The 125,154-nt window shown below is 42.6% G+C and overlaps 5 protein-coding genes and 2 pseudogenes across 9 annotated transcripts; 5 read left to right on the plus strand and 2 right to left on the minus strand.

The window, feature by feature from the left end:
* Positions 1–666: 666 nt before the first annotated feature.
* Positions 667–10,532, plus strand: LOC129841535 (pleiotropic regulator 1-like). Its single transcript, XM_055909843.1, has 15 exons — positions 667–823; positions 1,176–1,282; positions 4,593–4,723; positions 4,849–4,902; positions 5,234–5,327; positions 5,602–5,695; positions 5,841–5,942; positions 6,196–6,288; positions 6,750–6,899; positions 7,059–7,160; positions 7,265–7,367; positions 7,649–7,757; positions 7,928–8,067; positions 9,496–9,689; positions 9,914–10,532. Exons 1-15 carry the CDS (start codon positions 815–817, stop codon positions 9,971–9,973), a joined length of 1,542 nt encoding a protein of 513 aa, XP_055765818.1. The 5' UTR covers positions 667–814; the 3' UTR covers positions 9,974–10,532.
* Positions 10,533–10,635: 103 nt separating this feature from the next.
* Positions 10,636–61,116, minus strand: LOC129841539 (choline transporter-like protein 1). Of its 3 annotated transcripts, XM_055909848.1 has the most exons (7): positions 60,979–61,116; positions 60,724–60,861; positions 60,333–60,569; positions 55,212–55,362; positions 31,893–32,033; positions 25,796–25,874; positions 10,636–14,568 (listed from the first exon to the last, which is right to left on the minus strand). In XM_055909848.1, the coding sequence occupies exons 1-4, from the start codon at positions 61,012–61,014 to the stop codon at positions 55,345–55,347; spliced, it is 429 nt and encodes a 142-aa protein (XP_055765823.1). In that variant the 5' UTR covers positions 61,015–61,116; the 3' UTR covers positions 10,636–14,568; positions 25,796–25,874; positions 31,893–32,033; positions 55,212–55,344. The 3 variants fall into 3 exon arrangements, with proteins under 3 accessions (XP_055765823.1, XP_055765824.1, XP_055765822.1); XM_055909849.1 differs by lacking the exon at positions 10,636–14,568 and having other exon boundaries at positions 25,795–25,874; XM_055909847.1 differs by lacking the exons at positions 10,636–14,568; positions 25,796–25,874; positions 31,893–32,033; positions 55,212–55,362 and having other exon boundaries at positions 59,679–60,569.
* LOC129841536 (E3 ubiquitin-protein ligase TRIM39-like) lies at positions 24,732–30,822 on the plus strand. 3 transcript variants are annotated; one of them, XM_055909846.1, is made up of 2 exons: positions 24,732–24,747; positions 29,064–30,822. In XM_055909846.1, exon 2 carries the CDS (start codon positions 29,066–29,068, stop codon positions 30,695–30,697), a length of 1,632 nt encoding a protein of 543 aa, XP_055765821.1. In that variant the 5' UTR covers positions 24,732–24,747; positions 29,064–29,065; the 3' UTR covers positions 30,698–30,822. The 3 variants fall into 3 exon arrangements, with proteins under 3 accessions (XP_055765821.1, XP_055765819.1, XP_055765820.1); XM_055909844.1 differs by lacking the exon at positions 24,732–24,747 and having other exon boundaries at positions 29,066–29,743; positions 29,819–30,822; XM_055909845.1 differs by lacking the exon at positions 24,732–24,747 and having other exon boundaries at positions 29,066–29,722; positions 29,813–30,822.
* Positions 49,438–50,651, plus strand: LOC129841086 (E3 ubiquitin-protein ligase TRIM47-like; annotated as a pseudogene).
* LOC129841538 (E3 ubiquitin-protein ligase TRIM39-like) lies at positions 52,290–56,772 on the plus strand (annotated as a pseudogene).
* An 18,359-nt stretch (positions 61,117–79,475) lies between the features above and the next one.
* LOC129841534 (nuclear factor 7, brain-like) lies at positions 79,476–81,923 on the plus strand. Its single transcript, XM_055909842.1, has 2 exons — positions 79,476–79,601; positions 79,842–81,923. The coding sequence occupies exon 2, from the start codon at positions 79,844–79,846 to the stop codon at positions 81,473–81,475; it is 1,632 nt and encodes a 543-aa protein (XP_055765817.1). The 5' UTR covers positions 79,476–79,601; positions 79,842–79,843; the 3' UTR covers positions 81,476–81,923.
* Positions 81,924–88,585: 6,662 nt separating this feature from the next.
* Positions 88,586–122,113, minus strand: LOC129840965 (choline transporter-like protein 1). The gene is made up of 16 exons (XM_055909036.1): positions 121,480–122,113; positions 120,984–121,073; positions 118,600–118,742; positions 117,048–117,184; positions 116,848–116,941; positions 116,575–116,744; positions 115,769–115,858; positions 114,493–114,641; positions 107,408–107,594; positions 106,318–106,486; positions 105,813–105,969; positions 91,243–91,326; positions 90,950–91,087; positions 90,559–90,795; positions 89,638–89,718; positions 88,586–89,507 (listed from the first exon to the last, which is right to left on the minus strand). The coding sequence occupies exons 1-16, from the start codon at positions 121,621–121,623 to the stop codon at positions 89,481–89,483; spliced, it is 2,097 nt and encodes a 698-aa protein (XP_055765011.1). The 5' UTR covers positions 121,624–122,113; the 3' UTR covers positions 88,586–89,480.
* Between the last annotated feature and the right edge of the window lie 3,041 nt (positions 122,114–125,154).

The following is a 125,154-nucleotide window of genomic DNA, read 5'->3' on the forward strand; positions in this document are numbered from 1 at the left end:
TGCAGGCAATCTCAATGCTGTGTGTTACAGGGAAGACATCCTCGTCCCTCATGTGGTACCCTTCCTGCAGGCTCATTCTGACATGACCCTCCAGCATGACAATGCCACCAGCCATACTGCTCGTTCTGTGCGTGATTTCCTGCAAGACAGTGATGTCAGTGTTCTGCCATGTTCAGCGAAGAGCCCGGATCTCAATCCCATTGAGCACGTCTGGGACCTGTTGGATCGGAGGGTGAGGGCTAGGGCTAGGGCCATTCCCCCCAGAAATGTCCGGGAACTTGCAGGTGCCTTGATGGAAGAGTGGGGTAACATCTCACAGCAAGAACTGGCAAATCTGGTGCAGTCCATGAGGAGGAGATGCACTGCAGTACTTAATGCAGCTGGTGGCCACACCAGATACTGACTGTTACTTTTGATTTTGACCCTCCCTTTGTTCAGTCACATGTTTGTTGAACTTGTTCAGTTTATGTCTCAGTTGTTGAATCTTGTTATGTTCATACACATATTTATACATGTTAAGTTAAATAAGTTTGCTGAAAATCAATGCAGTTGACAGTGAGAGGACGTTTCTTTTTTTTGCTGAGTTTACTTGTATCGTAAAAGTTACTATATGTGGCCATGGGGTGGCGATAATCGTCAGCCGTAAGGGGAAATATTTGACCCGGAAATGAACACGTGAACTGATTGTTTCCATCCGGTGCATCTGAACAGCATTTGTGCGTTTGTTTAGCAAGCGGTATCTAGCTAATTTCTACATCTGTTTTATCGAAAGTTTTTACAGATAGTCAAGTTATCTGGCTAAATAACATCAGAAATGACTGAGGTATGTGCTCTTTCGTGTATATTTTTGTCAGTAAAGCTGAAATAACAGGTGTAGCTTATGCGCCACTAGCTAACGCGATAGCTAGCTAGCAACGTTAAGTTATTCCAAGCCCATTTGAAGCACACTTGAAATAATTCCATTTGGAAAATGAATATTAGCTAGATCAGCTGTGTAACGTTATTTGCACTTACATCCGCGAATGTGGTATCGTGGAGTTGAGATGTACGTTAACGGTACTTGGCTAGCTACAGTAGCATGCATCATGAATAAGTAGCTACAGTGGGTGACAGTTAGCTAGCACCGAAAATATTGCTTTTGTCGAAATTAATATTTCCGTGTATTTCATTTTCAGGATGTGCAGAAGCACTCCGTGCACACGCTCGTGTTCAGGTCCCTCAAGAGGACTCATGATATGTTTGTAGCTGACCATGCCAAACCAGTCTCCTTGGATGAGACAAGGTAATCATGTTTTGTATAACAATATGCTGTCGTTGTGTGAGAGAAAGAGAAGCTGTGTGTGGGTGCAGTCTGTCTGTGTGTTTAGCATAGACATAATAGTTCCCGGCCCTACACTTATTTACAGCCGCACTGGGGTCGGACAAGCTTCCTGTTTAAATTAAGACACCGGGACCCAGCGCGAGTTAACACTCGGAAAATCTACTTCCTTCCAGGGATGAGAAATGCGTTGTACTCCGAAGTGTCCCATTATTTGCCAAATGCTTCGTAAACAGGTGTGGTGAAATGCTTACTTACAGGTCCCTTTCCAAAACTGCAGAGTTAAATATACTTTTATTTTATATTTTTATATTTGTAGCTTATTTTAATAAGCTAATTAATAAACAGTGAATAACAAATAAAAAATAACATGGCTTTATACAGGGAGTACCAGTACCGAGTCAAATGGTGATTGAGGCAGCTATGTACATATAGGTAGGGACTAGGTAAAATGATAGATAATAGACAGTAGCAGCAGTGAATGTGGTGTGAAACTGTTGTCAGTATGCATGTGTGGGCGTACTAGTGTGTATATGTATGTGTTGGGGTGTGAGTGTGTGGATAGGAGCATTAGTGAAAACAAGTGTATGTGTTAGTGTAAGTATGTGAATTACACTCAGTTACATCGAAGATTGAATGACACATTTTTAAGTAAACTGACGTTTTCATCTTCATGCTAGCTAGCAGTAGCCACAGCAGCCGTTTTGGAATGGCACATCACATTGAACAACAAAGGAGCTGATTGGCTGACACCGCCCTTCCAAAATGGCTGCTGTGGCTTCTGCTATCTAGCATGAGGATGGAAAAGGCAGTTTTCGGGAAAAACTAGCAGTCGTTCAAACTTCTCGGTGTAACAGTTGGGATAATGAGACAATTCAGAGTACAATGCATTTCTCGTCCCTGGGTTGAGGTACGTTTTCTGAGCCATGTCTCGCACTGCGGCGTCCGGGGTGTCTTAATCTAAACAAGAAGCCTGTCAGATCCCAGTGCAGCTGTAAGCAAACTTAGGGTCAGAGTCTATTCTGGTTGTGTTCAGTACAGAGGCTCATTCTCTGAAATGACTAAGGTTTAAAGGTAGGGCTGGGCGATATATCTAATTCATTTGAATGTATGTTTTAGTATGATACTCCCAAATGCCTGTATCGCAATCTAGTTTTTTTGTTAGCGTGTATGTCCACTTGTTCTCGTGTTGTCTTTTGGTCTTGTCTCCTTCGCTCCTGCTGTGACGGTGCACCCCATTTACACACGCGCACCAAGCCCCTCCCGCACGCTTGGTGCTCCTCCCAAAACATACAAAGCCTCCCCCCATATACCAAGCTCCTTCCCCTGCCACTCAGAACAACAAAGATGAAATATCTTCTTCCTTTCTGACAAAAAGCCAATTCAACTCGCTATTTGAGGTTTGGTCCAACAGAATCGCTCATATGGGCACCCAAACACATTGAGACATTATCTTACTGTTTTAGAGGAGAACTTAATAACTATACCTTTTCTATGTCTCTATTGTTGTGTGAAGTTGTGTGAAGAACAGACCCTACTAAAACGGGAGTGTCAATGAACATTGATGCTTGAAAATGAATGCTCAGTTTCTGTCACGCGCAACATTGCAGGACCATGCACAGCTAGCAGCATTTTAGCCACAGACTGTTACACTAGCTGTCCGGTTTGTTTTATAAATGTACAAAGAGCTTAAAAAAAAAAAACTATTATATAATGGCAACTCATTCTGAGAATTAAGGTAGGCCACTTGATTTCATCATGTGAACAAAGTGGACAGGCTAGCATGCTGTTCAAACAGTTGGAGATGTACAGCAGGGTGTGTTCATAACAATTCAACGTTTCTACTTTGTTAGCTAGCAAATAGATCCAAGTTGGCTAGACCGTAAATATAAAGATTAGCTGGCTAGTCACTAGCATGTGGGCTTGTGCTTGAGATTGTTTATGAAACCGGTGTTCAGTTTCCAAAATGCCTGCTACAAGAGGTTGGTCATTTTTAGTGAATGTACAGTACCAGGCAAAATTTGGCACCTACTCATTCCAGGATTCTTAACTATGAACTAACACATATGGAATCATGTAGTTACCAAAAAAGTGTTAAACAAATCAAAATACATTTTAAATTTGAGGTTCTTCAAAGTAGCCACCCTTTGCCTTGATTTCAAGAAATGTGAAAGTTTTTTTCAAGTGCAGTTGCAAAAACCATTAAGCGTTATGATGAAACTGGCTCTCATGAGGACCGCCACAGGAAAGGAAGACACAGTTACCTCTGCTGCAGAGGATAAGTTCATTAGATTTACCAGCCTTAGAAATTGCTGCCCAAATACATGTTTCACTGAGTTCCAGTAACAGTCACATCAGGGGAATCGGGCCTTCAAGGTCACATTGCTGCAAAGAAACTACTACTGAAGGACACCAATAAGAAGAGCCTTGCTTGGGCCAAGAAACACAAGCAATGGACATTAGAGCGGTGGAAATCTGTCCTTTGGTCTAATGAGTCCAAATTTGAGATTTTTGGTTCCAACCGCAGTGTAAGTGAACGGATGATCTCCCAGTCTGTGGTTTCAAGCATGGAGGAGGTGTGGGAGTGCTTTGCTGGTGACACTGATTTATTTAGAATTCATGGAACACTTAACCAGCATGGCTACCACTGCATTCTGCAGCGATACGCCGTCACATCTGGTTTGCGCTTAGTGGGACTATCATTTTGTTTTTCAACAGGACAATGACTCAAAACCCACCTCCAGGCTGGGTAAGGGCTATTTGACCAAAAATCGGTGTGTTGGAGTGCTGCATCAGATGACCTGGCCTCCACAATCACCTGACCTCAACCCAATTGAGATGGTTTGGGGTGAGTTGGACCGCAGAGTGAAGGAAAAGCAGCCAACAAGTGCTCAGCATATGTTGGAGCATTCTTCATGAAGCTGGTTGAGAGAATGCCGAGAGTGTGCAAAGCTGTCATCAAGGCAAAGGGTGGCTACTTTGAAGAATCTGAAATATTAAATATATTTCGATCGAATACTTCTTTTGGTTACTACATTATTTCATATGTTATTTCATAGTTTGAATGTCTTCACTATCATTCTACAATGTAGAAAATAGTAAAAAATAAAGAAAAACCCTTGAATGAGTAGGTGTTCAAACTTTTGACTGGTACTGTATATTGTGAATCACCTATACGTTTGAAAAGATCAAGATATAATTTTTAGGCCATATCGCCCAGCCCTACTTTCAGCCTGATGTGTTCAATTGAGTTAACTAGGGTTTCCCTTCGTAGTCACAAGGTGAAGATGGCTGCGAAGCTCAGGGCAGACTACAGTGCCGTTCTACACATGCCCGTTCTGAAAGAGGGCAAGGACAGACCACTGGGATCCAACATGCATGGCAATCAGACCTCTCTCCAACCTGGTAAGAATGCCATCGCGTCAACATCAATCATTGACAAATCATTATTGATTTCATGGGAAACGAATGAGCACTATTACAAGTCAAAACTTCCAAGTATTTCTCATTACAACTCTCTGGCCTTCAAGGTGATGATCCAGAGTACTTGATCACTGGGACCCACGCATACCCCTCAGGACCTGGTAATTACAACAGTCTTTCCCAGGGATCCCTTACTCTGGTCCTGGAGAGGTTCTTGGGGTGCAGGCTTTCGTTCCAGCCCTATACTAACACACCTGATTCAGCAAATCATGGCTGAAGATCATGATTTTATTTGAATCTGGCGTGTTAAATGATTGGCCGGAACCAAAACCTGCACACCCGTTATCTCTCCAGGACCAGACTTGGAGAACCCTCCCTCTGGTATAACCTCAATACCACATGCAATGCTACTGTTGCATGTAAAATCACATTCATATTGTGTCCTTGGGGGTGTTACGTCACTTTTATAATGCTGTGTGTTGTCATCCTCAGGGGTGGCTCTGACGGCGGACACACAGATACATAGGAACCCCAGTGAGGGGGGAGTTCACGCCATGGCTCTTGCCCTGCCGCCATCACAAGCCAGGTACTTACTTCAGAGGATGCACGGTAGATGTGTTGAAGTGAAAAGACACTAGAACCAACATAATTCAATAGTTCACGTCAGACATTCATCTGTTTGACACAATACTTCCGTAATTCTATAGCACTACAACCGCCTGTACAGACCCCCAGATTTGAGAGAAATAAGCAAAGGGTTATTGTATCCAATCAACCCGAGACCCCGATCGCGGTTGCCTATTGTATGAGTGTACTGTGACACCATCCAGCATCCGTTTAGTTGTTTTGTGTAATTGCAGGCTGGACGCCAGTCGCACAGCAGCCAGCGTCGGGGACATTCACCGACACGCAGTGGGAGCAGAGAGGTCTCACGCTCCTCACTCACACGCCATGGTGGGTAACGCTCTCCGATACGTATCATTAGTACTACACACCTTTTTGCATCTGCTAACACTTCACATGTATTTCTGCACCAACGTTCCACTAACGTGACAATAGCCTACCACTTTGAAAAATAATTTGATGTCCTCTTTTCTAGTCTCTTTTGGAAGGAGGCGGCACCAAAAACTCTTCCCTCGTTGCCAGAAAAGCCCCCACTATGCCCAAGCCCCAGTGGCACGCGCCATGGAAGTTGTTTCGGGTAAGGACGTTATTTTGTCACGTCAAGGGCTCCTGAATACACTTACTTCCTCTACAGTGCACACACTTTATCAAATGCACTTGGCACACTTACAAAAGCTTGGATGTTTTGTAAAGGAACTGTCCCTGGTCCTTCAAACGTACTACCATAATCTTAGAATATCTTTATGTATGCGTTTCAGATACCTTGGGGGGTGTTGACTTGCTCCCTGTCTTGTGTGGTAGCTGATACAGGTTTGCTTTATCCCTTCCAGGTCATCAGTGGTCATCTTGGCTGGGTGAGGTCCATTGCCGTAGAGCCCGGCAACCAGTGGTTTGTGACCGGCGCTGGCGACAGAACCATTAAGGTGAGTACAGAGAGAGGCCGAGAGATCTATAGCTTCTAAACGGCTGTTTGACGCCGGTGTACAGAAGTAAAAGACGCAAAAATGAAACTTAGGAACGGGAAGCATAGAAATGGCGCACATAGACCAGATATACTGCTTCTTCAACTTGCTTTCAATGAGAAGTCTATAACGCGCTTTTCTATGTGCATTTGGTCGAGTCGCCCAGAAGGTTACATATTGCAGCTTTAAAGGAAGATTAAGTCCTTTGTTTATTCAGTGTGTGTGATTGACAGGAGGGATGAGGGGCTGTGTTTTTACCACTATCATCACTAATAGATATAAGAATAATAAGGGTATTGGGGCACCCATTTGATCTATTCAATGTCTGTCAAATGGTGGCATTTAGTCATGTATCTCGTAATAGATCAGCTATAAGTTTGATCGTGACGACAAATCCCCATTGTTTATTCTTCTCCTGACAGATCTGGGACCTGGCCAGTGGGAAGCTAAAGCTTTCCCTGACGGGACACATCAGCACGGTGCGCGGCGTGGCCGTGAGCACCCGGAGTCCCTACCTGTTCTCCTGCGGTGAGGACAAGCAGGTCAAGTGCTGGGATCTGGAGTACAACAAGGTGCTGTACTAGTTCCCTTTCATTTCTGCTTTACTTTATATGTTGTTTGGATAGACTGTAGGTCCATTATTATTTAGTATAGTTACGCCCACTCATTTCTGCTCTACTACACGTGTTTCAATGCCATATTGTTTTTCCAATTATGATTGCTGTTTTTAGGTGATCAGGCACTACCACGGCCACCTCAGCGCCGTGTACGACTTGGACCTGCACCCAACCATCGACGTGCTGGTCACATGCAGTCGAGATGCCACGGCCAGGGTAAATGTTGCTAATGACTAGTTGTCTTGACTTTCAAAAATGTCATTTTAGTGGAACATTTTGGGATGTATTGGGACTTCGATATGATATCTGTGCATCTATAGGTGTGGGATATCAGGAGCAAAGCCAACGTGCACACCCTGTCCGGACACACCAACACCGTGGCCACAGTCAGATGCCAGGCCGCCGAACCTCAGATCATCACAGGTACGTATACGTTACAATTGCTTTGCCTAGCTGTGTTCATATATTGGCTAGTTGGCTCACTGCAAAGTACCATCAATGGCTTATTATATTGTTACGTTCTATTATGAGCTGGCGCGAGGAGGAATCAGAATTTTGACCCTTTCTCCTGCGTCATGTTCTGTAGGGAGAAAATAGGAGATACCACTTTAACTTGTCCAATAAGAACACAGCGTTTTGTTCGTTTCAAGACGTTTTGCTACGGCGTGACCTTCTGAACACGTCCCTGCTCTTTTCTGTTCCAGGGAGCCACGACTCCACCATCCGGCTATGGGACCTGATAGCTGGGAAGACCAGAGCCACTCTCACCAACCACAAGAAGTCTGTCAGAGCACTGGCCCTACATCCCAGACAGTACGTCACTTCCTCATACGTAGCTAGTATTGATGCATATGTCACACCCAAGTTAGTCAACTTATATTACCTAGTTGTAGTAAATGATAGATTGATAGCTGATTGGATCGCTCACTTTATTTGTGTGTTTGTATTATGACACTGAACCATTGGTTGGCTGCACATTACAGGTATACCTTAGCCTCTGGCTCTGCCGACAACATCAAGCAGTGGACGTTCCCCGACGGCAACTTCATCCAGAACCTCTCTGGACACAACGCCATCATCAACGCAATGGCAGTCAACTCGGACGGCGTGCTGGTGTCGGGAGGTATGAAAACGTCCTTTGCTTATTTCCAACTGGCCTTGTATATATGTTGCTATTGAAATAGACAGTTTTGAGCCTCTGTCATGATGATTGGGTCAGATTCTTTCTAGTCATAGTACATTGAAGGGCATTGTTGCTTTGAAGGCGCATTACTAAAGATGGGCAACAAACAAAAGGGAAGTGATAACGGAAGAGGCTGGAAGCGAAGATATTGGAATGGTTATATATATTTTAGATTATTCAAAGTAGCCACCCTTGAGGACAGCTTTGCACACTTGGCATTCTCTCAACCAGCTTCACCTGGAATGCTTTTTCAACAGTCTTGAAGGAGTTCCCACACATACTAAGTACTTGTTTGCTGCTTTTCCTTCACTCTGTGGTCCAACTCAACCCAATTGAGGTGGTTTGGGATGAAGTTGGGTGATTGTGGAGGCCAGGTCATCTGATGCAGCACTCCATCACTCTCCTTCTTAGTCAAATAGCCCTTACACAGCCTGGAGGTGTATTGGGTCATTGTCCTGTTGAAAAACAAATGATAGTCCCTCTAAGCGCAAACCATATGGGATGGCGTATCGCTGCATAATGCTGTTGTAGCCATGCTGGTTAAGTGTGCCTTGAATTCTAAATAAATCACAGACAGTGTCACCAGCAAAGCACCATTGCACCTCTTCCATGCTTCACGGTGGGAAGCACACGTGGAGATCATCCGTTCACTTACTCTGCGTCTCACAAAGACACAGCGGTTGGAACCAGAAATCTCAAATTTGGGCTCCAGACCAAAGGACAAATTTGCACTGGTCTAATGTCCATTGCTCTTGGTTCTTGATGCAAGCAAGTCTCTTCTTCTTCTTGGTGTCCTTTAGTAGTGGTTTCTTTGCAGCAATTTGACCATGAAGGCCTGACTCACGCAGTCTCCTCGGAACAGTTAATGTTGAGATGTCTGTTACTTGTACTTTGTGAAGCATTCGTTTGGGGTGCAATCTGAGGTGTAGTTAATTGCCCATTTCTGATGCTGGTAACTCTAATGAACTTAACCTCTGCAGCAGAGGTAACTCTGGTTCTTCCTTTGCTGTGGCGGGCTCCTCATGAGAGCCAATTTCAACATAGCGATTGATGGTTTTTGAGACTGCAATTGAAGAAACTTTCAAAGTTCTTGAAATTTTCCCTATTGACTGACCTTCATGTCTTAAAGTAATGATGGACATTTCTCTTTGCTTATTTGAGCGGTTTTTGCCATACTATGAACTTGGTCTTTTACCAAATATAGCTGTTTTCTGTATACCACCCCTACCTTGTCACAACATAACTGATTGGCTCAAACCCATTTAAGAAGGAAATCAATTCCACAAATGAACTGTTAAGGCACACCTGTTAATTGAAATACATTCCAGGATACAGATAAACCTTCCATCTTTTTATTGTCTCCGTTAGCTGACAACGGCACCATTCACCTGTGGGACTGGCGGACGGGCTACAACTTCCAGCGTATCCACGCCGCCGTGCAGCCCGGCTCGCTGGACAGCGAATCTGGGATCTTCGCCTGCATGTTCGACCACTCGGAGAGCAGGCTGATTACGGCCGAGGCCGACAAGACCATCAAGGTGTACAAAGAGGACGACACCGCGGTAAGAGATACTTTCATCATGTGCTGTATATCTACATGAGTTTTTGTTTTGAGATGTGATTCAAGTGGATTATTTTTTTACTACCTCATACAAAGTGGATTTTTATTCAATCAGGGAAAATGACAGTCACTAAAACATTGCTAAGCTAATGAAACTGTAGTATTACTTTGAGTACTTCATCAGTTCTTGTTCCTGACTAGGGTGGGATTGTTTTTTCCTTTCAGACCGAGGAAAGCCACCCAATCAACTGGAAACCGGAGATCCTCAAGAGGAAGAGATTCTAGTTTTGGCCCAAAAATAAATACATTCATTCATTTCTGTTGTCAATTTTCCCATCAGTAGAACCCCATAATTTTTGTAACAAGAATATTCACACAAAATCATACTTTGAACAAGTTGGCTTTTATTTTCACTTGAATCTTTTTCGTTTTCAATGTACTCATTATTCTAAGTACCATTTTCCGTCTTCAGTGTACGATGTTAGTCCAACAAAGCAGCCATTATGGACAGCCTTTAACCTTCCAGAATGTTTGTTCTTGCTGATGACCGCTCTCTCATAGCTCTGGTGATTCTCGTCCACCATGAGAAGCCACTCCTCAGCTCCGTAAGGGCTCTCCTTAGTGTACACACAGTCCCCACTCGGATCAAATCCGATTAATGTGTGGGAAATTCAAGATTTTCTCATTATAAACTGCAGTTTGAAAAGGTCAGGTTTTTATTTTTTTGTATTAATCCAACAGAATCACCGAATGTATATACAAGAGAAACGTAAGTTGTTGTGCAATCTGGTGTATGAAATAATTCACTGTATAATCAACAGAACCATTAAAAAAACAAAAACAGCATGTTGCTTCTCATTTTGAAGTTCAGTGAAGCGTGACTCACCCATGTAACCATTGGTGACAACATTCCGGTAGTCTTTGCAACTGTTTCCCTTGATCTCCTCCCAGTATCCGTTGTCTCCTGGGTAGCCCTGGAGCTCAACCGTATTCCTGGTTTCACTGATAATGTGGAACTTCTGCTCACCTGTTAGACAAAGCAGAGGTAGACTGTAACGTAAAACTAATTCATACGACAATTTTGGGTATTAACTGTAAAATACTCAAATGTTTTACTGCAGCATACTGTAAATTGTGTGGAAATAATTGCTGTATTTTGAATGGTACTGCAATTCCACCCCATAGAATACCGTGCTGTATCTTTGGCAAAAATTGTATTTTTGTTTCTGGCTTATTTATATATTTTCAGGTGTGCCTTGTAAGAGGCTATAGTGCACCCGTGAGTGAGAGTGCTGTACCAATTTAACTCCCATGTAGTTATAGTGCCCCATCAATATAAAAAATATATATATATAAAATGTAAAACCAAGACTCTTCCTTGAGCTGGCCGCCGAGGCAACTGACAATTGGGTAAGAAGGGCTTATATCTGGGAGGTCTGATGAAACCAAGATCGAGCTCTTTGGCCTGAATGCCAAGCGTCACGCTAATCACCTGGCTAATACCATCCCTACTCCTCTGAAGCATGGTGGTAGCAGCATAATGCTGTGGGGATGTTTTTCAGAGACAGGGACTCCGAGACTAGTAAGGATCGAGGGAAAGATGAATGGAACGAAGTGCAGATTTCCTTGATGAAAACCTGCTCCAGAGCACTTAGGACCTCAGACTGGGACGAAGGTTCAGCTTCCAGCAGGACAACGACCCTAAGCGCACAGCCAAAACAACGCAGGAGTGGCTTCAGGACAAGTCTCTGTCCTTGAGTGGCCCGGACTTGAACTTGATCGAACATCTCTGGAGAGACCTGTAAAAAGCTATGCAGCGATGCTCCCCATCTAACCTGACAGAGCTTGAGAGGATCTGCAGAGAAAAATGGGAGAAACTCCCCAGTACAGGTATGCCAAGCTTGTGGTGTCATATCCAAGTAAACTCAAGGCTGTAATCGCTGCCAAAGATGCTTCAACAAAGTACTGAGTCAGTAAAGGGTCTGAATACTTGCATAAATGTAATGTTTCAATTTTACATTTATGAATTCGCTTACATTTCTAAAAACCTGTTTTTCCTTTGTCATAATGGGGTATTGCGTGTAAATTGATGAGGGAAATCCATTTTACAATACGGCTGTAACATAGCTAAATGTGGAAAAAGTGAAGGGGTCCGAATGCACTGTATAGGCCTACTGCATCTCTGATTGGTTCTGCCTCACCGGTCTTTGTAGAGTATGAGTTGAGTCGTGTGTCACTGCAATAGAATCCTACTCGGAAGCATTCTGCCTACAACATATCTTGCCTAGTTTGTTTTGTTCCGGTATGTTGCATTGTTGTCTACTGTCTGGATGTGAGCCAGTCACCACTTCATGTGTACACAACTTCTCCACGGTCTTGTGTCGAAGTACTGGGACAGCCAGGACCTGTGTCAATGTCCACTGTTTAAGGAAAACTTCTACAGACAGCCTGAGCTTTGTGTTAACATAACCTTCAGAAAGGTTGTAAATAGATGACAGACAAGTCCCCAGTCAAACTACATTGTGATGTCTGCAGTGGGACAAAGCACAAGGCCCCGAATGGTGTGTCTTGCCTTTACACTTTTGTCATTTAGCAGACACTCTTATCCAGAGCAATTGGGGTTAAGTGCCTTGTTCAAGGACACATCAACAGACTTTTCACCTAGTCAGCTTGGGGATTCAAACCAGCAACCTTTTGGTTACTGGCCCAAGGCTCTTAACCAATAGGCTACATGCTGCCACTAGGCTACCTACCAGGCCTCTTACTGTGAGAATCACTTGGAGCCTCATCAGATAGCCCCACCTTTAAAGAGACACAAACTGATCGACCCTGTGGAGAACCTGGAAGACAGGAAGTGTAAGAAGCATGACAGACTCCTGGAGCTGTTCTGTAGGACTGACGAGACCTGTGTGTGTGTCAGTTCTGCACTGAGGCAGACCACATGACTAACATTACACTGTCCCTACAGAGGAATAGTCTGGAGAGAGGAAGGCTCAGCTGGGGAAAACTGAGGCAGAAGTGCAGCAGATTATCCAGGAGCGACTGCAGAAGGTTAGAGATCAAACTCTCAGTAGATCTCAGCAAGAGAGAGACAGAGAGGGAGATAGCAGACAGCTTGCAGGTCTTCACTGCTCTGGTGCACTCCATTGAGAAAAGCCAGGTTGAGCTTGGTAATTGTGGAGAAGCAGAAAGCAGTAGAGAGGCAGGCTGAAAGGCTCGTTAAAGAGCTAGAGCAGGAAATCACTGAGCTAAAGAGGAGAAGCACTGAGCTGAAGCAGCTCTCACACACTGACGACCGTCTCCAGCTTCTCCAGAGCTTCCTATCCCTAGTGTGCACCCCTCCACTCACCAAGGACTGGTCTGAGGTCAGTGTTCACAGTGACGTGTGTGGGGACTGTGGGGAGTTCTGTGTCTCCGCTGGAGGAGATACTGAATAAAGAGATGTAGAAGCTGCCTAAAGTCCAACTGAATAGGTACGCAGCAGTTTGCAATGGATGTGACTCTGGGGTCGGATTCACAAAACATTACTTATGAAAAAACGGATGAAGTTTCCCAAGGAAAAAATAGGACGTTCATAAGACAGTTCGTAAATGCAATTCCTCAAAATGTTCTTAGCAATTCGTAGTTTTCATAAATATCTTTATTAAGAACTTATATATCTTATGTGGCATTGACATTAGTGATGTGCTTGAAACCAATAAATAAGCCTATGTGACAGGGATGATCGGATTTTGTTAATTATTACACATTATAGCCATCAGACTAGCTATATCAAAATCAAAAAATGAATAACCAAGAAAAGAGATTGAAGTGGTGGTGGAGGAAATAGCAGCCAGGAAGAGGTTGCTGTTGGGGAGACTTGATAACTGCGGAGTCACTGCTGAGACCAACAAGAATGGATGGGCGAGAGTGGCCGAGTCTGTCTCTGCCGTCGGGGGTATGTCAAGGGACAGTGATGCCGTAAAAAAGAAGTGGTCCGACATCAAGTCGGCTGCTAAGAAGAAGGGAGCTGAGAGACCATTAATGTGGACCAGTTGGAGAAGGTGTCGTCCATCATAGAGATGGTGGTAGAGGGACTGCGCGACCGTTAAGTTCGTTAGCTAGCTAACGTGTAAAGACATCAATCAATCAATTTTATTTTATATAGCCCTTCGTACATCAGATAATATCTCGAAGTGCTGTACAGAAACCCAGCCTAAAACCCCAAACAGCTAGAATGCAGGTGTAGAAGCACGGTGGCTAGGAAAAACTCCCTAGAAAGGCCAAAACCTAGGAAGAAACCTAGAGAGGAACCAGGCTATGAGGGGTGGCCAGTCCTCTTCTGGCTGTGCCGGGTGGAGATTATAACAGAACTATGCCAAGATGTTCAAAAATGTTCATAAGTGACAAGCATGGTCAAATAATAATCATGAATAATTTTCAGTTGGCTTTTCATAGCTGATCATTAAGAGTTGAAAAACAACAGGTCTGGGACAGGTGGCGGTTCCATAACCGCAGGCAGAACAGCTGAAACTGGAATAGCAGCAAGGCCAGGCGGACTGGGGACAGCAAGGAGTCACCACGGGCGGCAGTCCCGACGCATGGTCCTAGGGCCCAGGTCCTCCGAGAGAAAGAAAGAGAGAAGGAGAAAATTAGAGAGAGCCAAGATTTTCAAAATGTTCATAAATGACAAGCATGGTCAAATAATAATCAGGAATAAATCTGTTGGCTTTTCATAGCCGATCATTAAGAGTTGAAAACAGCAGGTCTGGGACAGGTAGGGGTTCCATAACCACAGGCAGAAGAGTTGAAACTGGAATAGCAGCAAGGCCAGGCGGACTGGGGCCAGCAAGGAGTCACCACGGCCGGTAGTCCCGACGTATGGTCCTAGGGATCAGGTCCTCCGAGAGAAAGAGAGAAGGAGAAAATTAGAGAGAGCCAAGATTTTCAAAATGTTCATAAATGACAAGCATGGTCAAATAATAATCAGGAATAAATCTCAGTTGGCTTTTCATAGCCGATCATTAAGAGTTGAAAACAGCAGGTCTGGGACAGGTAGGGGTTTCGTAACCGCAGGCAGAAACAGTTGAAACTGGAATAGCAGCAAGGCCGGGCGGACTGGGGACAGCAAGGTGTCAGCATGCCCGGTAGTCCTGACGTATGGTCCTAGGGCTCAGGTTCTCAGAGAGAAAGAGAGAACGAGAGAATTAGAGAGAGCATACTTAAATTCACACAGGACACTGGATAAGACAGGAGAAGTACTCCAGGTATAACCAACTGACCCTAGCCCCCCGACACATAAACTACTGCAGCATAAATACTGGAGGCTGAGACAGGAGCGGTCAGGAGACACTGTGGCCCCATCCGAAGAAACCCCCGGACAGGGCCAAACAGGAAGGATATAACCCCACCCACTCTGCCAAAGCACAGCCCCCACACCACTAGAGGGATATCCTCAACCACCAACTTACAATCCTGAGACAAGGCCGAGTATAGCCCACAAAGGTCTCCACCACGGCACAACCAAGGGGGGGCGCCAACCCAGACAGGAAGTTCACGTCAGTAACTCAACCCACTCAAGTGACGCACCCCTCCTAGGGACGGCATGAAAGAGCACCAGCGAGCCAGTGAGGCAGAGAATCCCAGTGGAGAGAGGGGAACCGGCCCTGGAGAGACAGCAAGGGTGGTTCGTTGCTCCAGAGCCTTTCCGTTCACCTTCACACTCCTGGGCCAGACTACACTCAATCATATGACCTACTGAAGAGATAAGTCTTCAGTAAAGACTTAAAGGTTGAGACCGAGTCTGCGTCTCTCACATGGGTAGGCAGACTGTTCCATAAAAATGGAGATCTATAGGAGAAAGCCCTGCCTCCAGCTGTTTGCTTAGAAATTTTAGGGACAATTAGGAGGCCTGCGTCTTGTGACCGTAGCGTACGTGTAGGTATGTACGGCAGGACCAACTCGGAAAGATAGGTAGGAGCAAGCCCATGTAACGCTTTATAGGTTAACAGTAAAACCTTGAAATCAGCCCTTGCCTTAACGGGAAGCCAGTGTAGGGAAGCTAGCACTGGAGTAATATGATCAAATTTCTTGGTTCTAGTCAGGATTCTAGCAGCCGTATTTAGCACTAACTGAAGTTTATTTAGTGCTTTATCCGGGTAGCCGGAAAGTAGAGCATTGCAGTAGTCTAACCTAGAAGTAACAAATGCATGGATTAATTTTTCTGCATCATTTTTGGACAGAAAATTTCTGATTTTTGCAATGTTACGTAGATGGAAAAAAGCTGTCCTTGAAACAGTCTTGATATGTTCGTCAAAAGAGAGATCAGGGTCAAGAGTAACGCCGAGGTCCTTCACAGTTTTATTTGAGACGACTTTACAACCATCAAGATGAATTGTCAGATTTAACAGAAGATCTCTTTGTTTCTTGGGACCTAGAACAAGCATCTCTGTTTTGTCCGAGTTTAAAAGTAGAAAGTTTTCAGCCATCCACTTCCTTATGTCTGAAACACAGGCTTCTAGCGAGGGCAATTTTGGGGCTTCACCATGTTTCATTGAAATGTACAGCTGTGTGTCATCCGCATAGCAGTGAAAGTTAACATTATAGCCAAAAGACATTATAGCCAAAATAGCTAACACCGTTAACGTTAGCTAAGTTAGCCAAGTTTTTCTTTGCAAATTGACGAGATTTGCAAATATTGAATATTGTTAATTACTAGCTAGCTAGATAATGCGTGTTTTAATTTGTATTCTTGCTGTAACTTACTTAAATAACCGGTAGACAACTGTGTCTATGGCACAAGAAAACGTTCACGGTTACAAAAGTATCCATTCGTCTCAAGACAAGGGTTTAGCTGTCCGAAAGTTAAGAAAAAAATGGCAGTTAAGAAGAAATTTCTTCTTAAGAATGTTTTGTGAATCCGGCCCCTGGACCCTGATACAGCACATCTATATCTCATCTTGTCTGAAGATGGAAAACAAGTAAAATGTGGAGACACATCACAGAATCTTCCTGACAATCCAAAAAGGTTTTATCAGTATCCCATTGTCCTTGGAAAGAATGGCTTCTCGGGGAGATTTTACTATGAAGTGGCGGTTAAGGGGAAGACTTCATGGGTTTTAGGAGTGGCAAGAGAGTCCACTGACATGAAGGTGAATATCACACTGACACCTGAGGATGGACTCTGGACTGTGATGCTAAGGGATGGAAATGAGTACCAAGCCTGTACCTTCCACTCTATCCTCCTCTCATTGAGAGATAAGCCCCAGAAGGTGGGGTTGTTCGTTGACTTTGAGGAGGGTCAGGTCTCCTTCTATGATTTGGAGGCCAGGTCTCATATCTACTATTTCACTGGCTGCACCTTTACAGAGACACTATCCATACTTCTGCCCCTCTGATAATGATGATGGTCAAAACTCTGCCCTTCTCATCATCTCTCCTGTCAATCTAAGGTCATGAGGCATTTATAAGTTATGTTTTTCAAGAATCAATGGGGTTATATCGTTCATTTATAAGTACAACAATGGATGTAGAAGCTACAGATTGACCCTTTAAGCTGTTTATTGATACTGTATAAGTGAATGTGGTAAAGGACATGCTCAGCCTTTTGAGCTGGTTCCACAGTACTGCACTTCGATAAAGGACATACTTTTCCATTAAGCTTACTGCGGATCTAAGACAGTGAATACAATAAGGGAAGTACTGTGCCTTTGAGCAGATTGTTGGTTACATTTTTATGATGGGAAATGTATAATACACACACACACGCACACAAAAACATACAGACATATACACACACTCACTTTGCTTGTAGTCATGTTATAGCCAACTTATGACTTTTGTATAAATTATTTTTAATAAAATATTTGTATCTAGTTGTCATGTATTCATTATCTTTAACTGGTTAAATGTTTGTAGTTTGCATGTTTCAGTAATGATCAACATGGTTAAATAGTCGTACATCTCTGTTTGATTCAGCTTTTGGTATATTTATCATTTTTATAATTAATCAACATGCTACTGTAAATAAATGGACACTACCTATAGCAAGCAGCGTACCACCTTGCAGCCCACTGATTGCTTGCTTCTGAAGCTAAGCAGGGTTAGTCCTGGTTGGTCCCTAGATGGGAGACCATATGCTGCTGGAAGTGGTGTTGGAGGGACAGTAGGAGACACTCTTTCCTCTTGTCTAAAAAAATATCCCAATGCCCCAGGGCAGGGATTGGGGACATTGCCCTGTGTAGGGTGCCGTCATTTGAATGGGACGTTAAACGGGTGTCCTGACTCTGTGGTCACTAAAGATCCCATGGCACTTATCGTAAGAGTAGGAGTGTTAACCCCGGTGTCAAATACTTTCATTGCCACCAGACAATAACAGCTTTTTACGCCAATCTGCCAACCCTCATAAAATCCGACATAGCACCAGCACGCAAAACTATTAAGCGAAAACAAGCAGAGAAAACAGCATTGGCATTAAAACTTTTTTTTATAAAACGTAAGGATAGTATTATATTATAAGTATTTCAGGGACAACATGATTTATTAACATAATTGGGTTGTTAAAATGTTTGTTTTTTATATAAATAAACGTGGACACAAAGTCTGTAGAAAAGCATTGCCCAAAATGCATTGCTCCAATAACTTTTAAAAGATTGTTCCGAAGTGTGCCCCCCAAAAAAATGTACTTTTCTGTGATTGAAGTAACACAAAAATGTGTGTCTTTTCCTACGAATTAATGTATTTTCACACAAACTAAGCTGCAGAAAAAGGCACGAAAACGCACAAAATCTGCTGAAATACTTTTTGTACATATTAGCACGAATTGAGTGTGAGATTGTGTTGCCACGGTTCTCCACTGAAATATTGTAATGACATTTTCAGTACAGTCGTGGCCAAAAGTTTTGAGAATGACACAAATATACATTTTCACAAAGTCTGCTGCCTCAGTTTGTATGAAGGCAATTTGCATATACTCCAGAATGTTATGAAGAGTGATCAGATGAATTGCCATTAATTGCAAAGTCCCTCTTTGCCATGCAAATTAACTGAATCTACCAAAAACATTTCCACTGCATTTTAGCCCTGCCACAAAAGGACCAGCTGACATCATGTCAGTGATTCTCTAGTTAACACTGGTGTGAGTGTTGACGAGGACAAGGCTGGAGAGCACTCTGTCATGCTGATTGAGTTCGAATAACAGACTGGAAGCTTCAAAAGGAGGATGGTGCTTGGAATCATTGTTCTTCCTCTGTCAGCCATGGTTACCTGCAAGGAAACACGTGCCGTCATCATTGCTTTGCACAAAAAGGGCTTCACAGGCAAGGATATTGCTGCCAGTAAGATTTCACCTAAATCAACCATTTATCGGATCATCAAGAACTTCAAGGAGAGCGGTTCAAATGTTGTGAAGAAGACTTCAGGGCGCCCAAGAAAGTCCAGCAAGCGCCAGGACCGTCTCCTAAAGTTGATTCAGCTGCGGGATCGGGGCACCACCAGTACAGAGCTTGCTCAGGAATGGCAGCAGGCAGGTGTGAGTGCATCTGCACGCACAATGAGGCGAAGTCTTTTGGAGGATGGCCTGGTGTCGAAGGGCAGCAAAGAAGCCACTTCTCTCAAGGAAAAACACCAGGGACAGACTAATATTCTGCAAAGGGTACAGGGATTGGACTGCTGAGGACTGGGGTAAAGTCATTTTCTCTGATGAATCCTCTTTCCGATTGTTTGGGGCATCCAAAAAAAAGCTTGCCCGGAGAAGACAAGGTGAGCGCTACCATCAGTCCTGTGTCATGCCAACAGTAAAGCACCCTGAGACCATTCATGTGTGGGGTTGCTTCTCAGCCATGGGAGTGGGCTCACTCACAATTTTGCATAAGAACACAGCCATGAATGGTACCAACGCATCCTCCGAGAGCAACTTCTCCCAACCATCCAGGAACAGTTTGGTGATGAACAATGCCTTTTCCAGCATGATAGAGCACCTTGCCATAAGGCAAAAGTGATAACTAAGTGGCTCGGGGAACAAAACATCAATATTTTGGGTCCATGGCCAGGAAACTCCCCAGACCTTAATCCCATTGAGAACTTGTGGTCAATCCTCAAGAGGCGGGTGGACAAACAAAAACCCACAAATTCTGACAAACTCCAAGCATTGATTATGCAAGAATGGGCTGCCATCAGTCAGGATTTGGCCAAGAAGTTAATTGACATCATGCCAGGGCCGATTGCAGAGGTCTTGAAAAAGAAGGGTCAACACTGCAAACATTGACTCTTTGCATCAACTTCATGTAATTGTCAATAAAAGCCTTTTGACACTTATGAAATGCTTGTAAATATACTTCAGTATTCCATAGTAACATCTGACAAAAATATCTAAAGACACTGAAGCAGCAAACTTTGTGGAAATTAATATTTGTGTCATTCTCAAAACTTTTGGCCACGACTGTACATATGAATATACTGATTGCCCAAAACATTAGGAGCAAAACACTCCTCCCCTTCATCCACATTGCTTGAAGTGATATCAATAAGGGATCGTAGCTTTTCACCTACCCATAATGCTGACCTTCTTTGACAGAAGGAAAACTATCCCTCAAAAGGGAGCTGAACCAAAAACACGACTTCTCTGGTTGAAAGCGGCCTGTGGCATTTATTATTCCAAAATTAACTAGGGTACATAAGATAATTTGTCATATAGTCAGTATCTTTCAAAACAGATTTGCGAGATTCTGTGAAATGTATGACGTTCCTTGGATATTTGAGTGTTGAGTATGATTTCAATCATGCCCAGTCATGCCTACTTGGCCTCTAACACGGGGTGGTAACACCTATGGAGAATTGTAATAAGAGAAGGTTGAATGGAACAAAAAGCTGTGCTGAGTGTGCTCTATCTAATCGTAGCATCAGAGTCATCCTACAGCCTGCTTATCTCTTTACAGACAGCAGAGAGGCTGTCTGACGCACTACATCTCAGTGCTAGAGGTGTCACTCCAGAAACCCTGGTTCGAATCCAGGCTGTATCACAACCAGCCGTGATTGGGGGTCCCATAGGGCGGCGCACAATTGGCCCAGCGTTGTCTGGGTTTGGCCGGTGTAGGCCGTCATTGTAAATAAGAATTTGTTCTTAACTGACTTGCCTAGTTAAATAAAGGTTAATTTTTTTTAAATTGAAAGAATGAGACTTGTTCAAAATAAACGGCTTAGGGTTTACCACCTCAAACGTCCTCACATTTGTGAGATAATGTTAGCATCACAACCACAACTGTTTATCAAAGCTACTCTAGAAAGGAGGCAATGTATGATTCGATTTGCGATTCTTGAACATTCATGTTCACATTGTCATGCTGCGTCACGCGGTTGCTAAGCCGATAGTCACTTCATTCAAGTAAAATGAAATGAAAAAGTATTCCAAGTTATGTTGCTTAATCAAATCAAATTGTATTTGTCACAGACACTTGTTTAGCAGATGTTATTGCGGGTGTAGCGAAATGCTTGTGTTTCTAGCTCCAACAGTGCAGTAATATCTAATCATTTCACAACAACACACACAATACACACAAATCTAAAGTAAAGGAATGGAATTAAGAATACATAAATATTTGGGCGAGCAATGTCAGAGCGGCATAGAGTAAGATACAGTATAATCAAATCAAATGTATTTATATAGCCCTTCTTACATCAGCTGATATCTCAAAGTGCTGTACAGAAACCCAGCCTAAAACCCCAAACAGCAAGCAATGCAGGTGTAGAAGCACGGTGGCTAGGAAAAACTCCCTAGAAAGGCCAAAACCTAGGAAGAAACCTAGAGAGGAACCAGGCTATGAGGGGTTGCCAGTCCTCTTCTGGCTGTGCCGGGTGGAGATTATAACAGAACATGGCCAAGATGTTAAAATGTTCATAGATGACCCGCATGGTCAAATAATAATAATCACAGTAGTTGTCGAGGGTGCAGCAAGTCAGCACCTCAGGAGTAAATGTCAGTTGGCTTTTCATAGCCAATCATTAAGAGTATCTCTACCGCTCCTGCAGTCTCTAGAGAGTTGAAAACAGCAGGTCTGGGACAGGTAGCACGTCCGGTGAACAGGTCAGGGTTCCATAGGCAGAACAGTTGAAACTGGAGCAGCAGCACGGCCAGGTGGACTGGGGACAGCAAGGAGTCATCATGCCAGCTAGTACTGAGGCATGGTCCTAGGGCTCAGGTCCTCCGAGAGAGAGAGAAAGAAATAGAGAATTAGAGAGAGCATACTTAAATTCACACAGGACACCGGATAAGACAGGAGAAGTACTCCAGATATAACAAACTGACCCTAGCCCCCTGACACATAAACTACTGCAGCATAAATACTGGAGGCTGAGACAGGAGGGGTCAGGAGACACTGTGGTCCCATCCGATGATACCCCCGGACAGGGCCAAACAGGAAGGATATAACCCCACCCACTTTGCCAAAGCACAGCCCCAACACTACTAGAGGGATTTCTTCAACCACCAACTTACCATCCTGAGACAAGGCCGAGTATAGCCCACAAAGATCTCCGCCACGGCACAACCCAAGGGGGGGCGCCAACCCAGACAGGAAGATCACGTCAGTGACTCAACCCACTCAAGTGACGCACCCCTCCTAGGGACGGCATTAAAGAGCACCAGTAAGCCAGTGACTCAGCCCCTGTAATAAGTTTAGAGGCAGAGAATCCCAGTGGAGAGAGGGGAACCGGCCAGGCAGAGACAGCAAGGGCGGTTCGTTGCACCAGAGCCTTTCCGTTCACCTTCACACTCCTGGGCCAGACTACACTCAATCATATGACCCACTGAAGAGATGAGACTTCAGTAAAGACTTAAAGGTTGAGACCGAGTCTGCGTCTCTCACATGGGTAGGCAGACCATTCCATAAAAATTGAGCTCTATAGGAGAAAGCCCTGCCTCCAGCTGTTTGCTTAGAAATTCTAGGGACAGTTAGGAGGCCTGCGTCTTGTGACCGGGATAGAATGGGATAGAAAACAGTATATATATACATGAGATGAGTAATGCAAAATATGTAAACATTATTAAAGTAACTAGTGTTCCATTATTAAAGTGGCCAATGATTTCAAGTCTATGTATATAGGGCAGCAGCTTCTAAGGTGATAGTGATGGCTATTTAACAGTCTGATGGCCTTGAGATAGAAGCTGTTTTTCAGTCTCTCGTGTCCCAGCTTTGATGCACCCGTCCTGACCTTGCCTTCTGGATGATAGCGGGGTGAACAGGCAGTGGCTCAGGTGGTTGTTGTCCTTGATTATCTTTTGGCCTTTCTGTGACATCGGGTGCTCTAGGTGTCCTGGAGGGCAGGTAGTTTGCCCCCGGTGATGCGTTGAGCAGACTGCACCACCCTCTGGAAAGCCCTGCGGTTGCGGGAGGTGCAGTTGCCGTACCAGGTAGTGATACAGCCCGACAGGATGCTCTCAACATTTGCACGAATGCTGCCATCTATCCACGGTTTCTGGTTAGGGTAGGTTTTAATAGTCACAGTGGGTACAACATCTCCTATACCACAGGTGTCAAACTCATTCCACGGGGGGCCGAGTGTCTGCGGGTTTTCGCTCCTCCCTTGTACTTGATTGATGAATTAACATCACTAATTAGTTAGGAACTCCCCACACCTGGTTGTCTAGGGCTTTATTGAAAGGAAAAACCAAAAACCTGCAGACACTAGGCCCTCCGTGGAATGAGTTTGACACCCCTGTCCTATACACTTCCTGATAAACTCAGTCACCGTATAAGTGTATTAGTCGATGTTATTCTCGGAGGCTACCCGGAACATATCCGAGTCCGCATGATCAAAACAATCTTGAAGCATGGATTCCGATTGGTCAGACCAGCTTCGAATAGTCTTTAGCACGTGTACTTCCTGTTTGAGTTTCTGCCTATAGGAAGGGAGGAGCAAAATAGAGTCGTGATCAGATTTGCCGAAGGGAGGGCGGGGGATGGCCTTGTTGGCATCCTGGAAGTTGGAGTAGCAGTGGTCGAGTGTTTTAGCAGCGTGAGTCCTACAGTCAATGTGTTGATAGAACTTCAAATTTACTTTGTTAAAATCCCCAGCTACAATAAATGCGGCCTCAGGATATGTGGTTTCCAGTTTGCATAAAGTCCAGTGAAGTTCTTTGAGGGCCTTGAGGAGGAATATACACGGCTGTGACTATAACCGAAGAGAATTCTCTCGAGAGGTAATACGGTCGGCATTTGATTGTGAGGTATTTTAGGTCGGTTGAAAAAAAGGACTTGAGTTCCTGTATGTTATCACAATCACACCCTGAGTAGTTAATCATGAAACATATATTTAGGTCTAATGATGACCTTTGACAGAAAGTTATACTATTTATCTCACTTAACCTCTTATTCTCTATCAAAGAAAAGGTATTGATATGGCACATTCTTAGCCTTTGAGATGGTTGTGGATGTGATAAAGGATGTACTTTTCCTTTGAGCTGGTTGTGGATCTAGGTGAGGATGGCCACGGACAGGATGGGGGTCATGGTCAGCTGGGATTTATTCCTGATATCCACCACAGGGTAAAGGAAAATGGAGTTAGGAAATAGTCAAACTGATACAGGACAGACCTGGATTCAAATAGTATTTGTTTTCTGTCAGATACTTTGAGCATTTGATTGAGCCTGTATATAGAGTACCAGACATAGACATTTAATAATTCCATTTATATGGTGCCAGATTGGTGGGGGTGTACTTTTGGGACTATTCTATTGGTTATAATGCACCACAGAATCAAACAAGCGCAGCTAACGTATTTGACAGAAGAAAAAATACACTTTGAACCCTGGTCTGATACAGGGTAATTTCCATTTCACCACATCCCAATCACAAGCATTTGATTTAATTCAATATATTGTTTTATTGTTGGGTATATATCGTTTTCATATTTGGGTATATTGTTTTATTGTTTCTCCCTTTTAGTGGGTATCTTAGTGACATGCAGACACAAACCCATGTCCAAGATTGTCAGAGCTGTGGGGCAAGAGAGAATCAGTTCAAAGACAAGAGGACATTGATTGTTTCCTTGTATTCATCTGCATAAAATGTTTACAACAGTTCTGTGTTATAACACAAACGCATGAAGGGAATAGAGATACAGTCATAGGGAATCCCCTTTTCTATGGATAGAGTATTACAAACTTAGTAAGCAGTAATGACTCAATGTTGCCACAATTTTCGGATTGTCAGTTATGATCATGCATTGCCTCTGACAAAATGCAACTTCAGTACTTGTAGGACCTGCATTTCATACGTTAGAGTAATATAAAACTTTCTTATTAGAGTAAGTGGCTATTTCATATTTGATCCATCGTAGTAACACGATCCTGTTAACAGGTGAGGGAGAATACATTGCACAAATTTTGAGAAAAAAAATCGCAAACTTTCCAGAAATGTCCGTGCTAGTCAGTTGTATTTGTCAAGGAGGAATACATCACTAGTAGCAACCATGATCATCAATCCCACAATGCAAAAAGACATTGATATGCAAACAGTATTATTGATTTAAAAAAATAACAGTAATGACATTGAACACATTTGAATAATCTATCACGATAACTTCACCCTCAAGAGGCTAAACAGAACAAAACCTCTACAACCTGTAAAAAAGCACCAAACTACAATAACAGTCCCAAAATATTTGCTATGTCAGCAGTCAAGTCTTTAAGATATTGGACTTTCAAGAAGCAAATTAGCAAAGTGTCACCTGCCACATCATGATGATGCAAAATGCAAAACATTCTGGGACTGTATCAACAGTGGACTAATGACAGAAATACCAAAAGATAGTTGAGTGGATTTTCCCATTTAGGCCTATATGGATAGGGCTAAATTGAAATTTTTCTTACAGAAGAAAAATGTTATGCATTAGCATAAGCATGGTAGCAATTGAAAAGGAAGAGTTTGAAGATTATGGGGAAATTATTAGACCAAAATTGAGGATACAACAGATCACCTGACAAGACTAAATACAAACATTACACTGCTGATTTTATGTGCATTTTACATGTACTGTGTTTTATTTTTATCAGCATCATCATTTTGGGTGTATGACTCTAGATTATGGCGGTAAATGAATGTATTCTCTGTTGGAAAAGTTTTGTTAACTCACTATGGGCTTCATCTCACGACCGTCTCCATCTGCCTCGCCCGATCCCTTCCGGCATATTCTAACTGTTCTCTACAAACTCCTACAGAGAGAGGTAGAGGGAGAAAGAAGAGAGAGCGTGAATGGGAGTTTGGTGTAAAATGTGCATAAACGCCATTCACAATATAGAAATGGATTAAAGTGGTACTCCGTAAAACCATTCAGGTACATTAGACACTTCTTTAGGCACCACAAGCAGCATATGCAGGCATCCAGCATATGGCGAACACAGGCATTTTCTTACATTCCCATTGTCTGGCATGACTTGATGAACTGGTAGTTTGTATGAGCGAAACTGAGTATGTTTAAAGGCATCATCGGGGATACTTTGTGCTGCTTAAGTACCCCTTTCCTGCAATCAAATGATCTAGTGGCCTCATGGGTGGAATGTTATGAATATGTTTCATATTTTCATAATTAATAAAAAATAATCATAATTAAACAGTTGAAAATCCGGTGTTGCTATGTCAAACAGTTTTGTTGTATTTCAGTCTTCTGTGATGTATATAAAGTGTAATATCGGGAAGCAAACTCAAAATGTATTACATTTCAACTCCAAATCTGACATGGTAAAGGTGTCTTCTATTATTAAGCCCATAACCATGTGTGTGAGGTGTATACTTTTGTTTCAGAGTAGATTTGTTTAAGACTACCAAGAAACACCGTGTGACCCTGATTTAGCCTACTGCAGTGAAAGGTTAAATAAGGATCAAATCTACCTAGACTGACAGTATTTGTTCATCCCCTGTGAATTCTATTGTAGTCGACGTCTTCAGAAAACCTTCAATACATCGGCGGTAACACCTTGTTTAACATTTACACTGTTGTATCAAGAATGTATCACGAATGAAGAGAGATCAGACATGGGAAGGGTTAACTCTGTTCCAGAGCACAGAGCAGCACCGGGTGGGGAGCAGCATGTCAACGTCACTTTACTTAAGTGAAACTGAAGTGTATAGACATACTGTATGTTGCGCACACAAGCAAATGGTCTCTGTTTTTTTTATACTACGGTATATAGTTCCGATAGATCTGACAAAGCGCCCAAATTCTCTCACACACACATAGATACAGGTGAGTAGAGATTTACAAGGGCAGGTGAAGATATATTCTACTTTTTGAATTCTTGTATTCTCCTGTTTTTTCTTTATCAGTGACAGTACCTATGTTTAACTTTATTTTGTAGATTGACACATTTATACTGTATGTTGTATGCAGGTTTGGGGAGTAACGGATTACATGTAATCTGTTCAATGTAAGGGATTACAAAAAAAGGGCAACTGTTATGTTACCAGCAAAAAGATTGTAATCAGATTACCGATACTTTTGAAAAACAAATTGATTACTTCAAGGATTACTTCAAAATTCAGAAATTATGCTCTGACATTCAAATCAGCATTGAAAAAAGGCTCAAGTTTAAATTTGTTCCACCTGAGCGAGTCTGACCACAAGTCAGAGACCACTATGATGGCACACCAAATGTGTTTGATGGATCTCGGGAAAAGAGCAGGAATAGGCTTTTGTAGGCTACAGTCCAAGCTATGTCTTCCAATGGTGCGACTGCTGTTGGAATCCAATGATAATCCAACTCGAATAAACGCTTGGAGGTAAGGATGATGTAGGCTACAGGCGATACGGATATCAGTTATTATTGATATCTACATAGCGCATTGATGTGAATCACACTGCTGCTCTCTCATTTAGCTGTTTGTGCTAAATGTGGTTGTTGTGGATGGCTGTTCACAAATCTAAATGTGTATTTGAACCCAATAATGGTTGAATTCAAGAAGTTTAAGCTGCCTATCAATCATTGTTTTTGAAACCAGTGGACAGGCAGAGAAAAATGCACTCTTGTAAAAGCTGTTTAGTGCGGATCCCAGACTATGGAATAAAAGTGGGGCTTTTGTTGCTCAATCTAATTCATGCTGATACATTTTTTTATCCGTAGGCCTAATGGACACATGCTCAAACTTGTACACTTTTGAGAGACTTAAAATGGCAATCTGTAGTTGTTACATCCATTTTTGTACTTATAAATTATATGAAAAAATCCATATATCCATATATATATATCCATTGATTCTTGACGAATATAACTTATAAATGCCTCATGAGCTTAGTTCAACTGTCACACTCCATGAGAGCCTAAAATATTAGCTTGTTTTTCGCCAGTGTTTATAAACATTGTAAATGTAAACAAACACTGTATAGCCTCATAACGTGGTTAAACAATCATTTTGATATCATGAATGGCCAGTCCTTGCATCCATAGCTCTGTCTATTCATCTGAGAGTGGTTACATTTCTCCAGGCCCATCCCTCAGCTTTTTACCAAAGCAGAGTCGGGCAGCACGTGTCGTTATTGTTTCATCTCTGGATTTGCCCTTTAAACAGCTGCATATTATCAAGATATCAAGTGTCGCCAACAAAAAGGTAAACAATAGGCCTGTAGCAAATGCAGCGTATGGCATTCGTTTTTCACATGTAAATAGCACTTTTCAGTAGTGCTGAAAGCCATGCCATTCCATGAGCGCAGCATTTTGTTTTTCAACTCGAATCGATGAGCCCAATCAGTCCTCCATGACAGCAGAATCATAAACAGCAGAGTAGGGCTGGCAAATAAGTCCTTCGTTTTGGGGGTCATGCTCAGAAAAAACAAATTGGCTAATCTATACTTCCATATTTCCAAGTCCTATTCTTGAAGATCAAGGGGTGTAACATTTATTGGAATGACTGGAATTCTGATAGACTTTGGTTTTTAATTGTAAAGATATAATTGAATCATATTTTTATATGTAGTAGAAAGCGATGGGTTAGAAGAAGCCTACATAACCAACCCATAAAGTAAAATGTAACATCCATATATGGCCAGCTATGTAAACGTTAACATTGATTTATCCTGCAATAGATGTCGTTCAATTGGTAACATACATTTTGGTTTTCTTCAAATGCCTCTTAAGGGGAAAGTAATCTAAAAGTAACGGAATGCAATCAGATAACGTTACTGAGTTTGGGTAATCCAAAAGTTACATTACTGATTACAATTTCGGACAGGTAACTAGTAACTGTAACGGATTACATTTAGAAAGTAACCTACCCAACCCTGGTTGTATGGTTAAACAACTTTAATCAATGTTGGTTAGTGTCTCTAAATGCCGTGTTGACAATGTCACTGAAAATATCAAGAGCTGACTCATTCCAGGAAATAATATATAGTTCCGCCTTCTTTCTAGATATGGCTTCCTCCAGCAGTCTCCTGTCTGAAGAGCAGTTCCTGTGCTCTATCTGTCTGGATGTGTTCACTGAGCCAATCACCACTTCATGTGGACACAACTTCTGCATGGCCTGTGTCACAAAGTACTGGAATGGCAAGAACCTGTGTCAATGTCCACTGTGTCAGGAGAAATTCTCCAGACGACCTAAGCTTCACATCACCACGACCTTCAGAGAAGTTGTGGAGAATTTTAGAAAGACGAGAGACAGACGTAGAGATGGGTCCCCTTCCAAACCGGAAGTAGTTCCCTGTGACGTCTGTACTGGGATGAAGCGCAAAGCCCTGAAGTCCTGCCTGGTGTGTCAGAACTCTTACTGTGAGACTCACCTTGAGCCTCATCAGATAGCCTCACCCTTAAAGAGACACAAACTGATCAACCCTGTGGTGAACCTACAAGACAGGATGTGTAAGAAACATGACAGACTCCTGGAGCTGTTCTGTAGGACCGACCAGACATGTGTGTGTCAGTTCTGCACTGAAACAGACCACAAGACTCATGACACTGTTCTTATAGAGGACGAGTGTGGAGAGAGGAAGATTCAGCTGGGGAAAACTGAGGCAGAAGTGCAGCGGATTATCCAGGAGCGACTGAAGAAGGTTAAAGATATCAAACTCTCAGTAGATCTCAGCAGGAGAGATGCAGAGAGAGAGATAGCAGACAGCGTGCAGGTTTTCACTGCTCTGGTGCGCTCCATTGAGAAAAGCCAGGCGGAGCTAATTGAGGTAATTGAGGAGAAGCAGAAAGCAGTAGAGAGGCAGGCTGAAGGGTTCATTAAAGAACTGGAGCAGGAAATCACTGCGCTAAAGAGGAGAAGCACTGAGCTGAAGCAGCTCTCACACACTGAGGACCACCTCCAACTTCTCCAGAGCTTCTCATCCCTAGTGTGCACCCCTCCACTCACCAAGGACTGGTCTGAGATCAGTGTTCACAGTGATCTCTGTGTGGGGACTGTGAGGAGAGCTGTGTCTCAGCTGGAGGAGACATTGAATAAAGAGATGGAGAAGCTGCCTGAGGTCAAACTGAGGAGGATTCAGCAGTATGCAGTGGATGTGACTCTGGACCCTGATACAGCAAATCTATATCTCATCATGTCTGAAGATGGAAAACAAGTAAGATGTGGAGACACACCACAGAATCTTCCGGACAATCCAAAACGGTTTTATCAGTATCCCATTGTCCTTGGAAAGGACGGCTTCTCCTCGGGGAGATTTTACTATGAGGTGACGGTTAAGCGGAAAACTGACTGGGATGTAGGTGTGGCCAGACAGCCCAAAGACAGGAAGGTTAATATCTCACCTAGCTCTGTGTATAGACTCTGGACTGTGTCTCTAAGGGATGGGAATACTTACAAAGCCTGTACCTTCCCCCCTGTCTACCTTTCCTTGAGAGAGAAGCCCCAGAAGGTGGGGGTGTTCGTTGACTATGAGGAGGGTCAGGTCTCCTTTTATGATGTGGTGGCCAGGTCTCATATCTACTCTTTCACTGGCTGCAACTTTACAGACAAGCTCTATCCATTCTTCAGCCCCTGTATGAATGCTGGTGGTAAAAACTCAGCCCCACTTATCATCTCTCCTGTCAATCACACACACTGATTAAACAATGGAGGGACATTTTCATCTTAACATAGATAATAATTGTTTTTATTTGCTGAAAAGACTATCAACTGAAATGAACTTAAAGGTGTAGTTGGTTCAACATATTAAGAAAAGCGAATACATTTACCACAGCAGTCAAATGTTTGGACACCTACTCATTCAAGGGTTTTCTTTATTTTTACTATTTTCTACATTGTAGAATAATAGTGTAGACATCAAAACTAGGAAATAACAAATAGTAGTAAACAAAAAAGTGTTGAACAAATAAAAATAGATTTGAGATTTGAGATTCTTCAAAGTAGCCACCCTTTGCCTTGATGACAGCTTTGCACACTCTCGGACTACATTTTTTTTTCTGAGGTCTTGGCTGATTTCTTTTGATTTTCCCATGATGTTAAGCAAAGAGGCACTGAGGTTGAAGGTAGGCCTTGAAATAAATCTACAGGTGCACCTCCAATTGACTCAAATGATGTCAATTAGCCTATCAGGAGCTTCTAAAGCCATGACATCATTTTCGGGAATTTTCCAAGCTGTTTAAAGACACAGTCAACTTAGTGTATGTAAACTTCTGACCCACTGGAATTGTTATACAGTGAATTATAAGTGAAATTATCTGTCTCTAAACAATTGCTCTAAAAATGACTTGTGTCATGCACAAAGTAGATGTCCTAACCGACTTGCCAAAACTATAGTTTGTTAACAAGACATTTGTGGAGTGGTTGAAAAACGAGTTTAATGACTCCAACCTAAGTGTATGTAAACTTCTGACTTCAACTGTATAAACATATTTTTGGTGCTGGTGGGGGAGACAAAAAAATAAGGGTACAGATTATATTATGGGACAATATACAAATCTTAATTTTGATAAGACAGATGAAAATAGAATACATTTTAGGTTATTTGTTAATGTAAAAATCTAAATGTATTTACTTCAAGGTTGTCTCAGATTTGGGGGGTGGTCACCAGAAATTCTGGCAAATAAAAGTGGGTCCCTGCTAAATAAAGTTGTAACTGGTTGTGGAGAATGTGACAAAGGACTCTGCCTTAAAACTGTGTGTTCCTACTGTATAAGTGAATGTGTTGAAGGACATACTCAGCCTTTGAGCAGGTTCCACAGTTCTGGATGTAGATGAGGACGATAAAGGATATGCTGGCTGTGGATCTAAGACAGTTAATATGATATAGGACCTACTTTTCCTTTCAGCTGGTTGTGGATGTAGGATGAGGATGAGGTGAGGGATCTCCACCAGGGTGATGATGAAGGAGCCTTTGGTCACGAAGCCCAGGCCAGATGCAGGCAAGATGCAGCATAGACGACAGCTGAGATTTATTGCTGATGTCCACCAGAGGGTAGAGGAAAAGAAGAGATGGGAATAGTCAAACTCATACAGGACAGGGTTCACATAGTATTTGTTTTGTTTCAAATGCTTTGAGTGTTTGATTGAACGGGTACGGAGTGCCGGATCGGCGGGGTCTGTACTTTTGGGACTATTCCATTACTTCCATTTCATCAGGTGAGATCAATCAAGTGCAGCTAAGGTATTTGACAGAAACACAGATATATTGAACTCTGGTCTGATACGGATCTTTTTCCAAGATAATCACAATCACAAGCATTTAAATTCATTAAATATATTGTTTTATTGTTGGGTATATTGTTTTATTGTTTCTCCCTCTTAGTGGATATCTTAATGGCATATAGACACAAACTCATATCCCCCACTGAAATGATCCTGTTTTTCCCGATAGCTGTCACAAACATTGCTTGTTTTTATTTATTTTATTACTTTGCATAAACATTTTATCAAAAATATTTGGGGTTAAAACTCTGCTCTCATTCACGAATAGAATAGGGAATCTTTTTTTCTATGGATAGAGTATTACGAACTTAGTAAGCAGTGATGATAAAATGTTGCATTATCGACACAATTTAGGTATTGTCAGTTATGATCAAGCATTGCCTTTAACAAAAGACAATCTACATTTTTTTTGTAGGACCTGCATTTGAAATATATTAAACTAATATAAAACATCCTTATCAGGACGTTTTATCAAGTCAAGCCATTGTCTGGCTTGACTTGATAAACTGGTAGTTGGTACAAGTGAAAGTGAGAATGTTTAAAGGCATAATCTTGGAAATTTCCTTCTGCTTATGTAGCCCTTTCCTGCATGGGTGGAATGTTATTAATGTTTCATGTTTCATAATTCATAATATTTTTTTTACACAGTTGAAAATCCGGTGTTGCTATGTCAAACAGTTTTGTTATATTTCAGTCTTCTGTGATGTATATAAAGTGTAATATCGGGATGCAAACTCAAAATGTATTACATTTCAACTCTATATCTGACATGGTAAAGGTGTCTTCTATTATTAAGCCCATAACCATGTGCGTGAGGTGTATACTTATGTTACAAAGTAGATTTGTTTAAGACTACCAAGAAACACCGTGTGACCCTGATTTAGCCTACTGCAGTGAAAGGTTAAAGAAGGATCAAATCTACCTAGACTGAGTGTATTTGTTCATTCCTTGTGAATTCTATTGTAGTCGACATCTTTAGAAAACCTTCAATACTTCTGCAGTAACTCCTTAATTAACATTTCTGATTTACACTTTTGTATCAAGAATGTATCACGAATGAAGAGAGATCAGACATGGCAAGGGTTAATTCTGTTCCAGAGCACAGAGCAGCACCGGGTGGGGAGCAGCATGTCAACGTCACTTTACTTAAGTGAAACTGAAGTTTATAGACATACTGTATGTTGCGCACACAAGCAAAGTATCTCAAACTCTTCTGGAAAATCTGTTAACTTCTTATGGCTGAAGGGGCAGTATTGAGTAGCTTGGATGAAAGGTGCCCATATCAAATGGCCTGCTCCTCAGTCATAGTTGTTAATATTTGCATATTATTATTAGTATTGGATAGAAAACACTCTAAAGTTTCTAAAACTCTTTGAATTATGTCTGTGAGATTAACAGAACTCATATTGGCAGGCAAAATCCTGAGTTGAAATCAAAACAGGAAGTTATAAATCTGAGCTTGTATGTATTCACCAGAGTCCCCAATGAAATCCCCTTGAGTTATGAATGATTGTGCACTGCCTAGGGGTTCCACTAGATGTCAACCATCAATATAAATTATAATGAGACTTCTATGATGTTGTGGGAGAGAATGATAGCAGAATCAGTCAGGTGTCCATCAAGCAGCCATTTTCTGATCATGCTTTTTCCTCATGGAAGTCACTTACGTTCCATTGCTCACGAAGACAAGAAAGAATACTCCGGTTGGAACTTTATTGAAGCTATATGTTAAAAACATCCTAATGATTGATTCTGTACTTAGTTTGAAATGTTTCTTCGAACGGTAATATCACTTTTTGAAGTTTTTGTCCGATATAACGCTGACCAGAATTAGCGTTTGGATATGTAAACCAGACGCGCTAACAAAGGAAGGTATTTGGACATAAATAACGGATTTTTTCGAACAAAACAAACATTTATTGTGGACCTGGGATTCCTGGTGTGCTTTCTGATGTAGATCATCAAAGGTAAGGGAATATTTATAATATATTTTCTTGTTTATGTTGACGCCATCTTTGCGGCTGTGGTGTTTTACTTTTTAGCGCCGTCTCAGATTATAGCGTTGGTTTCTTTTTCCGTAAAGTTTTTTTGTAATCTGACACAGCGGTTGCATTAAGGAGAGGTATATCTATAATTCCATGTGTATAACTTGTATTATCATCTATATTTATGAGTATTTCTGTTGAAACGATGTGGCTATGCAAAGTCACTTGATGTTTTTGCCACTAGTGAATCTAGTCGCCTCAATGTAAACTCAGATTTTTTTATATAAATATGAATTTAATCAAACAAAACATGCATGTATTGTGTAACATGAAGTCCTATGAGTGTCATCTGATGAAAATAATCGAAGGTTAGTGATTAATTTTATCTTTATTCTGGTTTTTGTGAAGCTATCTTTAGCTGAAAAAAATGGCTGTGATTATTGTGGTTTTGTGGTGACCTAACATAATCGTTTGTAGTGCTTTCGCTGAAAAGCCTATTTGAAATCGGACACTTTGGTGGGATTAACAACAAGATTACCTTTAAAATGATATAAGACACATGAATGTCTGAGGAATTTTAATTATGAGATTTCTGTTTTTTGAATTTGTTGCCCTGCACTTCGACTGGCTGTTGTCATATCGATCCCGTTAACGGGACTTCAGCCATAAGAAGTTTTAAGGCAGTATCTGTTTTTATACTACTGTATATTGTGCCCAAAAACTGGATAAAGTGCACAAACTGTTTCACACAGATAGAAACAGGTGATTTACAAAAGCAGGTGAAGATAAATTATATTGTGTGAATTCTTGTATTCTCCTGTTTTCTTTATCGGTTAATAATTTAGGTATGTTTCGATATATAATGTTGTCAATGGGTTCCGTCCACCACCGCCCAAAGTACTCTGGGACTACTAGAAATAACACAAGGTGTTATTGAGCTTGGGGTGTTGTTTTATATGTACAGGAAATAGCGTCAAGAACCTTTGAAGATACATATGGTACATAGGATATAACGACAGAGAATCGTTTAAGATGCACATGGAGTGGTGTGAATACCTAAGGTTTATAACGTTATATAGGGATTCTGTGTGATGTGAAAGAGGTGCGTGTCCGAATGAATACCCAAACCAGTTCTGTGTGAGCTGAGTTTTGTTGACTAAAACTTTTCTATCCTGACTCAGGTGCCAAACGTATGATGGACAGAGCACTCCATCTACAGTGGACTGATAGACAGTGCCAGCCCAGTTATATTGTTCATCTCTTCCCTTCTGAATTGGCTGATGTAGTTTATCATTTCGGCGCATTACATACAGTTGAAGTCGGAAGTTTACATACAACTTAGCCAAATACATTTAAACTCAGTTTTTCACAATTCCTGACATTTAATCCTAGTAAAAATGAACTGTTTTTTAGGTCAGTTAGGATCACCACTTTATTTTAAGAATGTGAAATGTCAGAATAATAGTAGAGAGAATGATTTATTTCAGCTTTTATTTCTTTCATCAGATTCCCAGTGAGTCAGAGGTTTACATACACGCAATTGGTATTTGGTAGCATTGCCTTTAAATTGTTTAACTTTGGTCAATCGTTTCGGGTAGCCTTCCACAAGCTTCCCACAATAAGTTGGGTGAATTTTGGCCCATTCCTCCTGACGGAGCTGGTGTAACTGAGTCAGGTGTGTAGGCCTCCTAGCTCGCACATGCTTTTTTAGTTCTGCCCACAAATCTTCTATGCAATTGAGGTCAGGGCTTTGTGATGGCCACTCCAATACCTTGACTTTGTTGACCTTAAGCCATTTTGCCACAACTTTGAAAGTATGCTTGGGGTCATTGTCCATTTGGAAGACCAATTTGCGACCAAGCTTCAACTTCCTGACTGATGTCTTGGGATGTTGCTTCAATATATCCACATAATCTTCCTGCCTCATCATGCCATCTATTTTGTGAAGTGCACCAGTCCCTCCTGCAGCAAAGCACCCCCACAACATGATGCTTCCACCCCTGTGCTTCACGGTTGGGATGGTGTTCTTCAGCTTGCAAGCATCCCCCTTTTTCCTCCAAACATAAGTATGGTCATTATGGCCAAACAGTTCTATTTTTGTTTCATCAGACCAGAGGACATTTCTCCAAAAAATACGATCTTTGTCCCCATGTGCAGTTGCAAACCGTAGTCTGTCTTTTTTATGGCGGTTTTGCAGCAGTGGCTTCTTCCTTTCTGAGCAGCCTTTCAGGTTATGTCGATATAGGACTTGTTTTACTGTGGATATAGATACTTTTGTACCTGTTTCCTCCAGCATCCTCACAAGGTTCCTTTGCTATTGTTCTGGGATTGATTTGTACTTTTTGCACCAAAGTACGTTCATCTCTAGGAGACAGAACGCGTCTCCTTCCTGAGCAGTATAATGGCTGCGTGGTCCCATGGTGTTTATACTTGCGTACTATTGTTTATACAGATGAACGTGGTACCTTCAGGTGTTTGGAAATGTCTCCCAAGGATGAACCAGACTTGTGGAGGTCTACAATTTATTTTCTGAGGTCTTGGCTGATTTCTTTTGTTTTCCTCATGATGTCAAGCAAAGAGGCACTGAGTTTGAAGGAAGGCCTTGAAATACCTCCAATTGACTCAAATGATGTCAACATGCCTATCAGAAGCTCCTAAAGCCAATTCATAATTTTCTGGAATTTTCCAAGCTGTTTAAAGGCACAAAGAGGGATTGTGCCTTGGGACTGATTCCTATTAGAGGCTGCCATCTGGTGTTTTGGTTAGAGATAGGCTTCCTGTGGACAAATAGATAAGCCACCAGTGAAAATTAGTGGTACTCACTGAACTCAAACAGGCTGTAAGGGACACAGTGGGACATTTGTGACAGAGGTATGTATAATTGAATAAGAGACATTTTTGACCATTTCCAATTATTATTACTGAATTCTATAGTTTGGGTAACACCAGTGATTTAAGTAAGAAGCTAATGTCATCTAAAACAATAATCTGTACCCATTAAGTGGAACTGTGTCCAAAATTGAAATAGATTGAAGTACATTTTTTTGTTCCGAATTATGAGCTGATAAGCCAGCACCAACTTTTTGAAGGACCTAGCAGATTTGTTAAACAACAGGTTTCATATTCTGACGACTAGTTGAGGTCACATGGACAGTCAGTACAGAACATATGTCAGTGCAACAGGTCAAAATGATAAGATTACAGGAAAGGGGCTATGGGATTTTTTTATTTTGAAGGTGTCTATTCCGCTTAACAGGAAACTGTATCACCTGATGTGTCTCAAGTATGAGACCAAGATGCAGTAAGCTCGATTAAGATTACACATTTTTAGGATTAGTGAAAACTAAGTACATGTTTCGTTTTTTCTTCCAGGACTGATGAATGTCCACGACCAAGTTTACCAATGATTCTGTATCTCTCCCTTTTAAGGCTCCTGGGTCAGGTGCCTTAGGAGGGCAGTATAAAGGTACCTGGATCCGGCTGTTAAGGGAGCTCCCAAAGTAAGTAAGGCCTGGCCATTTTGTTTGTTTTTACCCTACGTTTTACCACATATGCCAGCACCCACACACAACCCACCTGTTATGAATATTTGTTAGAGGTGTTAATATTGTGTTTGGTTTATTATGTGGGGTCTTTTTTATTCGTTTTTAGCGTGTTTTTCCACGTGTTAGAAAGGATTCACCTTAACTTCTTGCAACTATAGGGGGTGCTATTTCGCATTAGCATAATTAACTCTACAGATTAAACTGCCTAGTACTCAATTCTTGCTCGTACAATATGCATATTATTGTTATTATTGGATAGAAAACACTCTCTAGTTTCTATAGTCGTTTGAATTATGTCTCTGAGTGAAACAGAACTCATTCTACAGCACTTTTCCTCCCAGTGTGTGAGATTTAGACATCTTGGCCTCTGGTTCCAGATCAGTTTTTAAAGTCTCTGTTAATCCTATGAGATACAAACACTGCCCACGCCTTCCACTATATGTCAGTAAGTGATGACAATTTGAATGGAGTCTATTGCGCAATCACAGGCTCTATAAATGACCAAAGACCGGAAGTAGGATTCCTTTGGAGTCTGCGCTCAACGCAAGAAGGATATCTGACTGGCCTTTTTCCAAGTCTTGGTTTAGCCAGTAATATAGCGTCGGTCATGTTTTTACTCGTTATAGGTGTTAGAAACATCATAATGTAGTTAATTTAAACCGTTTTATAGCAATTTATATCCGTTTAGTGCGATTTTGAGGCATTGCTTTGTAATAGACTTTGAAGCTCCGGGCACGTTTCGGGGTCCCGGTCGTACATTAGTGAGCATTTCGACGGACAAGTGGACATCTTTCGACCAAAAGAAGATTAGACCCAAGAAAGGATTCATTGCCCAAGAATCTGATGGAAGATCGCCTCATAGTAAGAAATATTTAAGATGATAAATCGTTGTTCTGTAGAAAAATGTCAAATGCACGTTCTGCCATTTTGTTAGATGTAGCTTTGCTTGGCGCAACCTGTATTGAAAAGTAAGGATAATTAAAAAAATGTAATTCCGCGATTGTATTAAGAATTAAATTGTCTATCAATCGCTGTCCAACTTATATTTTTTAGTCAAGTTTATGAGTATTTATGTATAAGAATAGATCACTGTCTAATATGGTGCACGACATTTTCTGACCAGCTGTGCTACTTTTGTCATTGTCTAACCATGATTTTGGTGGCTACATATGCACATTTTCGAACAAACTGTATATGTATGTTGTAATATGATGTTACAGGAGTGTCATCTGAAGAATTCTGAGAAGGTTAGTGAAAAAATGAATATATTTTGGCGATGATACGATATCGCTCTCTTTGGCTAGAATCAGTGCTCGGGTAACGTTTGCGTATGTGGTATGCTAATATAACGATTTATTGTGTTTTCGCTGTAAGACACTTAGAAAATCTGAAATATTGTCTGTATTCACAGGATCTGTGTCTTTCGATTAGTGTATGCTGTGTATTTTTACGAATGTTTGATGATTAGTAATTAGGTAATACACATTGCTCTATGTATTTATTCTAGTCCATTTGTGACGGTGGGTGCAATTGTAAACTATGATATCTACCTGAAATATGCACATTTTTCTAACAAAACCTATCCTATACCATAAATATGTTATCAGACTGTCATCTGATGAGGTATTTTCTTGGTTAGTGGCTATCAATATCTTAGTTTAGCCGAATTGGTGATAGCTACTGGTGTTGAGAGAAAATGGTGGACAAAGAAAAATGGTGATTTTTGCTAACGTGTTTAGCTAATAGATTTACATATTGTGTCTTCCCTGTAAAACATTTTAAAAATCTGAAATGGTGGCTTTATTCACAAGATCTGTATCTTTCATTAGGTGTCTTGGACTTGTGATTTAATGATATTTAGATGCTACTATTTAATTGTGACGCTATGCTAGCGATGCTAATCGGATCCGGGGTAGAGGCTCGTTAGAGGTTAAACGGTACACAAATACAATTTTCGGAAGTATTTATTGTCAGAGTTTTGGTTGGACACGTGTAAATTCTCTTGATAAGAAATGTACTGAAAAATCCAATGCAAACCTGGTACACAAAATGTTTGAAATGTCTTTCAATAATGAGTCTGAGGTACAGGAAAAGAAAAGGGAAAGAAACAATTACTTAATGGGGTGGAATGATTTCTGACCTCTGTCCTGACTTGCTGGTGAGGCCTGATCGCCCTCACTAGAAAGTCTAGAGACATTGGGTGAGATTTAAATGTAAAATGTAAAACACTGATAATTAGGAAGAAGTTTATAATTGATCAATAGTCCTATGTGTGATTCGGACCACGAGAAGGACAGAGAGCTTGAGAGTGCTCTGCCCCTGAACGAGGGCCACCTCTCTCTAGTCTATTTCACTATTTCTTGAATTACCTTACAGAATACAACTATTTCCTTATGGAGTTATCAAGGGTTGTAATTCTAGGATAGCTGTGTTTTGCTGCATAACACACGTACATTATTTGTCTACCCGCATGATGTGGATCATTGTCAGGTTATTAGATATAAGCCACACTAACAAAAAAAAACATGGTTGTAACAACACTTTAAACAGGTAGTTTGTACATTTGTAGAATGTGTTTGTTTTCTTCTGAGTAACTGATCAGGGCATAGCACTTTCCATTCAGCTTCAGAAAACGTCACACCCGTAGTGACCACTTCTATCCGTCACGCCCGTTGTTGCTTATCCTACACAATGTTGAAAAAAAGAATGCTTCCCACCACTAGATCACATAACTAGACGTGAGCTGGACGTGATTCCAATGCTACCACCAATTTAGCAGAAGAAGGTGAAAGCTGGAACAGGGACTCTAACCAGGGCTCATACCTGGCGAAGTGAGCTCTAACGGCCGTTGCCATGAAAGCCTAGTAAGCCTCTGTGCGCGGGCAGTAGGCCTACAATGCTGGAAAATGCCTTGTTTCAATAGCCTAAGTATATAACATAATTGACATGACCGTAATAATCCTCATGAAATGGCTTTTGAAGTGCCACAAATGTAAGCCAACATAATTCATGATTTAACATTAACCTATTTAACTGCATTGATACGGCTTAATTGATCATAGTCCAGACTCATTATAGTGGCAAATACCATGCAGTTGCACCAGGGGAATTTAAACCAAACATATCTTTTTTGCAGGTCTGCTGTTTCCCCGCACTTATTGATTAATTCATTTCCCATCTTGATAATGTATCCCCATTCCCCAATCAAATACCTTCATCGATACCACAAAAAAACGGACAAATACAGCTTTTTCTCCAATCTGCCAACCCTCACAAAATCCGACAGAGCACCAGCATCTAAAAGTATTAAGCGAAAACAAGCATAGAAAACAGCATTGGCATTAATTAAAAAAAAAAAAAAAACGTAAGGATACCATTATATTATAAGTATTTCGGTGACAACCTGGTTGATTAACAATATTGGGTTGTCAACACATTTGTTTTTTATATAAATAAATGTGGAACACAAAAAAGGCAGTGTAGAACACCATTGCCCAAAATGCATTGCTCCAATAACTTTTAAAAGATTGTTCCGAAGTTTCCCCCCCCTCCCTCCAAAAATGTACTTTCCTATGATTGAAGTAACACAAAAATGTGTGTATTTTCCTACGAATGAAGTCAGACAAAAATTATATTTTCACACAAATTATTAAGGCGAACTAAAACGCACAAAATCTGCTGAATTACTTTTTGTACAGATTTGCACGAATTGAGTGTGAGATTGTGTTGCCACGGTTCTCCTCTGAAATATTATAATGAAATTAAAATTAAAACCTTTCTGTACATCTTAATATACTGACTGCACAAAACATGTTGACTCCAATGCTTCCATTTGAGTCGTGTCAAGTTGGCTGGATGTCCTTTGGGCAGTAACCATTCTTGATACACACTGTTGAGCGTGAAAGGCCCTGCAGCATTGCAGTTCTTAACACATTCAAACCGGTGCGCCACTCACCTACTACCATACACCACTCAATGGCACTTCAATCTTGTGTCTTGTGCATTCACCCTCTGAATTGCACACATACACAATCCACGTCGCAACTGTCTCAAGGCTTAAAAATCCAACTGTCTCCTCCCCTGCATCCACATTGATGAAGTGGATTTAATAAGTGATATCAATAAGGGATTATAGCTTTTCACCTACCCATAATGCTGACCTTCTTTGACAGAAGGAAAACTATCCCTCAAAGGGGAGCTGAACCAAAAACACAACCTGGCATTTATTATTATTCCAAAATTGAAAAAGGGTAAATAGGATAATTTGTCATAAAGTCAGTACCTTTCAAAACAGATTTGTGAGTTTCTGTGAAATGTATGATGTTCCTTGGATATTTGAGGGTTGAGTATGATTTCAATCATGTTCAGTCATGCCCACTTGGCCTCTAACACGGGGTGGTAACGCCTCAGACTTGTTTACATGCATACCAGACATCGTCGCCAATCAAATGTTGATAAGAATGAGACTTCTTCATTTTTATTTTTTTCCACCTCAAACATCCTCACATTTGTGAGATAACGTTGGCATCAAAAAACCCAACTGACATCAAAGCTCTAGAAAGAAGAAGGAAATGCATAATGCAATTTGGGATTCTTGAACATTCATGTTCACGTTGTCACGCTGCGTCACGCGGTTGTTAAGCCAATATTCACTTCATTCAACTCAAATTAACTTAAAACCTAATACAAGTTATGTTGCTTTAATTTAACATAATTTAGGTCTAATGCTGACCTTTGACAGAAAGTTATACTATTTTTCTTTGTTAACCTTTTATTCTCTCTCAAAGAGAATCTAATGATATGGCACATCCTTAGCCTTTGATCTGGTTGTGGATGTAGATGAGAATGGACACAGTGCCCAGGTGGAAGCGGGCCAGTCGCTGCATAGAGGAAAGGGAAAGGGGGGATACCTAGTCGGTTGTACAACTGAATGCATTCAACTGAAATGTGCCTTCCGCATTTAACCCAACACCTATGAATCAGAGAGGTGCAGGGGGCTGCCTTAATTGACATCCACGTCATCGGCGCCCAGGGAACAGTGGGTTAACTGCCTTGCTAAGGGGCAGAACAACAGATTTTTACCTGTCAGCTTGGGGATTCGATCCAGCAACTTTTCGGTTACTGGCCCAACACTCAAATCTCTGAAAGCTGAACCGTGAGGTGGACTATTGTTACAACTATTGTTTTAGGAAATTAGGCTAAAACCTTCCCAAAAATAGGCTATAAAGTTGATACGCTACACATCGAAACACAATAAATAGTGTTTTTGTCATTTGTTATAGGCTGGTTATAAGGACACGTAAATGTGGCTTATTTAGCCAACTTTCCTCATTTATTGATGGCGCCATGTTGGATCTGAATGCATATGGATGTCCATTACATTTCTCAAATGTCTGGTCAATTCATGTTGTCTGGCGGCAAATTGTTCTGAAGATTTTAGAATATTCACATGAAAACCTGCCGCCAATTGGATACAAACCTAGCTATAGACACCCTAAAGACTCTGGCAAGTGCACTAGTCTAGTGTCACTTTGATTTTGTCTGCACATCATGGTTCACCAGCAGCCCAGAAAATCGAAAGAATAAGCGACCAGCCAAACAAGCTTATAAGAACGCATCACCGGGGGCAAACGACCTGCCCTCCAGGACAACCTACAACACCCGATGTCACAGGAAGATCATCAAGGACAACAACCACCTGAGCCACTGCCTGTTCACTCCGTTATCATCCGGAAGGCGAGGTCAATACATGTGCATCAAAGCTAGTACCGAGAGTTTGAAAAACAGCTTCTATCTCAAGGCCATCAGACCCTATAATAGCCATCACCACCCAGTTACGTAACCCTGCACCTTAGAGGTTGCTGCCCCATATACATAGACTTGAAATCACTGACCACTTTAATAACAGAACACTAGTCACTTATAATGTTTACATATTTTTGTATATTTGTATATACTGTATTCTATTCTACTGTATTTAGTCTATGCCATATTGCTCATCCTAATATTTATATTTTCCTTCATACCATTCTTTTCCCTTTAGGTTGTATGCATTGTGTGTATTGTTGTGAATTGTTAGATATTACTGCACTGTTTTCTGAGCTAGCTTTCTGAGCTAGAAACACAAGCAATTCTCTACACCCGCAATAACATCTGCTGAACATGTGGATGTGACAAATAAAATGTGATTTGATTTTGATTTGACTTAAACTCCCCCTTCATACTCATCTGGAGGTTGAGGATTTTTCATCTCTATCTCTGTAATGTGTCTGTATCTATGTAACTGTGTGTGTATTTATGTAAAAAATAGGGACCATAATGGAAATACGTCTCTGACTTTATTGTGCAATCCCTGTCACTTACATTTTTTGGGGGTGTGTATTTATGTTTTTTTTTACTGACAAATTAAAATCAATCAATGAATCCAAACGGTGCAGCGGGCCAATTGATGAATGAAAAGAGACATCTGTTACAAAACACCAAGATGTTTAATGACATTCAGAGATGATCAAGCCAAGACAGCAATCTGCAATCAGCAATCTGTAAGTCATTGAGAGAGGAAGCCCACAAGGTAGGGAGGGATGTATTTTCTGTTTGTTGAGATTTACATACACTACCGGTCAAAAGTTTTAGAACACCTACCGTAATTGCTGGACTATTAAGCGCACTTGAATATAAGCCGTACCCACTGAATTTTTTACAAATATGTATTTTGTACATAAATAAACCGCACATGTCTATAAGCCGCAAGTGCCTACCGGTACATTGAAACAAATGAACTTTACACAGCCTTTAAACGAAACACGCTTGTAACAAAAATAAATAGGCTTTAACGAAACACGGCTTGTAACAAAAATAAAAAATAAATAGCAGTAAACAGTAGCCTACCAAGAAAGTCCAACTTCATTGCGGTGGCAATTGTTTTGGCTTTCAGTCGGATCTGCACAGTTCCAACGTCTTATCATCGACTCATTAAGGCCAAGCTCCCATGCAGCAGCTCTATTTCCTTTTCCAACAGCCAGATCGATCGCCTTCAACTTGAAAGCTGCATCATATGCATTTCTCCGTGTCTTTGCCATGATGAGGGTGACAAAATGACTACCGTAATCAGAATGATGGCAAGTTTGAGCGCGCTCGATTTACGTCACATTATGTGACGGTGCTCAGTTTTTTGGCGGCATGAATCTTGTGAAAAAAAAAACACATAAATTAGCCACGTCATTGTATAAACCGCGAGGTTCATAGCGTGGGAAAAAAGTAGCGGCTTATAGTCCGGAAATTACGGTACTCATTCGAGGGTTTTCCTTTATTTTTACTATTGTCTACATTGTAGAATAATAGTGAAGACATCAAAACTATGAAATAACACGTATAGAGTAACAGCGTAACCTACTGTACGTTGCTAGCTACCATGACGAAGACCAAAGTACCGTTGAGGACAGTGGTGCCTCTCTATCACATGTGAAGGATCTTTTAAATGAGCAAAAAGAGACCTACAAGCAGCAGTTACAACAAGAAAATAGCTTCAAGTGTTTTGTCCAAATACTCGGGGATTCTACTAATAAAAGAATGGACGACCTGACTAGAGAGGTCCAGGACCTGAAGAACAGTTTGCAGTTCTCCCAGGGTCAGCACGATGAGTTGAAACAGGAGACCGGCAAGATGACAGCAATCTGTAAGTCATTGAGAGAGGACATCAGTTCTGTGTGTAAATCCATGATAACAATGACAGAGAAATCAGACTATCTCGAGGGAAAATCAAGGCGGAACAACATGGTTGGGGACGGAATTGCAGAATCTTCACATGAGACCTGGACGGAGTCTGAGGTCAAAGTGAGGGAAATTATCTCTGAGAAATTGAAGATGGACCACAGGGAGATTGAGGTGGAGCGCGCCCACCGGACTTGAAAACCCACCACCGGTCCAGGTGACAGGTCGATAGTGGTCAAGTTCCTGATGTTCAAGGACAAGGTAGCTGTTCTGGAAAGAGACAAGAACTTGAGAGGAATGTATATCTTCCTCAACAACTCTATCCTGAAGCTGTGTGCCAGAAGAGGAAAGAACTGATCCCAGCTATGAAAGCTGCCAGAGCACGTGGGGACATTGCTTACATCCACTATGTTGGCTCATTGTCCACCCTCCCAGAAGCCTGGGGGGATGAGAAAACCAAGCCTATGGGTTCGTAGCTTCAACCCTGCAGCACACACACACACACACACCAATTGATTAATGGACTGCTGAATATATATTTTTTGCTCTTGCTTTGTTTGCTCTTTTCAGAATTATGTCTATCTCTGATAAGCTACCCAGCAAAGGGCTGAAAACTGCACATATTAATATATGTAGCCTTAGAAATAAGGTTCATGAAATCAATAACTTGCTAACATCAGATAACATTCCTATATTAGCCACTTCTGAGACTCACTTAGATAATTCATTTGATGATACAGCAGTAATAATACAGGGATATAACATCTATAGGAGAGACAGAAATGCTTACGGGTGTCCCGGATTCCCCCAGTACTGCTGCTCATTTTGTGCACAGAACTGTCTCATTACGCACACCTGATTCCAATTCCCCTGATTAGTAATTGAATATATGTGCCCTCTGTTCACCATTGTCTTGTCGATTATTGTTCCCATGTCAGTTGATCTGTGAGTATCTGTGCTTTGTTATTTTAGCTTTCGTGCTGCGTGTATTATGCACTTGTTATTACGGGTTTCATCCCGTGTATTGTTGTGCATTTGTTATTACAGGTCTCGCCCTGTGTAGTGTATTGCGGGTCTCATCCCGTGTATTTATTAGAGGTTTAACCTCGCTCTTTTGTTTGGGTTACATCCCTGTGTTTTTGTATACGTGTTTGTTTTGGGCTTTGTCCCCGTGCCTTTCATGGCATGTTGTATTTTTGGGTGGAGTATTAAAACTATTACGTATTCCTGCGCCTGTCTCCAATCATTTATACAACATGACAGGATAACCGACCCTAAATGGAGACTGCGGGAATGGCCCATCCAACGCCTTCGCAACTTCGGCAGCTGCCACTGGCCCGTCCGACGACGCCACAACTTCGGCAGCTTTGCCTTGATGACAGCCTTGCACACTCTTGGTATTCTCTCAACCTGCTTCACCTGGAATGCTTTTCCAACAGTCTTGAAGGAGTTCCCACATATGCTGAGCACTTGTTGGCTGCTTTTCCTTCACTCTGCGGTCCGACTCATGCCAAACCATCTCAATTTGGTTGAGGTCGGGGATTGTGCAGCCCAGGTCATCTGATGCAGCACTCCATCACTCTCCTTCTTGGTCAAATAGCCATTACACAGCCTGGAGGTGTGTTGGGTCATTGTCCTGTTGAAAAACAAATGATAATCTCACTAAGCCCAAACCAGAGGGGATGTTGTATCGCTGCAAAATGCTATGGTAGCCATGCTGGTTAAGTGTGCCTTGAGTCGGACCGCAGAGTGATGCCTGGCTTCCCTTAGCATCCATGAATACACACCACTGGTGGTGCACTGGCACATAAACCTGTTGGTGGAAAATTAGTTGCATATAGTTTATATAATTATAAATGGCATCAAAATGTTGACAATTGTATTTCCCCTAAATTGAAATTGTCTGCAGCTGGCTCTGATCATAGTGTAATGAAACAGGCATGGAGAGTGAGGTCGTCTGTGGTGGTCTGCGAACCCTTAACCTTCTGGGTCGTAGCCCTGAGTGGCATCAACTGTGACGCAAAAGCATACTGAAGTGGCAAAGTTGATATCCACATTTATAAACACAGGGTTGCTGCAGTTTTTTGTGATTGTAAACATTATTTGGAGTTAATTATATGGGGGGGGGGGGGTGTTCAATTTGTTTTACAGTACAAGGGGAGGGTCATGAAAATATTTCTAACTTCAGGGAGGGGGTGGATGTTTTTTATGACACCTTGAGTTGGACTAGTAAATTTCAGTAAATTTCAATCTGTCCCTTGTGTTAAAAAAAATCTATAAATGGTTGTATTTACTGAAAAGTAAGACCATCAACTGAAATTACCTTAAATAAAAATAAGTAATACAAGTTATGTTGCTTTCGTTATTCATATCATTTAAGCACAATGCCTGACCTTCTTTGACAGAAGGAAAATGATGCCTCAAAGTGATACCACTTTTCTCTCTGTCTTTCTCAACCTCCTATTCTCTCCACTTATTCTCAGATTTTAGACAGGTAGAATAAGTGAATGTGATAAATTACCTACTTGTCACGCCTGACCTTAGATATCTCTGTTTTCTATATATTTTGGTTAGGTCAGGGTGTGACTAGTGTGGGTACTCTAGTGTTGTATGTTAGGACATTCTGGCAACGTTGGATGTAGCTCCTGATGGTTGTCTTTTAAGAGGGAGGTAGTATGAGAATGTGGCTTGGACAACACATACACTTTGTGTGGCTTGGTTTCTCAGGCAGCACAGCTCAGGTTTTATCTGTTGCCAGGTTACAGTAGGCCTACTTAGACCAATGGGAGGAGGGACACCGGCTTACTCTAGACATGCACAGTGTGTGAAATATGTATCTTTCACCTAAAGCACATTACATTTTAACATTCTCTGTGATGGTAATGTACATCGCAAATGGGGAATTTGTGGATTAGACATCCCTTTTTCTATGGAAACAGTAATACAAACTCAATAAGCAGTATTTAAAAATATATATATATATTTCACCTTTTATTTAATTTAGTAATGACCCAATGTTGCCACAATTTAGGGATTTACGGCCTATACAGGTCCGGAACGATGCACCGATTTGATTGTGTTTTAACCCAAGCTCAAGATCACCATCTTGATATTGTAAAGGACCATAACTGTATTGCCATCATTGCTCTTTGTTTTTGTTGTCAATTGTTTGTCGGGTGTTGTTTTATCTGTAGTTGTTAATGGATGCCGTGTGGGTTGTCTGCCACCAAGTGGCCTGTTTTGTTACGTCCTGCACTTTTGTTTTTTTTACTCCAATAAATATATGAAAGAGACCAACTCAATAAGCAGTATTGACACATTTTCGCCACCATTTTGGGATTGTCAGTTACGATCATGCATTGCCTCTGACATAATGCAACTTCAGTACTTGTAGGACCTGCATTTCATTAGACACTTCTTCAGGCACCACAAGCAGCAGATGCAGGCTTTCAGCATACAGCCAGTACTGGCATTTTCCATTCTGCATTTTCTCCTTTCACCCATTGTCTGGCTTGACTTGATAAACTGGTAGTTGGTATAAGTCAAAGTGAGTATGTTTAAAGGCACCATCTGGGATATTTCTTGCTTCTTAATTAATGGCCAAAACTTCTAAGACTGACACTACTTTTTCAGTCCAATGTGGAATTTTAACTGTTGTTGTTGTCTGAAAACCTTCCATACACCTGCAATAGGTCTTTATTTAACATTTCTGATTCACACTTCTTCTACTTAGATTAGTAAAACAATTAACACTCCTGTTTAAACTCCTGCTTAAACCTTGATTTTAGATGGTAAAACAATGTATCAAGAATGAAGAGAGAGATCAGCCATGTGAAGGGTTAATTCTGTTCCAGAGCACAGAGCTGCACTGGATGGGGAGGAGCATGTTCTTGTCACTTTGCTAATGTGAAACTAAAGTTGCTATACATGCTGTGTGTTGTACACATGAATAAACTCTTCGGAAATCTTAAACTGCTACACAGTCTGCTATGTTTTTTTAAAACTATAGTGTATATACTAGAGAAGAATCTGAGAACACGCCCACACTCTTTTACACAGACACAGGTGAGTAGAGATTTACAAGGATTGGTGAAGAAATATTACTGTGTACATTTATTTTGTGGTAATATCCTGTTCTTTATCTACAGTACCTATGTTGAACTATATTTAGTAAATTGACAAATTTAAACTATATGTAGTACGGTTAAACAACTTTCAGCAAGATTGGTTAATATCCCTTAATGCCGTGTTGACAATCACTGAAACTATCGAGAGCTCATTCCAGGAAATGGAAAATGCTCAGTTAAAAAACATATGTATTGTATTATTGACTAATTGATTATAATCTGGAGCTGGAGTCTATTACTCTTTTGATCTGAAGGTTTGCTGCAATTTAAGTAAAAACGTTGAACTTTAACTATGCTTTACAGTTTCGACTGCTCTCTCTCTATATATATATATACATATACAGTATATATATATATGGCTTCCTCCAGCAGTCTCCTGTCTGAAGAGCAGTTCCTGTGCTCTATCTGTCTGGATGTGTTCACTGAGCCAGTCACCACTTCATGTGGACACAACTTCTGTATGGCCTGTGTCACAAAGTACTGGAATAGCTAGGACCTGTGTCAGTGTCGACTGTGTAAGGATAAATTCTCCAAACAACCTAAGCTTTGTGTTAACACAACTTTCAGAGAGGTTCTAAATAACTTTAAAAGTATAAGAGACAGAGGTAAAGATAAGTCCCCTGCCAAACCTGGAAAAGTGCATCGTGACGTCTGCACTGGGACAAAGCGCAAGGCCCTGAAGTCCTGCCTTTGTGTGTCTGGCCTCTTACTGTGAGACTCACCTGGAGCCTCATCAGATAGCCCCACCTTTAAAGAGACACAAACTGAATGACCCTGTGGAGAACCTGGAAGACAGGATCTGTAAGAAGCATGACAGACTCCTGGAGCTGTTCTGTAGGACCGACCAGACATGTGTGTGTCAGTTCTGCACTGAAACAGACCACAAGACTCATGACACTGTCCCTATAGAGCAGGGGTGGGCAATTCCAGTCCCCGAGGGCCTGATTGGCGTCACAGTTTTGCCCCAGCCCCAGCTAACACACCTGACTCCAATAATCACCTAAACATGATCTTCAGCTTAGAATGCAATTTGATTAATGTGCTGTGTTTGCTAGGGATGGAGAAAACGTGTGACACCAATCAGGCCCTCGAGGACTGGAGTTGCCCACCCCTGCTAAAGAGCAGGTATTCCCTAACTGGGGTACGCGTAACGCGCAATGCTGTCGGGGGTACACCAAATATAAATGTGATTCACAATGTTGAAAAGAAAAAAAAATCTTCACATTTTCAAACAGTCCATTTTTATTTTCCAACGGGCTATACATTTGGGTGAGGTTTTTTTCTCGCTTGAGTAGCCTCGTTTCACTGCCAAGAATAAAATTAAACCATCTTGTGTTCAGCGAAATAACAACACAATGTCAAATACATGTAGCCTAGTCAAATAATTAACATCCAATCACATTAACTATTACTCTCTCGCGGGAATTCCACTAACGATCCGTATGTAGCCAAACGTAGCTGATGCTCATTCCGTTTGCTCGAAAATTGATAAATGGTTAAAAAAAAGTCAGGCCATAGAGTGTGTCCATAGAGACACACACCAGCTCTACTGGTAGTACTGCTACTACCAGCAGTACTACACCTGCACCTGTCAACGACACAAGTTGTTCTGCTTCCACAAGCACATCCAATGCTAACATCAGTAATTCTACATTTGTTGTTAGCCCAGCTAGCATGGACACTGACAGTTGTGAATCTGATGCAGCCGAAGAGCTACTGCCCCCTTACCCGGGAAAGCACCAAACAACAGACAGGGACGTTAGACCATCAAAGAGGCGCAAATATGACGAGAACTACATTTATTTGGGGTTCACTTATATTGGAAGTAGTGCCTTTCCTCAGCCACAGTATGTTATATGTGCAAAAGTACTATCTCACAACTCAATGAAACCTTCATTCTTGTGCAGACATTTAGAAACAAAACATGCCAATTTGAAAAATAAGCCACAGGTGTTTTTTGGGCGAGAATTAAGACAAGTAGTAAGACATGTATAAAAGCAACAGATACCATTAATAAGAAGGGGCTAGAAGCATCTTATATGGTGAGATACCGGGTGGTTAGGACAGGCAAGCCCCATACTATTGTGGAAGACTTAATTATTCCTGCTGCCGCGGATATGGCTGGGACAACGCTGTGAGAAAAGACAAAAAAACTATACAGACAATGCCTTCATCAAACAACATTGTTTCACGACACATCAGTGACATGGCAGTAGATGTTTTGAAACAATTACTGCTTCGCATACAAGCCAGTAAATTCTATGTGTTACAGCTGGATGAGTCAACAGACGTGGCGGCACAGCTCCTGGTATATGTCCGTTAGGTTTAAGGGGTGTCAATTAAGGAAGACATCCTCTTCTACAAACCACTGGAAACCAGGACAACAGGAGAGAATATTTTTAAAGTACTGGACAGCTTTGTGACATTAAATGGACTTTGGTGGTCAAGATGTGTCGGTATCTATACTGATGGTGCAAAAGCCATGACAGGGAGACATAGTGGAGTGGTAACGCACATGCAAGCAGTTGCTCCCGACGCCATTTGGGTACACTGCAGCATCCCCCGAGAGGCTCTTGCTGCCAAGGGAATGCCAGACAGCTTGAAAGACGTTTTAGACAGTGAAAATGGTTAACTTTGTTAAAGCAAGGCCCCTGAACTCGAATGTATTTTCTGCACTATTCAATGATATGGCCATGTAACGCTTTTACAACATACAGAAGTCCGCTGGTTATCAAGGGGCAAAGTATTGACGCGTTTTTTTAATTGAGAGACAAGCTTAAAGTTTTCTTTACTGACCATAATTTTCACTTGTCTGACCGCTTGATGACGAGTTTCTTACACGACTGGGCTATCTGGGTGATGTTTTTTCTCGCCTGAATGATCTGAATCTAGGATTACAGGGACACTCCGCAACTATATTCAATGTGCGGGACAAAATTTAGGCTAAGATTATGAAGATGGAGCTCTTCTCTGTCTGCATAAACAAGGACAACACACAGGTCTTTCCATCATTGTCTGATTTTGTGTGTGGAAATGAACTCAAGCTTATGGACAATGTCAAATGTGATATAGCGAAGTACCTGAGTGACCTGGGTGCGCAATTACGCAGGTACTTTCCCGAAACTGATGACACAAACAACTGGATTCGTTATCCCTTTCTTGCCCTGTCTCCAGTCCACTTACCGATATCTGAACAAGAGAGCCTCATTGAAATTGCAACAAGCGGTTCTGTGAAAATTTTATTTAATCAGAAGCCACTGCCAGATTTCTGGAATGGGCTGCACTCAGAGTATTCTGCCTTGGCAAATTGCGCTGTTAAGACACTGATGCCCTTTGCAACCATGTACCTATGTGAGAGTGGATTCTCGGCCCTCACTAGCATGAAAACTAAATACAGGCACAGACTGTGTGTGGAAAATGATTTAAGACTGAGACTCTCTCCAATACAACCCAACATTGCAGAGTTATGTGCATCCTTTCAAGCACACCCTTCTCATTAACCTGTGGTGAGTTATTCACCATTTTCGATGAACAAAGGTTTTATATGTAAGATGGTTAAATAAATCAAAATAATTGATTATTATTATTTGTGCCCTGGTCCTGTAAGACCGCTTTGTCACTTCCCACGAGCCGGATTGTGACAAAAACTCACACTCATTCTTATGTTTAATAAATGTACCGTATAGTGTGTGTTTGTGTGGCAGGCTTACAATGATGGCAAAAAAACAACATTTGAGAGTGCTCTGACCCTGGTGGTAGAGGGGGTACGCAGATGGAGGTTGAATGTTTGAAGGGGTACGGGACTATAAAAAGTTTGGGAACCACTGCTTGAGGAAGAGTGTGGAGAGAGGAAGGCTCAGCTCGGGGAAACCTGAGGCAGAAGTGCAGCAGATTATCCAGGAGTGACTGCAGAAGGTTAAAGAGATCAAACTCTCAGTAGTTCTCAGCAAGAGAGATGCAAAGAGAGAGATAGCAGAGAGGTCTTCACTGCTCTGGTGCGCTCCATTGAGAAAAGCCAGGTTGAGCTTGTTAGAAGCAGGAAGCAGTAGAGGCAGGATGAGGGCTCATTAAAGAACTGGAGCAGGAAATCACTGACCTCAAGAGGAAAAGCACTGAGCTGAAGCAGCTCTCACACACTGAGGACCACCACCAACTTCTCCAGAGCTTCTCATCCCTAGTGTGCACCCCTCCACCCACCAAGGACTGGTCTGAGATCAGTGATCTGTGTGTGGGGACAGTGAGGAAAGCTGTGTCTCAGCTGGAGGAGACACTGAATAAGGAGATGGAGAGGCTACCTGAAGTCAAACTGAGGAGGATTCAGCAGTATGCTATGAGGGCTATGAGGGGTGGCCAGTCCTCTTCTGGCTGTGCTGGGTGGAGATTAACTCTGGACCCTGATACAGCACATCTATATCTCATCCTGTCTGAGGATGGCAAACAAGTAAGATATGGAGACACACCACAGAATCTTCCTGACAATACAAAAAGGTTTGATCGTTTTGCCATTGTCCTTGGAACGGATGGCTTCTCCTCAGGGAGATTTTACTATGAAGTGACGGTTAAGGGTAAGAGTAGGTGGACTTTAGGAGTGGCCAGAGAGTCCATAGGCAGGAAGGAGAATATATCACCTCGACCTGAGGATGGGCTCTGGACTGTGGTCCTAAGGGATGGGAATCAGTACACAGCCTGTGCCTCCCCAAATCATCCTCTCCCTGAGAAAGAAAGAAGCCCCAAAAGATGGGAGTGTTTGTGGACTATGAGGAGGGTCAGGTCTCCTTTTATGATGTGGAGGCCAGGTCTCATATCTACTCTTTCACTGGCTGCACCTTTACAGAGCAACTCTTTCCCTTCTTCGTCCCCTGTAATATTGATAATGGTAAAAACTCAGCTCCTCTCATCTCTCCTGTCAATCACACAGACTGATTAAAAGATGGAGAGAGAACTGTTTTTCATGACATATCATTTACAAATCATTAAATTCCTTGGTAGCAGCTAATTGGGTTCCATAATAAACACAAATACAATACAAATGTATCAATATATTTCCAAATTAGTATATTTAGTCAGGTTGACATGTCACGTGATTAGAATATCCACATTGAAGTTGTATCATCAAATGAAAATGAAAACTGTTCTGTACATCTTAACATGGATAATAAATGGTTGTTTTTATGGAAAAGTAAGACAATGAACTGGAATGAACTTCAATAAAACAGAAATTAAAGGTCTGTTTGATTAGGGCTGTGATAATAATGGAATTTTGAGTAACGATTATTTGGCATGCAAATGGCCACGGTTATTGTCATCATTGTCATTGGTGTTGAAACATGCTTTGAGCTTGTAATGTACCGTAAGGCGTCTTTGAACATTTGCTAAGACAAACCTAATGAATACAACACAGCTTCGGTGTCACCCCCTGTCTCAAAAAACGAATGGCTTTGACCGCTGGGAACTATTGGAAATTAAGCTTTTCCTCCTGACCGTGGATGTAGGTGAATGTGTGAATGTACTTGCCTTTGAGCTGGTTATTGGCCTTTGACAGTGAATCTAATAAAAATGCATACTTTTCTTTTGAGCTGGTTGTGGATGTAGGTGAGGATAAGGCCAGGGATCTCCACCAGGGTGATGATAAAGGAGACTTTGGCCACGATGCCCAGGTTGTAGTGGGCCAGATGCATCGTAGAGGATAGGATGGGGTCAGGGCCAGATGTATTCCTAATATCCATCACAGAGTAGAGGATAACAGGAGTTAGAAATAGTATAAGCAATACAGGACAGACCAGGACAGGTTTAAATAGTATTTGTTTTGTTTAAATTGCTTTGAGTGTTTAATTGAGCTGGTATTGAGCGCCAGATGGGCAGGGGTCTGTACTTTTGGGACTATTCCATTGATGCTGTTGCATCAGGTGAGATCAATCAAGTGCAGCTAACGTCTTTGACAGAAAAACAAATAGTGTGAACCCTGGTGTGATACCGGGCTATTTCCTACTTAACACGTCACAATTACAAGCATATCATTTAATTACATATATTGTTTTGTTGTTGGGGATATAAATAATGTTTTATTATTGGGTATATTGTTTTATCGTTTCTCCCTCTTAGTGGATATCTTAATGGGATACAGACACAAACCCATGTCCCGGATACAACTGATCCTCTCTCGCCCCACAGCTTTCACAAACACAAGTGGTCATTGCTTGTTTTTAATTAATTTTATTACTCTGCATAAAAATGTTAGAAAAAATATTCTGGGTTAAAACTCTGCTTGCATTCATTAATAAATATACAGCTCTAGGGAATGCCTTTTTCTACAGATAGAGTATTAGAAACTCGATAAGTAGAAATGACTCAATGTTGGCATCATTTTGGGATTGTCAGTTATGATCATGCATTATCTTTGACATAAGACCCCAAAGCACACACATCCCTTGGTCGCTCCTCTTTTCAGTTCGTGGCAGCTAGCGACTGGACAAACACTCAAACTGGACAGCTTTATGTCCATCTCTTCGTTCAAAGACTCAATCATGGACACTCTTACTGACAGTTGTGGCTGCTTTGCGTGATGTATTGTTGTCTCTACCTTCTTGCCTTTTGTGCTGTTGTCTGTGCCCAATAATGTTTGTACCATGTTTTGTGCTGCTACCATGTTGTGTTGCTACCATGTTGTTGTCATGTTGTGTTGCTACCATGCATGCTGTGTTGTCATGTGTTGCTGCCTGTCATGTTCCTGACCTGTTTTCTGTTTAGTTTTGTGTGTTAGTTGGTCAGGACGTGAGTTTGGGTGGGCATTCTATGTTGTCTGTTTCTATGTTGGTTTAGGGTTGCCTGGTATGGCTCTCAATTGGAGGCAGGTGTTTGGCGTTCCTCTAATTGAGAGTCATATTTAGGTAGGCGGTTCACAGTGTTTGTTTGTGGGTGGTTGTCTCCTGTGTCCGTGTCAATGTTTGCACCATACGGGACTGTATACGGTTTGTTCAGTTCATGTAGTCTGTTCCTGTTCATTTCGTTCGTCACGTTGTATGTAAGTTCGTCGTTCAGGACTGTCTACTTTCGTTTTGTTATTTTGTATCATTTTCAAGTATAGTTCGTTTTGTCTTGTTAAATAAATTCATCATGTCATTTCAACGCGCTGCACCTTGGTTCAATCCCTGCTCCTCCTCTTCTGATGAAGAGGAGGAGGATTATCGTTACAGAACCACCCACCAATCCAGAGCCAAGCAGCGGTTTAAACGGAGTAAGGGACAGCGCAAGAAGGAGGAATGGACTTGGGACGATGTATTGGACGGTAAAGGTTGCTACACATGGGAGGAGATCCTGGCTGGAAGGGATCGCCTCCCATGGGAACAGGTGGAGGCACTGAGGAGAGCAGAGGCTACTGGAGTGAAGAACCGGAGTTATGAGGGGACGCGTCTTGCACGGAAGCCCGAAAAGCCCGTGAGTAATTCCCAAAAAATTCTTGGGGGGGGGCTAAGGGGTTGTGGGCCAAGGGCAGGTAGGAGACCTGCGCCCACTTCCCAGGCTAACCGTGGAGAGCGGGAGTACGGGCAGACACCGTGTTACGCAGTAGAGCGCACGGTGTCTCCTGTACGTGTGCATAGCCCAGTGCGGGTTATTCCACCTCCCCGCACTGGTAGGGCTAGATTGGGCATTGAGCCAGGTGTCATGAGGCCGGCTCAACGCGTCTGGTCTCCAGTGCGTCTCCTCGGGCCGGCATACATGGCACCTGCCTTACGCATGGTTTCCCCGGTTCGCCTGCATAGCCCAGTGCGGGCTATTCCACCTCGCCGCACTGGCAGGGCGACCGGGAGCATTCAACCAGGTAAGGTTGGGCAGGCTCAATGCTCAAGAGAGCCAGTACGCCTGCACGGTCCGGTATTTCCGGCGCCACCTCCCCGCCCCAGCCTAGTACCTACAGTGCCTACATTACGCACTAGGCTACCAGTGCATTTCCAGAGCCCTGTTCCTCCTCCACGCACTCTCCCTGTAGTGCGTGCATCTAGCCCGGTGCCTCCAGTTCCGGCCCCACGCACTAAGCTACCAGTGCGTCTCCAGAGCCCTGTACACACTATATATTCTCCCCCTACTAATCCTGATGTGCTTGTCCTCAGCCCGGCGTCACCAGTGCCGGTACCACGCATCAGGGGTAGAGTAGGCTTTGAGGATACAGTGTGCCCTGTCCCTGCTCCCCGCACTAGTAGGAAGGTGCTTATCATTAGCACGGTGCCTCCAGTTCCGGCACCACGCACCAGGTCTACAGTGCGCCATATCCGGCCAGAGCCATCCGTCTCCCCAGCGCCATCTGAGCCATCCGTCTCCCCAGCGCCATCTGAGCCATCCGTCTCCCCAGCGCCATCTGAGCCATCCGTCTCCCCAGCGCCATCTGAGCCATCCGTCTCCCCAGCGCCATCTGAGCCATCCGTCTGCCATGAGCCTGCAAAGCCGCCCGTCTGCCATGAGCCTGCAAAGCCGCCCGTCTGCCATGAGCCTACAGAGCCGTCAGCCAGACAGGAGCCGCTAGAGCCGTCAGCCAGACAGGAGCCGCTAGAGCCGTCAGCCAGACAGGATCTGCCAGAGCCGCCAACCAGACAGGATCTGCCAGAGCCGCCAACCAGACAGGATCTGCCAGAGCCGCCAACCAGACAGGATCTGCCAGAGCCGCCAACCAGACAGGATCTGCCAGAGCCGCCAACCAGACAGGATCTGCCAGAGCCGCCAACCAGACAGGATCTGCCAGAGCCGCCAACCAGACAGGATCTGCCAGAGCCGCCAGCGAGCCATGAGCAGCCAGAGCCGCCAGTGAGCCATGAGCAGCCAGAGCCGTCAGAGAGCCATGAGCAGCCAGAGCCGTCAGAGCGCCATGAGCAGCCAGAGCCGTCAGAGCGCCATGAGCAGCCAGAGCCGTCAGAGCGCCATGAGCGTCGTGAGCCGTCAGCCTGCCATGAGCGTCGTGAGCCGTCAGCCTGCCATGAGCGTCGTGAGCCGTCAGCCTGCCATGAGCGTCGAGAGCCGTCAGCCTGCCATGAGCGTCGAGAGCCGTCAGCCTGCCATGAGCGTCGAGAGCCGTCAGCCAGCCATGAGCTGCCCTTCAGCCTGAAAAGGCTAGATACCCAGAACTGCCCAGCAGTCCAGAGCTGTCTCTCTGTCCGGAGCTGCCCTTCAGTCCGGAGTTGCCCCTCTATCCTGAGCTACCTCTTTATCTTGAGCTACCTCTCTCTCCTAAGCTATCCCTCTGTCCTGAGCTACCTTGTCCCAGAGCTGTCCTTGATTCTGGTGTTGCCCCTAAATTTAGGTGGGGTTATTTGGAGGGTGGTCATTGTGGGGAGGCTACGGAAGCGGGGATTGATTATGGTGGGGTGGGAACCACGCCCGGAGCCTAAGCCACCACCGTGGTCAGATGCCCACCCAGACCCTCCCCTGGACTTTTTGGTGATGCGTTCGGAGTACGCATCTTGAGGGGGGGGTTATGTCATGTTCCTGACCTGTTTTCTGTTTAGTTTTGTGTGTTAGTTGGTCAGGACGTGAGTTTGGGTGGGCATTCTATGTTGTCTGTTTCTATGTTGGTTTAGGGTTGCCTGGTATGGCTCTCAATTGGAGGCAGGTGTTTGGCGTTCCTCTAATTGAGAGTCATATTTAGGTAGGCGGTTCACAGTGTTTGTTTGTGGGTGGTTGTCTCCTGTGTCCGTGTCAATGTTTGCACCATACGGGACTGTATACGGTTTGTTCAGTTCATGTAGTCTGTTCCTGTTCATTTCGTTCGTCACGTTGTATGTAAGTTCGTCGTTCAGGACTGTCTACTTTCGTTTTGTTATTTTGTATCATTTTCAAGTATAGTTCGTTTTGTCTTGTTAAATAAATTCATCATGTCATTTCAACGCGCTGCACCTTGGTTCAATCCCTGCTCCTCCTCTTCTGATGAAGAGGAGGAGGATTATCGTTACACTGCCTTGCTATGTTGTTGTCTTAAGTCTCTCTTTATGTAGTGTTGTCTCTCTTGTCGTGATGTGTGTTTCTTTGTCCTATATATATATATATATATATATATTTTTTTTTTTTAATAATAATCCCAGGCCCCCGTCCCGGCAGGAGGCCTTTTGCCTTTTGGTAGGCCGTCATTGTAAATAAGAGTTTGTTCTTAACTGACTTGCCTAGTTAAATAAAAGTTCAATTAAAATTTAAAAAAAATAAATGATCATAAGTACCACAATCCAAAAAGTAATTTGAGATACAAAACACTTGTAGTGTACCATAGTAGTGGTTACAAAATAACAGTGATAACATGGAATGCACTTGAAAAATCTCTCACAATACTCAAAAGAGGGTTAACTAAAAAACATTAACTCTACAGCCTGTAAAATAGCACCAAACCACACTAACAATATTCTTGACGGATGTACTTCTGTTACAATAAACATAGAAATGGATTAATGTGGTACTCCGCAAAAAAAGATATGTTCCCTTATCCACACTTGCATACCAGTTAGAATGTATAGCCTGATACACTGGAATGATAGTGTGTATCTTGGAACAGAGACAAGGCTACATCCCGATTCTCGACCCTTCTCCCAAAGTGAGCATAACATAAATTTAACAATGATTACACCAATCCATTGCTTTTAAGTCCATGACAGGTGGAGAATTGGGACGCAGCCATAGTCTCCCACCCACCCAGCCTCCCTTCCCCTCACCATGAGGGCTTTGTCCATGTAGAACTCTCGGCCGGGGCTGCCGTCGTTGTGCTTGGTGTCCACGGCGAAGCAGAGGAAGAGCACGTCCACCACAATCTCAAAGACAGACAGGAAGCAGTGGGCCACCAGCCAGGAGAACAGGCAGACGATGAGCAGGGGCAGCACCCACACCGTGTAGTCCCGCTGGTAGTTGAGCGACAGTACGCCGACGAACGCTGTGCAGGAGACGATCAGTACCTGGACACACACACAGGGAAAGATGGAGAAAAAGGGGCGTGGGAAAGGGAGAAAAGAGGAAAGAGACAAAGAGAGAGATGGTGATAGATTGAATAGAATCATTATGCTTCAAAAATCCTAAAATGGCATGTAGAACTCTCTATGCAGCCACTACCTTTCCCAGGAAGAGGACAAAGTCCCCCACGGTGTTGATGGTGGCCACTCTGAGGGCATTCTCTACCAGGATGACAAACGCATCGCACGCCGACGTACAGAAACTGGTGCTGTTGATCGCTGTGGCCGTGTAGGCGTTCTGTGGTGAAAACAGGCAGAGACAGGGGTATCAATAACAATGTTATCTTGGGAATGAGTCTCCCTTGTAAAATAGATTGTTGTCAATGATATGTGTGTAATAGTAAGAATAATCAACCTTTGTCCATGTAGAACTCTCGGCCGGGGCTGCCATCGTTGTGCTTGGTGTCCACGGCGAAGCAGAGGAAGAGCACGTCCACCACAATCTCAAAGACAGACAGGAAGCAGTGGGCCACCAGCCAGGAGAACAGGCAGACGATGAGCTGGGGCAGCACCCACACCGTGTAGTCCCGCTGGTAGTTGAGTGCCAACACAACGGCGAACGCCGTGCAAGAGACGATCAGTACCCGGACACACACAGACACGAAGGAAAAGATGGAGAGAAAGGAGGGTGGGAAAGGGAGAGAAAAGAAAGAAAGAGACAAAGATAGAGAAAAAGAGAGAGACAGTGATGGATTGAATAGTACTATTATGCTTGTAAAATACACACAAATTATGAACTGACAATAAACAATTCTAAAATGGAGCAGTGTCGTGGAAATGACCACCAGGAACTCAAAGTCAAACTGAAATGAATCATTCTTTATTATCAACAAGCTGGAAAGGTCCTAACAAAATTAATGCACCATAGTACATGTCGGTCGGGAGCTCTGCCAGGGCAGTCCCGTTAGTTATTTTATTACTGCTTACACAGACAAGTTATATTTGCATGATTTACATTATTCATTATTCATCATTCATCATTAACTTCTTGCGACTATAGGGGGTGCTGTTTCAAATTAGCATAATTGTCTCTACAGATGAAACGGCTTCCTACTCAATTCTTGATCGTACAATATGCATATTATTACTATTATTGGATAGAAAACACTCTCTAGTTTCTATAGCCGTTGGAATTTTGTCTCTGAGTGGAACAGAACTCATTCTACAGCAATTTCCCTGACATGGAGTCAGATTTCACACATTTTGGCCCCTGATCTGGAGTCAGTTTAAAGGCCACTGTGAATGCTATGAGGATACGGACACTGCTTACGTCTTCCCCTGGATGCCTTTACGTGATGACGCTTTGAATGGTATCGATTGCGCAATCACAGCCACTATAAAACAAAAAAACCTGTAGGTAGGAACTCTTTTCCAGCTGCGCCGGACGCGCGGTGGACACCGCCCTGCTCTTTTTCCAAGCATTAGTGTAGCCAGTAATATTTCTCCGGTCATGTTTTCACCCGTTATAGGTGTTAACAGCATCATAAGGTAGTTAATTTGAACCGTTGTATAGCAATTTATATCCTTTTAGTGCGATTTTGAGGCATTGCTTTGTTGTGCACTTTGACGCGCTGGGCACATTTCGGGCTCCCGGTCGTACGTTAGTGGGCATTTCGATGGACAAGTGGACATCTTTCGACCAAAAGAAGATTAGACCCAAGAAAGGATTCTTTGCCCAAGATTCTGATGGAAGAACAGCTCACAGTAAGAACAATTTATGATGATAAATCATGTTTCTGTCGAAAAATGTTAAAGCTTACGCCGCCATTTTGTTTTGTATAGCTTCGCTTGGCGCAACCTGTATTGAAAAGTAAGGATAATTTAAAAAATGTAAATCAGCGATTGCATTAAGAACTAATTTGTCTTTCGATTCCTGTCAACCCTGTATTTTTTAGTCAAGTATATGATTAGCTATTGATTAAACTAGATCACTCAAAGATGGCGACTGACATTTCCAGGCTTGTTTTGCTACTATTTTCATTGTATAACCACGGTGTTTTTATGGCTAAATATGCACATTTTCGAACAAACTGTATATGTATGTTGTAAAATGATGTTACAGGAGTGTCATCTGAAGAATTCTGAGAAGGTTAGTGAAAAAAGTAATATATTTTGGCGATGATATGATATCGCTCTCTTTGGCTAGAATCAGTGCTCGGGTAACGTTTGCGTATGTGGTATGCTAATATAACGATTTATTGTGTTTTCGCCGTAAAACACTTAGAAAATCTGAAATGTTGTCTGAATTCACAAGATCTGTGTCTGTCCATTGCTATGTGCTGTGTATTATTAAGAAATGTTTTATGATGAGTAAATTGGTAATACAGGTTGCTGTCTGTAGTAATTCTAGGAGCTTTGGTGAGATTTGTGATGCTGGCTGCAATGGCAAACTATGATTTATACCTGAAATATGCACATTTTTCTAACAAAACCTATCCTATACCATAAATATGTTATCAGACTGTCATCTGATGAGGTTTTTTCTTGGTTAGTGGCTATCAATATCTTAGTTTAGCCGAATTGGTGATAGCTACTGGTGTTGAGAAAAAATGGTGGACAAAGAAAAAGGGTGTCTTTTGCTAACATGGTTAGCTAATAGATTTACATATTTTGTCTTCCCTGTAAAACATTTAAAAAATCTGAAATGGTGACTTTATTCACAAGATCTGTATCTTTCATTAGGTGTCTTGGACTTGTGATTTAATGATATTTAGATGCTGCTATTTAATTGTGACGCTATGCTAGCGATGCTAATCAGTGTGGTGGGGGGGGGGGGGTGCTCCCGGATCCGGGGTAGAGGCTTGTTAGAGGTTAACGTTTGGTTCCTGCTTGTGATCAACCAATACCTCACAAGGTTTCTTCTCTCCAAGCTGAGACCATGAAATTGAGATATCCCTTTTAGGTTCCCAGAACAATGTTCTGGGCCTACTGCCAATTGTTCTTAGGAGGAGGTCACAGTCACCTGCACAAACCAATATAGAGGGAGAGGAGATGCTGTGTACAATTCAATTCTATACTTCTATTAAAGTAAGCAGAATCAACACATAAAACCAGACACTTCATCCTTTCAAACCCTTCACTCTGGGTTCTACAATTTAAAATACAAACAAGGGATATGTAGACTCAGATTGTTTCCATAGCTCTTACCTGTAAAACCATTACAGTAGAATGTTTTAACTTAAGACCTTCACTTCATACAGTTACACATATGCTTCATTACACAATTTCATTTATAGATTCTGGAAATGACGTTTCAGCTGGAGCTTTTGTCGCGAGTGGCATGTTAATTACAGATTGTATGTCAATGCATTTTTTGTCTAAATTACTCGAAATTTCGCAGAATGCAGACCTCCACAATCAACCTGATACCGTGAATAAACCATTTTGGACAAGCCTAAATCAATTACGGGCACGGTTGACCACCCCCCTCCTTCCTGGCACTCAGTCTTCTGGCGTTTTGTCACGATCATCTTGACGTGAATGAGAGGACCAAAGCGCAACATGACTTGAATACATCTTCTTTTATTTACAACGACGAAGATGAACACGTAACACTTATACCAACTAACAAAAAACAATAAACGATCGTGAAACTTAAAACGCAAGTGCACACACAAACTACTTACGTTCGACATATACAATGACCCACAAACAGCTAAAGCCTATGATCGCCTTAAATATGGTTCCCAATTAGAGACAACAGAAACCAGCTGTCTCTAATTGAGAACCCATTCAGGCAACCATAGACTTTCCTAGAAAACTCCACACAACCATAGATACATCTAGATACATACACTCAACACAAACCCATACACTACCACCAACCCCCCTCTACCATATAATACCCCAAACACACACATACCCCATGTCACACCCTGACCTAACTAAAATAATAAAGAAAACAAATAATACTAAGGCCAGGGCGTGACATAACCCCCCCTTAAGGTGCGAACTCCGGGCGCACCAACCCATAGTCTAGGGGAGGGTCTGGGTGGGCGTCCTTCCACGGCGGCGGCTCCGGCACTGGTCGTGGTCGCCACCCCACCTTAGTCACTACCCGCTTACGTAGCCTCCCCCAAATGACCACCCTCCACATTAACCCCACTGGATTAAGGGGCAGCACCGGACCAAGGGGCAGCACCGGACTAAGGGGCAGCACCGGACTAAGGGGCAGCACCAGGATAAGAGGCAGCACCAGGATAAGGGGCAGCACCAGGATAAGGGGCAGCACCAGGATAATGGGCAGATCCTGGCTGGATGACGGCTCATGGCTGGCTGACGGATCTGGCTGTTCATGGCTAGCTGACGGATCCGGCTTCTCATGGCTGGCTGACGGATCTGGACGCTCATGGCTGGCTGACGGATCTGGACGCTCATGTCTGGCTGACGGATCTGGACGCTCATGGCTGGCTGACGGCTCTGGCAGATCCTGACTGGTTGGCGGCTCTGGCAGATCCTGTCTGGTTGGCGGCTCTGGCAGATCCTGTCTGGTTGGCGGCTCTGGCAGATCCTGTCTGGTTGGTGGCTCTGGCAGATCCTGTCTGGTTGGCGGCTCTGGCAGATCCTGTCTGGTTGGCGGCTCTGGCAGATCCTGTCTGGTTGGCGGCTCTGGCAGATCCTGTCTGGTTGGCGGCTCTGGCAGATCCTGTCTGGTTGGCGGCTCTGGCAGATCCTGACTGACGAATGGCTCTAGCGGCTCCTGACTGACTATCGGCTCTGACGGCTCGTGACAGACGGGCGGCTCTAATGGCTCTGGACAGACGGATGGCTCAGATGACGCTGGGGAGACGGATGGCTCAGACGGCGCTGGGGAGACGGATGGCTCAGACGGCGCTGGGGAGACGGATGGCTCTGGCCGGATGAGGCGCACTGTACTCCTGGGGCGTGGTGCCGGAACTGGAGGCACCGGGCTAAAGGCACGCACTTTCAGGCTAGTGCAGGGAGAAGGAACAGGGCATACTGGACCCTGGGGACGCACATTAGGCCTAGTGCGTGGGGCCGGAACTGGTGGCACTGGGCTGGAGACACGCACCATAGGACGAGTGCGTGGAGGAGGAACAGGGCTCTGGAGACACACTGGAAGCCTGTTACGTGGTGTAGGCACTGGTGGAACTGAACTGGGGCGGGGAGGTGGCGCCGGAAATACCGGACCGTGCAGGCGTATTGGCTCCCTTGAGCATTGAGCCTGACCAACCTTACCTGGTTGAATGCTCCCCGTTGCCCGACCAGTGCGGGGAGGTGGAATAACCCGCACCGGGCTATGTAGGCGAACCGGGGACACCATGCGTAAGGCTGGTGCCATGTAAACCGGCCCGAGGAGACGCACTGGTGGCCAGATATGTAGGGCCGGCTTCATGACATCCGGCTCAATACGCAATCTAGCCCTGCCAGTGCGGGGAGGTGGAATAACCCGCACCGGGCTATGCACACGTACAGGAAACACCGTGCGCTCTACTGCGTAACACGGTGTCTGCCCGTACTCTCGCTCTCCACGGTAATTACAGGGAGTAGGCGCAGGTTTCCTACCTGACTTCGCCACGCTCCCTTTAAGCCCCCCCCAATAAATTTTTGGGGTTTTCCCACAGGCTTCCTACCGCTTCGTCGTGCTGCCTCCATCCGCCGGTATCCCTCCTCGCACTGCGCCAGAGAATCCCAGGCGGGCTCCGGCACTCTCCCTGGGTTGATCGCCCACCTGTCGATCTCCTCCCACGTAGTGTAGCCCAGATCCTTTTCCTGCCTCCGAGCTAGCTCCTCATATCGCCGCCTCTCTGCTTTCGCTGCCTCCAGCTCAGCTTTGGGGCGGTTATATTCTCCTGGTTCTTCCCGGTCTAAAATTTCCTCCCATGTCCATGAATCCTTGCGTTGCTCCTGTTGCCGCTGGTTATGTTGCTTGATCCGGGTTTGGTGGGTCATTCTGTCACGATCGTCTTGACGTGAATGAGAGGACCAAGGCGCAACATGACTTGAATACATCTTCTTTTATTTACAACGACGAAGATGAACACGTAACACTTATACCAACTAACAAAAAACAATAAACGATCGTGAAACTTAAAACGCAAGTGCACACACAAACTACTTACGTTCGACATTTACAATGACCCACAAACAGCTAAAGCCTATGATCGCCTTAAATATGGTTCCCAATTAGAGACAACAGAAACCAGCTGTCTCTAATTGAGAACCCATTCAGGCAACCATAGACTTTCCTAGAAAACTCCACACAACCATAGATACATCTAGATACATACACTCAACACAAACCCATACACTACCACCAACCCCCCTCTACCATATAATACCCCAAACACACACATACCCCATGTCACACCCTGACCTAACTAAAATAATAAAGAAAACAAATAATACTAAGGCCAGGGCGTGACACGTTTCTTCATTTTCTACTTAAGATAGTGTTTCAGTTCGTCCTTCCAATGGCACATGATCAAAGTGGATGGCCCTTGATAATGTCCCAATGTCAGTATCTGGGGAATAATCAGATTTCCCCAAGTAGACAAATCTCTCACCTGAGCCGCCACCACCATCCTATATGGTCAATTATGTCTTGTCCATTTTCCAACCAGTACACCAGCAGCATGAGAGAAGTTTGGACGGGATCTCTCTCCATACTCACTCCACGTGGACTCATGCCGCCCTCCTGAGAGAAAAGGCAGTTGATAGCTTCGACTGGATGCTGTGCACAGGTTGCTAGCTTGAACTCAGGTCTCAGGTAGACGTGTTGAAGGACAGGGCCATAGAGAACACCATTGTCACCATTACTTTAGCCGGTTAAAGGGGGTGAGGCTCATGCTGTTCTCGGTCTAATTATCCCTTCCATGAATCTAGATACCATCTGTGGTCACCTTCGCCATGACCTTGAGAGAAGACAGACCAGAACAACAGTTTAGTTTACGCCATTTCTGATTCAGGAATTCCAGACAAACTATTTACTGTATGACAAATTACTACTACTACTACCAATATTATTAATACAAATTTCAAAGACAAATGTCAAAGCGAATAACAACACACTTGAAACGATGTTTGCAAATTGACTTATACTCTATCACATTAGCGACCTCACTGCAGAGTTACAGGGTCAGGGAGTTAGAGGGCAAATCCTTATGGAGAAATCCCGACCATCCAGCAGACCCAATCTGGTGAGATTTGTATTGAAGCAAGAAAAAAAATAAGAAAAAAACAGCAGTACAAAAACAAACAAACAAAACAACAACAGCGATAGACTTCTTCATATAAAACATGTTATCCTTTACCCAATCAATCAAGCCCTCTGTCTGTAAGGTTACCTGCTTTAGTCCACATGGCATAGTCTTAGCACTGTCTGGGAACAATCCACAAACCCAACAATCTGATACCTTCTGTAGTACAGAGACATTACTAGCTATTTGTAAGAAAGTGTTTGACCCGGGGAAAACTTCAATCCATTTGGAATAACCGTCAAGCATTACCAACATATATTTTTTCCTTTTACAGGAAGGCATGTGAACAAAATCAATTTGCAAATGTACCAAAGGGGCCCCAGGGGACTGACTATTGATAAATGATAAACTTCTTCCTAATTATTAGTGTATATATATATATATATACTTATACATTTAAATCTCACCCAATGTCTCTAGCCTTTCTAGTGAGGGTGATCAGGCCCAACCAGAAAGGCAGAACAGAGGTCAGAGGTCATTCAACCCCATTAAGTGATTGTTTCTTTCCCTTTTCTTTACCTGTATTCAGACTTATTATTTAAAGATATTTCAAACATTTTGTGTACCAGGTTTATATTAGGTTTTTCAGTACATTTCTTATCAGGAAATGTACATGTGTGCAACCAAAACTCGGACAATATATACATATTTTCCAACCTGTGAAGTACCCACTAAAACCAAATAAAAAGAACCCACACAATGTATCAAACACAGTACTAACACCACAAATATGCATAACAGATGGGTTGTGTGTGGGTGCTGGAGTGTGTGATAAAACATGGGATAAAAACAAACAAAATGGCCAGGCCTTACTTACTTTGGGAGCTCCCTAAACAGCCGGATCTGGGTACATTTATACTGTATAGTACACAGTCTCAAGAACTGCTCTCCTAAGGCACCTGACTCAGGAAGCCTTTCAAAGGGAGAGATACGGAATCATTGGTCAACTTATCAGAAAACTTGTTAGTGGACAATCGAGCTTACTGCATCTTGGGCAGGAAGTCTTGATAAAACCATGCGTGTACAGAATCATGCTTGAGACACATCAGATAATACATTGTCCAAGTAAACAATCTTAGAATCCTTTTCTTGTAATCTTATCCTTTTTACCTGTTGCATTGACATATGTTCTGTACTGACTGTCCCTGTGACATCAACTAGTCAAAATATGAAACCTGTTGTTGAACAAATCTGCCAGGTCCTTCAAAAAGTTGGTGCGGGCTTATCAGCTCAATATTCGGTAATGAAACATTCAACTTGGATCTACTTCAATTGTGGACACAGTTCCACGTAAAGGAAACAGATTATTGTTTTAGATGACATTAGCTTCGTACTTAAATCACTGGTGTTACCCAAACTATAGAATTTTGTATAAATTATTGGAAATGGTCAAACATGTCTCTTTTTCAATTATTTGTACCTCTGTCCCAAATGTTTGATTTCAGTGAGAACCACTCATTTTCACTCGTGACTTATCTATTTGTCCACAGAAAGCGTATCTTTAACCCAAACAATAGCTGGTATCAGGTTTCAGGTCCGACCCAGATGCAGACAGTGTCGAATAAACAAAAATGTATTTCTAGTACAGGGGCAAGCAAACGACAGGTCAAAGGCAGGCAGAGGTCAGTAATCCTGAGAGGGCGCAAAAGGTCCAGAAAGGCAGGCAGTCTCAGGGTCTGGGCAGGCAGTGGTCAATAATCCAGTGAGTTGGGGCAGGGTATATAATAGCAGGAAGGCTCAGGGTCAGGGAAGACAGAACGGGCAAAACCGGGAAGGACTAGAAAACAGGAGCAAGATACAGACAGGAGCAGGGGAACAAACGCTGGTAAGTTTCACAAAACAAAACAAACTGGCAAGAGACAAACAAAGAACACAGGTATAAATACACAGGGGATAATGGGGAAGATGGGCAACACCTGGAGGGGGGTGGAGACAAGCACAAAGACAGGTGAAACAGGTCAGGGTGTGACAGATGGCAACCTCTAATATGATATCAGTCCCAAGGCTCAGTCCCTCTGTTCATCATGTGACCTTGAATTGAAACCTTTACTTCTTCAAATTACTAAAATATGCAGTGGTGGAAAAAGTACCCAGTTGTCATACTTGAGTAAAAATATAGATACCTTAATAGAAAGTTACTCAAGTAAAAGTGAAAGTCACCCAGTAAAATACTATTTGAGTAAAAGTCTAAAAGTATTTAGTTCTAAATATACTTTAGTATCAAAAGTACATGTAATTGCTAAAATATACTTAAGTATCAAAAGTCAAAGAAGTAGAAGTATAAATAATTTCAAATTCCTTATATTACGCAAAGCAGATGGCACCATTTTCTTGTTTTGAAAATTTACGGATAGCCAGGGGCACGCTGTAACACTCAGCCATCATTTACAACAGATGCATTTGTGTTTAGTGAGTCCATCAGATCAGAGGCAATAGGGATGACCGCATGTTCTCTTGATAAGTGTGTGAATTGGACCATGTTCATGTGCTGCTAAGCATTCAAAATGTAACGAGTACTTTTAGGTGTCAGGGAAAAAGTACATTATTTTCTTTTAAAAAATGTCATGAAGTAAAAGTGAAAGTTGTCAAAAATATAATAATCAAGTAAAGTTCAGACACCCAAAACACTTCTTAAGTAGTAGTTTAAAGTATTTTTACTTAAGTACTTTACAGCGCTGAAAATGTGGCAGTTTTAGAGGGCTATCTGGAAGCCACTGAAAACATATCACCATTCACATACTGTCAACACTCATTCAATTTGACATCATAGATCATGAGTACCATGAATCTTTCCACTTTACCTTCTTTATCAATGTCTTTGTTACTCTCACTAGTCTCCATATCTGTTTCCTTCAACTAAAACCCGTCTACTCCAGTAGAAAAAACATTCTCAATCTCTACTGCTAATACACACGGAACACTCTCAAACAATGTTCTCCTTTTGTAAGGTTTAAAAACAAAACAAACATGATACCTTTTTCCTTATTGGAAGGCTTTGCTTTTATTTTTGTCTACCCTAACTATGTTACTCTATATATTTATTACAAATTGTTTTGGATATTCACTTTCTGCTTCACACTTATTAAATGTCTATTATTTTATGATTAACATGTAATGCGCCAAATTTATAAAAATACATCGGCCAATTCAGAAGGGAAGAGATTAACTTAGGAGGGAGCTCCTTTTTAAGTTAGCTCTCGAGACTAGGGCTTTTTTCTGGGATCAACATGTATTATAACTGGGCTAGCACTGCCTATCAGTCCACTATAGATGGTTTGCTCTGTCCATAATATGTCTGGCACCTGAGACAGGATAGACTGGGAAACAGAGCCAGTTTGCACCACTTACGTACGTCTACATGTGGGTAAGCAAGTTGTATATTCTTATTATTTTTTCCATTGTTACTTTATCAAACCTCTAGTAACCCATTATACTATTCATACAGCATATGCGGTAATAGCACTCTCTCCTTTCATATCTTCACATCACACACAATCCCTACATAACGTTATAAATCAACTTAGGTATTCACATCCACACCACCAGCAACGATCACAGCGCAGCCAGCCCCAGAGGTACACATATCATGCTCTCAAAGAAATCTCAGTAGTCCCAGACTACAGTGGTCCCGGACCACATTGGTCCCAGACCACATAGACAATTTTGTTTTGTTGAACTTCAGTTTACCACTTATTATCCAAATTTCAATGTTACTATCCAAATTTCAATCAGCTTAAAGTCATTTCAACACTCACACAACTCTAACATTCACATTCACTTAGTACTATTCCCAAACACACTCAGTAATCACCCTTATTACTCCATGTGCATCTTCAAAAATGATAGTCGTTGCATCCTATGCACAATATGTATCTTCAACGGTTCTCTTGGCGATACTTCCTATACATATAAAATAACTGTCGCGCCCTGGCCTTAGTTATCTTTGTTTTCTTTATTATTTTAGGTCAGGGTGTGACATGGGGGATGTTTTTGTGTATTTGTCTCGTCTTGGGTGGTTGTATTGTATAGGGGGTTTTGTAGAGTTCATGGGATTGTGTTCAGTGTAGGTGTTCATGTAAGTCTATGGTTGCCTGAGTGGTTCTCAATCAGAGACAGCTGTCTATCGTTGTCTCTGATTGGGAGCCATATTTAAGGCAGCCATAGGCATTAGGCAGGTTGTGGGTAATTATCTATGTCTATGTTGCATGTGTGAACGTAGTTTGTATAGCTTCACGATCGTTTGTTGTTTTTGTATTAGTTTGTCAGTGTTCCTCAGTGTTCGTCTTCGTTATATTAAAAGATGTATTCATATCACGCTGCGCCTTGGTCCACTCTTTCACCTCAAGACGATCGTGACAATAACACCTTGTGCTCAATAACACCTTGTGCTATTATCAGTGGTTTCAGACCACGTAGACACTTCATAAATGCCTACAGACAGCTGTCAGCGGGGGCTTTTTTATGGTACCTTTCCTGCCCTCACTCAAGCCTCCTCCTAAGACTAGCTCTAGCCTTCTTCTTAAGACTAGTGGTACCTTTTTATGTTTAGTTTTCTTGGTTTTATTATTAGATATTTTTGGTACAAATTTCTTTAAATTGACTTACTGAAATTCAGTCGCCATGTCCCTCAATTGTTCGCGGATGATGTGTCTCCTCCTGGGCAGCTCACAGTAAGAGTCTGGTCTGGGCGGGTCCTCAATGTTTTTTGTTCAGATGGGAATTTCCCTCACGCTTCATAAAATGCTGCACCGGTTTCCCTCGCAGACCCTCACTGGAATGCTCCACAGGCAGAATCAATCATCCTGTTCATTGATGCCATTTTGTCGTACACGTCCCTCACTCTAGTAGTCTCCCTCAGTCACTATGCGGCCGCTACCTTTCCCAGGAAGAGGACAAAGTCGCCCATGGTGTTGATGGTGGCCACTCTGAAGACATTCTCTACTAGGATGACGAAGACGTGTCGTAGCTGAATCAGAATTAGTTAGGTAACATTTATAAATAAGATGTTTTATTTATCTTTATGCTTGTCATTAGAATGTCTTCTTTTGGACTATACTGTTGGCAGTTGCATTTTCCTTTCTCTCTAGGGAAAAGTCACTTGGGGCCCAGAGAGAGGAGAGGTCAGGCTTGTCTTTTACATGTCTGGTAATATGTGAATCATCTGTGAAACCATGTGAAGGGCTCCACTATGTCTGTAATCCAGTCACTCCCTTCTTTTCCCATTGGGGGGGGGAGTATGGCAGTGTCTGGAACCATTATACCACCAACGCTGATGTTGAACTTATCTTTCATAGTATATAACCTAGAGGTTCACTCCCCTTAGTGAGCTTCTCCAGGAGTGGGGAGAAGAGGGGGTGTATTTGAGATGGGAGTATCTAGATTTGACAATTGATATATGCCATTGGATTAGGTAATGTTTTGGTCCTAAGTGGTACCAAGAACGAGATTAGAATCTCGTCTAAAGAGACCAAACTGAACGATAATTTATAGCTAATGCTATCTGGCTATGGGATACTCCTCTTTCAAGTAAAAGATTCTTTGTAATGTTCCTAAGATCTGCTATTCGTCATGTAAGATGAGAGGGGTGTATCTTTTCTATAAAAGATACTAAGAATTGTTTTGTAAGGACTCTCAGAGAATTCATTAATAGACACTGAATTGATCTGAGTCAAAAGGGCTATGGTGAAGCTCATATAATTAAAGATGGACTTTATAATATAACTCTGACTTGTGTGTGGTTTGTAAACTCTTTCCATTTAGTAATACAGGAAATTACCACGACAGACGTCACGTGTCGACTTACAGAAACTGGTGATGTTGACATCTGTCGCCGTGTACGCATTCTGTGGTGAAAACAGACAAACAAGAGACAGCGATTATCATCAATAACAATGTGTGATTCCTGTCATCTTGGAAAGTCTCCATTGTAAAATACATTCTGTCAATGATATAACATGTGTAATAGCAAGAATAATCAACATCTCACATGACAATCAATCTGATTCTGATAGGACACTTACTTGATTATTAAGGTATGTTAGACACTTCGTCAGGCACCACAAGCAGCAGATGCAGGCTTTCAGCATACATCGAGCACAGGTATTTTGCTAACCAACAGAAAATACGTTCAGCTTTAGTTCTCCACCCAGGGGCGCCGTATGGGATGGAAAAGTTAGGATGATTCTAAGGGCCTGTGACTGACAGGGGCCTTAAAAAATGATTAGAACATTAGGTAATTTATTTTACAATATTAAATGATTAACCTATCATTATTAATATAATATTTTATTTACAATGTACTAATAAAACTAACTGTTTCATTTTCTTTCTTTGTTTTTGGCAAAAAGTAAACATCCAGAGAGCCTCTGTATTGACCAACCCCCCCTCGATTTACATGATATGGGTCGGTCCTGCCCCCAAACCAGGCGAGAGCGGTACTTTCTAGCAGTGAATTGCGAGTGAGGAGTGCCGGTGGAGCATTATGTCTCAGCTTCCTAAAGAAAAATCTGGCTTCCAAAAAAGAAAAGAAAGAAAAGAAAGAAAGAGAGGAGAGAGAAAAGAAAGGTCACCCAATTTTTCACAAAGGTGTGTGTAGTCTGTGAGTGGTGGAAATGAACGTGTTAGCTTAGCCCATGGTGAAATAGGCTACTTTTGCTCCCCTAACATTAGTTACTTAATATCTTCACAGAAAATTTTGAGTGTTTACATTTCGCTCCTCTTTTAGCCAACATTTAATCAATGCAGGCAAACTTTTAGCAAGCTATTCAAACTAAATCCGTTGTCCCTGCCCCTGCATGGTGCCAGGCCCAACATATGCAGCTTCAGGCTCAGCTGCCCTGTCTCCTCATCCCCATCCCCCTAAACCAGCCCTGTCTCCTCATCCCCATACCCCTGAACCAGCCCTGTCTCCACATCCCCATACCCCTGAACCAGCCCTGTCTCCCCATCTCCATACCCCTGAACCAGCCCTGTCTCCACATCCCCATACCCCTGAACCAGCCCTGTCTCCACATCCTCATACCCCTGAACCAGCCCTGTCTCCCCATCCCCATACCCCTGAACCAGCCCTGTCTCCACATCCCCATACCCCTGAACCAGCCCTGTCTCCACATCCCCATACCCCTGAACCAGCCCTGTCTCCACATCCTCATACCCCTGAACCAGCCCTGTCTCCCCATCCCCATACCCCTGAACCAGCCCTGTCTCCACATCCCCATACCCCTGAACCAGCCCTGTCTCCACATCCCCATACCCCTGAACCAGCCCTGTCTCCACATCCCCATACCCCTGAACCAGCCCTGTCTCCACATCCCCATACCCCTGAACCAGCCCTGTCTCCACATCCTCATACCCCTGAACCAGCCCTGTCTCCCCATCCCCATACCCCTGAACCAGCCCTGTCTCCACATCCCCATACCCCTGAACCAGCCCTGTCTCCCCATCCCCATACCCCTGAACCAGCCCTGTCTCCACATCCCCATACCCCTGAACCAGCCCTGTCTCCACATCCCCATACCCCTGAACCAGCCCTGTCTCCACATCCTCATACCCCTGAACCAGCCCTGTCTCCCCATCCCCATACCCCTGAACCAGCCCTGTCTCCACATCCCCATACCCCTGAACCAGCCCTGTCTCCACATCCCCATACCCCTGAACCAGCCCTGTCTCCACATCCCCATACCCCTGAACCAGCCCTGTCTCCACATCCCCATACCCCTGAACCAGCCCTGTCTCCACATCCTCATACCCCTGAACCAGCCCTGTCTCCCCATCCCCATACCCCTGAACCAGCCCTGTCTCCCCATCCCCATACCCCTGAACCAGCCCTGTCTCCACATCCCCATACCTCTGAACCAGCCCTGTCTCCACATCCCCATACCCCTGAACCAGCCCTGTCTCCACATCCCCATACCCCTGAACCAGCCCTACTCCCAACTGAAGGCGTTGAGCAGCTTTATGTTGAATGACATGACAGTTGGGAGAATTGCAGGTACTGCAGTGCATTGAGGACAGGAATGTGATTCTCCAGTAAGGAAAAGTCTCACTTGACACAGAGGCAGCCAATATCAGAGCCTTAAAGGAAGAGATGCATTCTCTTGGAGATGGATGGGAGTCTCTCCTGTCTGAGGTAACACTGATTGCTACGCAAATGGATGTTTGCAATTTGTAAGATGCAGCTGCAAAGCATTTTTGGAGAAGTGTGCTTTGCTTTATGTATATTTTGCACACTGCCTGTGATTGTTACTGGTGGCGAGCTTTCAGTAAGCTAAAACTGATAAACAATTTGAGGTCCACTATGTCCCAGGACAGGCTTTGCAGTCTTGCCATGCTGTCCATTGAAAGTCAGTTAGCTAGAAAGCTGGACTTCAAAGACTTGATCAGTGACTTTGCTAGCAAGAATGCTCGGCGCTGGGCTCTTGGTTAGTAAGGCTGAGCAAGGGCCAGCAATAACTGTTAAATGGCAAGGCTATGGATATTGGATCACTACACATATGATGCCCAAAGGCTGAGAACAAGACTGAGAACAGAATGAGAACAAGATATAACCCCAAATAATGGCTGGATTGACATAAAATTTGTTGTGCACAATCAAGACCCCAAGTGGAAGAAACCTATTGATTTGGTGACCACTTGACCTTTCCTCTAGCGCCACCATCAGGCCTTTTCATTTCCATTTGGTTTTCCATTTCCACTTTTACAGCTGCTTATTTTCTAGTTGGTATGTATTCTTAGTTCAGAAATCTGCTGCTGATTTCATTATTGTCTTTGTTGTATCATTCTATAGATGATAATGTTAATTTATTTTAATTGAAGAGGTTAATATATATTTAAGTATATATTTATTTTAAGTTATTCATTAATGTTAAGATAATTTTCAATTCAATTTATCATTAAAATTAAATTTAGACTGTAAAAGATGGCCTTTAGCACATTTCTTATAGAGCGGATCAGTCTTGCATCAAATAGTGAATTCCACTGTATGCAGAATGTTGCATGCATGTCTGCACAGTGTTATATTTTCACAGCTCGCTGTCAGTAAATATTGTACGGTAAATATTGGACTACAAGAGAGTTTTAAGCCTGCAAGCTTTGAATGGGTCGATCGGGTTCTGGAGGTGTGTGGTTACAGCAAAACCTCAGGGTTGGTGTGGCCTGTGGTGGTGGGGCCCAATGTGATATCTTTTCATGGGGCCCAAAATCCATGTGGGGCCCCTGTCTCCACCTATTGTCTGACTTGATGGCAGCATTCGTGCAAAACTGAAAGCGCGAACCACCGCATTTAATGATGGCAAGGTGACTGGGAATATGGCCGAATACAAACAGTGTAGTTACTCCCTCCGTAAGGCAATCAAACAGGAAAAACGTCAGTACAGAGACAAAGTGGATCCCAATTCAACGGCTCAGAAACAAGACGTATGTGGCAGGGTCTACAGACAATCACGCACTCCCTAGCCGCGTCCTCAGAGCATGCGCAGACCAGCTGGCTGGAGTGTTTACGGACATGTTCAATCTCTCCCTATCCCAGTCTGCTGTCCCCACATGCTTCAAGATGTCCACCATTGTTAGTGTACCCAAGAAAGCAAAGGTAACTGAACTAAATGTCTATCGCCCCGTAGCACTCACTTCTGTCATCATTAAGTGCTTTGAGAGACTTGTCAAGGATCATATCACCTCCACCTTACCTGAGACCCTAAACCCACTTCAATTTGCTTACCACCCCAATAGATCCACAGACGATGCAATCGCCATGGTACTGCACACTGCCCTATCCCATCTGGACAAGAGGAATACCTATGTAACAATGCTGTTCATTGACTATAGCTCAGCATTCAACACCATAGTACCCTGCAAGCTCATCATTAAGCTCGGGGACCTGGGTCTGAACCCCGCCCTGATGGTCCGCCCCCAGGTGGTGAAGGTAGGGGGAAAAAACTCCACTTCGCTGATCCTTAACACATGGGCCCCACAAGGGTGTTTGCTCAGCCCCCTACTGTACTCCCTGTTCACCCATGACAACGTGGCCACGCACGCCTCCAACTCAATCATCAAGTTTGCAGACCACACAACAGTAGTAGGCCTGATTACCAACAATGACGAGACAGCCTACAGCGAGGAGGTGAGGGCCCTGGGAATGTGGTGGCAGGAAAATAACATCTCATTCAACGTCACCGTCAACAAAGGAGCTGATCGGGGACTTCAGGAAACAGCAGAGGGAGTACCCCCCCTATCCACATCAACGGGACAGCAGTGGAGAAGGTGGAAAGCTTCAGTTTCTCTGCGTACACATCACTGACAAACTGAAATGGTCCACCCACACAGACAGTGTGGTGAAGAAGGCGCAACAGCGCCTCTTCAACCTCAGGATGCTGAAGAAATTTGGATTGGCACCTAAAACCATCACAAACTTTTACAGATGAACAATTGAGAGCATCCTGTCGGCCTGTTACGGCAACTGCACCGCTCGTAACCGCAGGGCTTTCCAGAGGGTGGTGCAGTCTGCCCAACGCATCACCAGGGGCAAACTACCTGTCCTCCAGGAAACCTACAGTGCCCAATGTCACAGGAAGGCTAAAAAGATCATCAAGGACAACAACCACCCAAGCCACTGGCTGTTCACCCCACTTTCATCCAGAAGTCAAGGTCAGGACGGGTGCATCAAAGCTGGGACCGAGAGACTGAAAAACAGCTTCTATCTCAAGACCATCAGACTGTTAAATAGCCATCACTAGCACCTTAGAGGCTGCTGCCCTATATACATAGACTTGAAATCACTGGCCACTTTAAAATGGAACACTAGTCACTTTAATGATGTTGACATATTTTGTAGTACTCATCTCATATGTATATACTGCATTATATTCTATTCTAATGTATTTTAGTCTACGCCGCTCTGACATTGCTAGTCCAAATATTAATATGTTCTTAATTCCATTTCTTTACTTTAGATTTGTGTGTTTTGTGTGTATCGTTGTATTTTTTAGATATTACTGCACTGTTGGAGCTAGAAACACAAGCATGGAGCTAGAAACACAAGCATTTCGCTACACCCGCAATAACATCTGCTAAACACGTGTATGTGACCAATAAAATGTGATTTGATTTGACTTGACAAACTTGACTGGTGGTCGGTATGAGCGAAAGTGAGCATGTTGAAATGCCTTTTCTGGGATACTTCTTGCTGCTAATGGTCAAATCTTGCCTGGCTGCCCAGACCCATTGCCATGGCCAAACGCCACACCCACAAACTCTGTTTCTCATCAATAGAGCAGCGGAAGAATTCTGTGTGAGTCGTCAGGCAAGTTCAAATCTACCTAGACTGTGTTTATTTGTTCATCCCCATGAACTTCAATTCTGTTTTTATTTATGTCTTTGGAAAACTTTCCCTACATCTGCAATAACTCCTTGTTTAACGCTTCTGATTCACACTTGTTTTACCTAGACCGTGCCTGTTTAAAGATGTTCAACCTTGTTTGATTTTAGATGGTAAAATAATGTATCAAGATAGAAGAGAGAGAGATCAGCAACGTCAAGGGTTAATTCTGTTACAGAGTGCAGAGCAGCACTGGGTGGGGAGGAGCAATGTTGATGTCAAGCTGCTAAAGTGAAACTTAAGTGGATAGACGTCTGAACCGCAAATGAGCAAACACTCTCAAACTCCTCAGAAATCTTTATTAGACAGCTAAGCTGAGTCTCCAGGGCTTTTTTGATACTACAGTCAGAAAGATCAGAGAGAACCCACACTCTCTCTCACACACAGGTGAGTAGAGATTTACCAGGGCAGGTGAAGATAAATTCTATTGTGTAAATATTATATTCTCCTGTTTTCTATTCTACAGTACCTATGTTAAACTACATTTGGTAAATGTATTAATGTCTACTGTATGTTGTATGGTTAAACAGGATTGGTTTGTATCCCTTAATGCCATGTTGATGGCACTGAAACTATCAAGAGCTGACTCATTCCAGGAAATAATTTATAGTTCCGCCTTCTTTCTAGATATGGCTTCCTCCAGCAGTCTCCTGTCTGAAGAGCAGTTCCTGTGCTCTATCTGTCTGGATGTGTTCACTGAGCCAGTCTCCACTTCGTGTGGACACAACTTCTGCATGGCCTGTATAACAAAGTACTGGGATAGCAACAACCTGTGTCAATGTCCACTGTGTAATGAGAAATTGTCCAGACAAACTAAGCTTCGTGTTAACACAACCTTCAGAGAGATTATAGAGAATTATAAACGGTTGAGAGACACAGGTAAAGATGAGTCCCCTGCCAAACCTGGAAAAGTGCACTGTGACGTCTGCACTGGGGCGAAGCGCAAGGCCTTGAAATCATGCCAGGTGTGTCTGGCCTCTTACTGTGAGACTCACCTGGAGCCTCATCAGATAGCTCCAGCCTTCAAGCGACACAAGCTGGTCGACCCTGTGGAGAACCTGGAAGACAGGATCTGTAAGAAGCATGACAGACTCATGGATCTGTTCTGTAGGACCGACCAGACATGTGTGTGTCAGTTCTGCACTGAAACAGACCACAAGACTCATGACACTGTTCCTATAGAGGACGAGTGTGGAGAGAGGAAGGTTCAGCTGGGGAAAACTGAGGCAGAAGTGCAGCGGATTATCCAGGAGCGACTGCAGAAAGTTAAAGAGATCAAACTCTCAGTAGATCTCAGCAAAAGAGATGCAAAGAGGGAGAAAGCAGACAGCATAAAGGTCTTCACTGCTCTGGTACGATCCATTGAGAAAGGCCAAGCTCAGCTCATTGAGGAGGTTGAGGAGAAGCAGAAAGCAGTAGAGAGGCAGGCTGAAGGGCTCATTAAAGAACTGGAGCAGGAAATCACTGAGCTAAAGAGGAGAAGCAATGAGCTGAAGCAGCTCTCACACACTGAGGACCACCACCAACTTCTCCAGAGCTTCTCATCCCTAGTGTGCACCCCTCCACCCACCAAGGACTGGTCTGAGATCAGTGTTCACAGTGATCTCTGTGTGGGGACTGTGAGGAGAGCTGTGTCTCAGCTGGAGGAGACACTGAATAAAGAGATGGAGAAGCTGCCTGATGTCAAACTGAGGAGGATTCAGCAGTATGCAGTGGATGTGACTCTGGACCCTGATACAGCAAATCTATATCTCATCATGTCTGAAGATGGCAAACAAGTAAGATGTGGAGACACACCACAGAATCTTCCGGACAATCCAAAAAGGTTTGATCGTTTTACCATTGTCCTTGGAACGGATGGCTTCTCCTCAGGGAGATTTTACTATGAAGTGACGGTTAAGGGGAAGACTAGGTGGGATTTAGGAGTTGCCAGAGAGTCCACTGACAGGAAGGGGGAAATCACACTGAGCCCTGAACATGGAGTTTGGACTGTGATGCTAAGGGATGGGAATGAGTACACAGCCTGTGCCTCACCGCAAGTCTGTCTCTCCCTGAGCGAGAAGCCCCAGAAGGTGGGGGTGTTTGTGGATTATGAGGAGGGTCAGGTCTCCTTTTATGATGTGGAGGCCAGGTCTCATATCTACTCTTTCACTTGCTGCACCTTTACAGAGAAAATCTACCCATTCTTCAGTCCCTGTAATCATGGTAGTGGTAAAAACGCAGCCCCTGTCATCATCTCTCCTGTCAATCACAAACACTGATTAAACAAAGAACTTACTCTTCCTTTAAAGCTGTAATATGTCACTTTTTTGGGCGATCCGACCAAATTCACATAGAAATGTGAGTTATAGATCTGTCATTCTCATTCAAAGCAAGTATAAGAAGCGGTAGATCTGTTGTATGTGCATTATTTCTATGCTTCCAGTTATTGCATTTCATTTTGGCATCTTTTACTTTCAGGTTTTGTACACCAGCTTCGAACAGCTGAAAATACAATATTTTGGGATGTAGAAAATATATTTCACAGCGGTTTAGATGGTACAATGATTCTAAACACTATACTTGCTTTTTTTGTCAAAAACTGAAATTAGGCGAACTATTAGAATTTTAGCAACCAGGAAATGGCAGAGGGATTTCTTTATTGTGCACCTTTAAGCTGGTTGTTGATACTGTATAAGTGAATGCGATAAAGGACTTACTTTTCCTTTGCTCTTGTTGTGGATGTAAGTTATTGTGAAAAAGGACTTAAAGCTGGTTGTTGATACTGCATAAGTGAATGTGGTAAAGGACATACTCAGCCTTTGAGCTGGTTCCACAGTACTGTACTTCGATAAAGGGCATACTTTTCCTTTGAGCTGGCTGTGGATCTAAGACAGTGTGTGATAAGGGAAATAATGTGCCTATAAGCTAGGTGTTGGTTTAGGAAAGTGACTGAAAAGTGAATGAATATGATAAAATGCATACTTTTCTTTTGAGCTGCTTGTACAATGCCTTCAGAAAGTATTCATACCCCTTGACTTATTCCAGATGTTGTTGTGTTACAGCCCGAATTCAAAATATATATTTTTACACACAGTACCCGATAATAACAAAGTAAACATTTTTAAATATACGCTACCATTCAAAGGTTTGGGGTCACTTAGACATTTCCTAGTTTTTGAAAGAAAAGCAATTTTTTTGTCCATTAAAATAACATCAAATTGATCAGAAATACAGTGTAGACATTGTTAATGTTGTAAATGACTATTGTAGCTGGAAACGGCAGATTTTTGATGGAGTATCTACATAGGCTTACCGAGGCCCATTATCAACAACCGTCACTCATGTGTTCCAATTAGCTAATCAAAGCTTATCATTTTAAAAGGCAAATTTATCATTAAAAAAAACTTTTGCAATTATGTAATAAAACTGGCCTTCTTTAGACTAGTTGAGTATCTGGAGCATCAGCATTTGTGGGTTCTATTACAGGCTCAAAATGGCCAGAAACAAAGAACTTTCTTCTGAAACTCGTCAGTCTATTCTTGTTTTGAGAAATTAAATCTATTCCATGCGAGAAATTGCCAAGAAACTAAAGATCTCGTACAACGTTGTGTACTACTCCCTTCACAGAACAACGCATATAAGTTCAGGAGTAAAAATATGCTTAACAAGTCACATAGTAAGTTGCATGGACTCACTCTGCGTGCAATAACAGTCTTTAACATGAAACTGGCTCTAACCAGAATAGAAAGAGGAGTGGGAGGCCCCGGTGCACAACTGAGCAAGAGGACAAGTACATTAGAGTGTCTAGTTTGAGAAACAGACTCCTCACAAGTCCTCAACTGGCAGCTTCATTAAATAGTACCCACAAAACACCAGTCTCAACGTCAACAGTGAAGAGGCGACTCTGGGAAGCTGGCCTGTGCACCGATGCCTCCTCTTTCTCTTCTGGTTAGAGCCAGTTTCATGTTAAACACTGTTATTGCACGCAGAGTGAGTCCATGCAACTTACTATGTGACTTGTTAAGCATATTTTTACTCCTGAACTTATTTAGACTTATCATAACAAAGGGGTTGAATACAACAGGATGGGGGTCATGGGCATCTGGGATTTATTGCTGATGTCCACCAGAGGATAGAGGAAAAGAAGAGATAGGAATATTCAAACTCATACAGGACAGAGCTGGGTTCAAATGTATTTTCTTTCAAATATTTTGAGTGATATAGACTGGAGTGCCAGATTGGTGGCACTTTTGGTACTATTCCATTTCTTCCTTTACATCAGTCGAGATCAATCAAGTGCAGCTAATGCATTTGACAGAAAAACAAATACTTTGAACCCTGGTCTGATAGGGGGCTATTTCCAAGTTAATGCATCACAATAACATCACAATTAGAATTTCATTAAATATATTGTTTTATTTTTGGGTATACAGTACCAGTCAAAAGTTTGGACACACATACTCATTCCAGGATTTTTCTTTATTTTAACTATTTTCTACAATGTAGAATAATAGTGAAGACATCAAAACTATAAAATAACACATATGGAATCATGTAGTATCCCAAAAGTGTTAAACAAATCAAAATAGATTTTATATTTTGAGATTCTTCAAAGTAGCCACCCTTTGCCTTGATGACAGCTTTGCACACTCTTGGCATTCTCTCAACCAGCTTCCTGGGGTAGTCACCTGGAATGCATTTCAATTAACAGGTGTGCCTTGTTAAAAGTTAATTTGTGGAAATTCTTTCTTCTTAATGCGTTTGAGCTGTGTTGTGTGTTGTGACAAGGTCGGGGTGGTATACAGAAGGTAGCCCTATTTGGTAAAAGACCAAGTCCATATTATGGCAAGAACAGCTCAAATAAGCAAAGAGAAACGACAGTCCATCATTACTTTAAGACATGAAGTAAGACATGAAGGTCAGTCAATACGGAACATTTCAAGAACTTCAGTTTCTTCAAGTGCAGCCGGAAAAACCATTAAGCGCTATGACGAAACTGGCTCTCATGAGGACAGCAACAGGAAAGAAAGACCCAGAGTTACCTCTGCTGCAGAGGATAAGTTCATTAGAGGTACCAGCCTCAGAAATTGCAGCTCAAATAAATGCTTCACAGAGTTAAAGTAACAGACACATCTCAACATCAACTGTTCAGCGGAGACTGCGTGAATCAGGCCTTCATGGCCGAATTGCTGCAAAGACACCAATAATAAGAAGAGACTTGAATGTGCCAAGAAACACGAGCAATGGACATTAGACCGGTGGAAATCTGTCCTTTGGTCTGATGAGTCCAAATTTGAGATTTTTGGTTCCAACCGCCATGTCTTTGTGAGACGCAGAGTAGGTGAACAGATCTCAGCATGTGTGGTGCCCACCGTGAAGCATGGAGGAGGAGGTGTGATGGTGTGGGGGTGCTTTGCTTGTGACACTGTCAGTGATTTATTTAGAAGTCAAGGTACACTTAACCTGCATGGCTCCCACAGCATTCTGCAGCGATGCTCCATCCCATCTGGTTTGGGCTTAGTGGGACTATCATTTGTTTTCCAACAGGACAATGACCCGACACACCTCCAGGCTGTGTAAGGGCTATTTGACCAAGAAGGAGAGTGATGGAATGCTGCATCAGATGACCTGGCCTCCAATCACCCGACCTTAATCCAATTGAGATGGTTTGGGATGAGTTGGACCGCAGAGTGAAGGAGAAGTATTCTGCTCATCATATGTGGGAACTCCTTCAAGACTGATGGAAAAGCATTCCAGGTGAAGCTGGTTGAGAGAATGCCAAGAGTGTGCAAAGCTGTCATCAAGGCAATGGGTGGCCATTTTGAAGATAGTAAAATATATTTTGATTTGTTTAACACTTTTTGGTTACTACATCATTCCATGTGTTATTTCATAGTTTTCAATCAAATCAATCAAATGTATTTATAAAGCCCTTCTTACATCAGCTGATGTCACAAAGTGCTGTACAGAAACCCAGTGTCACACCCTGATCTGTTCTTGTGATTGTCACCACCTCCTCCAGGTGTTGCTTATTTTCCCCAGTGTATTTATCCCTGTGTTTCCTGTCTCTCTGTGCAAGTTTGTCTTGTATGTTTTCAAGTCAACCCCTGTGTTTTTCCCGTGCTCCTGTTTTCTATTATTTTTTTTAGTCTTCCCTGTTTTGACCCTTGCTGTTTTTTCTAGACTCCGTACCCACCTGCCTGACCCTTCTGCCTGCCCTGACATCAAGCCTGTCTGCCACTGTACTTCTTGGACTCAGAATCTGGTTTTGACCTTTCGCCTGTCTGCGACCATTCTCTTGCCTACTCCTTTGGGATTAAATAAACAACTAAGACTCTAACCATATTCCTCCTGTGTCTGCAACTGGGTCTCGCCTTGTACCCTTATACCCAGCCTAAAACCCCAAACAGCAAGCAATGCAGGTGTAGAAGCACGGTGGCTAGGAAAAACTCCCTTGAAAGGCCGGAACCTAGGAAGACACCTAGAGAGGAACCAGGCTATGAGGGGTGGCCAGTCTCTATAGGAGAAAGCCCTGTCTCCAGCTGTTTGCTTGGAAATTCTAGGGACAGTAAGGAGCCCTGCGTCTTGTGACTGTAGCGTACGTGTAGGTATGCACGGCAGGACCAAATCAGAAAGATAGGTAGGAGCAAGCCCATGTAATGCTTTGTAGGTTAGCAGTAAAACCTTGAAACCAGCCCTTGCCTTAACAGGAAGCCAGTGTAGAGAGGCTAGCACTGGAGTAATATGATATTTTTGGGGGGTTCTAGTCAAGATTCTAGCAGCCGTGTTTCGCACTAACTGAAGTTTATTTAGTGCTTTATCCGGGTAGCCGGAAAGTAGAGCATTGCAGTAGTTTAACCTAGAAGTGACAAAAGCATGGATTCATTTTTCTGCATCAATTTTGTACAGAAAGTTTCAGATTTTTGCTTGCAATGTTACGTAGATGGAAAAAAGCTGTCCTTGAAACAGTCTTGATATGTTCGTCAAAAGAGAGATCAGGGTCCAGAGAAACGCTGAGGTCCTTCAGTTTTATTTGAGACGACTGTACAACCAAGATTAATTGTCAGATTCAACAGAAGATCTCTTCGTTTCTTGGGACCTAGAACTAGCATCTCTGTTTTGTCCGAGTTTAAAAGTAGAATATTTGCAGCCATCCACTTCCTTACGTCTGAAACACAGGCTTCCAGGGAGGGCAATTTTGGGGCTTCACCATGTTTCATCAAAATGTACAGCTGTGTGTCGTCCGCATAGCAGTGAAAGTTAACGTTATGTTTCCGAATGACATCACCAAGAGGTAAAATATATAGTGAAAACAATAGTGGTCCTTAAACAGAGCCTTGAGGAACACCGAAATGTACAATTGATTTGTCAGAGGACAAACCATCTACAAACATATCTTTCCGACAGATAAGATCTAAACCACGCCAAAACGTGTCCGTGTAGACCAATTTGGGTTTCCAATCTCTCCAAAAGAATGTGGTGATCGATGGTATCAAAAGTAGCACTAAGGTCTAGGAGCACGAGGACAGATGCAGAGCCTCGGTCTGATGCCATTAAAAGGTCATTTACCACCTTCACAAGTGCAATCTCAGTGCTATGATAGGGTCTAAAACCAGACTGAAGCGTTTTGTACATATTGTTTGTCTTCAGGAAGGCAATAATAGTGAAGACATCAAAATGTATTCTACAATGTAGAAAATAGTACAAATAAAGAAAAACCCTTGAATGAGTAGGTGTGTCCAAATGTTTGACTGGTACTATATATATATATATTTAAAACTTAGCAAAGAAAGTCCCTTTTTCAGGACCCTGTCTTTCAAAGATAATTCGTAAAAATCAAAATTACTTCACAGATCTTCATTGTAAAGGGTTTAAACACTGTTTCCCATGCTTGTTCAATGAACCATAAACAATTAATGAACATGCACCTGTGGAACGGTCGTTAAGACACTAACAGCTTACAGACGGTAGACAATTAAGGTCACAGTTATGAAAACTTAGGACACTAAAGTGGCCTTTCTACTGACTGGAAAAACACCAAAAGAAAGATGCTCAGGGTCCCTGTTCATCTGTGTGAACGTGCCTTAGGCATGCTGCAAGGAGGCATGAGGACTGTAGATGTGGCCAGAGCAATAAATTGCAATGTCCGTACTGTGAGACGCCTAAGACAGCGCTAACAGGGAGACAGGACGGACAGCTGATCGTCCTTGCAGTGGCAGACCACGTGTAACAACACCTGCACAGGATAGGTACATCCGAACATCACACCTGCGGGACAGGTACAGGATGGCAACAACAACTGCCCGAGTTACACCAGGAACGCACAATCCCTCCATCAGTGCTCAGACTGTCCGCAATAGGAGAGAGAGGCTGGACTGAGGGCTTGTAGGCCTGTTGTAAGGCAGGTCCTCATCAGACATTGCCGGCAACAACGCCGCCTATGGGCACAAACCCACCGTCGCTGGACCAGACAGGACTGGCAAAAAGTGGTCTTCACTGACGAGTCACGGTTTTGTCTCACCAGGAGTGATGGTCGGATTCGCGCTTATCGTCGAGGGAATGAGCGTTACACCGAGGCCTGTACTCTGGAGCAGGATTGATTTGGAGGTGGAGGGTCCGTCATGGTCTGGGGCGGTGTGTCACAGCATCATCAGACTGGGCTTGTTGTCATTGCAGACAATCTCAACGCTGTGCGTTACAGGGAAGACATCCTCCTCCCTCATGTGGTACCCTTCCTGCAGGCTCATCCTGACTTGACCCTCCAGCATGACAATGCCATCAGCCATACTGCTCGTTCTGTGCATGATTTCCTGCAAGACATGAATGCCAGTGTTCTGCCATGGCCAGCAAAGAGCCCGGATCTCAATCCCATTGAGCACGTCTGGGACCTGTTGGATCGGAGGGTGAGGGCTAGGGCCATTTCCTCCAGAAATGTCCGGTAACTTGCAGGTGCCTTGGTGGAAGAGTGGGGTAACATCTCACAGCAAGAACTGGCAAATCTGGTGCAGTCCATGAGGAGGAGATGCAGTACTGAATGCAGCTGGTGACCACACCAGATACTGACTGTAACTTTGATTTTGACCCCCCTTTTGTTCAGGGACACATTATTTAATTTCTGTTAGTCACATGTCTGTGGAACTTGTTCAATTTATGTCTCAGTTGTTGAATCTTATGTTCATACAAATATTAATGTTAAGTTTGCTGAAAATAAATGCAGTTGACAGTGACATTTTTATTTGCTGAGTTTATATATTGTATTTATTATTGGGTATTTTGTTTTAATGTTTCTTCCTGAGTGGATATCTTAATGACATCCAGACACAAACCCATGTCCCTCTAGAACTGATCTTCTCTTGCCCACAGCTCTCACAAACACAGGTGGACATTGCTTCTTTTTGTTGTTTAATTTCTCTGCATAAAAATGTTATCCAAAATATTCTGGGATAAAACTCTGTTTGCATTCACGAATAGAGATACAGTCATAGGTAATCACTTTTTCTATGGATACAGTATTCCAAACTCAATAAGGAGTAATGACTCAACGTTGCCACAATATAGGGATTTTCCATTAGGGTAATGCATTGCTTTTGACATAACACAACCTCAGTACTTGTAGGACCTGCATTCAAAATACTAATATTAACATCCTTATCATAGTACATAGCACTGGCTATTTGATCTACAACAGTAAAATGCTCAATTGGGAGCTGGCTTTTTAACAGATTCTGTTAAAAAAAAATATCTAAATGCAGAATTCGTTTTTTCTTCTATTCCATGAAGGAAATCTTTCAACAGGGTCAAAAGACATTGGGGTTGGAGTTTTCCACAGAGAAAAGTGCCTGTTGATCATCTGTTATGCTAGTTATTTGTCACAATCGAATTAGATGTACCAGTGCAGCGTAAGTAGCGACCATGATCATCATTACCACAATGTAAAAAGACATTGATATACAAACACTTGCAGTGTACAATATTAGTAGTTAAAAAAAAATAACAGTGATGACATGCTGCATTTGAATAATCTCTCACACAATACTTCCACACACAAGAAGGTAAACTACAAAACACCTACTCTACAGCCTGTACAATAGCACAAAACTACACTAACAATATTCTTGACAGATGTGCTACAAAAAGACATTGTGCTTTAAAAAAAACAAAGCTTTCATGTAAAATGTGCCATAAATTAATAAACAGGTTATCAAAAATATTGTCGTGGGACTGGAGTGATATCATGGAAATGTTTGGAATGTCTTTTGGTTTCCGTCTTCTGGTTTGGGTTGGTCAAGCAAAAGTCCCTCCTCCACGAGTCTACAACAATAAACAAATGGAGAGTTAAACGTTGTTAGTGTCTTCATCAGCATCGTCATTTTGGGTGTATGACTCTAGGTTATGGAAGTAAGTGTATGTATTCACCGTAGGAAAAGTTTGGTTAACTCACCATGGGCTTCATCTCACCACCGTCTCCATCTGCCTTGGCCCGATCCCTTCCCGCCATTTTTTTACTGTTTTCTACAAACTCCTAAAGAGAGAGGGAGAAAGAAGAGAGAGGGTGAATGTGTGTGTTGGGTGTTGAGATAACAAGGCGCGTTTGGTGTAATACGTGCATAAACACTATTCACCACGTAGAAATGGATTAAAGTGGCACTCTGTAAAAACAAAGGCTACATTCCGTTATCCACACTAGCATACCAGTTAGAATGTATTGCCTGATACATTGGAATGTTAGTGTGGATAATGGAACAGAGATATATATATATAAGGCTACGTCCCGATTCGCCACCTTCTACCAAAGAATTGAACAATGGCGGAAACTCCCTCCAGCCAACGATTACAGCAGAGAGGAAAAGGCGACGTGAGAGGGATAACTGGGCCCAAAATGTGTCTTACCCAGCAGATGGTGTTTTCAAAAAAGTTTTTGTATGGAGATCAATGAGGGTCAAATTTGTTTAGCAAAAAATGGTATGGTTTATTTACTACATGAGGCTGATCTGATCGAATAGATATAGAATAGATAGATCTCGTAATGATTAGGTTGTTTCAGTTGTACTGACATAAGTAGGACACGTGAAATCCTGGCAACTTTGAGAAAAAACACTTGATATCGGAGTTGTGCCTGTTGTTCACACGCGTATCTGCCCACGCATTGGCTAGAATGGTCCCACCAGATCTTGCCACGTCACGACTGGCAAGATACGTTTTTTTAAGACATTTCTTTTCAGTGTTAGAGCGGCCACTTGAGTATCTGGTCAATATAATGCATTATCTGTGACTACACCAATCCATTGCTTTTAATCCATGACTGGTGGAGATTCGGGACCCAGCCATAGTCTCCCACCCACCCGGCCTCCCTTCCCCTCACCATGAGGGCTTTGTCCATGTAGAACTCTCGGCCGGGGCTGCCGTCGTTGTGCTTGGTGTCCACGGCGAAGCAGAGGAAGAGCACGTCCACCACAATCTCAAAGACAGACAGGAAGCAGTGGGCCACCAGCCAGGAGAACAGGCAGACGATGAGCAGGGGCAGCACCCACACCGTGTAGTCCCGCTGGTAGTTGAGCGACAGTACGCCGACGAACGCTGTGCAGGAGACGATCAGTACCTGGACACACACACAGGGAAAGATGGAGAAAAAGGGGCGTGGGAAAGGGAGAAAAGAGGAAAGAGACAAAGAGAGAGATGGTGATAGATTGAATAGAATCATTATGCTTCAAAAATCCTAAAATGGCATGTAGAACTCTCTATGCAGCCACTACCTTTCCCAGGAAGAGGACAAAGTCCCCCACGGTGTTGATGGTGGCCACTCTGAGGGCATTCTCTACCAGGATGACAAACGCATCGCACGCCGACGTACAGAAACTGGTGCTGTTGATCGCTGTGGCCGTGTAGGCGTTCTGTGGTGAAAACAGACAGAGACAGGAGTATCATTAATAACAATGTTATCTTGGGAATGAGTCTCCCTTGTAAAATAGATTGTTGTCAATGATATGTGTGTAATAGTAAGAATAATCAACCTCTCAGATGACAATCAATCTGATAGGACACTTACTTGATTCAGGTATGTTAGACACTTCTTCAGGCACCACAAGCAGCAGATGCAGGCTTTCAGCATACAGCGAGCACAGGCATTTTCCTACCAACAGAAAACACATTCAGTTTGAGTTCTCCACCCATTGTCTGACTTGACAAACTGGTAATTGGTATAAGTGAAAGCGAGAATGTTTAACAACACAATCTGGGATATGTCTTGCTTCTTAATTAATGGTCAAATCTGCCAAGACTGCCACTATTTTGTCATCCCAATGTGGATTTTTAACTGTTGTTGTTGTCTGAAAACCTTCCCTACACCCGCAATAGGTCTTTACTTAACATTTCTGATTCACACTTCTTCTACTTAGATTAGTAACTCCTGTTTAAACTGTTCAACCTTGTTTGATTTTAAAATGGTAAAACAATGTATCAAGAATGAAGAAAGATCAGCCATGTGAAGGGTTCATTCTGTTCCAGAGCACAGAGCTGCACTGGATGGGATACATCTACTATTGTATGTTGCGCACACAAGTAAACACCATCAAACTCTTCAGAAAAGTCTCTTCACGATGCTGACTCTCCAGAAAAAAAATCTGAGAACACGCCCACACTCTTTTACATAGACACAGGTGAGTAGAGATTTACAAGGCTGGGTGTCACGCCCTGACCTTAGAGATCCTTATTTATTCTCTATGTTTGGTTAGGTCAGGGTGTGACTCGGGTGGGAGAATCTATGTTTGTGTTTTTGGCAGAGTATGGTTCCCAATCAGAGGCAGCTGTCTATCGTTGTCTCTGATTGGGGATCATATATAGGTTGTCATTTTCTGTTTGGGTTTTGTGGGGAGTTATTTTCTGTTTAGCTGTTTTGTTGCCTGACGGAACTGTGCGCTTTCGTTTTTTCTACTTTGTTATTTTGTTGCGCTGTTCAGTTTATTAAAAATCATGAACGCCTACAACGCTGCACCTTGGTCTCCTTCTTCATCCGACGAGTGCCGTTACACTGGGTGAAGAAATGTTAGCTGTGTACAGTTTATGGTAATCTCCTGTTTTCTTTATCTACAGTAGCTATGTTTAACTATATTTAGAAGATTGACTCATTTCTACTGTCATTAGAGGAAATAGAAAATACTCTGTAAAATATATATATACAGTGGGGAGAACAAGTATTTGATACACTGCCGATTTTGCAGGTTTTCCTACTTACAAAGCATGTAGAGGTCTGTCATTTTTTATCATAGGTACACTTCAACTGTGAGAGACGGAATCTAAAACAAAAATCCAGAAAATCACATTGTATGATTTTTAAGTAATTAATTTGCATTTTATTGCATGACATAAGTATTTGATACGTCAGAAAATATGCAGCGTGGGGTAGGTTAATCATATTCTTTAATGATAACCAGCAAAACCAAGAAAGAGAGAACCAACGAAACGTACAGCCTTGTAGGGCTCAACAGCAACAATACAAGAACAAGATCCCACAACATAGGTGGGAAAAAAGGCTGCCTAAATATGATTCCCAATCAGAGACAACGATAGACAGCTGCCTCTGATTGGGAACCACACTCAGCCAAACACAAAGAAATACAAAACATAGAATGCCCACCCCACATCACACCCTGAACTAACTAAATAGAGAAATAAAACGTCAGGGCGTAACATAGGTTGGAGTCATTAAAACTCGTTTTTCAACCACTCCACAAATTTATTTTCTATATATATATATATATATATATATATATATAATGCATTATTGATTGATTGATTATAATCTGGAGCTGGAGTCTTTTAGTATTTTGATCTGAAGTATTTCAGAGAGTGTTTGCAGTAAAACAAAAAATGCTGTACAGTTTCAACTTTGCTCTCTCTCTCTAGATATGGCTTCCTCCAGCAGTCTCCTGTCTGAAGAGCAGTTCCCGTGCTTTATCTGTCTGGATGTGTTCACTGAGCCAATCACCACTTCATGTGGACACAACTTCTGCATGGCCTGTGTCATAAAGTACTGCAATAGCAAGGACCTGTGTCAATGTCCACTGTCTAAGGAGTAATTCTCCAGACAACTTGAGCTTCATGTCAACACAACTTTCAGAGAGGTTGTAGAGTTTTAAAAGGATGCGAGACAGAGGTAAAGATGAGTCCCCTCCCAAACCTGGAAAAAAAGCCCTGTGACGTCTGCACTGTGATGAACCTCAGTGCCCTGAAGTCCTGCCTGGTGTGTCTGGCCTCTTACTGTGAGTTCACCTGGAGCCTCATCAGATAGCCCCACCTTTAAAGAGACACAAACTGATCGACCCTGTGGAGAACCTGGAAGACAGGATCTGTAAGAAGCATGACAGACTCCTGGAGCTGTTCTGTAGGACCGACCAGACATGTGTGTGTCAGTTCTGCACTGAGTCAGACCATAAGACTCATGACACTGTCCCTTTTAGAGGAAGAGCGATTCAGAGAGAAAGATAGCAGAGTGCGTGCAGTCCTTCAGTACTCTGGTGAAATCCATTGAGAAAAGCCAGGCTGAGCTCGTTGAGGTGATCGAGGAGAAGCAGAAAGCAGTAGAGAGGCAGGCTGAAGGGCTCTGAAGAGCTGGAGAAGTACATCACTGAGCTCAGTGTTCTCAGTGATATGTGTGTGGGGACTGTGAGGAAAAGCTTTGTCTTAGCTGGACACTGAATAAAGAGATGGAGAACCTGTCTCTGGACCCTGATACAGCACATCCCAGTCTGATCCTGTCTGAAGACGGGAAACAAGTAAGATGTGGAAACACCACAGAATCTTCTTGACAATCCAAAAAGGTTTGATCGTTATGCCATGACCCTCGGAAAGGATGGCTTATCCTCGGGAAGATTTTACTATGGGAATCACACTGGAGTGACCAGAGAGCCCATTGACAGGAATGGGAAAATCACACTGAGCCCTGAGAATGGACTCTGGACTGTGTTCCACAGTCCTCCTCTCCCTGAGAGAGAAGCCCCAGAAGGTGGGGTTGTTTGTGGACTATGAGGAGGGTCAGGTCTCCTTTTATGATGTGGAGGTCAGGTCTCATATCTACTCTTCCACTGTCTGCACCTTTACAGAGAAACTCATTCCATTCTTTGAATCCTGATGGCAAAAACTCAGCCCCTCTCATGTCAATCACACAGACTGGTTAAACAATGAGGGAACTGTTGTTTTGCAACAGACAATTTACAAATCATCAAATTTTGTGTATTTAGTCAGATTGACATGTCACATGATTAGAATGTTCACAGGTTTCCTCTGAAATTTCATCATCAAATGAAAATGGAAACTGTTCTGTACATCTTAATATGGATAATAAATGCTTGTATTTACTGGAAATGAAAACGAAACTGGAATTAACTTAAATAAGTAATAAAAGTTATGTTGCTTAGATTATTCATATATACATACAGTGTGCCTTCAGAAAATTCATACCCCTTGACTTACTCCACATTTTGTTGTGTTACAGCCTGAATTCAAATGGATTAAATATATTATTTTGTTCACCCATCTACACACAATTTCCCATAATGCAAAGTGAAAAAATGTTTTTAGATGTTTTTTCAAATGTATTCAAAACGAAATATAGCAATGTCTCATTTACAAAAGTATTCACACTCCTTTGCATGACACTACAAATTGAGTTCAGACGCATCCAATTTCCTTTGATCATCCTTGAGATGTCACAACAACTTGATTGGAGTACACCTGTGGCCAATTCAATTGTTTGTACATGATTTATAAAGATACACACCTGTCTATATAAAAAGGTCCCACAGTTGACAGTGCATGTCAGAGTAGAAACTACAGTAAACCATGAAGTCTAAGAAACTGTCTGTAGATCTCCCAAGATAGAATTGTGATGAGGCATATCTGGGAAGGGTACAAAACAATTTCTAGAGTGTTGAAGGTTTCCAAGAACACAGTTGCCTCCATCAGTGGGAAATTTAAAAAAACATGGAACTACCCAGACTCTGCCTGGAGCTGACCGTCCAACCAAACTGAGCAACCGGGCAAGAAGGACCTTAGTCAGGGAGGTGAACAAAAATCCAATGACCACTGACAGAACTACAGAGTTCCTTGGCTGAGATGGGAGAACCTGTCAGAAGGACAACAGTCTCTACAGCACTTCACCAATATGGGATGGATGGGAGAGCGGCCAGACGAAAACCACCCCTGAGAAAAATGCACATGATAGCACGCCTGGGGTTTGCAAAAAGGCAAACGAAAGACAGAGCAGAAGGCAAAAGATTCTGTGGTCTGATGAGACAAAAATGTAACTCTTTGGCGTGACTGCAAAGCACTATGTCTGGAGAAAACCAGCACAACTCATCACCCGTCTAACACCATCCCTACCGTGAAGCATGGTGGTGGTAGCATCATGCTATGGGGATGCTTTTCAGCGGCAGAGACTGGTAAGGACAGAGGGAACAATGAATGGAGCCAAATACAGGCAAATCCTTGATGAGAACCTGCTTCACAAATGACCTTATCCTGGGGTGAAGATTTAAGCTCCAACAAGACAATGACCCCAAGCCTACAGCCAAAGCAATGCTGGAATGGCTTCAGAACAAGAATGTGAAAGTCCTTAAGTGGCCCAGCCAAAGCTCAGGCTTGAAACACATTGAAAATCTGTGGAAAGACTTGAAGATTGCTGTTCACCACCACTCCCCAATTAAACTTAACAGAGTTTAAGAAAATCTGCAAGGAAGAATGGGAGAAAATCCCCAAATCCAGATGTGCAAAGCTGATACAGGCATATCCAAGACGACTCAAAGCAGTAATCGCTGCCAAAAGTGTTTCTACAAAGTATTGACTCAGGGGTATGAATACTTACGTAAATGAGATATTTCTGTATTTCAATTTCAATATATTCTCAAAAAAACATGTTTTCACTTTGTCATTATTGTGTATGTGTGTAGATGGGTGAGAAAAACAATCAATTGAATCATTTTGGAATTCAGGCTGTAACACAGCAAAATGTGGAATAAGTCATGGGATATGAATACTTTCTGAAGGCACTGTATTTACCCACAATGATTTTAGTCTCTTATTAGCTCTACAAGTAAATATCATGTTGATACTGTACAAGTGAATACAATAAAGGATGTACTCAGCCCTCCACAGACTTCGATGTAGATGTGGATGAATAATGTGTTCTCTTGTTTTGTTCTGTTCTGTAGTTTTGACCCAATGGTTCGTCCGACAAACAAACAACTGTGTGTCTTGCAGGCCCAGGCATGGATCAAGGCCTACTCTGTTCCAATATTGTCACGCCCTGGCCTTAGTATTCTTTGTTTTCTTTATTATTTTAGTTAGGTCAGGGTGTGACATGGGGAATGTTTGTGTTTTGTTGGTTTTGGGTGTTTCTATGGTAAAGGGGTTATTGGATGTAGTATATGGGTTTGTGTTGAGTTCAGGTGTCTAGCGTTGTCTATGTATGTTTAGTTATCTAGGAGAGTCTATGGTTACCTGAATGAGTTCCCAATTAGAGACAGCTGATTTCGGTTGTCTCTGATTGGGAGCCTTATTTAGGGTGGCCATAGGCTTTCATTGGTTGTGAGTAGTTGTCTATGTGATACGTTTGTAGCCAGTGTGTGCACATCGTTGTTTAGCTTCACGATCGTTTTCTTGTGTTGTTTAGTGTTTAAGTGTTTTTGTTTCGTTTGCCTTCTTCACCAATAAAAGGAGATGGCTTATTTTCCTAAAGCTGCGTTTTGGTCCGTCAATCCTCCACACGATCGTGACAGAACCACCCACCAAACTAAGACCAAGCGGCAAGGGAATGCTCTACAGAGCAACAAGGACTCCTGGACTTGGGAGGAGATCCTGGACGGTAGAGGACCTTGGGCTCAGCCAGGGGAATATCGCCGTCCCAAGGAGGAGCTGGAAGCAGCGAAGGCTGAGAGGCGCTGGTATGAGGAGGCAGCGCGACGTCGCGGTTGGGAGCCCGTGAGTCAGACCAAAAAATTTCTTGGGGGGGGGGGGGCACACGAGGAGTGTGCCAAAGCCGGGTAGGATACCCGAGCCAACTCCCCGTGCTTACCGTGGAGGTAGAAGGCGTCGTACTGGTAAGACACCGTGTTATGCGGTAAAGCGCACGGTGTCCCCAGTACGCGTGCTTAGCCCAGTGCGGGCTATTCCACCTTGCCGCACTGGGAGGGCTAGGTTGGGCATCGAGCCGGATGTCATGAAGCCGGCCCAACGTATCTGGCCTCCAGTACGTCTCCTCGGGCCGGCGTGCATGGCACCAGCCTTACAGGTGGTGTCCCCGGTTCGCCTGCATAGCCCAGTGCGGGCTATTCCACCTCGCCGCACTGGCAGGGCTACGGGGACCATTCAACCTGGTGGGGTTGGGGAGGCTCGGTGCTCAAGAGCACGTGTCCCCCTTCACGGTCCGGTAGACCCGGTGCCACCTCCATGTACCAGCCCCCCGTACCAGGCTGTCTCTCCGGGTTCTCTCTCCAGCTGTTTCCTCCTCTCCAGCGCAGCCAGTGCCTAGACCACGCACCAGGCTGTCTCTCCTTCTCCTCCCTACAGAGCCGTCCTGCCATGACCAGCCAGAGCCGTCCTGCCATGACCAGCCAGAGCCGTCCTGCCATGACCAGCCAGAGCCGTCCTGCCATGACCTGCCAGAGCCGTCCAGCCAGGGCCTGCCAGAGCCGTCCAGCCAGGGCCTGCCAGAGCCGTCCAGCCAGGGCCTGCCAGAGCCGTCCAGCCAGGGCCTGCCAGAGCCGTCCAGCCAGGGCCTGCCAGAGCCGTCCAGCCAGGGCCTGCCAGAGTCCCTCAGCCAGGGCCTGCCAGAGTCCCTCAGCCAGGGCCTGCCAGAGTCCCTCAGCCAGGACCTGCCAGAGTCCCTCAGCCAGGGCCTGCCAGAGTCCCTCAGCCAGGACCTGCCAGAGTCCCTCAGCCAGGACCTGCCAGAGTCCCTCAGCCAGGACCTGCCAGAGTCCCTCAGCCAGGACCTGCCAGAGTCCCTCAGCCAGGACCTGCCAGAGTCCCTCAGCCAGGACCTGCCAGAGTCCCTCAGCCAGGACCTGCCAGAGTCCCTCAGCCAGGACCTGCCAGAGTCCCTCAGCCAGGACCTGCCAGAGTCCCTCAGCCAGGACCTGCCAGAGTCCCTCAGCCAGGACCTGCCAGAGTCCCTCAGCCAGGACCTGCCAGAGTCCCTCAGCCAGGACCTGCCAGAGTCCCTCAGCCTGGATCTGCCAGAGTATATCAGCCGGGACCTGCCCCTTGTCCCGGTGCTGCCCCTTGTCCCGGTGCTGCCCCTTGTCCCGGTGCTGCCCCTTGTCCCGGTGCTGCCCCTTGTCCCGGTGCTGCCCCTTGTCCCGGTGCTGGCCGTTTATTTAGGGGATGTTAGTTTTAGGGTGGTCATTGGGAGGGGAAGACAGAAGCGGGGAGTGACTATGGTGGTGTGGGGACAGCGTCCAGAGCCGGAGCCACCACCGTGGTCAACTGCCCACCCAGACCCTCCCCTGGACTTTGTGCTGGTGCGCCCGGCGTTCGCACCTTGAGGGGGGGGTTCTGTAACGGTCCTGACCTGTTTTATGTTGTTTTTTATGTGTTTATGGTCAGGGTATGTGTTTTGGGTGGGCAGTCTATGTTATCTGTTTCTATGTTGGTTTTGGGTTGCCTGGTATGGCTCTTGATTAGAGGCAGGTGGTTTGCGTTTTCCTCTAATTAAGAGTCATATTTAGGTAGGGCGTTCTCACTGTTTGTTTGTGGGTGGTTGTCTCCTGTGTCGTTGCATGGATTTACCATACGGGACTGTTTGGCTGTTCGTTTCGTTTCAATGTAGTCTGTTTCCTGTCCGTGAGTTTTACGTTTCAGTTAAAAGATGGCTTATTTCCCAAATGCTGCGTTTTGGTCTGAAGATCCTTCTCTCCTCTCCTCGTCCGAGGATGAGGAGAAAGACAGCCCTTACAAATATTTCTGTCATTCAGTGATATTTATTCCCATAGTAATTCGTTGAGGATCCATAACAAAATAAACATCTGTATTTTGAAAGAGTATTTTTTTATCATTATTTTATTAACGAAAGCATACATATGTTGATGAAGAAGCCACATTTGCCTCGGGGTCCATCCCAGTTGGTATTCTGTGGAACCATGCGTTTTTTCGGTGCGGCGTGTTGTCCAGCCCTTTCTCCACAGATGTTTTTTTTTAAATGTTAATTTTAATTTCACCTTTATTTAACCAGGTAGGCCAGTTGAGAACAAGTTCTCATTTACAACTGCGACCTGGCCAAGATAAAGCAAAGCAGTGCGACAAAAACAACAACACAGAGTTACACATGGGATAAACAAATGTACAGTCAATAACACAATAGAAAAAAAACACAATAGAAAAATCTATATACAGTGTGTGCAAATGTAGTAAGATTAGGGAGGTAGTAAGACAATAAATAGGCCATAGTGGCAAAATAATTATAATTTAGCATTAACACTGGAGTGATAGATGTGCAGATGATGATGTGCAAGTAGAGATACTGGGGTGCAAAAAGAGCAAAAATAAATAACAATTTGGGGAATGAGGTAGTTGGGTGGACTATTTACAGATGGGCTGTGTACAGGTGCAGTGATCGGTAAGCTGCTCTGACAGCTGATGCTTAAAGTTAGTGAGGGCGATATAAGTCTCCAGCTTCAGTGATTTTTGCAATTCATTCCAGTCATTAGCAGCAGAGAACTGGAAGGAAAAGCGGTGGTGGGTAGTATATGGGGCTTTGGTGACAAAAAGGTTGGCACTGTGATAGACTACATCTAATTTGCTGAGTAGAGTGTTTTTGGCTATTTTGTAAATGACATCGCCGAAGTCAAGGATCGGTAGGATGGTCAGTTTTACGAGGGTATGTTTAGCAGCATGAGTGAAGGAGGCTTTGTTGCGAAATAGGAAGCCGATTCTAGATTTAATTTTGGATTGGAGATGCTTCATGTGAGTCTGGAAGGAGAGTTTACAGTCTAACCAGACACGTAGGTATTTGTAGTTGTCCACATATTCTTGGCAAGTCTATTGTCCTGCTAATAGCCCATAATGAGTACTGATGCTAGTCAGGCGGGCGGGTACGAGCAGCGATTGGTTGAAAAACGTGCTTTTAGTTTTACTAGCATTTAAGAGCAGTTGGAGGCCACGGAAGGAGTGTTGTATGGCATTTCAAGCTTGTCTGGAGGTTTGTTAACACAGTGTCCAAAGAAGGGCCAAAAGTATACAGAATGGTGTCATCTGCGTAGAGGTGGATCAGAGAATCACCAGCAGCAAGAGCGATATCATTGATGTATACAGAGAAAAGAGTCGGCCCGAGAATTGAACCCTGTGGCACCCCCATAGAGACTGCCAGAGGTCCGGACAACAGGCCCTCCGATTTGACACACTGAACTCTATCTGAGAAGTAGTTGGTGAACCAGGCGAGGCAGTCATTTGAGGTTGTCGGCATGGTTGTATGCTCTGCAGAAACACATTGATGTTTTTACTACACAATTATCAATTTTATTACACAGTATGTCTACACATTGATAGGCTATATACATAAAAAATGTTTTAAATGTACTGAAACCAAAATACCTTTGTTTTGGTGATCCACACAGCACCGGCTCATTTTCAAGTCCTCTGGTGGATACAGTCCTAACCCTGGAACGGGTAGCACCATAGAAATAAGCTAGCTTGATGAAAAGTGTTTGTAAGCCGGAAAAGTGTCTGCTCGGGACCAAAACACACTGCCAACCGGGTTTGCATTGCAAATGAGAGCAAAAACTGGGTCAAGACACAAGGCAGAGTAAGCAGACCTTTATGTGGTAAAAAAAGGTTAAATAAAAGACCTACAACACCTACGGTAGGCCTACAGTATATCTACAAATATTTGTTTAACCTCTACATGTAGGTCTCCTGATTTAAACCCGATCTAACTTGTTTGGCATCAACTGAGAACATTCATCCGTAACTCTACAAGCAAAGATGAACTGGTAGAGACCAAGACTTTTTGACTTGAGAAATTGACGATACAATTCTCCCCCTACCCTCCTTCTTGGCAAGTCTATTGTCCTGCTAATAGCCCATAATGGGTGGATGGATGGCTTCTTTTGTATTCCAAGGTATTGAATGAATGTATTAATTCCAGTCATTTACCATTCTCATTCTCATTCTGGAAACGTTGTTTGCAGAGTTCATAATCTCCTTGTTTAAAAAATAACTATATTTTGGAGATGATCTTGCTTTCAAATAACCGAAAGTGGAGTGGTTGTAAACTTAATAAAGGGGAAAAAGGCCATTCTTTAACATGGAGTGAGACAATAAGTCCTTTTAATTTGTCTGGCTTGCCATTCGCTGTTAAAATTATCTCTCTAAAAGGATGCATTATGAAAGGAAAATGTGCAAGAGACGGTGGTAATATTTTTCCTTTTGGAGACTATAATGCATGGCATCCAGGTCAGGATAACCAATAATATACACAAAAGCACTAACCCTGACTCTCGTTTTTTAAGTGTTCATAGGTCTAGGTCTATATATTCCTGGTGGGTTTTTTTAAAACAAAATTGCTTATTTTAGTTAAACGCTCTTCACAGACCGTGCTTATTTGAGACCAAAACTAGCGATCAATTGTAGACCATCAGAAAGAATGTTGGTACTTATTTATTTTGATCCAAAACCATGAATGAGTGAGTCACTCAGCTTTATGTAGGTGCCGAGGCTATATGACTGTGCAATCAACAGTGCTCTAACTCCCCCTTGTGGTGGTCTGGAGCAATGAAGCCATGACGCAGGACAACGTACTAAACCACAAATTACCTTTAAGTCCCGTGGCATAATCACAAAACTTTTAATTGAGGAACCACTGTATATTTGTATTAGATAAGTGTTCAACCACCTGAGTCAATATGTGTTAGAATCATCTTTGGCAGCGATTACAGCTGTTAGTCTTTATGGGTAAGTCCCAAAGAGCTTTGAAAACCTGGATTGTACAATATTTGCCATTATTCTTGAAAAAAATCTTCAAGCTCTTTCAAGTTAGTTGTTGATCATTGCTAGACAGCCATTTTCAAGTCTTGCCATAGATTTTCAAGCCAATTTAAGTCAAAACTCTAACTAGGCCACTTATAAACATTCAATATCGTCTTGGTCTACCAGTGTCTGTTGGAAAGCAGACTGAACCAGGTTTTCCTCTAGGACTTTGCCTATGCTTAGCTCTATTTCTTTTATTTTTATCCTAAAAAAAATCACTAGTCCTTGCCGATGACAAGCATACCCATAACATGATGAAGCCACATCCATGCTTGAAAATATGAAGAGCGGTACTCTGTTGTGTTGGATTTGCCACAAACATAATGCTTTGTATTCAGGACAAAAAGTTCAATTATTTTAGTACCTTATTACAAACAATATTAGTATTGCGTACAGGCTTCCTTCTTTTCACTCTGTCATTTAGGTTAGTATTGTGGAGTAACTACAATTTTCAGTTTTCTCCTATCACAGCCAATTAACTCTAACTGGTTTAAATCGCCATTGGCGTCAAGGTGAAATCCCTGAGTGGTTTCTTTCCTCTCCGTATTGATACACCATCCACAGTGTAATTAATAACTTCACCATGCTCAAAGGGATATTCAATGTCTGCATTTGGGTGCCCTTTGTGAGGCATTGGAAAACCTCCCTACATGTAGTCTGTTGGTGAATCTGTGCTTGAAATTCACTGCTCGACTGAGGGACCTTACAAATAATTGTATGTGTGGGGTACAGACATAAGCTAGTCATTCAAAAATCATGTTTAACACCATTTTGCCATGGGGCGTAGAGAAAATGTTGCCGTTTTAAAGCAAGTTTGCTGCAATTCTACACATTTTGCCATGGGGTGGAGAGGAAAATTAGCCGTTTTACAGCTAATTTCCTGCAATTCTACACATTTTGCCATAGGGTGTAGAGAAATGTTTGCAGTTTTCATGGTTATAGAACTCACCATTGTGCCCTTAGGTTTATTACTGATAACGGTTATAGAACTCACCATTGTGCCCTTAGGTTTATTACTGGTGATGGTTCTAGAACTCACCATTGTGCCCTTAGGTTTATTACTGGTGAGGGTTATAGAACTCACCATTGTGCCCTTAGGTTTATTACTGGTGAGGGTTATAGAACTCACCATTGTGCCCTTAGGTTTATTACTGGTGAGGGTTATAGAACTCACCATTGTGCCCTTAGGTTTATTACTGGTGAGGGTTATAGAACTCACCATTGTGCCCTTAGGTTTATTACTGGTGAGGGTTATAGAACTCACCATTGTGCCCTTAGGTTTATTACTGGTGAGGGTTATAGAACTCACCATTGTGCCCTTAGGTTTATTACTGTCACGGTTATAGAACTCACCATTGTGCCCTTGGGTTTATTACTGGTGAGGGTTAAAGAACTCACCATTGTGCCCTTAGGTTTATTACTGGTGAGGGTTATAGAACCCACCATTGTGCCCTTAGGTTTATTACTGGTGAGGGTTATAGAACTCACCATTGTGCCCTTAGGTTTATTACTGGTCACGGTTATAGAACTCACCATTGTGCCCTTAGGTTTATTACTGGTGATGGTTCTAGAACTCACCATTGTGCCCTTAGGTTTATTACTGGTCACGGTTATAGAACTCACCATTGTGCCCTTAGGTTTCTTAGGTTTATTACTGGTCATGGTTATAGAACTCACCATTGTGCCCTTAGGTTTATTACTGTCACGGTTATAGAACTCACCATTGTGCCCTTAGGTTTATTACTGGTGAGGGTTATAGAACTCACCATTGTGCCCTTAGGTTTATTACTGGTGAGGGTTTATAGAACTCACCATTGTGCCCTTAGGTTTATTACTGGTGAGGGTTATAGAACTCACCATTGTGCCCTTAGGTTTATTACTGGTGAGGGTTATAGAACTCACCATTGTGCCCTTAGGTTTATTACTGGTGAGGGTTATAGAACTCACCATTGTGTCCTTAGGTTTATTACTGGTCACGGTTATAGAACTCACCATTGTGCCCTTAGGTTTATTACTGGTGAGGGTTATAGAACTCACCATTGTGCCCTTAGGTTTATTACTGGTGAGGGTTATAGAACTCACCATTGTGCCCTTAGGTTTATTACTGGTCACGGTTATAGAACTCACCATTGTGCCCTTAGGTTTATTACTGGTCACGGTTCTAGAACTCACCATTGTGCCCTTAGGTTTATTACTGGTCACGGTTATAGAACTCACCATTGTGCCCTTAGGTTTATTACTGGTCACGGTTATAGAACTCACCATTGTGCCCTTAGGTTTATTACTGGTCACGGTTATAGAACTCACCATTGTGCCCTTAGGTTTATTACTGGTCATGGTTCTAGAACTCACCATTGTGCCCTTAGGTTTATTACTGGTGAGGGTTCTAGAACTCACCATTGTGCCCTTACGTTTATTACTTGTCACGGTTATAGAACTCACCATTGTGCCCTTAGGTTTATTACTGGTGATGGTTCTAGAACTCACCATTGTGCCCTTAGGTTTATTACTGGTCACGGTTATAGAACTCACCATTGTGCCCTTAGGTTTATTACTGGTCACGGTTATAGAACTCACCATTGTGCCCTTAGGTTTATTACTGGTGAGGGTTATAGAACTCACCATTTGCCCTTAGGTTTATTACTGGTCACGGTTATAGAACTCACCATTGTGCCCTTAGGTTTATTACTGGTCACGGTTATAGAACTCACCATTGTGCCCTTAGGTTTATTACTGGTCACGGTTATAGAACTCACCATTGTGCCCTTAGGTTTATTACTGGTCACGGTTATAGAACTCACCATTGTGCCCTTAGGTTTATTACTGGTCACGGTTATAGAACTCACCATTGTGTTTTGTATCAAAAAGTGGGTTGGGTCTCTTTGTATGTATGGCGAGAGCAGCAATTTCTTGTGTTTATCTACAAAGCACTCATGCAGAAACTTCCTATGTATCTATCATCATGAATTCAATTTAGATTTACAAATGACCAAAACCCGGTCTCAGGTTTGGCTAACCCTTGGAGGCCCCTTTGGTCTCCACAGAGATGGGTAAAGCTGCTTTAAGGTTTTTTTTTGTGCCCTTTATGTGGAACAACTTCCAGAGCTTTCTGGAATGAGATGTTCCCCTTGGTCAGTTCAGAGTAATGACCGGAAACCTCTTATGTTGATAAATGTGTCTGTTTTTCTTCATATGTTTTGTAATTTTGTATATTGTATGTGTTTGATGTATTTATGCAGGGCTCCTCTGTAGAAGAGATCCTAGTCTCAGTATGACTTCCCTGTCAATATAAAGGTTAAATAAAATAAAAAAGTACAAGTATATTAAGGTTATAATGTTGTAGAGAACAATTTAATTATTCACTATATGAGATTTATAATGACATAGGGGCAACAACAAAAAACTACATTTTGAAATTAATTGCGTAGCACTCTCTTGAATTGCCCCGTTTTTCCTCAACATTCTAGACCAGTGCGTGAACACCCTACATACTCTGCCTTTGAACTGATTGTGGATGTAAGTGATATAAACCTGTTGTATTCGGCGCATGTGACAAATACAAATTTGATTTGATATAGCTGAATGAGACAAAGTACGTACTTTTCCTTTCAGCTGGTTTTGGATGTAGGTGAGGATGAGGCGAGGGATCTCCACCAAGGTGATGATGAAGGAGCCTTTGGCCACGGTGCCCAGATGGTAGCGGGCCAGACGCAGCATAGACGACACAATGGGGGTCATGGGGAGTTGAGATTTATTCCTGATGTCCACCACAGGATAGAGGAAAAGAAGAAGAGTTGTAAATAGTCAAATTAACTGATACAGGACTGACTTGGGTTAAAATAGTATTGTCCGTACAAATGGACCAATAGAGCAGGCACTGTACTGTAGCTAAGATGGGTGTACTTTGCACTTTTGGGACAATTCCATTGTTTCAAATGCACCAGGCAAGCTCAATCAAGTGCAACCAACGTATTTGACAGAAAAAAAAACTATATTTTGTACCCAGGTCTGATACGGGATATTTCCAAGTGAACACATCACAAGCATGCCATTACTTTTATTACAATTCATCACATAGTATTTCATCACAACACTCTCTCCTGACCTGGTGAAGTAGTAGGTGACCACAGCTCCGGCCACGGTCATCTGCTGGCAGGCAAGGATGAACTGACTGATCCAGATGAGGCCCACAGCGTGGTACCACACCATGTACTGGAGTGGACCTGACATACGAAACTCCACCAGCCCTGTCTCCTCACTCTGCACTGGGCTACCTGTAGGGGTTACACACAGACAGGGTTCGAGGCCGCTCTGCACAGGGGTGCCTGTAGAGGCACACAGCTAAGGTTAGGGGTCAATCTTCTCGTTCTTTACAGGGTTCCCTACAGCCAAGATTGGGGGTAGGCTGATCTCCTCTGATCTGCAAGGCATTCACGGATCATGATTTTGTGCCTGGAAAGCTCTTGGAGGATTTTTTGGGGGAAATATTTTCATTCAAATATAATACAGCAAGATGGCACCATTTTGCAACAACAAACACTGCAGCTCGGATGAGTTTTGACGGAATCTCTTTTGTAACGTTATCTAGTTTATCGAACTCCAATCTGAATAACATCCAGGAACAGCTAAAATGCAGACAAAGGGAAATAGTAGGCAGACAGATTTCTACAAAAACATGACGCTTTGTTGTACTGGAGGTTGCTCTGGTGTCGTTGTTGATGCGGGAGAACATGATGCAGTGGGTAGATTTCAGAGACCTTTTCTTTGACTGTGTGCCCGAGCTGCCACCCACAGCACCAGACCGGCCCAAGAATCGAAATAAGAGTGGGCGTCGAGCCATGCCACTCTAGCCATGCACTTTCAGTTCCAAAATGTCACATAAGTGTGTTAATCACATAGAATTAGCAATTAGAATACTAGAATGGACATGAACAATCTTATGATGGTCCTAAGGTCACCCATGTTGGTCAACCATGGTTTGCCAGTTCTGTAATAAGATAGTGTGTAAAATAATGAATGTGAAGAATTTATCTGCGCTGTATGTGTGTAGGTAGGTAGAGGAATGTTTCCATAAATGTTTCTAATTAACTGACAATATGTTTATTTGGACGTAAATATCTTGTTGAACTGGGAAAATAAAGACATTAACAAAAATGTCTGTTTCACAATGTGACAAAGTTGTATTCCATTCTGACCTGTGGTTCCGAGGAAGAGGAACACACCGAGCCAGGATACCCAGAAGAGCACGAGGCTGAGGAAGGTCCAGAAGGGCTGCAGGGCCAGCAGGGGCAGGTGAGTGAACACCTTGCCCGCCACGTGGAACAGGGTGATGGTCAGTGCCACGCGCTTCCTCATGAAGAACAGCAGCAGCAGTAGGATCACCTGAAAATGGGATACAGGATATGAAGTATTCAGGAAGTATTCAGACCCCTTCACTTTTTCCACATTTTGTTACGTTACAGCCCTATTCTAAAATGGATTAAATAAAAAAATCCTCATCAATCTACACACAATACCCCAGGGTGTAACGGCAGCCTTCCTCCTCTTCGTCTGAAGAGAACCACCCACAAAACCCAACACAAAACAGGCTACCTAAATATGGTTCCCAATCAGAGACAATGACTAACACCTGCCTCTGATTGAGAACCATATCAGGCCATACATAGAAACGGACAAACTAGACACACAACATAGAATGCCCACCGTGCTCATGTCCTGACCAACACTAAAACAAAGAAAACACAAAAGAACTATGGTCAGAACGTGACACATGGTGACAAAGCGAAAACACGTTTTTAGAAAAGTTTGCAGATTAAAAAAAAAAAAACTAAAACAGAAACACCTTATTTACATAAGTATTCAGACCCTTTGCTATGAGATTAGAAATTGAACTCAGGTGCATCCTGTTTCCATTGATCATCCCTGAGATGTTTCTACAACTTTATTGGAGATTATTTGGAATGGCACACACCTGTCTATATAAGGTCCCACACTTGACAGTGCAAAAACCAAGCCATGAGGTCGAGAAAATTGTCTGTGGAACTCCAAAACAGATTTGTGTCGAGGCACAGAACTGTGGAAGGGTAGCAAAACATTTCTGCAGCATTGAAGGTCCCTAAGAACACAGTGGCTTCCATCATTCTTAAATGGAAAAAGTTTGGAACCACCAAGACTCTTCCTACAGCTGGCCACCTGGCCAAACTGAGCAATCGGGGAGAAGGGCCTTGGTCAAGGAGGTGACCAAGAACCCGATGGTCACTCTGACAGAGCTCCAGAGTTCCTCTGTGGATAAGGGAGAACCTTCCAGAAGGACAACCATCTCTGCAGCACTCCACCAATCAGGCCTTTATGGTAGAGTGGCCAGACGGAAGCCACTCATCAGTAAAAGGCATATGACAGCTTGTTTGAAGTTCGCCAAAAGACTCTCAGACCATGAGAAACAAGATTCTCTGGCATGATGAAACCAAGATTGAACTCTTTGGCCTGAATGCCAAGTGTCACGTCTGGAGGAAACCTGGCACCATCCATATGGTGAAGCATGGTGGTGGCAGCATCGTTCTGTGGGGATGTTTTGCAGCGGCATGGACTGGGAGACTTGTCAGGATCGAGGGAAAGATGAATGGAGCAAAGTACAGAGAGATCCTTGTTGAAAACCTGCTCCAGAGTGCTCAGGACCTTAGCCAACGACCCTAAGCACACAGTCAAGAAAACCCAGGAGTGGCTTCAGGACAAGTCTCCGAATGTCCTTGAGTGGCCCAGCCAGGGTCCGGACTTGAAACCGACCAAAGATCTCTGGAGAGACCTGAAAATAACTGTGCAACGATGCTCCCCATCCAACCTGACAGATCTTGAGAGGATCTGCAGAGAAGAATGGGTGAAACTCGCCAAATACAGGTGTGCCAAGGTTGTAGCCTCATACCCAAGAAAACTCAAGGCTGTAAATGCTGCAAAATGTGCTTAAACAAAGTACTCAGTAAAGGGTTTGAATACTTATGTAAATGCAGTGCTTAATTTGAGTCGGATCTTTCCATTTTGGACTGTTTTGTTCGAGAACCTATTTGGCCAGATCATGTACATCTCGAGGCATGAAAAACTATTTTCACTTTTTGAAATGTAAAAATGACAATAAAAACGATCAAAGTTCATTTGAGTTGCCTATTTGTTAATTCTCCTGCCCCCACAAAAAAACGTAACGTAAAAAAGTAGATTTTCAGCTCGTGCCTCATATTCTAAGAGTTGATTTGGGTTGGGCCGGTCCGGGTTTATGGTTTGACCAACATTGTAACCTGTTTGAGACAAACGCGTGGCTGTGTGAGAAGCGCGCCAGTATCCCTCACAAAGCTAGAATGAAATTAACATTTTATGATATCTCCCTCTCTATTTGTTCTGATAGACTTGAGCCTGCAACTCTCATCTCTCCAGAATTGCACTTCATCATTAATTTCCTTATAGTATCAAAGCCACGCAAAGGGTTCTGGGGTAGTAGTTGGCTGCAGCACCCCTGATTAATTGAAATAAATTGGCCAAAGTTACAGAATTACTGCTGTCTGTCAGAAATAAAAGGAAATCATTCCGAATAGCCTACTACACCATGAAACAGCCTATAATTTAGCCACAGAGGATCAATCGTTTTTTTAATAGTCTAGCTGTGGATTGTAGCCCAATAACTAGGAATAGCCTACAGTCGGGAACACGCAGCAAATCTGTCAGTGAAAAAACAGCATGCAGACAAAACAGACCTTTAGCAGTACTTCAAATACAATCGAGAGAAAACACAGGTTTGGAAGGAAATTGCTATTGCTGAAAAGAGAACACTATGCTGCAGGCTACCAAAATATTTTGGTCAACTTCCAAATATTGTTTTGAGTGAGTGAGACTTTTGGCACTCGCGCATCTGCCATCACCAGCAAGTGAGCTGCGCACCATTGGGTGAGTCAGTGAAACTGGAAAGCATTTTTAGGACTATAATTTCCTCCTCATATTGTAGCCTACAATATGTGTCTCCACACACCTAGGCTAATAATGGATTCAATACAAGGTCGTTTCTATTGATCTCAGATTCTCCGTTTTTTTCAGTGTCAAAGTAGCCTGCCATTTCAATTATTTGTGTGGTATTAAAAAGTCTCCAGTCATGTAAAATGACGTAGACTTGCATGAAATGCGTTTATAAAAGGCAGATTTTTCCCGGACCCTAGGCTACTAAAAATGTTCCTAATGTGTGCACCTTCTATAAGTGCTTCTACTCTACTGCTCCATTCCACTACTCAAATACGATGATATGTATGCAATGCATTATTATAAAAGTTGCGCTTACTTTTTGTTCAGGCACCTCACGATTTACAAATTAAGCACCATGTAAATGTAAAATTTTCTAAAAACCTGTTTTTGCTTTGTCTTTATGGGGTATTGTGTGTAGATTGGTGAGGGCCCATCTTTTTTATAATAATACATTTTTTATAAAGACTAACGTAACAAAATGTGGAAAAAGTCAAGTGGTCTGACAACTTTCCGAATGCTGGTTATCAGTTATAGCATAGGGATGTGAATACATTTGTTCAGTGCTAGTTTTCAAATGAAGATATGAGTATGTGGGAATGCAGTGTTTTCCACTAGTGCCGACCCTCGGCTAAACAGCGGATTACAGACTCATTTTCAGCCGGCTACTTATTCCATTTACATTCACTAGGCTACTTTTCAATTTGCTAGTGAGAAAAAAAAGTCAGCCAAGCCCTCTCCCGCTAGAATGAACCATTTGCATCTTCTAGTTTCCTACTGATAGGACAGGCACAAAGTAAGCAGTGACAGGGAAACACTGATGGTTTAATTTAACGTAGCAGGCATAAAAATATAGTTAACATTTGTCTCAGATGCGAGTCAAATACTAGAGGATACATTGATTGTACTTTATTGAACATGGAACACCCGAAAAACATTTTATTCATAAACTGTGGAGTCATGTTTTATCATAAAAACACTTTCTACATTGTGTGTTTGCTTGTAAAACATGTAAGCTAGAGTCCTGAATTTGCACGTCCCAGGTAATGTAGCCTAGGTGGTAATGATGAGTCAAAATCAATTTAGCCATATTGTTTTCTGGCATTCAATTTGATAAATTACTCAATTTTGCTGTGTATTTCAGATGGGATCAAGACATTAGAATGTACGAGAGGCCACCAAAATATAGGTTGTTCTGCAACAAAAAACATTTGGGTGAATATTCAGACGTGGAAACTTTCCGTGGGAATTAACAGAAATATATGCAAATTAATATTAATACCATTTAAATTTAGATGTTTTTTTGCATTGGATATATTTACCAAATCATATGGAGACAGAAACCTTTTACCTTATCATAAGTAGACATAATTGCAAATGATTAAATCCTTCCAATAGAAATGTAAAAAACTATTTAGTTACGAATTGAACTTTAATTAAATGAGTTGACTCTTCACATGGGATGATTTCACTGAACAACAAAAGAAAGGGAATATTGAATGATCCCCAATGATCCATCACATCTCCCAAAAACATTTTCAACGTACATCTGTATAATGATAGTCTAGAAACTAAAGCTTTGGTTGTCTTCCTCTCAGGCTTCCATGTCATCTCCCTCAATGTCCACCTCATGAACATCAGACTCTGAGGCCTCATCTTCACTGTCACTTTCCAACTTTGTTGAGGATCACTCGTTGTCAGGCTTTAAAAGCCTCTAATTTGCCCAGATGGCCCTTGTATTGGTCAGCTTGTTGCGTGCTTTGGTGTGTGTTCCCAAAAAAGGACCATTTGCGCTCTGAGGCAGCTGATGTTGGTGGGATTTGGAGGATGATGGAGACAACAGGGGAAAGAGCCTCAGATCCAAAGTCCCTTCCGCCAGGTGGCTGATGAGATATGTTGGCACGACTGCCATATTGCATCTCCAGCCCTTGCTTGGGAGTGTACTTCGCCAGACTGCCAAGTACCTTGCCCTCATCCAGGCCAAGGTGGCGAAACACCATAGTGATGACACCATAGGCCTTGTTGATCTCTGCACCAGACAGGATGCTCTTGCCAGCATACTTGGGGTTCAACATGTATGCTGCAGCGTGTAAGGGCTTCAGGCAAAAGTCTTCACGCTTTTTGATATATTTCAGAACGGCAGTTTCCTCTGCTTGGAGCAACAGTGAAGTGGGCAGGGCAGTACATATTTATTCTCTTACATCTGCAAGCAGAGTCTGAACATTAGACAGGATGGCATTGTCTCCCTCAAACCGAGCAATGGCTACTGCTATAGGTTTCAGGAGTTTCAGGCTGCTTACCACTCTCTCCCAAAATACATCATCCAGGAGGATCCTCTTGATGGGGCTGTCCATATCGGCAGACTGTGATATGGCCATGTCTTGGAGAGACTCGTTCCCCTCCAGGAGACTGTCAAACATGATGACAACACCACCCCAATGGGTGTTGCTGGGCAGCTCAACGTAGTGCTCTTATTCTTCTCACTTTGCTTGGTGAGGTAGATTGCTGCTATAACTTGATGACCCTTCACACACCTAACCATTTCCTTGACTCTCTTGTAGAGTGTATCCGTTGTTTTCAGTGCCATGATGTCCTTGAGGAGCAGATTCAATGCATGAGCAGCACAGCCAATGGGTGTGATGTGAGGGTAGGACTCCTCCACTTCAGACCAAGCAGCCTTCATGTTCGCAGCTTTGTCTGTCACCAGTGCAAATACCTTCTGTGGTCCACTGCCTTCAGCTCATCTGCAATGTAGAGACCGGTGTGTCTGTTGTCCCTTGTGTCTGTGCTCTTGTAGAATACTGGTTGAGGGGTGGAGATGATTTAGTTAATTATTTGTTGCCCACGAACATTCGACCACCCATCAGAGATGATTGCAATACAGTCTGCTTTCTCTATGATTTGCTTGACCTTCACTTGAACTCTGTTGAACTCTGCATCCAGCAAATGAGTAGATAAAGCATGTCTGGTTGGAGGGGTGTATGCTGGGCAAAGAACATTCAGAAATCTCTTCTTATACACATTGCCTGTGAGCATCAGAGGTGAACCAGTTGCATACACAGCTTGAGCAAGAAATTAATCAGAATTTCTCTGACTACGTTCCACCATTGAGTCAAAAACACTTCTGATTCCAGGAGGACCATGAGTTGTTGCTATCGATAAGGTGTCTGATTCATCATTTTCACCTCGAATAGAAGTAGAGGGACTTCTGTCAGAGGTTGCTTGTTATGAGCGCTGTGGGAACTTTATGCACTTGGCCAGATGATTCTGCATCTTTGTTGCATTCTTCACATATGATTGGGCACAGTTTTTGAAAATGTACACAGCTTTTCCTTCTACATCAGCTGCAGGGAAATGTCTCCACACATCAGATAGTCACATCAGATGGCATTTTCCTGTAAAGATTAGAAAAAAGTGACAAAAAGACGACAAATACAATTCCATGTACAGATAAATAGTTAAGCAGTTAGATTAAACAACTCCTTTGCAAGATAATTGTTTCAAAATTAAACATGTATGGAACAGGTGAATTAACACTCCTCAGTTAGCAGGCTCAAGCAAGCTAAAACCCACATGGTAGCAAAAACTAACTAGCAGAAATTGTTAACAAGTTAGAAATGATTTAAACACACTTTGCTGTAGGCTACCATTTACTAGTTAAAAGAAAATCATGTATGTCATATAAAATATATTCACCCCACCCAGTATTGTAATCAAAACTTACCAGAAAGCATGTAGTCCTTGGCTCAGACAGTGTAGTAGTGTGGGCTCAATAGCATCTCATTAGTGAGCAAGATCTTGAGAATCAGCTGTACATGTGATGGAAGAATGCATTGTGCATGCAGAGGGTTGCAATTCCATTGAACTGGGGATAGTTTAACCAAAATATGCCACAAGACCTAGAATTGCCTTATGTGTATCCCACAAAAAAGGTTCACTGATATAAGCTAACTTTTTTTATGAATTTAAGCAAAATTCCCCAAATTCCCGTGCTTAACTTCCCACCGGAACCCTACTCGTGGTTAAGAGCGTTGGGCCAGTAACCGAAAGGTCGCTGGTTCAATATCCCTGAGCCGACTAGGTGAAAAATCTGTAAGAGCATCTGCTAAAAGTCTAAAATGTAAATGTGGGTCAGGCCATTTCTGTCTTTTTCTTGCTGCTTAAACAAATCTGGTCTTGAAGAGCAAATACTTGAAAACACAGTACAGTATAAACACACGGTACCCATATAAAACAGAGAAATCGTAACACATGGCAACACAAGCACGCATGCACACACACGTACCGTGAAGACGGTGGCAATGACAGCGTAGACCAGCAGAGCCTGGACGTTGTCTGTGGCCAACTGCTGTTGGGGTGTTGGGGTGGTACCAGTCTGGTCGGTCAGATTCATCCTGTGGTCCACGTAGAGCCACCACAGAACCCCGGTCCCACCTGAAACGCACAAGGACGAAGCCATTAGGCTACCATTGGGTTCAGGCTAATACTGGGTAAAATGACATTTTCTGGTTCTACACTGGTTTCTGGATGGATATCAGAGAAGAACCAGGTAAAGACTAGTGATTGGCTGTTCGAGAATGGCCGGCTCTTTTCAAACAGCAGAAACTGAATTGCACCTGTGAAAGAGCCGTTCATTTGGCTTCCTGATTTGCATACTGCTACTACTGCTTTTTGAGCTCCCGACAACAATTATCTGGAGATCAGATATCAAAACATTATCTGGAGATCAGATATCAAAACATTATCTGGAGATCAGTTATAAAAACATTATCCGGAGATCAGTTATAAAAACATTATCTGGAGATCAGTTATAAAAACATTATCTGGAGATCAGTTATAAAAACATTATCCGGAGATCAGTTATAAAAACATTATCCGGAGATCAGTTATAAAAACATTATCCGGAGATCAGTTATAAAAACATTATCCGGAGATCAGTTGTAAAAACATTATCCGGAGATCAGTTGTAAAAACATTATCCGGAGATCAGTTCTAAAACCATTATCTGGAGATCAGTTCTAAAAACATTATCTGGAGATCAGTTCTAAAAATATTATCTGGAGATCAGTTGTAAAAACATTATCCGGAGATCAGTTGTAAAAACATTATCCGGAGATCAGTTGTAAAAACATTATCCGGAGATCAGTTGTAAAAACATTATCCGGAGATCAGTTGTAAAAACATTATCTGGAGATGGCAATTCCTTACAGCAGGGACAGTAGATAGTGAGAAGAGAGCCTAATTATGGTCCATGCTCAATTTTTGCAGTGTGTTTTTGCAAGCAATCTAATTCCGTGAGGTAACATTGATTTGAACTCACATTTCACAATCTGACATAATGGTAGGCGACTGTTTAGGCTTTACAATAGAAATGTTGTTTTTCATACATTTTTTTAAGCACTACAGAATGAAGGAAGAGACGTTTGGGAGCCAAATGAACGGCTCATTTTAGGTGAGCGGAGACAAAAGATCCGGCTCAACGAAAAGACTCGGAGAGCCCATCACTAGTAAAGACGTCTCTTTCATGACATCACTGAGACGTCGGTAAGAGGGAAGCTTACCTAAAGAGCCCAGAACCACGAGGGCTGTGAGCATCCAGACCAGCACGACAGAGATGTAGCGAATCGCCACCATCAGGATTATGGAGAGGACTACAGAGGGGGAGAGAAATAATGGGGATGAAACGATGCTATTGTCATGATAAAAAAATGCCTTATTATTGTATAACGCTATGATTCTTGCTGCTATAATCATTGAAAGATAAGGCATAATTGTGTGATGTTTCATGTCAATTTAAGGGGGAGGGGGGACTACTTATTTTGGATGCCAGCGCTCTACAGTGCGACATTTTTACTCGCACATGCGCTTAAATATTTTGCTCTGCGACCTGGAATTTTTATTTAGGAGCACCAGTGCGCCTAGAATGAAAATCACCCAGATGATAATTGTTGCAATGACTAGGCAACTTCACTGTACTGCAGCCCGAGTGCCATGGGGAATACACTGAGCGCAGATTCACGACTGTCATGCTTGCGCTATTACTACAAAGACAACGGCTTGTTACCTCAAATATTCTCCAATATTCTCCTCCAATTTCTTTGTGTGCTCCTAAATGTTTCTACTTTTAAAAAGTGGGCATGGAACCCTGGTTGCCGTCAGATCTCCAGGAGACATTTCCTGTTATCATTTCCTGACCCTGTCTCAGGAAACGCAACTTTCTAGGGGGAGAGCAGAGGCCTCTGAGGCACAATCAAATTAAACAGCATACAGAGAGCGAGAGAAGTTATTTAGGATATACACTATTATGCTTTAGGAGGCTAAATATGGACAGCTAGAACATAAAACGCCACTTTAGAATGCACAGTACCTAGAGCCAGCACGCAGAGGCCCATGATGATCTCCTTGCTGGCCATCACCCCGGCGATGACCCTGTGCAACATGCTGTTGTCACTGACGAAGGTGACGAAGGCCTCAGCGAACTGGGCATAGCAGGAGATGTCCACGGGAGTGCAGCGGTGGAACACCGGGAGAGACTTGCTGCACAAGGGGAGAGGATGGGGAAAATGGTATCGTCAACATAGTCTCGCTAGTGTCATTATATTTCCTCGCTGTTGACTTGACACTGGTAAAAGGACTGTACCTTGGTGGCACGGGGAGTTTGGGGCACTTTTTGGATCTCTCTCCGTGGCTTGGATACTTGTAGACTGGAATGTCGTACGAGCAGAGCTCCGATCCTATGTAAAAGTGGAGAAATAGGAAATAAACTTTGTGCAATTCATTTTCACCAATTACCAATCAATAAATGCATACAGTACGGATGAGAACAGGAAGAACGCTCACCATTTTGCAGTGCAAACTTTTTGACGTCAGTGTACGTCTTGAGCTCTCTGTCTGGACACTTGGACACACAGAGGGCCATGGACTTGATCTTCCTGTTCAGGATGTCAATGTTGCAGGGGTCCAGGAAGAAGACATACCTGGAAAAGGTCAAAGAACAGGACTTCAATAAGGATGGAGGGAAGTAGAAAAACGTCCTGAAAAGAGTGAGATGGAGTGTATTTGCCAATGGCACATGCTCCTTGAAGGAAGCCAATGGCCCAAGTCAAATAAGACAGAACTAAACATGTGCACATTTGAGTAACACCCTTGAACGTTGCAAAATGTACTGTTCCATCTTGTATTACAATAAATTGCATATTTTCCTAAGTATATTTTCATCGTAGACTTTTTGACGTAGGTTGTGTAAAATGTGATGTGGGGTAGAGCTTAGCAAACAGTCAAATCTCTGTAGCCAAAACGCCCCTGCTGCCCCACAGTCAAAACGTCAATGGGCAACCAGCCCAGCCTAAGAAACAAAGCCCATTGTCTCATTGAAACTGTTCCTAGAGACTGCTAGAAAGGAAACTTACTGGACGAGCAGCACAACAAAAAGTTGAATCATGTCTGAATCATTTATTAGAATATCTTCCAAAAAAAGGACATGGACGTGAATGAATGCACAACATTGTTGCACTCAAGCTGCATGTGAAATGGCACCCTATTCCCTAGTGGACTATTATTGACCCCAGCTCTGGTCAAAAAGAGTGCACTATATAGAGAATAGGGTGCCATTTCAGACCCACATCAGTCTTTTCTGAGTATAGTAAGATTTAGAGTGAAGTGTCTTACAGTAATGCCCTGTGCTGGCAAGCTAATTAAGCAATAAGGCACGGGGGGTGGTATATGGCCAATATACCACGGCTAAGGGCTGTTCTATCGCATGGCACAACGCAGAGTGCCTGGATACAGCCCTTAGCCATGGTATATTGGCCATATACCACAAACCCCTGAGGTGCCTTATTGCTATTATAAACTGGTTACCAACGTAATTAGAACACTGTTTTGTCATACGCGTGGTACACGGTCTGATATACCACGGCTGTCAGCCAATCAGCATTCAGGGCGCGAACCTCCCAGTTTATAATCCTCTGTAACCCAATGATCTCACTGGTTAAGCCATCAACAGAACAAATGAGCATCCAGGCTTCAACAGGCCTTGCATCAGATGAGCAAGAGAGTATAAGTGGCAAACTGGATTTCCAAACGATGAAATCCATGTTTGTGCACCGGTAATGTTAAATGGCGTGTGTTAAACTACCACAGCAAAGGCTTGTCGATTGTGGGGAGGAAGGGGGAGAGAGCTAGCCTGGTTAAATCACACTGAACAATGGTGAAGGCCGTGTTCTGTCTGGTTTAACCAGGCTAGGAGAGAGGAGTCACAACCTGCTGAGCCTACATTGTCATGGGAGTGGAAATCTCAACCAAAACATTGTTATTACTTTGCTATTACATGATAGGCTAATAACTGGTAATCATCCATCTCGAGATGCTCCACAATTCCAACGCGACTTACTTGTTGTCGGTCTGATCCCGGCCACTGAGTACGACCCCCTCGATCTTCTCGTTCTTCTGACCGCAGGTGTTACCGTAGCTGTCGTAGCCAGAGATGAGCCTGGATGCAGCTCCCGTGGAAATGGAGAAACCAGCGATACAGGCCTACAGGGGAAGCAGCTTCCATTAATAACGACATTATCATCATCATCATGGTGACAATGCACAAAACAATACCAAGGTAGAGCTGAACTATGCTGGTAAATACAATAATCAGTATAAAACGCCATGTACTAAATGACCCATCGAATAACCTTCGCGAACCATAAACAGTGTCATTTTATTCCATACATGCAATCGAACAGAATAGGCGCCAAACAATGTACCACTATGCTTCATGTGGTTGGATTGACCACTGTGCTTCATATTATCATATGTCATTACAGTTAACAGTGCCAGTCCTATATAATGTCCGCTTACTGAAAAAAAGAGATCAATAGGATCTGCATGTGCTCAATGTAAGCCAGAGTAAAGTGTCGCACACTCAGCATGGGGCGCGTTTGAGTCGCAAGGCGAAAGTAGCCGTCTGTAGACTGAAGTCACCGAGTAAATTCTGGGGAGGTACATATGCACCGACAGAAAGTTTTTGGGACATGCTCTGTATGGGACATGCTCTGTTTGCCATTACTTCATGCCCTTGTACCTTCCTCATTATTATTTGTGATTGCGCAACATGGACTTGTAACTGCATGGTCATAGATTGCAGGTCAGCATCAGTAGAGACCGCAGTGTGTTTCTTTCATTCTCAAACTTTGCGTTGCTTGTCAGTAAGCCAAATTTTATTAAATCCCATGAGGGATGAAACGCTCACTGTACAGAAACGTATTAGACTATATATGTACATCAGTTCAAATAAGTTACTCGGGGAAACAATATGCCTAGCAATATCCCAAGCAGTCATATGCACTTGGTATTGACCCCATGACTGGTATCTGGGGTACTTGCTTATTAAGGGACGGTTTCCCGGACACACATTAATTGCCAGTGTAGAAAACACCCTACAATGACCCATGTGTAGCCTACAATACGTATTCAATTGTATTCACACTCAATATAATCAACAAATTTGAACATTATTACAGACAAGACAAATTGTATGCTATGACATGGGACACAACATTACAGTAATATTTAAATAAATTCATTAGCTATATTGTCAGCAAGTAGGATATTTAATTGATTTATATTAGAAATGTGGACCACGTGTGGGCCTATGCAATTAGATTGTAAGGACGTAAGGATAAAGATCTCTTTAAGCTCTAAATAGTCAACCACCCAAAATAGTACACATGTATTGATAACGACCAATGATAAGTGGCAACATCAACAATTTAATAGCATGTAGTGCATTTTGCTTCCAACGAAACAGAAGGTTGTCTCCCGCAATGCTTTGGTTCTGACTTCAAGTTGCAGTTGGTGAGGACAGAGAGGAAGAGGCGAAGCGAGAGGGATAAACTGGGCCCAAAGTCTGTTGTCTCCAGCAGGTGCTGTTTTTGTTGAGGTTAATGAGGGTCAAATTTCATTTAAAAAATGTATGGCTTATTTGCTCTCATAGAATTTTTGTAATGATTCAGTTGTTATTTTTTTGGTATTTAACCTTGATAACTAGGCATGTCTTTTGTACAATGACAGCATAGGAGCAGTGGGTTAACTGCCTTGTTCAGGTGCAGAACGACAGATTATTACCTTGTCAGCTCAGGGATTCGATATTTTGGTTACTGGCCCAACGCTCTAACAACTAGGCTACCTGCCGCTGCTACGATATAAGTAGGACACGTTACATCCCAGCAACTTTGAGAACAAACTATTAGCGTTGTGCCTGGTCGTCACTAGTTAACACAGCCACAAAGTCATAAACCCTGCCTATTTCTACAATTTATCTTCTTCAAATGTGATTTTAAACCTAACCACACTGCTAACATTATGCCTAACCCTCAACCTTACATTTTGACCAAAATGCAAATGTTTGTTTTCATTAATTTTTACGATACACTTTGTGGCTGTGGTAAATCGTGAAAACCGTTGTGTCTGGTCACACGCGTATCTGCCCTCTCATTGGCTAGAATGGTCCCACCTGATCTTGCCTCCTCCTGTCTGCGTTCCAAATGATCTGATCAATATAACGGATAACTGTGGTGAGGAGCAACTGCAGTCGAAAGATCATGTCCTTTGATCACATGGTTGTTGTAAAAGTTATGCAGTCTACATGTAGTCCCAAATCGAACAATGTTTATAATAACGCTACACACTTTGAAAGGCGACGACCAAAGTTAGTCAACGTCTTAACGAAAGTGATCAGCTCGAACGCGCCCATGGTCATCTACAAAGAAACCACAGCAAACTCACCATTCCGATACAGAACAATGTGAATATGATGAGCCATGGAATATCCGTGCAGCTTCGATCCTCCAATGGTTTCCACTCACGCTGTTTTTGCTAACAAGTAAAAGTTGGAAACAATCAAAATCGTCATCTGTGAACACCTGGTGCATGCGCAACACTGGTTTAACCTGGCGTGCTTTTTTCACCCAGTCAGTGCTAACACAGAAATACTGTATAGTATTTGACTAAATAACTTACTTTCACCTAAATTAACATTAAAGCGTCTTTTTAGACACGGAAGTAGTCCGTTGTTTTAGTGTAAACAACTATAGCTAACTACATACAGTACAGACAACGCCGCGAAAGATCTGCAGACAGTTGACAACAACTTGTTCGTTTTTGTAGCTAAATGGGTAAGTTATCCCAAACAGATAATGTTAGTAACTAGTTTGGAAAATCTAAAAATGTCTAGCTAGCTAGTAACAAACGTTTTGGCTTAAATATCACTAAACTCGATTACCTCTGAACTGCCACCGCATCCCATTGTTGACAGGCGATTTAGGGAGTGACTGGAACTTCCAAAACACAAAAAGTGCCCGCAAAACTTCCTTGCCTGTAACACTGCGCTTGTAAACAGGTTAGATGCAAGGATGTGTATGCACATGCGATGAACTTTTTCCTTATGAACGAGGCGAAAGTGTCACTGCAATCATACGTTTTTTTCTAATATTATTTTATGGCACTGCAACGCTTTCACTGTAGGCTAAACGTTGGATGCAATGGTGCCCCTGCTGAAAACCCATAGACATTAAAACAGTGAAAACCCCAAAGAGCTTACTGCACCTATTGTCAGATAAAAGCTTATGGAAATAAAAATGTTTCTATTAAAATGCATGTTATTTTGACCAGAATGCAAGTTGCAGAATATGCTAACTGCTTTAAATAAAACATGCTTTGTTTTATTGTATTTTGAAATGTTGGGGTGTTGGTGAACACAGTAGACGTTTGTTATCCAAGAAACAAATGTGCTTTTGTTTGTCTTGGAACATAAAAACCTTCAGCTTCTACAGAGCATAAAAAAAGCACCATAAACTTCCACCAGAACCTCAGTGACAAAGGCACATTCTCTGACCATCCAGAGCCATTTGTAAGAAGCATATCAAAATCAGATGACAATTCAGTGTGAAATTAAATTCTAATCCCACTGCCCTGAGTGATGCTAGCATCTCATGATTTGATTCTGAAGCATAACACTCTAATCTGTGATGATTCACAAACACCGCCCGGTTGCTGTCTTCTGCTATTAGAATGTTCATATTTGAATATTTATTTTCTCTTTGTCAAATGACAGAAGTGTCAAGGAGTGGAATGTTAGCTAAAAAGCCCCCCCCCCCTTAAAAAAAATAATATATAATATTATATATATTTAATTTGAATTATTATTCATTATACAAAATTATCAACGTACTTCCCTACATCTGACATGTCTAACAAAACAAGTATAAACAAGATACTAAATATTTAAAAAAAAATAAGTGCAATTGTATTCATTCAGAAAAAATCTCATTATAATGATTCAAGAAGATGTTTTTCTTTTTGTTATTTACTATGGATAATGTCTTAACAAGATTATTCAATTCAATCCATAATATTTGTAATTTTGGGATAGAATTCTGGCATTTTTGTTTGTGCATAAAGTATTTGGCAACAAGAATTTTTAAAAATCCCAATTTCAATGCTCTTGTTATCATTGCAATAGTAACATACATGAGTAGTGTTCAAAAATGTAATAAGTATTCTGCAAGGTTTTCCCAAAACTCTTTAGAAGAAAAAAGAAACGCACACCTATGTAGGCGAGGTGCTGGCTAGCGGAGTAGAAAACTAGAAAATAAAGGAGAGCCGCACACTCTAGGAGCTCAGATGCAAAAATATTTAATTACCAACGTTTCGACAGGCAAGCTGTCTTCATCAGGGTACAATCACAGACACTGCGGGATGACTCGTTTATATATAGTGTCAAGACACACAGGTGTCTGTAATCATGGCCAACAGTGGCCTAATATCATTGGTTAATTACTCATATTAAAACGGCATAGAATGAGCAACATACAATTAATACAAATGGATAGCATACGATCATAGACACACTAAAGACCACACAAGCCTACAAACAACCACAATGGCAAAGTCACAACAATCACAACAATCACAAGAATGGCTTCAGATCAAAGTCCACATTAAGACCGAAGGGAGCAAGGGTCTTTAAATTAAATATCCAAGCAGCCTCTCGTCTTAACAATAAATTATCAAGGTCACCCCCTCTCCTAGGGAGGGTGACATGTTCGATGCCAATATAACGCAAAGATGAAATCGAGTGGCCTGCCTCCAAAAAGTGGGCCGCAACTGGGTAGGTCAAGTTTTTGCACCTAATGGTGCTACGATGCTCTGAGATACGTACTTTTAATTCACGCTTTGTTTTACCCACATAATTTTTACCACAAGGACAAGTTATGAGATAAATAACTGCCTTAGTGGAGCACGTAATAACACCTTTGATTGGGATCGATGTCCCTGTTTGTGGATGTTTAAAGGATCTGCATTTATACGTGCCATTGCATTGGGCACAGCCATTACACTTATAATTACCATCCAATAGGGGCGCAAATAGACGTTGTTCAGGAATATCTTGAGGGGTTAAATCAGAGTGTACCAATTGGTCTCGGAGATTTCTGCCCCGCGAAAATACGACCAAGGGAAGGTCAGAAAACACATTACCGAGACTATCATCGGATTTAAGAATATGCCAATGTTTGTGAACGATTCCCTTAATTTGTTCAGAGCGCTTTGAATAGCGGGTAGTTAAAATGCAAGAATGCGTCTTTTTGCGAGACTGCCCTTGAAAAAGGTCATGTCTCGTTTTGTTTTGAATTTTCTCAATGGCATTATTAATCTGATCATTTTTGTACCCCCTCTCCTTGAACTTTCTTTGCGTCTCAGCCATATTTCTGTCGAAATCTGATTGTTTTTTGCAAATTCTTTTGATTCGACAGAATTGGCTGTAGGGCAAACTATTTTTCAAGGGAAGTGGGTGACAACTGTCAGCCCTCAACAAACTGTTACGATCAGTAGGTTTCCTGTAAAGATCAGTGTATAGAACATTATTTTCACACAAGATCAGAAGATCAAGAAAACTGATTTGACGTGTATCAGATTGCATAGTAAATCTCAAATGATCAGAACAGGAGTTAAGAAAATCATGGAACGCCTGGAGCTGTTTTACATCACCCCTCCATAGAACAAAAATATCATCAATATACCGTTTCCAAATAATGTTAGGCAAGAAAACATTTTTATCACGGGTTTACATTTATAGAACAAGTGAGTCACTTTCTTTTTCGCAGAAAATGCAGATATAATTTAATTTAAACAAATTTGGACAAAATATAATTACATGGATATATCTTATGTAGAATCTTAAAGTGTACTTCCTTAAATTAGTTTGGTATACAATATTCGTAAGGCATCAACCAAGCTTTTTTTCCGACAATGTCAGGAATAAGCATGTTTCAGAAATGTTTTACTCTAGGCGTAAGTTGCTTCCGTGAATGGACAATTTGTCTTATGTAACAAGATTTCTCAAGTAAGCCCACGCCTTCCAAACTGAGTTCTGGATCATCTCTGTGATCATCACCAAAGCTAAGACAAGTTTTCATTAGTGTAGTTAGACCACTGGGAATGGCTTTGATCACAGAAATAAACTCTGAAAGGTATTGGAAATTCATTCAATGTTATAAATTGTTAATATGAAAGAATATTACCCCTGAAAACATCAAGAACGAAGTCAATATTCTTCTCATGCCAGCTAGGGTAGAACAATGATTTATTCCTTACAGTTACAGTGCATTCGGAAAGTATTCAGACACCTTGACTTTTTCCACATTTTGCTACGTTACAGCTTTATTCTAAAATGTATTAAATTATATTTTTTCCTCAACAATCTACACACAATACCCTATAATACCCCATAAAGTCAAACAGAAATACCTTATTTACATAAGTATTCAGACCCTTTGCTATGAGACTCAAAATTGAGCTCAGGTGCATCCTGTTACCATTGATCACCCTTGAGATGTTTCTACAACTTGTTTGGAGTCCACCTGTGTTAAATTCAATTGATTGGACATGATTTGGAAAG

Source organism: Salvelinus fontinalis, chromosome 42 (genome assembly GCF_029448725.1).
Source record: "Salvelinus fontinalis isolate EN_2023a chromosome 42, ASM2944872v1, whole genome shotgun sequence".
Classification (NCBI taxonomy): Eukaryota; Metazoa; Chordata; class Actinopteri; order Salmoniformes; family Salmonidae; genus Salvelinus; species Salvelinus fontinalis.

Excerpts from the sequence above, each read along its gene's own strand:
- LOC129841535 (XM_055909843.1), top strand. Across the intron at positions 1,283-4,592 it reads GTCTCCTTGGATGAGACAAG|TCACAAGGTGAAGATGGCTG; the intron begins GTAATCATGTTT and ends TTCCCTTCGTAG. Across the intron at positions 7,161-7,264 it reads GTCGAGATGCCACGGCCAGG|GTGTGGGATATCAGGAGCAA; the intron begins GTAAATGTTGCT and ends GTGCATCTATAG.
- LOC129841536 (XM_055909846.1), top strand. The coding sequence starts at position 29,066 with ATGGCTTCCTCCAGCAGTCTCCTGTCTGAAGAGCAGTTCCTGTGCTCT.
- LOC129841539 (XM_055909847.1), bottom strand. The coding sequence starts at position 61,014 with ATGGCAGCCCCGGCCGAGAGTTCTACATGGACAAAG. Across the intron at positions 60,862-60,978 it reads AGAGTTCTACATGGACAAAG|AACGCCTACACGGCCACAGC; the intron begins GTTGATTATTCT and ends TTTTCACCACAG. Across the intron at positions 60,570-60,723 it reads TTGTCCTCTTCCTGGGAAAG|GTACTGATCGTCTCCTGCAC; the intron begins GTAGTGGCTGCA and ends GTGTGTGTCCAG.
- LOC129841534 (XM_055909842.1), top strand. The coding sequence starts at position 79,844 with ATGGCTTCCTCCAGCAGTCTCCTGTCTGAAGAGCAGTTCCTGTGCTCT.
- LOC129840965 (XM_055909036.1), bottom strand. The coding sequence starts at position 121,623 with ATGTGCATACACATCCTTGCATCTAACCTGTTTACAAGCGCAGTGTTA. Across the intron at positions 116,745-116,847 it reads AAACTCCCCGTGCCACCAAG|CAAGTCTCTCCCGGTGTTCC; the intron begins GTACAGTCCTTT and ends CCCCTTGTGCAG. Across the intron at positions 89,508-89,637 it reads GTGGTGAGATGAAGCCCATG|ACTCGTGGAGGAGGGACTTT; the intron begins GTGAGTTAACCA and ends TTATTGTTGTAG.